This window comes from Lissotriton vulgaris, chromosome 5, assembly GCF_964263255.1.
Source record: "Lissotriton vulgaris chromosome 5, aLisVul1.2, whole genome shotgun sequence".
NCBI lineage: Eukaryota > Metazoa > Chordata > Amphibia > Caudata > Salamandridae > Lissotriton > Lissotriton vulgaris.
In genome coordinates this window covers 629,848,629-629,992,807 of record NC_141693.1, presented here as the reverse complement: position 1 = coordinate 629,992,807, position 144,179 = coordinate 629,848,629, and positions in this window count along the sequence as shown.

Sequence of the window (144,179 nt, the reverse complement as noted above, 5' to 3'; positions counted from 1 at the left end):
TACATTTGACACAGAAGGATACGTTTATGTGACACCTAGCAAGTTGCATTTCAGGGCAAATGTATCTTAGTATTTTAAGGTACATACTGCTGTCTGTTGTGGCACGTTTGATTGTTAACAGTCCAAAATAATTTTCATCATTGGCCATCATGATCAAAATCATTGAGAATTCATACTCACTGGTAGCATTTGGGTCCTCAAACAAGTCCACCCCCCTTGTGTGTATGGCTGGGGTCCACCTAGGAGACATAAACAGAGGTACAATGACCTGTGAATGATGGACTTGTATACAGTTTATGCATTGAGCACAGTACATAGACATCACACAAGCATGGAATTTGCAGACAATGTGCTCTGTTTATGAGAAACTAACGGAGCGAGGTGCCGCAAGTCATTTTGCTGCACAGTGCTGTGTCAGTTTCAAAGCACAGAGATGTGACATATTTACAACAATTTGTTGCATCTCTGTGCTTTTCCTTGTGCTGGCACACAAACTGCTGCCATGAGCTGGCACTCTTGCACCATGGTGCAAGGATGCACCATGGGGAGATTCTTTTGTGCAGGAAGGGGCACTTTCCTGCAAAAAAACAATCAAATGAGGTGATCTCCTCTTCCAATGCGTGCTATGGAGTGCAGCATGCATTGAAAGAGGAAAGAAACAAGGAGAAATGTATACATTTTTCCTTGTTGCACCTCGCTTCGCCAGCCCTGGGTTGGCGTAGCATGCTGACACATTTCCAGGTTTACGATTGCTTGTAAATCTGGAAATGCATCGGTGAACATGGGTGTTATTTGGGAGCCAGAAGGATAATTTACACAACATAGTACGATAGCAATCAAGTCCTGAACGCCTTTTAGACAGAGCGCAGAGATATAGAAACATAGCAGTTTGTAACTATCGCTATAGCTTAAACGCTGAATTGTGTTATTATTGTTTGCTTATGTAAACAGGACAGGTTGAAGCAAGTTTTGTTTTGCAATTTCGCAGGTTTTCCTGATGAAGGTGCTAAGGGCACCGAAATGCATTAGAAGCGATAAAATTGGGGATAACATAAACTATAATTTGAAAGAGAAAAGAATATATATGTGAGTATAACATGGATATATAAGAGAACAAATCATGATGAATAAATTTGATTGAACCAGTTGTGAAAGCAACCAATAACCACGTTTGAACTTTATCTGCTGAAGTATCAGCTACTCCCTTCTGCCCTGGGTGAGAGGACTATGGGGAAATAGTCTTGCAACCAGTATGTTATTTGGTAACACTCACAGCAACATCCAAGTCATGCCTCCAACACACAAAGTGTTGCATGAAAAGGGGCTATATTTACAAGCACAGGTAAAGCCAAGCAGGGTGTGTTTACGTGCGCTTGTAAATATCATGCAGCAGGCTGTGCCACCGGTGTTTCAGGTAATGTGATGCACCAGCGGCGCAAGAGGCTTGTAAATAGGCCCCTTGGGCTTTTGTTAGGCAAACCATGTTGTGATGCAGAAGTTTGGCACAATGACCTTCCAATATGCAATCTGGCAAAAACATAGGAGAGTATTTACAAGCCGCTTGCTTCGCCAGCGCGCCACTTTTAATTTTGTAGGAAGTGATGTAGTGTAGTTCCTATTTTCCCAATAGGCCCTGCGCATTGGAATAACATAAACAGTAGTATCAACGTAGAAGCGCGGATTTTCCAGGCCTCTACTGACTATGCTAAACTTAATTGGGTTTGTTACCAACTAGCTCAGAGGTCACTGGAAACTTTCTTGACTGAATAGGAAGTGATCAGCTTCCTTGGTACAGACAAGAAGGGATTCAGTTTTCCAACAACCGTGCAACATGACAACTTTGCTCCTCAGATAAGAGTCAATCTCTAGGGTTGTGTGAAACAATAGACAGTTATTTTACTCAGTCAGTTGTTGTGCAGATTACTTTCACAATATGTAGAGAATAGAGAGACGGGCGTTTTCAATAAACGGTAACATTTATTGAACAGTCTTTCTTCTCGTACAAGAGAAATGAATTGCCACAATTGCAAGACTTGTTATTATAAAAAGTACGTACAGTAAAATGAGTATTGCGAAATAATACTGTAAAAGCATTGATATGGTTTCTTAGCCATACAATGGTTTAAAATGAATAAAACATATATACATTTATATATACATTAGCTAACGTACTCAACTGGTGCTTCTAACTACGCCTACCCCAGTGTACCTGACCTAAGCCTAATACTTGGAAGGGGAGTAAGTAAGTAGCTTTAGTTAAGTTGGTTTTGCCAAGGTTTGATTCAAGAATTCTCTCTAAGGGTTTAGTCAACACCATACCTCTGGAATAGAATGCTGGAGGTCTGGTATCTCCTTCAGGGGACTCGATATCCCAGTCACTCGCAAGAGTAGGCTGGAAACGCCGGAGCTGGATTTCTCGGCAGGAGAAAAGACAGCGTCTCTCTCAGAGCGTCGAGGAAGAGGAGGGGCAGCGTCCGCGGGCAGCTTGCATCTGCTGGGCTCTTGCAAGGGGACGGCTGTTCAGCTCCTAAGTTCACCACACCATCGTTCGCTCGTTAGCAGCGATAGCAGTAGCGATAGTAGCTTCAGCGTTTGCTTAAGGCAACGTTGGTAATATTTATACCTGAAAGGTGCCTTGTTTGACGTACGTTTTTGGACATAAGACGTCAATAAAGATGTCACTAGGAAGTGATCGTCTATCAGTGCTCATTAGAGTTCTATTACTAATCAAAACATAGCAAGCGGGGCTTTCCCAGGTTGCTGAGTTTTTATCTTGTTGAAGAACTCGGAGTGTTAATCTAGGAATCTTAGATAGTGGTCTCCGCTGTGTCATTTGCACTAATGAGCTGCAAAGGAAGTTGCAGAGGAAGCGATTCTGAAATGTGGCTCTGTTCGTGTGAGGCCAAAGACGAGTTTCTGAATATTGCATTTGATCGGTTGTGCCAATATAGGGAATAAATGGATTTATAGCCGTATAGGGGCATAAGGTCACATTATCGATCAGGGTCCTAGATTAGAACGCGACAGTGATGTACAGCGGCACAAGGAACTAGAACATAAGCCGGTTATGTCTCTTGATAGGTATTGACATACCAATAGGGCTGCCAGCTTCCAATCCAATATGATCCAGCAATTCCGCCTCTCTGCTGACAACATCCTGCCAGCAGTGTTTTAAATTGTGGACCAACCGATCTATATCATATATCCTTGACATCTGTTGCTGCACCCTGTCCCACCTTTGCCAGTGCTCTAGGGGTTGGTATCCTTTGCTTACACGTCCCCCTGTGCTAATCATCCTTGGCAAGAAATGGAAAATAAGCCAAAGTAGGCCTGCAAACTCATTGTGTGACAGGCTTTTGTCCCTGCCTGACATGATTGATTGAAAAAGAATTAAGAAAACAAAAATACAAACAGAAACTTAAAACCCAACCTTAAACCTAACCTACAACTATCTACCCCAAAAAATTCACACCCAAAAGACAACAATTTTGACAAGACAATTAGTTAAAGAGGACAATTAACAGACAAAATATGCAATTATGTCACAAAACACACCCAAAGCACAGGACAATTTGATAAAACTCTCTCAGCAATACCCAACAAACTCCTCCAACAAGCACACTCCTAGGACTAGTAATTGAAATAGAAAGTAAGTATGTACTTCCTAATTTGCAGCATAGCAGAGTCATTGCATCATTTCCTGTATGGATGTGACACTTTTTTACGTTTTGCATCATATTTTCTCCTATATGTTGTTTTAGATGCAAATTTCATTTATGGATCACATTATCTGCATGCATATTATTTGTAGTTGATGCGTGGTTTTCCTAGTTGTTGCGTTTATGGTTAATGTGGAATCGGGCATTTGTACTAGGGGATACGTAAAGATATTTATGTTGCACAATTTTTCAGCAAGATGTGACACGTTTTTTATGTCAAAGTCCCTCTACCAAGAATAGCATTGAAATATGAGGTGGTGTGTGGTTTTTACTAAGAGTTAGTCGTTTTTAGTACAGATGTACACGTATGTCCAGGGATATCTCCCAAATATTTATTTCTCATAAATAATATGCAATTGTTGAGGATATTTACAGGCATTTTGCGCTGCAGGTGCATCATGTTGCCTGACACACCAGTAGCTCAACCTGGTGCCCAATTTTTACAAAGTCACCCGGCATGAATTTACATCTGCTTGTAAATTTCACTACTTCTCACGCAACACGTTGCGTATTAGGGGTGTGACGTTTGTGTTGATGTGGGTGTTGCCATGCAACACCTATATCCACTGTTGCATTTCCCTCACTGGAACAACCTAATAGAAGGATGTGATATTTGCATGTTTCATGAGACCTTGAGTTTGGTTCCCCTATTAAAATCTGGGTATGCGTGCTACTGTTCACTAGCAACCACTAGAGGGAGAGGGTCCCCGGCAGGGGGAATGATAATTTGGGTCGCGATTGCACTGGGATATCAGATCACCTTTCTCCCAAGTGCTAACCCAGATATCCTGGGGATTCATATTAAGGGCCCCATGGCGAGCATTTATATTGATCTTTTTAGTATCTACGTGAGGGGGACTAAAGGGGGAAAACCTTCACCAACACGTGTGTATCTGGAGGAAAGTCTAACTAGATATCCATCAAATTTGAGACCAATAGTAGCAAGTGACTTTAATTCCACCTTTGAGCCCCTTGACAAAGAATATATAACGGGTACGCAAGAAGACAACCTTCAGTGAGCTGTCATCTCCCTGGATTTCACTCCAGTTAAAAAATGGACGCAGCTGGCACTCCAAGTGAATGGCCTAAACTTTGAATTTGGGCTAAGGGCTGTGAACGGAAGAACTATCTCTGACAGTTTGGGTGGGAACATGTTTAACAGGATTAGTGTCCCAACCCGCATTAACTATTTCCTTCTTGACGTGAGGCTCTGGAAAGGAGAAGTTTACATGAATGTGGGAGTTACAACCGTAAATGACCATAATCTCTTCTGTCTAAGTATGAAGCCCTTGTGGGATGTTCCTTCTAATTCTAAGAAAAACTTACCCTTGAGTAATACAAAGGGGGTCTACCCATTTAATAATAGCCGAATGCTTAAATGGCGGAAGATAGCTCTTCATGAAGACAAGTTCAAGGGCATGCAACAATATTTGGCTGCAGGTACTCTTAAGCTCCAGTCTTTGGTTACAAACAGAGGTGGAGCGACTGAAGTAGTTACAGCCCACAGATTAAGTTCTTATTTCATAGCTCCGAGGATAGACCAAAGGACCTGCAACCCAAAAGGAGGAATTGTAGATCTGAGCACCTAACCTTAGCTTCAGCCATTAAAGCAAAAGACAGCTGCTGACTTAAGGCTTATAGGAAGCGTTGTAAGGCAACTTTGTACCACGCGAAAAGTTCGTGGGACGAATCTCGATGGCAGAAATTAAATGAAGCTTGTGCTGATAAAGACTTTAAATCCTTTTTGTCCTTAGTTACCTGGGGCAAAAAACTAGTTGCTCAACCACGCCCTAACTACAGCACAGCACAGGATAGGCATGGCTCAACCACTTTAGGAAGCTTTATTCAGATTTTGAGGGCACATTCCCAGGGGAGGAAGTTGTCCTCTCCAGCGAGCCTTCAAATGATGATTTTTTTACTTTGTTTGAGATAGAGGCCTCTCTCTGCAACATAGTGCAGTTCAAAGCCGCAGGGCCTAATGGCATCCCAGGGGACTTATTTCTATATGATGTCTCACGTTGGGCCCGCTACTTCTTACTCATGTCAAATGCTATAGCTAGCGGTGCCACAGTCCCAGGGTTGTGGAAGGTGGTAGAGGTGGTCCCGATTTATAACAAAGGGAACAGAGAAGAACTTTCCAATTACATGCCCGTAAGCCTGATTGACACCCTCCAATAGAGTTTCTGTAGGACTCGATTGTCGAAAATCCAGACATGGGCGGAGGAGAATGCAATTGTATCTGAATTTCAAACTGGCTTTAGGGACAAGACCCATACAATTGACCAGGTATTTAGCCTCTTGCTCCTTTATTTGAAAGTGGTGGTGATTGGTCAGGGCAGTCTTTATTTAGCTTTCATTGATTTACAGAGTGCCTTTGATCTAGTCTCAAGGAACAAACTATGGCATGTGCTTAAAGGTATGGGCTTCCTGCCACCTATTCTCAGTTTGGTAGTTCTACTTCACGAAGGCAATTATGCGAAGATTAGATGGGGGTCGCTGGGGCAACTCACTGAGCGCATTTAGTAGGAGAGCCTGCCAGGGTTGCATTTTTGCACCAACGCTATTCTCTCTGTATATAAATGGAGTGGTTAGTTTCCTGCTACAAGAACCTGCCGACGCACCTACTTTGCGGGGGGGGGGTGGCAAACCTTTTCTTCGCAGATGACACCCGGCTGGTGTCAAAGATCCCGGCGGGGCTTCAGCTTTTACTCAACAGATTCCACCTTTTCTGCAACACCGGGGACTTAATTATTAACACCACAAAAAACAAGTTGATGACCTTTGACCCCCACAAGTCTTACAAAGGTAACCCAATATTAGGAGGGATCCCCTTGGAAAGAGTCAGCACTTTAGACTATTTAGGTGTCCGTCTCTCAGATAAAATGAACTGGAAGCCCCATTTCACCAACATGCTACTGGGTCATAAGCATGTCACGGGCCCGTGGGAAAGAACATTGCTCTTCACATAGCAGACCTGTTGCTGCTGCACTACAGGTCTATGATTCGAAGGCAGCCAGTTCAGCCCTATAAGGCACAGAGTTGTAGGGATTCAATAAGACAACTAGGCTTAGTAGATCCGAGCATACATTTCTCAGGAACGTTGCAAGACTGCCCCAAAGCAGCCCACTCACCCCCTTAATGCTCGACATGGGCACACACCCAATTGGTGACATAGCGAAGCTCCCCCCGTTGTTGTACTGGGTGTGCATTCAGAGGACCCCGAAGCTATTGCCCTATGCTAAGCTCCATGAGAGGTCATCCGTTCAGACATGTACAAATAGGAGGGCTGGATCAGAAATGTCAGAAAACTGGTGTCTGTTGTAGGGCTCCACGCCATATGAGAAAAATCAGATTCACTTTTGTTCGAAAAAGTTGTGGTAAAGCAACATTATTGGGAATGGCTTGACCAACAACAGTGCACACAGTCCGACCAGAGGAAGCTTACCATCGAATTTCACCTGCATAAACAAGTCGGATAACTGGAACCCTATTTAGATATAATCCAGGTTCATCAGGATAGATTGTTATATATCCAATTTATGTTTGGAACCCTTCCTGTTGGCGAGGTAACAGCTAAGTGGCTTACTAATGACTCAAGCCCAAGTAACTGCCCACGATGGAAGACACCAGTGGAGTCCATTGCTCAGGCGTTGTTTGCATGTCCTGTCTCTGTGCAGTCGAAGGTCCAGATGGCTAAAACCAATTTGCCAGCAAAAGGTAACCGGGAAGACCTGCACATCCTAAAATCGGATACCAGACCTCTTTTTGCCTGTGCAGTGCCCTCGTTTTTAAGCCGCATGTGGGGTTTCAGGAGGAGGGCCGAAGTGAGTGAACTAGAGCAGATAGTAGGCTGGCCTTTAGATCTAGCTGCCTAAGGGTTTTTAGCATTTTTTTTCCACGAGAATTTTTATTTTTATTTTACTCAGATGAATTGCAGAAGTACTTTACTGTAAAATAACTACTCCACTAGCTGTATAAATAGAGGGCTTAAAAGGCAAGTAACCTGATTGCTGGCCATGTAGATTGTTGTAGTATACTCTAAACTTTTGAAATACCCTACCCTAAAAACAAATCCCAGAAGAATAGCCCTGACCCACTCCCCAGCCTAAAAACTACCCCGACTCATCCCCAGCCACAAAACTACCCCGACCAACTCCCATCTCAGAAAACTAACCACGACCACCAGACCCCCACCCTAAAAACAAAGCACAGAAAATTACCCCCAACTCACCCCAGCTCAGAAAACAACCCGACCTACCCCAGCCCACAAAACTACCCCTGACCCACCCCAGCACACAAAACTACCGACAAACCCCAGTAGATCCCCCAAACTACAAACAAAGATATTCACCAGCTCACTTCCGACCCTCTGCACAGCTAACTTCTGACCCGCAGACTGCAGACTAGAGCGCTAACAACCACGGATGTATGAACCATGCATGTGCGTGGTAGAGGCATATACATGGTTTAGACGTATGTAGTTATGCCTGCGGTGTTCAGCCGCACGTAGTACAGATTATGTGGTTTAGGCTGTTTACCGTATTTTATATGGGCAGTATTTATGTGCTGTTATATTGCTGAGATCTGAGAGTGAATTGTTTGAAAGCTATTTACTTTGATATGTAATCATTAGGATTTATATTTACCGATCTGGCAGGCTAATATTCTGATTTGCTGGTTAATAAATCAGATCACAACTTTCATGAATGCTCATGTTTACAGAAACTTGTTAAGTGTTAGAAACTGGATCTCTAGTTGGCTGAGGTTTGCACCCTGTCCATGTAGGGACCACAATCCTAGTCAGGAGAAGTCAGATATACATCCTAAATTAATCTGTGCTCACCCTCTGGTTGCTTTGCACAGACCAGTCAGGCTTAACTTTAGAGGCAATGTGTAAGATATTTGTGCAACACTTACATTACAGTAATATAGTGAAAACACCACAAGTTTTGAGAAATAGAGAAAATCTTTCTGAGTAAAACAAGACCAAAATTACAAAAATCCAATAGTAGAGCTTGAGACATGAAGTTTTGAAGAATAAACTGCAATATAGTGCTTTAAAGTCAATAGCACTTAGGGGTTACTTGAGGTTGCACTGGACCGGGGAAAGTCCAAAGTTCAGTCCGGCCGCAATGGTGGGCAGGGCCGCTACAGGACCCATGCAGGGCCAGGTGAAAAAATGCTTTAAATGGAGCAAGCGTCAGCGTTGAAGTTTCAATGTGTTAGTTCCGATATACGCAGTTTGGTAGATGCGTCGATGTCGAGCCTTGAAGTTGTGTCCTATGTCGTTATCGAGCCCCTTACAATGCAGGCAATGCGTCATCAAACTTAGCAGTCGGTTCCCACATCGGCATCAAAGCACTTACAATGTAGGCGGTGCATCATCATCTAGCCTCACAATTGGGTCCGGAGTTGTCACCTGGCTGTGCAGGGATGTCCACGAATCGGCACTGCGTCGGCATTGAAGGGCACTGTGTCGGTTCTGACAGTGCAAAGTCATCAATGTGTTCATTTGTGTTGAAAAACAACTGTAGAACCCACTTTCAAGGTCCAGGACTAGATTGGCACTTCTTGGCAGGGCAGAACTCACAGTGGGCAGAGTCCAGCAGCTGAAGCAGGTGGAAGGAAGTCTTTGATGGCTCTAAGACTTCAAAACAGTAATCAAGCCTGCAGAACCCTTCGCCCGTGGAGAAACTTGGGTTCAAGGATGTGGAGAGCAGGTCCAGTCCTTCTCTTTCCCAGGCAAAAATCAGAAGGCAGCAGGCCAACATAGCAAAGCAGTTAGCAAAGTGACAGTCCTTACTGCAGCACAGCAACTCTTCTTCCTGGCAGATTGTCCTGAGTTCCAGCAACATTTTTAAATCATTGTGTCAGAGGTCCAGTACTCATACCCAATTTGGCCTTTGAAATAGGGAGACTTCAAAGAGATGCTTTGAAGTGCACAACTCACTGTCCTTCCTGTCTTGGCCCCAGATTCACCACAGGGGTGTGTGCAATCCTTTGTGTTGTAACAGGCACAACCCTATTCAGGTGCAAGTGTCCCTTCCTCCCTCTCATTCTGCCTCAGGATGACACATCAACATGCCTGTGTGTGGCTGTCTAGACAGAATTCAGGAAGCCAGCTGTCACCCACCCCAGGCGTGTATTCTAAGGACAGGCAGAAGGCACCAACAGGTACATGCATCAAGGTAGACTTTTACGATTCCTTAATTGCGATTATTAAGGAATCACAATTAAGGAATCGCAAAAGCCTATGCATGTAGAAAGCGCCAAAAAAATTGCAATTTCTAAACATTTCTTAATTGCGACTCGCAAAGTGCGGGTCGCAATTAAGGAATGTCAACCCATTCATTCCTATGGGTCTAGAGGCCCATAGGAATGAGTAGGAATTGCATTCGCAATTTGCGAGTACCCAATAGGGACTCACAAATTGCGCATGCAATTTCAAGGGTGCAAGGGTGTCAAAAGGACACACTGTTGCACCCCTGAAATCTGCATATGAGTACATCTAGCACACTCAAATGTTAATGATGTGGACAAACGCACTCTGTTTCAATCGATTTTACGTGAGTAGGTAAATCAGTTTCACATAGGTCGGTGGTGCAAAGGTAGGTTACCCTGCTGAGCGTATTCAGGGTGTTTCAAACCAGATTTTGACATGTGTTTCCTGAACGTCAGGACTCCCTCCTAGCTTGCACTCCTTTATATTTTCCTTAAATGATTACTCCATTGTTTTTGTTTAGTTGTTTGCAAATTTTATTTTCATTTCCAAACGTTGTTAGTTAGCGAGTTTCTTTTTTCATATGACATTTCATTTTCTGTACAATATTTTTCACTTAATTTATATTTCAAACCCAATGCATTTCAAGCGATAACGCCCTTCTTCAGGGGATTTCCTTTATCTGAAAACATGAATATATCCTCATGAGTACACATAAAATAAATTTTACAACCTTTGTAATGCACAGTATCCATGATAATTTGACAATGGGTCATACTTCAAAAACCATAAATGAACCGTGAATGTGTGTGGGGTGACTGGTGGACATAAAAACTGTGTTACTGTGATACCTTACAGCCCAGTTTTAGCAGAGTGTCGGCCTGTCGGTACTGACCTTGAAATAATAGTAGTTTGTATTCCAAGCTGTGGAATCAAAAAGAAAGTAAAATGATAACCCGGTCGTTATAATCAGTATCTGTTCTTACTGATTAAAAATAGCAAAGGAGCCGTGTCCTTACCCGACGTTGATGCGTGTCTCCTCTCCTCGCTAACTCGGCGTGCGTCACTCTCTACGCGCTGTTTCCCTGACTCTATGGTGTATTCCCAGTCACGTGGTGTCGACAGTTGGCCGGTGTTTTAGGCGGGAGGTTGTGCGGGGGTGTGGTTTAACTGTTAAACGAAACGTGTGGGTGTGTAGATGATACATCAGACATTCTCATTGGTAACAAATAATAAAAGGGTGTACATAAATATAAACAATTGTTGACGTGTCAAAACGGTCTATAGAAGGAGACTGTTCCATGGAATGTTCAAAAAATTTTCAGAATTTTACAGAAAGCAATTTAAATCCATCCGTTCATTTAGTCCTTTCGGATGTGTGGTGCACAGGTGATTGATCCAGAATACCTCCCTCCTTAATAAGTAGTTATTATTGTCTCTTCCTGGGAGGGTTGCAACCATTTCCAAAATGCAAAATTTCAACTGGCTCACATTATGATTCGCTTCATTGAAGTGAACTGCCACCGTGGATTTCTGATTTTTTAGTCTGATATTACTTTTGTGTTCAAAAATCCTTGTTTTTATTTTTCTTTGAGTTTTTCCCACATAGGATAAGCCACATGGGCATTGTAACATATAAATAATAATAATAATAATAATAATAATAATAATATGAAACTTATAATGCGCTCAGCTTACCCTGGGGCATCCCGGCGCAGACAGACCAAAAGGAGAGACTCAACTAATCCCTACTGTGGAAACAAGTAGGTCTTAAGAAGTTTCCTAAATAGTAGGATCTTGGGCTCTGAGCGAATCTTGAGGGGCAAAGAGTTCCACAGAGTCGCCACCTGCACAGAGAAATGACGTTGCTGGAATCACATGTGCCTGAAACCTTCAAGTTTATAGACGTGCCTTTGGTGGGGTGATTGATGGTGCTACCTCTGATGATGGCGGAGCAATTGCCACAGTTGTGGCATGGTAGTGTGCCAGTATATTTTGTATGTGCTTGTTTGTTGGTTGACTTGAGTAGTTCCTTCAAATTTCTAGTTCTCTCATATGCAAAAATTGGCAATTTGTTGAAAATTCCTTTGAAGTCTTCCTCCAGGGCTAGTAATGGCCAATGATTTCTTATGATTCTTTTTATTTTCAAACTGCGTGTGGAAAATTTGGAGACGAACACGTTTCTTTGTTCATCTGGTTTGTTGGTTGGTGTTAATAGATGATGACGTTGCAGTTTATCTGCTCTCTCAGCTGCTGACTCCAGAATGGGTCCAGGATATCCTCTCTTTTTACATTTCTGTATTGTCTCCATTTTATGTTTGACGTATAGTTCATTGGTGGATGCAATTCTTTTAATTCTGAGAAGTTGTGAAAATGGTAAATGGTAAATGGTGTTTCAAGGAACCTTGGTGAAAACTGTTGTAGTGTAATAAGTTGTTCCTGTCTGTACTTTTTGTGAAAGCACTGGTGGTGATTTTTCCTTCTTTGTTTGTTAGTAGTACATCCAAAAATGATAACTCTGTTTTGTTCACAGTGAATGTAAATTGGATTCTTTCATTTTTCAAGTTTAGGTTAAGTAGAGCTTGTCTTAAGCTTTCTTCTGTACCTTTCCACAAGATGAAAATATCGTCTATATATCTCCTGTAAACAATCAAGTTGTTTGTCCAATTCTCATCCTCCAGTATGTTGTCTGTCTCAAATCTGTGCATGAATATATTTGCATAGGTGGACGTGTGTTTGTGAAAAATGCACGTTACCTAAATTGCGGTTTTTGCATTTGGGATGATGAACCTCGAATGCAAAAATACTAGTCGCAATGGGGCAGATTCTGAGAATCTGCCCATTTGCAACCAGTTTTTCTTTTGACGCATGTGCCTGCAAATGGTTTAAGTAAGAGAGTCACAATTTTCTAAAAGTGGGATTTTTAGAATGCAATTTAAAAGCCAACTGCATTATAAGTTGTCTTTTTAAATTGTGAGTTCAGAGACCCCACATGGGATTTTCCTAAATTGTCTCAATGAGAAACTATACTTATAACATCTTATAAGACAGTCCCCATTTTAACCTATGGGTGGGATAGGCCTTTTATTAGTCAAAAATGAATTTAAAAGTATTTCACTACCAAGGCATATAAAACTTAAAAGTACATGTCACACTTCTTCAAATAGATTGCACCATGCCCTTAAGGCTGCCCAGATTCTACCTTAGGGCTGACTTAAATGCAATAAAAATGAAAGGTTAACTTACCCACCAAGGCTCGGCAGTGACAGGTCTGAGATATGTTTGAAGGGCTACTGAAGTCGGTGGTACAGTCAGTGCTGCAGGCCCACAAGTAGCATTTACTTTACAGGCCTGGGGCATATGTAGTGCACTTTACTAGGGCCTTATAAATAAATGAAATATGCCAATTGTGGTTAAGCCAATGTTACTGTGTTTAGAGCACAGAGCACATGTACTTTAGCACTGTCTAGCAGTGGTAAAGTGCCCAAAATCCTAAAGCAAGCCAAAATGAAGTCCGCAAAACCGGAGATCAGAAGGCAATAAGTCAGGGGAAACCATGCCAAGAATGCCAGGTATACCAATAAGTGAAATAATCACCCTCTTGTTGTTTCCCCGTACAGAAAAGCATTGCTGGTGCCTGCCAAAAGCATCCCTGATACTTAAGGATATCAAGGTAACACACTACAGAAATGGAAATTGTCACAGGTTTGTGACTTTATAGGAAGGCAAACATGCCTGTTGATGACAATGGAGATACTAAATATATGCTCTTTGTTTTCCCCATTTTTTCTAGGCCTTTTTTGATGTTTAGACTTTTCATTTTCCATTGAAGGCTATCCCTAGAATACTACAACCCGCTGGCATGCGTATCTTTCTCAGTGAATTAGACGAAATGATCAGTGTTGAGTATGTTCATTGGGGCAAAACAAGGAGTGCATACACAGCCTTTAGGAACAGCCTCCACAAATCTGTGAATCAATGCCAAATTATTTTAGGGTCCAGGATCTTCCAATAATTTCAACGCTCCTTTGTTCCGATTTTTCATAATAGATTTCTTATGACTTCTTATGACTAAGTATTCATTTATCAAATGATTTATCAAATGATTAGGGTGAGAATCTATATATGAAACTACATAATTTTATATGTAAAATATCCAGTGCAAGGCTTCTTCATATGATTCCAACAGAGTGATACAAAAAAAGAGGAAGAGTCAGTGTTGCACTACAAGCGAAGCACGCACTATACAATTTCTTTAACAAAAGAGTAAACCAAGACATTCCAAGTTATAAAAATACCGGCTCCCATGATGGAAGTACGTCTAGGTCAGGTTATTGATGGTGAACGACCTAGATTCACAGCTCATTGACTCCTTAGAGGCTACTTTTATGTCTGTGTTTCTTTTTTTTGGACCTTTTTTTGCGGAGCATTTCTTTAAACCAAACAAGCATAAATAAAAAGTCCCTCTTGACAATGCAAGGGAATTTCTGCGGCATGATTCAGAATCTCTTGTGCCATCTTTCTCAGATGAAAAATTATTTAATCTTTAGGTAAACACAAAACAACTTTCTGCTCTGAGACATGTAGCCACTGACCCATGGAATCAGATATCGATCTGGAAAGGGCCAGTGGTCAGGCCCAGGGAAAAGATATTTCATTTTGTATCCTTTCTAAAGGGAGCGCAGTGAGAAACAAAGCCATGTCGTGTTATTATCTTTGGCCTCTTGCTTTAAATGGGCAGTGACCTCTAGTACAGAGGTAGACGTGTTTTGTTTCTTGTGTTTTAAAGGGACATACCATAATTTCCCATATGAATTGCATCCGTGTGTTTATAAGTTTGTCTCTTTAAAACCTGCTCCATTCAGATGCGGTATACAGACACTCCCTCTTCAAACAAGACTCCAAAGGCAAAGAAGGAAGCAAACATTCTTACTCCCTCTTTAATTATTCTAGGTGGAGGAATTTCCCATCCAGTCTTTAACATGACCACCATGTTCACCACATTATGATAGTGTTTTCTTTTGTAGCGAAATGTTCTAGGAAGCTTCTACCCAATAAAACAATGCATCCTGCTGTACCTCAAATGTCGACCTAGAGTGAGCGTCAAACCTCAATGTCATATCTCTTGCTTTGTAATGCGTGCCATTAAAATATTTTATGTCATAATAAGAGAGACAACATCTTGTCATTCCAGTGGCCTTTGATGAATCATCTCTGTCAGGGTAAAGTTCATATTTAAATGGTCCTTTCAGTCTTCCTCGAGGAACTTCTTCGTTCACCTCCACTCTTCAAACATAATACGTAATTTTCTCAATGCATCTGTAGGCCATCTTTGAAAGTCTTCTGTACCTCCTAGATTTATGCAAACATTTTCAAACCTGCTCTTTCTGAAGTTAATGAGGCATACCCTGTTTGTCAATTAAAGTTCAACAAACCAGCCTTCCAAGTTGTTATTTTGGTTACCGCTCACTCACTCACTCACTCACTCACTCACTCACTCACTCACTCACTCACTCACTCACTCACTCACTCACTCACATTTGCTCCTACATCACAGGCCCTTGAAGCGTTGATATTTAAAACCACTAACATGAGTTTCATTCCTGAAAGGAAGGTGTTGTAGTCAATCAAATCCTATATCGTTGTGCATTTGAGAGTATATAAAAGAGCAGCACGGCACTACGTATCTTTATTGGGTATGTTTCAAAATGAGTCTGCCTCTAATGGAAGATAGTCTGCTTGAGTGTTGTCCATTTATATGGTGAATAGGTCAGTGCCATTATTGAAGATGACAAATACAAGACAGAATGACACAGGAGCCAATGTTTTTAGATAGCATTGTAGCCGCCACAGAAAACATTCGTATGCAGTAAGGTCACTCGAACATGCTTTTTCCTCACTTAAAGATCGCCCCAAAATGTTTTCTTCATTGTGAAGTCTGGAGTGTGAGGAAAATGGCATTCATTTGCAAAACAAATGAAATAATGCTGCAACTACCTAGTAACAGGATAATGTGCAGGTAGGTGAATGCCTCAACTCCAAAACAAGCTGGCATGACCTATGTGTTTATAACGTTTTCGGAAGATAGGTACCTTGTTCTCAAACGCATGGAGACTGTGGGAAGAGCAAGAATGGAAAGGGGCGACCAATCGGTCCCCCCGAACGTATGGTCGAGTACCACGATCCCCCCGGGAAGCCATCTTGGGCGGGAGGCGAGTCTCGGCTGGTATGCCCGAAGCGGCGTAGCCGGGGCGCGCCTTTTTCCCGCCCTAGAGTGGGCTGGCCTAGACACCAACACGGCCGGCCACGCCCTTGGAGGCAGGCGGGGGCGGGTTCACGCCCACCCTGAAGACGGATAAAAGGAGCAGAAGCTAACAAAGCATCCTCTTGTTCCTGTGCTCTGAAGCTGCACCTCCCCGCTGCACGTGAGCTCGAGACGGAACGAAGAGCAATTTTGAGCGTTGTAATCCCTCTTTTTGTCTTACAGATATCCCGTCTAAGAATGCCCAAGAAGGTCGGAAAGCGGGTCGGTACCGATGAGATGCTCCGTATGCTCATGAAGGAGATAGCCGATCTGAAGAGAAAGGTTGAGGCCAAGGACGGGGAGGGAGGACCGAAACGGCCTTTACCGGGAACAATTCCCGGTGGAAAGAACAAGAGGCCTAGAAGGGGAGCACTTGGGGGGGAGACCCCGGTTCCCAAAGCGCCCCGAGAAGAGCCAACCCCGGCGCCAAAGGAGGGGAACCCAATTCCTGTAGTGGTCACCCCTGCGAACAGGGAGGATATGCCCCCCGAGTTAGCGGCGCAATTGGCAGCGTGGTTGGGAAACGATAGCGAGGGCGCCACGGCTGACGACGCCCGGACAGTGATGAGACAACTGCGGGAATCGAGGGAGGCTGCGAAAGCTCCATCTCCTGTTCCCCTGCAGGTCCCAGCGGTTGGAAGTACAGCAGGCCCAAGTTCGGCGACAAGCGTGGGGTCTACTTCAGGTAAGCGGCCATTGCCGATTGCGGGGGGGGACTCTGCACCTTCTCGAAAGGAGAAGATTGCCCAGCACGTCCCACTAGAAATCAAGGAGTTGATTTGGGCGGACAAATATGTAAACATGTTTTCATTGCTTACCGACCATTACGAGATCGAGCATGTAAAGAGTCAAAAGGAGCTCATGCATCCGAGTGTTTGGCGCGCTAAAATGGCCGCCTTTAAGGTTGATGAGACCATCGGTACTTGGGGCAGAGCGTGGGGAATTTTTACTTCCATCATGGGGGAACGCAGACCTGAATTGTTGACCGAGTTACCCATCTATCAGTCACGTATTATGGAGTATTCTGTGGCATATGGGGGCAATCAATGGTTCTGCTATGATAATCTGTTTAGAAAAGCTAAGGAACACAACCCGTTGTTGTCCTGGGACTGTTACGACTCTGTGTCTTGGCAAAAAATGGAGAGTACAGGGATGTTGAAGGTGCCATTAGTAGGGAGTAACGGGGGGGAATCCTCCCGCCAAAACTCTGGGACGCCCTTTCGGACAGGTTCAGGTAACGAGTCCCACACAAAGCCGAGTGGCAACACAGGTAAAAGGGGGATATGTTGGAATTTTAACAGGGGCAAATGTACCAGGCCCCAGGGGTCATGCAAATTCAGACATGAGTGTGGGGGATGCGGGCAGCCATCCCATCCTGAGTCCATGTGCAGAGCCAAAACGGGTGATAACGGTGGTAAGGGAGGCGCCAAACAGGTCTAATATAGTCCGAGGGGCGCCTTTACCGACCCCGATTGATACCATTGCAATGATTCCTTGGCTCAGCGAATACCCAGATTATGCTTCCGCTGGGGTGTTGCGGAACGGGTTTTCATATGGTTTCCGCATCCCAGTGGGGGATTTTCAGGGGGTACCGGACTGTAAGAATCAAATGTCGGTCTTACAGCACACGGCGGTGGTTCAGGTAAAGATTAAGAAAGAGGTGACTCGAGGTCGTGTCGCCGGTCCATTCGATGTTCCGCCAGTTGCAAATTTTGTGTGTTCTCCTCTAGGGGTGGTTCCCAAGAAGGACCCGGGGGAGTTTCGGCTGATACACAATTTGTCAGCCCCACATGGTCTTTCCGTAAATGATGCGATAGATCCGGAAGTATGTTCGGTGCGGTACGCATCTTTCGATGAGGCCGTCGCCATGTTGAATCGCCTGGGGCCCGGGACGCTGATGGCCAAATCGGACATCGAGTCAGCGTTCCGGTTGCTCCCGGTACACCCAGACGATCAGCGTCTCCTTGGTTTCCAGTTTCAGGGTCGCTATTACATGGATAAATGTATGCCAATGGGATGCTCGATTTCATGTGCCTATTTCGAGAAATTCAGTTGTTTTCTGCAGTGGGTATTCACGAGGAAGCCAGGTTTTCAACATGTTATGCACTATCTCGATGACTTTCTGTTTCTGGGGGCAGCCGGGGATTCTGAGTGTGGACAGGCCTTACATGAATTTTGTGTCCTAATGAATCAATTTGGTGTGCCATTGGCGCCAGGTAAGACTGTCGGTACGTCGACCTTGATCGAGTTTCTGGGGATCGAGCTCGACTCAGTGGAAGGTTGTTTTCGTTTACCTAAGGAAAAGGTGTTAAAATTCAGGTTATCCCTTGAGACATGTATTCGTGCAACGAAAGTGAACTTGCATCAATTGCAACAGGTGGTGGGTCAGTTGAATTTTGCCCTAAGAGTAATGCCGATGGCGCGCCCCTTTTCCCGCTCGATTGCACAGTCCATGGTCGGCTTGAAGGAAGGACATCATCGTACGAGACTCTCGGCAGAGGTTCGCCAGGACATGCGCATTTGGATAGCATTCCTGGCGGATTTCAATGGTTGAATTGTCTGGAATAAACCAGCAGTGTCTTCCGAGGAGTTGGGACTATGGACAGACTCGGCGGGGAGTGTGGGTTTTGGCGCCATATTGGGTACACAATGGTCGGCTCAAAAATGGCCGTCATGGTGGCATGAGTGCGGGTTGACGAGTAACATTGCTTTTCTCGAACTGTTCCCTATTCTGGTGGCCTTGAAAACATGGCCAGAAGGGTTTAAGGGTCACTCTGTGGTTTTCTGGTCTGATAACATGACCGTGGTTGAGTGTATCAATAGTCAGGCAGCACGTTGCAAATTGATTCTGAGACTACTCAAGGAAATTGTGTTATTGTGCATGCAACTAAATGTACTGTTTAGGGCGCGGCACGTGCCGGGGGTGATGAACCAAGCGGCTGATGCGCTCTCTCGTTTCCGTATGCAGGCCTTCTGGGGTTTTCTGCCCACAGCGGACCCGGTGGCGGCACCCTTTCCCGAAGCTCTCTGGTCTCTCGGTGCCCCGAACTACAAGACCTCGTGGGAGAGAGTTTAGCACCCAGGACGAGGAAGGCATATGAAGGGGCGTTCCGTTCCTATTGGGCCTTTTTGGGTACTGCCGGGAGGGGGCTTTGGGGGCTGGAAGAGTCTGTAGTAAGATTCCTGCTCGCTTTACGTCACGCAGGCAAGTCAGTGGCTACGGCCCAGAGGCATCGGGCCGCCATTTCCTTCATGGCAAGGGCTCATGGGATCCAGGACCCGACAGCGTCTTTCGTTGTGCAGAAAGCGCTACGTGGGTGGCAACGCCTTGAGGGTCGCAGAGTAGACGATAGGCACCCAATAGGTTTGGATAGGTTGGCCCTGTTATTATCCGTGCTACCGGTAACATGTTCATCCCAGTACGAAGCAGTGTTGTTCCGAGCCGCATTTGCATTAGCATTCCATGGGGCTATGCGGGTAAGCGAATTAGTGGCAAAGAACAAGCAGGATACGATGGGGGGACTGTGCCGGGAACACATTCAGGTCAGAGAGGGGACGATGACGGTCTCGTTTGTAAAGTCCAAATCCGACCAGGATGCAATCGGGGACTGTGTAATCATCCAGAGGATCCCCGGGTCTGCCATGTGCCCTGTTGGGTGCGTAGAAGCATATTTAGCGCAGAGGGTGGCAGCATGGGGGGGGACCTTGTTAAGACACGCTGACGCCACCCCACTGACGAGGTTTCAGTTTCAGCGGGTGCTTGCGATGTCGATTTCTGCCGCGGGCTTGAACCCTGGCGATTTTGGGACTCATTCCTTTCGGATAGGGGCTGCTACGGAAGCTACAGCCAGGGGTCTGAATGTTGATCAAATAAAACGTGTGGGGCGTTGGTCCTCGAACTGTTATAAGAGGTATGTACGGTTGCACATGTTGTGAAGCTGTAACGATGTACTCACGCTTCTTGTCTTTGTTTGGTTTTCAGTTGCGCAAGCCTACGAGGCGGGGCGGACTGTCCAGTCGACCCGACACCGGGGGGCCAGCGGTCAGACATTACCGGCTGTGAAAAAGGAGGTGTGGGTCGTGGGCCACTCATACGTGAGGCGTGCCGCGGACGTATTCAAAGCAGGTGACATGATTCACGTGGCTGGGGAATACGGGTACAGTGTGTCCTTCTACGGAAAGGGCGGGCTCTGTATTGACCAGTTTCAGGCATTTTTCGAGGGTTTGTTAGGGCGGACAAGGTCACCGCCGTCTGTAGTCATAGTACATCTTGGGGGCAATGATTTGGTGACCACTGGTAGACGACTTCTTCTTGAGGCGATGCTTTCCACGGTAAGTTGGTTGGCGAGAAGAGTTCCAGGGTGCACGATTGCATGGTCCCATATGATCCCACGGAAAGTGTGGCGGGGGGCTATTTCTGTTTCTGCGCTGAATCATTCAGTAAGGAAAATTAATAATAAAGTGAGTAGATTGTTTCGTTCAAGTACACTGCATTCTGTTTCGCATGGTTGTATTAAAGGGGACAGTATGTATTTGGGGGACGGTGTTCATTTGTCCCGGGTGGGGAACGAATTACTCATAGGAGACTTCATAGCATGGTTAAGGAGTTTACAACATGACCTTTAGGTAGGAGTGTTTTGTGGGGGGTCCGGATAGCCGGTCAACTATCCGGCCTGTGGCGGTAAGGTCATGATCGGTGAGCAGTAATTGGAAGATCCCTATGAGGGGGCGTCACCCATTACGGATGGGAGCGCGCGGGGGAGGTGGCCAATTGGCCCCTCAATGGGGAGGCGGTCCTGTCTAAGGAGAGGCCGCCGGAAGGAAAGGAAAGGTGGTCAAGGCCCCTTCCTGGATAGGAGGGGCTACGGCCCCTCCTGGGGAATTTCCCGGGGCCAGGACATCTGCGACGGCAGATGGGTAAGTTGTGTGGGGTGCGGGAGGGGGTTTACGCTACCTTTTAGACACCTCACACGAGTCCTCGAACGACCGTTAAATGGCGTCGAGTTTATTTGGGCCCCCGTCAAGTACAAAGGGAAATTGGTAAATGCACTTGAGGTACGCCTCTGTGCGGTCGCCCCTCTCACAAGTGAGGGGGGTATTTCTGGTTTAGGGATCTGACACCGGTTACGACCTTGCCGTTGGCCCTTAACGTTAGGATGTACAATTTCAAGTCAAATGTTTTGTAGGATGTTAGTTCGGCTAGGAGAACCTTTGTATTAGAGATCTGTTAAGGTTAGCCAACATCGTAATGTGGAAATGAAATTGTACATTATATTAAACTGTTATTTTAATGTTTTCTTTTGTTTCATATTTTAATAAATACGGCCGGGAAGGGTGACTCCCTTCCCGCCTTCCAAAAGTTCAAGAACTGTTTCCGGTTTCCCAATTCTTGGGGATTGTGTTGAGAGGGGGTGGCGGGTATCTCGGCCATATGGAAAGGGGCGACCAATCGGTCCCCCCGAACGTATGGTCGAGTACCACGATCCCCCCGGGAAGCCATCTTGGGCGGGAGGCGAGTCTCGGCTGGTATGCCCGAAGCGGCGTAGCCGGGGCGCGCCTTTTTCCCGCCCTAGAGTGGGCTGGCCTAGACACCAACACGGCCGGCCACGCCCTTGGAGGCAGGCGGGGGCGGGTTCACGCCCACCCTGAAGACGGATAAAAGGAGCAGAAGCTAACAAAGCATCCTCTTGTTCCTGTGCTCTGAAGCTGCACCTCCCCGCTGCACGTGAGCTCGAGACGGAACGAAGAGCAATTTTGACCCACCCACCAGCCTCTGAGGACAGCGATTCGTTGTAAATACAGTTGATAGTATCTTTGATTTTCTCTGCTTTCTTACAGGTTGTGATGATTGTCGTGATAGTTCTTAACGATGCAATAAAGATCGATGATTTTCAGTATATGTTGCTAATAAAATAATTTTGAACAAGGATTGATCAGTATTTACGCTTGATAATAAATGCTGTTTTGCTTTAGAGATCGTAGTAACTTAGGTAAAACTGTCGTATTTATTTTGGTCGGGCGGTAAGGTCATGATCGGTGAGCAGTAATTGGAAGATCCCTATGAGGGGGCGTCACCCATTACGGATGGGAGCGCGCGGGGGAGGTGGCCAATTGGCCCCTCAATGGGGAGGCGGTCCTGTCTAAGGAGAGGCCGCCGGAAGGAAAGGGAAGGTGGTCAAGGCCCCTTCCTGGATAGGAGGGGCTACGGCCCCTCCTGGGGAATTTCCCGGGGCCAGGACATCTGCGACGGCAGATGGGTAAGTTGTGTGGGGTGCGGGAGGGGGTTTACGCTACCTTTTAGACACCTCACACGAGTCCTCGAACGACCGTTAAATGGCGTCGAGTTTATTTGGGCCCCCGTCAAGTACAAAGGGAAATTGGTAAATGCACTTGAGGTACGCCTCTGTGCGGTCGCCCCTCTCACAAGTGAGGGGGGTATTTCTGGTTTAGGGATCTGACACCGGTTACGACCTTGCCGTTGGCCCTTAACGTTAGGATGTACAATTTCAAGTCAAATGTTTTGTAGGATGTTAGTTCGGCTAGGAGAACCTTTGTATTAGAGATCTGTTAAGGTTAGCCAACATCGTAATGTGGAAATGAAATTGTACATTATATGAAACTGTTATTTTAATGTTTTCTTTTGTTTCATATTTTAATAAATACGGCCGGGAAGGGTGACTCCCTTCCCGCCTTCCAAAAGTTCAAGAACTGTTTCCGGTTTCCCAATTCTTGGGGATTGTGTTGAGAGGGGGTGGCGGGTATCTCGGCCATAATAAAACAACCCATGAATTTCATCGCAAGGTGCTTTTTCCTTATGAACTAAAGGCCAGATGTTTCAAGCAATACTTATGTGATTCTAAAATAACGAATTTTACTGATTCGCTATTTTGAAATCTCAAAATGCAATGTATGTACGAATCGTAAATTATTTCATGATTCCTTAACATCAACTAATTGCGATTCGCTATTATGGAATGCATTCCTATTAGACCTGACATCATTGGCTTGAGTCTCTCCTCCATTTTGTTCTGTTTGCCTCCTCTGTTTACGATGTTTTTGCTGGTATATTGCTTTGGGCACTGTTTTCCGCTGCTGATCAGTGCCACAGTGCAAGTGCTCCCTATGTAAAATTGCTGTATTGATTGAATTCCATGTTTGGCTTATTTGGTTTACTGTCAGTCCCTAGTATAGTGCACGAGGAGTGCCAGGGCTTGTAAATACAAATGCTGCTAGTGGGCTTGCAGCACGTGTTGTGCCACCCACACGAGCGGCCTAGTAAAAGTATGTCTAAAGGTCTGCCATTGCTAGACCTACGTGCAGTCTGGTACTGTCACGCGGACTGCGCAAGTACACCTACTTGCCAGTCCCCAAACCTTCCCTTAACTTCATGTTAGTCACCCCTATGGTAGGCCCAAGGGCAGGGTGCATTGTAGGCATAAGGTAGGACAAGCCTGACGAAGTCAGCATGTCCTGAGAGTGAATTACCGCCATACTCGTTCTTCACTATTGTAAGGTCGCCTGCTCTCCATAAGTTAGAATGGGCTGCCGGGATTATTAATGGTATAATCCTAGCTGGCTCGGGGAGCATGGTGCAATGTCGAGTTTGGTATCCCTGAACTCAGGGTTTAATAACGCATCCGTTTGGGTGGATGGTTTTTGAACTCAGGGTTAGAAAATAGCACTTTTAGAAAGTGGCTAGTTTCCTGGTTTCTGCTGATTTGGTGTGTGTGTGACAGGGGCTGGGTGGCTCCGGAGTTCTGAATGAGTCAATGTGGGGTTAGTGAGGTATTTGCATTAAGAGTAGGGGAAGAGTAGCTCCTGATAGCCGGCCCTGCCCGATACAATGCTGGCTCCACCCTCTGCCGGGCGACTGATGGCTCTGCTCCTGACGGTGACAATACTGGCTCCACCTCCTGCTGGGCGTCTGAGGACCCTGCCCTGCACAGTGAATAGGCCAGGTGCCTCTGCCTGGCTACACCCACCACAAACCCGGGATGAGGGGAGTTCCCCAGCATGGACAAAGGGATCAAAGCCAAAAAGGGGTATAAGAGAAGGACCCCTGAACCAAGACTTTAGATCAATTCTGACAAGGAACCCTGAACCAAGGACAAGAAGCCTGCTGATCCAAGGACTTGCCTACCCCTTCTGCCAGAGTGCTGTTTGCTGGGGGGAATCCTGCAGTCACTTCTTTATTTTTGCCAAGGAACCAGGAGAGAGGAACTCAGTGTGTACTCTCAAACTTTGCCGAGGAAATCTCCAAGGGCTGGAAGAGTGCCAGCCTCCTGTTGAAGTCACAGGGCTAAAGGACTTCACCATTTGCTGAAGGTGCTTGTTGCTGGAACCTGAAAGTCCAGCACCTCTGAAGAAATCCAGCAATCCCGACGCCGACGGACGCCACCTAATCCAGCTCGACATAGTGAGTGCAGCTCCCGTGTCCCGCATCTTCGACGCGGCCGCTGGGCCCGATCGACGCTAGTAGCGAAGCCGCTACCGACGCCTCGACCCCGAGCCCTCTTGACGCCGTGAGCGCTGCTCACTCTTGCAACATCATCATCGACATCGATGACGCCGCCGTATCCTGCTTCACCTCATGAGCACTGCTTCTGCCTGACATCTGTCGACGCCGCTGCAGATCGCCCTGATTCCGAGGCCCGATCGACGCCGAAGACATGACGCCGGACATCTCGACGCCGCTGATCATCGTGTGCTTCACTTTTCCAAGGTACTGTGTTGTGGGGGGTCCGTGTGACTCCGGGCTCGACGTAGCGCTCCTCGCGGTCGACGTCGAACCTTTGGATTAACTTTGCCTCGACGTTGTGTGACTCCCGTGTGGGTTACATTGTTGCCAAGAACTGTGATCTAAAGAAAAAGAGTTGCTTTTGTTACTAAAGACTTTGTGATAGGAAGAAACTACGCTTGAACTATTATTTTTCCTTCCAAGAGTATTTATTAAGATTGTGGTATATTTTTGTCGTTATTTGGTCTTGTGCTAAGCCTTATATAAACATCCTTATTTTTATAATACTACTGTGTCGTGTCCATTTGTAGTGTATTCACTTTATTACTGTATGTGGTCATAAATGCTTAACGCACTGCCTCTGAGATAAGCCTATCTGCTTTGCCAAGCTACTGAGGGGGTGAGCAGGGGTTATCTAAGTGTGTGATCCCCTTGCCCTGACTAGAGGAGATGAGTCCCTATTTGTCAGAAGTGTATACCTTTGCCAACTAGAGACAGCCAAGTCTAACAATTCCCAGTCATTCCTAGGGGCCTATAGGCCATAGGAATGAATGGGAATGCATTCGCAATTTGCGATTACCAAATTGGTAATCGCAATTTGCAAATGTAAATCCAAGGGTGCTAAGGGGGCCTAAGGCCTCCCTGACGCACCCCCAAAAAAGGTAAGTGTGCACATATGGCGCACACACATGCCCTAAGAGCATGTTTGTGTGCCACATGGCACTTTGAAAAATGAACTTTTGTGCATTTTTCAAAGGATTCGCAAATTACCATCACCTTGAAGTTGAAGGTTATTTGCAATTCCTATATGTAAAGTCGCATTTAGCGAATGATACATACATTGCATTTAGGGAATCGCAATTTGTAATTCCCCAGGTACATTCGCAATTTAGGCAATCTCAAAAAAATTGCGATTACCTATATTGCAAATGCAAAAAGTTACATATATTACAAACGGCCTGCGATTTGGCCCCTTTGCAAATGCAAAAAGCATTGATACATTTGACGTTAACACCCTTATTTAGGGTTTGGCACACCAGACACTTCATCAAATCGTGGCATTGATCCTGTCCATTATATTACAAGTTCCATAGGCAGTGCTTAATTTATAAAGGGATAAGTGCCGGTAACCAAAGTTTGCTCGGAAGCTGGTGCGACTGAATGCTTGTGTGCCGAATACCCAGGCTACGTAGTCTTGGTTCCACTTCATGCCTCTTTAATTGGCCACCAACAAAATGTGTCCCTTTACCTCCCTCTTTCAGGTTCATTTTTATCCCTGTTTTCTCTCTTTGTCATAGTTTTCCCATATTTCTCTGCCTTCTTCTTTCCCCATTTTGTGCTGTTCTCTCTCTACCTCTGGGCCAAAATTCGATAAAGAAAAATAATTGCTGGTCCCCAAGAATGCACGCAGGTGGGCCCCACCTGCAACCACTGGCTCAAATTAAGCACTGGCAACAGGTTAACATGCACTTTTAATTTAGCAGACAGGTAAACCGTCTCATTTGTGATAGATTATTGTGTGCACCAAACCCTATATTAGGGCCTAAATCTGCCTACTTCCTGAAGGGGGATTCAGACTCCAGATATGAAACAGAACCTCCAAAAAGGCTCAATTTAAGGGGGAAAAGAAAGGAGTGCACTTCAGATCATTAACCGCTTTGCTGCGGCTGGAAATCCCCTGCGGTGCTGAGGAATTTGACTTGTGTGCAGTTCGAACAGCCCCCGGCCGCCTCCGCACACACGGGGGCCGTCTGACGCACGGAAGAGGTTAAGGTTATTCAAAGGTTGAATTTCAACAGCACACATACATGTCTGTTTACCTAAGCGAGGCAGATCATGCAGTGTGGACTAAGAGCCTGATTCAAAAAGGTAAGTTCACATTTCTATGCAAGTTTGCTATTTTTGTTTGCATTTACAAACTTCGAGTTTCATTTCACTAAGTTTCACAAAGTTTATTACTTTTGAGATTCTGCTCATCTTTTTATGTATGGAAATCTCCACTTGACTGCAGTCTTCACAGTAGTAAAATTACTATTGGTAAAATTGAGCTCAGAGTTTGTGAATACAAAAAAATAATAAACTTACTTTTTCCTTTGTGAATCAGCCCCTAAGCCTTTAATTTTCACTTTATTCCGGTTCCTTGTCTTAAGTAGTTACTAAGGGGTCTATTAGGATGGCGGCGGGATGGCCACCGCCGGTCCGGCGGGTTAACCGCCGGACCTGCGGCAGACATCCGCCCGCGATCGCAACCTGTAAAAACAACTGGTCCCATTAGCATGGAGGTGACGACCGCAGCGGAGATATTTCCAGCCCGTCACTTTTCCGCCGGTAAAAGTCCACACGCCTGCCTAGCAGGCGGAACTGGACCGCCAAATTGGTGCTGGTGCAGGGCCTGGCTCTGCCGGCTTGATTATGATGCTGGCGGTAGCCAGCCTTTCCACAGTGGTGGGACTGCCATGGAAAGGCATGCAGAGAATGTCTCTGGGGGGCCCATTGTGGGACCCAATGTGTTCGGGGGTGTGTGAATGCACTGGGCGCTACCCATGGTACTTCACTTCATGTCCCTGTACCGGGTGGCAGGCACAGTGTAATGCCTGCCACTCAGTGCAGGGATATGCAGGACATGCTTTTTTGGACATTGCAGCAGTGCTGCTGGCAGCAGCAACCGCCGCAATGTTGAATGCCGCAATCTGACCATCAGATTTCAACTGCCGAGCATAATAATTGGACCGGCGGTTGTACTGCGGTACTAGCGGGTAGTGTTTTCCCGCTACCATGGGGGTCGGGGTGATTTTCCGACCGCCCTCCTAATAGACCCCTAAATGAGGATGCAGAGGCCGGAGGAAGGTAATTCATATCCTTTTTTTAAAATTCAAAATTTTTTTTGGGCAGTTGACTTGAAATTACTTTACTCTTATCTGCTGATTCGTCCTCCTGAATGTCCTATTTGTCTTTCACATGGTGTGACATTGGACTGAAGCTTAGAATGGCTGTTGATTTCGTTTCAAAATAAATTCCCTTTTTTTTTTTAAGAAATAGTTTTTTTTAATGTTTCTCTTGTCTTTAATGAAGTCTATATGCACTTTCTGCTTTTTATATCTATAGTTATTTGGTTTTCCTTATTTAAACCTGTATGCAAGGCTGGGTGGTTGCTACTGTTTCTTTAACCAAGTTGCACTCTTTTGCTCACATTCTGGGGCGGATTACGATGTCGGTTGGAAAGGCTCTATGCGGCATTTGGTTAGTCCGAATCCGATTCGGAACTCATATCTCCGAACGACTCGGAAACACATCTAACCAACCAATTACGATATTTGGAAACCGGTCGGTCATTCCGACTCGTCCCTAACAGAAAACTTGTATGCAAGGCTGGATGGTTGCTTTTGTTTCTTTAACCAAGTTGCACTCTTTTGCTCACATTCTGGGGCGGATTACGATGTCAGTTGGAAATGTTCTAAGCGGCATTTGGTTAGTCCGAATCTGATTCGGAACCCGTGTTTTCGAACGACTCGGAGCTGACTCATATGGCTCTACAGGACCGTGTTTCTGACTGACACATTACGATGTGGGATTCGGACATCCTTTCCAAATTGGTCTGTCTGACACGGACTGGCTGTCGGAATAGTCCTCTGGTTGGGGCCTGTCGGGGTAGCCATGGATCCATGGGTCCCCTCTTTCCAACCATACACGGAGTGGCAGGCATCAAGGGGTGCACACCACAGGTTGCAGGGTTTTACGCAACCGCTCTTTTTTTCAATGGGAGCCTGTGTTGTCAGTCAGAACACAGGCTCCCATTAAAATCCCCGGACTCCCCAAATCTGATTCAGTCAGAAACGATTCAGAGACCGAGTCGATTGGAATGCTTTTTGACCAACATTGTAATGAGGCCCCCTGTTTTTAGCTGACAGGGTGGCTCAGTGAATTAGATACTTGCAGTGAACATGTGCAGTGAGTTGTCTCTGCAACGGAAACATCCTCATGAGGTCGGTTATTTTAGTGGATTTAACTGGCTAGCAGTAGCACTATAACTACATTCGACCCATATTTGTCACTTAGGCAACACTGGCACTTTTAGAATGCTCGGTTGGGCATTGTGTCTTTTGGAACAGTACTGTTCGTCTATTTCTTGTGCTCTCGCCTCACTTATTTATGAAGTTGGCATTCTTGGTTTGAAGACAGGAAGCAGACCATATGCCTTCAGATTATGGCTCCTGGACTGTGCCCACGCTTTCTTCCTGTTTACCTCTCTTCTCAGTTCACCTTTTGGTTGTATCAATGGTGTTCAGCTTTTGAATAGCTTTGAACCCCTTTCCAAGGTTTGCACAATGCATCTACTAAGGAGGGAAAAAGAAAGTGTTAAAATAGATAGGATAATTGGTGGCATATATAAGAGGTTACAGTGAGCACATCCTGACCCACAGGCCCATGTGGAGCTGGGTAATAGGGCCAAAAACTGTGCACAGTAAGTGTTGACCACTAACCAGGGAGCAGATGCTGCGACTAGGCCAGGATACAGCCAACACACACTATGGTTGGCCACCACGTGGGGGTGAGCAGAGGGCCTGGCCTTCACAGAACGTTCGCGGACATGGTAGTGGGTTGATCCTGGCTAGGCACCATTAGGGGGGTGCAAAATTTGCATACCACTTGTACAAGAAAATGTGAAATTTCAACCAAATTATTTGCAATTACGTAAAATGGAAATCTGTACTTTTGCGCTACATTTTAGCGTGCAATGCAACCGTGCATAAATTTGTGATGTAAGGCTGCATTTAAACAAAAGTACAGCGAACAACAATAACTTGCGTTCTGATGTTTGTGTGCAATCGCAGTAGATTTTTACAGCAATGGCATCATTCACTGTAAATTGCTACTGCAAATGACATAATTTGTGGTAAATATTTTCCTGCAAATGGCACCATTTGTGGTACATTTTTAACACAAATGGCGTACATGGAGTGGCATAATAGCATCATGTCAGGAACAAAACACAAAGTTACTGAAATGAGGCAAAAAATACCCTGGTACAGTTTACAGTTCACCCATGCCGAGTCATCGTGTGTGCGATGGCAGCCAATCATAGTAGGTTGCAATTTGCAACCTATCACATGAACATTGAATATTGATGTGGTCATAGGATGCCGACCCACTATGATCCAATATTTTGTGAACCAACCTATTAGTAAAATATTCCAGTATTTGCTTGCTGTTGTACTCTTTTTAAATAGAAAATTAGTTTTGCATTGTTGAGACGTGTATGATTTTATTGGATGTTTTTAATATGGTGTATCTTTTATGACCTTCTTCGGAAGGACAAATAAAGAAAGAATTGAATTGAATTGAATTGAATTGAAGTCGGTTCCCAAAATATGACAGGATTTGCCAAAAGCAGGTTCTCAAATTGCACTTTTCTGCAAACCTAATATTAGTACTCCTGCACCCAGGTCCAAAGTCAAATACCTTGACAGTTACAGGTAGATATGACATAGAAGTCACTATTCTACAACAAGCTCTTTTTTGCTTTACTAAAGTATTTTCATTTTTTTATGGAATTTTTGGAAGTAACTAAAAATAAAAAAAAGGGGTGCCAGAGATTGGATGCAAAAAATGCTTCTTGCAGGTGGCTTGACCACCCATTTCTTAAGAATTGTGGCTCTCTACTCACTCACAGATATTACCTTGCCATGGTTAAGGCAATGCAATTCTATTCAAGAACAGCAAGGATCCAAGTCCTTTTGTTGGGAAGAAAAATCATCTTGAGAAAGTGTATCTCAGGGTTGCACATCCTCATTGACCACAAAAGAGGTTGATGCTCTCTGCCCTTTTTATCTTCTGCATTTCACAATATTAAATTGGTGGCCATGCTATGCACTGAGATGCTTATGCAACCTTGAGGGATTTTTTGGACATGCACCTTGGCTAAATCTCTTATGGCATAGTTTACAGGTGACCAACTTGGCAAACACCTTTTTTCTCCAGCTGGTATGGGAAAAACCTCCCATGCTGGTAACATAGGAGTGGTCTTCTGTGGTCATTCCCAGTCTTGACGATGTTCAGATTGTTCCTGGTCTGTTGCAAATGCCATGTTCCAGAAAGTTCAGAACTTCTGAGATGACTCCCCCCAAACATCTGAGAATTCTCAGGAAAAATATAAGACTATGCCCAAAATGTAATTTCATCAATGATACCATTTAACAAGTCCTGAGTGATGTTACACATACACACACACACAATAATAATAATAATATAATAATAATAATAATAATAATAATAATAATAATAATAATAATAATAATAATAATATTATTATTATTAATATTATAATAATAATAATAATAATAATAATAATAATAATAATAAAGGCATTTATAAAGCGCCTGGTTACGCCTTCCGGCGTGTCCCTGCGCTGTGGAGAAGAGGCTGGTTCAAAGACAGTAGAGAGAAGCCACAGGCCCAACTTATCCTATAGGACTATTCAGAGAACAGGTGAGTTTTTAGAAGAACACACACACACACACACACTCACACACACACACACATATATACAAACCCCTCCTACAAAAAAAGTTAGTTTTGTTTTACTCCCATATATATCAATAACACATGCTAAACTAAATTTCTTGCTACATGAGAATGAAAATGACAAATAATCAATGTTTACTAAACTAACAATAATTTACTAATCCTAATATAATGCAACACATGACATATCAATCCATTGTCATCCCAGCTATTAGACTGCTGACTTTCATTTAGATCCCAATTGAAGCCAGCTCAATTTTTTTCCAATCGTTTTATAGATGGAGGGCCTCTAGCTTTGGCTATTGCTAACTCATACTCAAATGTTTGACGAATAATAGCCCACCACTCTAATTCTTTCAGGGGAAGAGTGGAAACCCATGACCTTGCTATACAGAACTGGTCCAAAGCAATTAATGTCGACATCAGTAGCCTTAGGCCAAAATTGTATTACATTTTATACCCCAGCGTAACCTCCCTAGTGGTCAGTCGGAGATCATAGCCAAGACAAGATGTTGCTAGTTGAGACACACCTGCCCGGATTTCTTGAAGGGCAGGGCAACTGACAAATATATGTGTAATATCTGCTGCATGACAACCCCACTTAAGACATTGAGTCTTATCTAAATCTTAATTCCCAACCCATTTTAATATCCATTCCGGTGTATAATAGAGCTTACAAAAGGTCTTAAAAGCCTGCAGTTTTATACTTATGGAGTGAACAGAGCCGTCAACGATCTCTAAAGGACTCTGGGGATTATTTATGGGCCCTTGTGGCCCTTTTGCGCTGCTGGTGCATCACTTTTTGTGACGCACCAGTGGCGTACAAAATGCACCTTGTTGCTTCATATTTAAAAAGTGATGTATCTATGTAGATGTGTTACTTTGTAAACCCCAGCGCCACATTATACCTGTGCCAGGTATAATGTATGCAGGGGGCATTCCTATGCAAGTAAGGGTCATAGAAGTGACGCAGTGAAATCTATAAGATTTCCCTGCGTCTCTTCTAGGACTAAAATGCGTCAACATCTAACGCCTGCATCATGGCAGGCGTAAGACTGATGCAGGCACATTTAACATAGGACTTGCCCATGTGTAATGACCCATTGCTGGAGTTGTGTCACTTTATGACACACTCCAACAGTGCGTAATTTTGCACCTATAGATACATCAGAAATATTGACGTATCTGTAATTCCTTGCGACATGATGCATCATACTGTAAATATGATGCATCATTGGTGTCGCAAGGAGGGCAAAATGAAAAGTGACGTATCACTTTTTTCTTGCAGCAATGCGTCACTTTTCATAGTTGAGGGTCTCTGAATTTCTTCCGCTGAGATCTCTGAGGTGAGCATCCTTCTCCACTTAGAAGCAAGCAGCGAGCTGTTGTCTGTGCTATGCTGGCAGAACCTCTAATATATGACACTAATCAAAATTTTTACAGGGTGCATTGTATAAGTAAGACAGGACAACTTGCTTTGTGGTCGGACTGTAGGTTTCTTTCTTTAGGCTAAAGGATCCTAATTACTACAAACGTGTCAAATTTAAAATCATTAGGGATATTGTCCATATCTAGAGAGAAATTTGCTCTAAGTACTACGTAGCAGTGATACATGGAGATACTCCGTTATAGGATAATCCAGTATTCCCTGAAATACTTCATGATTCAACAGACAAAGCCTGGGCAAGACTTGAAGTGAAGACTGTAGGGTAGTTGTATGATCTTAATGGAGTCTGCTCTTGAGCCGGGCTTCAGGCCTCATATAACGTTCCGCCTCATTTTTTTTTCCAATACTTACTGCTGCTGGACTACCTCCTACGTGGCTGTAAGGACCCAATAGATCTGGAAATGTCAGATGAACTCTTAACACCAATTCAATACTACTGGAATGATGAGGGATAGACTTGTGCGCACTGTGAGTTATTTAGTGATTCCACTTGTTTACACTTCCCACCTTCCTGCGCTCAACTGCTCATAGCCCACCATTAAAGCCACTGAGACAGCAATATAAACCACAACATAGAAGGAGCATCAAAGTAACAACAATATTAACAATTAGATATTGTAGTCCGTAAAGAATCAAAATCCAATGCAAGCTTCCTTTATACCGAATCCAGTTGTTTAATGTAGTATGCTGAGTTTTTACTTTTTCATCTTCATATCATTCAACATAAAATTCTTCAAGAAGATATTCACAAAATGAATAAATGTAGACTCCACAGCCTACGTGTTTCATCCCTCATGGGACATCATCAGGGCTTTAATCCTTAATCTGACGAATTTACTATTGAGCTCTGTATCACTTATTTCTTCTTAATTTTTACTCATCTGTTTAGTATATCACTGGTGCCTAAAATCTGACTAAAATTGATGTGCCGTCTTGACTAATCATGGAGTTCCTTATAGGAATAACCCAAAAGGAAAACAACATCATCGCTCCAGTATCCTACGTAAGTCACATCAATTAAAATTCAGTCCTCATAAATCTTATTACTTCCTCATCACCTCCATAAATTCAATTTTGACGCGCTTTCATCCAAAAATATCCCATCTCTTGTCAAAGTATGTCATTTTGTATCAATAGCCTCCCTTCTGGTTAAAGGGTAACTTTCTCCGTATATCCTTCTTCTTAGACAGCCAGGCCTGATAAATCCCGCAGCCCAGGTCCAGTCTTAAAAGTAAGGACACTATGCATCATGTTAATATAGTCCCCATACCACCAGAGAAAAGAAAACAAACTCCATTAATGGTCTATGTTTAAGACACTTTGATTGGCTGCCTGCACTGATCAGAACTGTACCAGGAAACAATAGCCAGAACACTACTGTAAAAATATCCCTTAAAAACACTCAAACTAAAAACTGATATAAAAAATTAAATAATACCTAAACAAGTTTATTAATATTAAATCATTACTCCAAACTATTTTTTATAATAATAAATAAATTTACAATAATACGCAGCACACATATATAAAAAACAACATTCAATATAATAAAATAAAATTACCCATATTTACAGAGGGGCAGAATATTAACAAAAATAATGTAATTAATGAATTCCACCCAACAAACAAATAATATTTAAAAAATCACTTGCACACAATCTTTTAGCTGACATCCTCTGTACACAATCAGGCATCCAAAATGAAACTTAATCCATCAAAATTGTGTTTGATATATTACCTTCCAAAATGCAAAACTACAAACAAAAATGAAATCCATCCATTTTGATCATATAAAATCCATTGAAGACCTACAAAACCCAAAGAACATCAAAAATTCAAAATATACACTCTGGAGAATACACAGCTAAACAAGGAAAGAAAAAGTGTTGTGAATAAAACTACAATTTTTCCTTGCACAAAAAGACACCATCATCAAAATAAGAAATTCAAATGTGACATAAACACCTTTAAAAGAAAACACACAAAAATCAACCATGGATACAAAATTAATGTCCCACATACGTATTACCACACAAATCAAAATCGCTAAAAATAGTTTAAAAAAAACAACATATAGTTATTTACAGTAAAAGCAGCGGTGTGGATGTTGGGTGGTGCAAAGAAGTTATAAGAGTCTAAGGGAATCCTAAAGGAGTTTTAACAGGGTGGTGGTTCCCTTGACACAAAATAAACAAGGTATCTATCATGGGTAATACTGTATTGTGATAGCTTCAGTGCATATTGAGTGCAGTCAACTTGTTTCATGCCTTGATGCCAAGAGGATCAGTGGAATTTCATCGGAACCAGGTGAGTATCTACCCTACTGAGGAGTGGGACCCAGTGAAACCGTGTAGGACCTCCATTTAATAGAATAATACTGCACCTGCTGTGGTGTAGGAGGGGTGATCCAACCTGTAAGAGACAAATTGGGAAGACAGCATTAACAAACCTGCTGCCAGAGCAATCATATTTCAACTGGCCTTCATGTAATGTACAGTGGCTGTGTCTCATTGCCACTGGTGCTGTAAGGACCTGGGGAGGGCAAGTTACACTCAGCATTTGTGACAAAAATAACACCCATAACCATGACAAACATAATAATAACAAATAAATATATTAAAACTGTGTTAAACTGTCCATCAATATCAAGTTGTGCATGAGTGAGCTAAAAAATTAGGCCAACTAAGTCAAGTCTGACGGTATCATGCTTCTAGTGTGACACAGAACCAACTGGTCCAGTGATGCAACTCAATTATTTGTAAACAGAAAAGTAGTAAATAGAGGGGTAAACTTACCCAAGAGTTGAGTGAATAACCTTTCTTTTACCAGCCATACGAAAAAGACAGCAGCTACCTGTCATGGCATTCTACGAGGACTCAGACCAGTCCTCAAATTTTTCGATCCTCCCACACGTCAACTGGTGGTGCAGGCCTCTATCCTGTCTCGGATAGACTATGGGAGTGCCTTACTCCTTGGAGTCAACCAGGCGGAGGCGACTAGGCTCCAGAGGGTGCAGAACGCTGCTGCACGGGCCATTGTAGGCCTCCCAAGACGATGTTCGGTCTCTCCTGTCTTGGCCTCTCTGCACTGGCTTCCGGTCAGACAGAGAATCAAATTCAAGGCTCTCTGCCTGACATTCAAGATTTTAAAACTGTCTTCTCCCCCGGCCTTGACAGGCCTTATCTCTTCTTATGTCCCTACACGATCCCTTAGATCAGAAGCCCAGTATCTGGCGAATAAGCCTAGGTTCAGGCTTAGCAGGATGGGAGGTCGTTCCTTCCGTGTGATGGCGGCGGATTTATGGAATTCTCTCCCTGTTCAAATCCGCGCCCTTAACAGCCTGACCCTCTTTAGACGGGCCATTAAAACTCATCTGTTTACCTCTGTCAGTTAAATATCCCCCTTGTTCAGCTTTGATCTGTTATGTTGCTGCATATGATCTGGCGCCAGGACGCCCCTTCGCTGGGGCAGCTGTTGCGCCTAATAAATGTTATTAACATAACATAACATAACATAACATAATGTCCCTTAGGCGAGGCAGAGGACAAAGCTTTTCTGTGGGAAGAGAGACTAGAAAATGTTTGCCAGTAGGTTAAAGCCATAGGGTATAGCCTTGGGAAAATCAAGTAAGTACAGGGGGAAATAAATAGTTATTTACTCACATCTACCCTGCTCTGCCTACTGTTAGGTAAGCAGTGAGGAGAAGGTCACGCTTAACAAAGGGCAAAGTGATAGGGTTAACATGGTGCTTGTGTTGCCTGCCTTTGAACAAAGAAGGGTTAGGCTTGAGCGCAGTAAGGCTACGCCTACAACTATATGAAACAAAACAACTGCCAGTACTGCTCGAGCTATTTAATCATAGACTCAATAAGTTGAGTGTACACTTCTCAACTCCGAAGGACCAATCATTCAGTCCACATCAAATGTTGTTACAATAAAGTTTATTTTCTACTTACATAAATATGTTGAGAAACTTTTTTTGGAAGAATTTTTTGTCACAACTAAAGAGACCAATAGATCTATACACAAAAAGAGTTTTGTCAATATATACAATTCAATTCAACAAAGAAGAGGGAAATGTGTGGGTGGTGCAAGGGGAGCCAATAAACAACATGAATGTACAATTCACTCACTCAAATTCGCCCACTTAACATTCGTACTACAATCAAACTACAAGAAAACACTATACATACAACAATTAGGGGAGTGTGATAGTGGCTATTTACAAAGGGAGGAAATTCCTATTTATTATGTACAGCTAGGGAAGCAGGAAAAGCTCAATTCTTAATGGAAAAAACACAAATATACAATCAATATGAAGAATAAACTAAATTAAATCTGTCAATTCAAATGCAATATATGCAAACAAAATAGCTGAATAACAATCACTCCTATGACACAAGGTCACCGTGGTGAAAAGTTCAAAACTTATTATTCAATCTAGAGGGGTCGACGCATTTCGAATCCACTACTCCTTGGGATTCTCCTCAGGACCGAGAAACAGACAAAATCTGAAAAACATAAAGTCAACATCAAAAACAAACTCAGTCAGATGTCAGCATACAAGAGAGACACTCAACTTAACATTCAGCACAACACACATTCATGTAGTACCTGTCGGGTTTTCTTTTCAAGTTTGTTCGTGGAAAACTGTGAAATGAAAGGGAGGAGCCGTAAATAATCTATTCTTAAACCTAGAGGGGCCTTAAAAGAAGGGATGTGGCTGAACAACTTACTGGGATGTGTTTCGTACACCTTTGTAAGCTTTCGACGTGTTTGATCCAATCTTTAGTAGATCGAAGGAAGGACTTCTGTTATGTATCCATCTGTTGAAAAAATGGAAGTCTTCAATGTTTTCGTAAAACGAGATGTCGTCTAGCCTACTCGGGACTTATACAAAGTCCGTTTTTCGAAACTTAAAGTTCTAGGTTCAGCAATGAGTTCTTACTGTCCTTAATCTTTTTCCACAGGCTTCGTTAGGCAATCATTTCCGGCGCCGTGTTGAAACGTCATCAAATTGGGCGCTTATAACGGATGGTATTAGAGCCCTTGTGGATTCTGGGAACTGTAGTTTATAAATGATAAAGTTCTGACATTTCATTCAGTCCTTTCGTGGTGGTATTGAATTTAAGTATTAACATAGCCTCCCTTTGTCTGAGCTTTGCTTCCAGATCGCCCCCTTTTTTATCAGGGTCGATTTTCGAAATGACCGTCCACTTCAAATCAGTTTCCACGTGTCCATTCTCTAGCCAATGTTGAACTAATGGCGCTGTAAGGACTTTCATCTTGATTCTCGATTGATGTTGTGAGATTCTTTGTCTTATCTCTTGATTTATTTTCCCGATGTATAACTGGCCACAGGGGCAAACTATGCCATACACAACATTACGAGTTTTACAGTTAGTAAAACTATCGTGTTTCCAGAAAATTCCCTCATGTTCAAATAATGATCCTTCTAATGTTAAGGCGCAATTGACGCATGTCCCACATTTATGATGGCCTTTTATAGGTGGCAAGCCTACATATTCTCTCAATGTGGGGCTTGGTGTTTTGGTACCATTGCTCGTACGATCTGATTGGCAATGCTCTTGTCTTTTTTGAACGCGAAGAGTGGTTTGTTTTTGAATTGGGGGTCCAGTTCTTCTATTAGGTGCCAATTTTGGTGGATGATTTTCTTTAACCAATTTGATGATGGGCAGTAGGTAGAAACACAAACAATTTTGGACAGTTTTTCACGATTTCTTCTTTTAAGTAGTTCTTCCCGTGGTGTCCACCACGCTCTTTTTTGGGCTTGTTTCAATAGTTTAGACGGATAACCTTTGTGCAGAAGTCTCTCTCTCAATGCATTGGCGTGTTCGGTGTATTCCCCTGTGAATGTACAATTCCTCCTAATACGGAGGAATTGACCTACCGGTAGGTTTTGTTTCAGGCTTCGCGGATGATTGCTTGAAAAGTCAAGTGCCTTATTTCTATCCGATTTTTTCCGGTATAAGCTAGTCACTAGTTCGCCATTTGTGCAGTAGACTTCCACATCTAGGAAGGTGAGTCTAGTCTTTGAAAATTGAATGCTGAATTGGATGTCCCTAGTACGATTATTCAGCCATCCATGGAAATCCATTAGTTCTTCTTCAGTCCCTGTCCATGTTAAAAAAATATCATCACTGAATCGTACCCATCCTCTTATCTGGTCTGTGTACGGGTTGTTGTTATACACGAAAGACTCCTCGTACTGGCTCATGAAAAGAACGGCAAGTTCCGGGGCAAAGGGACACCCCATCGCCACTCCCTTAATTTGGAAGAAAAAATCTTCTTTGAACTTAAAGTAGTTTCTAGTAAGGGCCATTTTCGCAAGTTCCAGAATGAAATTCGTGGGGATCTTCATTGGTCTATCCCTCCGGTCTAGATATATTTCTAAAACTTCCAAGGCTTGATCTTGAGGTATTTGTGTGTATAACGACACTATATCCATACTTACGAGAAGATCTTGGTTCTCTTTAAATGGCAGGGTGTTCAACTTGGTGATAAAATCAGTAGTGTCTTGTAAGTAGGACTTCACTTGTGGCATGAATGGTTTCAAAAAGAAATCGATGAATTTTGAAATGGGCTCGAACAGCGACTCGCAACCCGAAATGATCGGTCTCCCTGGTGGCTTCTTATCATCCTTATGTACTTTAGGAAGCACATAGAATAGGGGTATTCGGGGGTGTCTGTTTTGCAAATACTCGAACTCGTTTTTTCCAAGAAAACCTTCTGAAAAACCTTTATTTAAGACAGAAAATAGTTCCTTCTGCAGTTCTTTTGTAGGATCATAGTCAATTTTACGGTAACATTCCTGGTCTGACAATTGACGGGTGGCCTCTGCAATATATTCGTTCGTACCCCAGACGACGATCGATCCGCCCTTGTCGGCTTGTTTTATTATGATGTTGTTGTCATTTTTTAGGGTGGATAATGCCTCTTTCTGTGCTTTAGAGAGATTAGGTTTAGTGTAATACTGTTTCTTTCTTTCTTCAAATGATATGGCGGAAAGTACTGTTTTTTCGAATGTTATTACCTCCTTAGGAACCTTATAGGCCGGTGGGCAGAAATTTGATTTTTTCCTCAGTCCTGTTTTTTCTGAGTTTGGCGTTATTTCTTGTCCCGAAAAGAAAGTGGTTAATCGAATTTTCCTACAAAATTCTATAAGTTCTGTTTTTAGTCTAACAAAATCCATAGTTTTTGTTGGTACGAAGGTTAATCCCTTTTCCAAAACACTTTTTTCAATCTCCGTGAGAGGTCTCGGCGAAAGATTATAAATGGATGATTCTTCTAATTGTTGTAGTTTCGCCGTCTCGTTGACATTTCCCATGGTTGATGATACCTTGTTTTGCCTCTTGGTTTTGTGTGGTCCTGAGCTAAAAAAGGCTGTTGTTGTTGATGTTGTAATTTGGAAGTATTCTGTTGGTAATTTGACTGAAAATTATGTTGATAGTTTGGTTGATAGCCTCCTCGGCGTTGAAATGGCTGGCGATGATTACCACTTTCTGAGTCACTACCTCCGGAAGATGATGTGTCCGAAAAGGTTATATATTTATTCCGTGATCTGCCTTGATTATCAGATAGAAATCTTTTGGCCTCTGGTCTGGAATAGAAATCTGGTTGGAGGTATGGGTACGCCTTTTCAAAAGCAAAGTTTTTCTTATCTCTCTCAAAGTTGTTTTCTTTTAGAGTTACGGTATAATCTTTGAACTCTAGTATTTCTTTATCAATTTTCTCCAGTAAAGTTTTTGAATCCGTGATCTGTTGATTGTTTTTTATCGCTGTTTCCAATAACTCGATCTCTTTTAGTTGTTCCTTCGACAGTCTTTGGGCAGTCTCAATAGTTAGAACCATGAGATCTCGGCTACATTTGGTTTCTATGAAACTATAGCCCTTTTTATACAGCGCGTCTTCTGTGAAGATCACCGGAATATTTTTGACTATAAGCCCGTTGGAATTGTGCCTGCTCTTAGGTGTTGAAGCAAATAGTGTCCATGAAGGTCTGTCCTTATTTGTTTTTTCTTTAATCGAATTAGTTTATCAGATTCGTTGTTACTTTGTGCGGTACTACTGAGTGTGGCTGAACCAAACGAAGGAGGGTCCCTCAGAAGCTTTTTGATGTGATCTTCGCTGTATGCGAAGGTTTGTTCCTCACTCATCCTAGGCGTGTCAAGGTAACTATGAAGTTGTGCCCCGCAATTTATTGAACACACACACTACTCAAACAATCATCTTTCATACTAACATAAAAGGCAAAGAGTAAGTAGAAGAAAGGAAAGAAATTTCAAGGAAAAGCCAGATAAAGAACGAAAAAAAGAACAATGAATGTTAACAAACCAGTAAATGCAAAAAGGGGAAGAGTCTACCCAGCCGGGTAGACAAACGCAATCAAGCGCGGAAAACAATACCTCACGAACACGTGTCCGCTATCAAAACCTTTGAACAAAGAAGGGTTAGGCTTGAGCGCAGTAAGGCTACGCCTACAACTATATGAAACAAAACAACTGCCAGTACTGCTCGAGCTATTTAATTATAGACTCAATAAGTTGAGTGTACACTTCTCAACTCCGAAGGACCAATCATTCAGTCCACATCAAATGTTGTTACAATAAAGTTTATTTTCTACTTACAAAAATATGTTGAGAAACTTTTTTTGGAAGAATTTTTTGTCACAACTAAAGAGACCAATAGATCTATACACAAAAAGAGTTTTGTCAATATATACAATTCAATTCAACAAAGAAGAGGGAAAGGTGTGGGTGGTGCAAGGGGAGCCAATAAACAACATGAATGTACAATTCACTCACTCAAATTCGCCCACTTAACATTCGTACTACAATCAAACTACAAGAAAACACTATACATACAACAATTAGGGGAGTGTGATAGTGGCTATTTACAAAGGGAGGAAATTCCTATTTATTATGTACAACTAGGGAAAGCAGGAAAAGCTCAATTCTTAATGGAAAAAACACAAACATACAATCAATATGAAGAATAAACTAAATTAAATCTGTCAATTCAAATGCAATATATGCAAACAAAATAGCTGAATAACAATCACTCCGATGACACAAGGTCACCGTGGTGAAAAGTTCAAAACTTATTATTCAATCTAGAGGGGTCGACGCGTTTCGAATCCCACTACTCCTTGGGATTCTCCTCAGGACCGAGAAACAGACAAAATCTGAAAAACATTAAGTCAACATCAAAAACAAACTCAGTCAGATGTCAGCATACAAGAGAGACACTCAACTTAACATTCAGCACAACACACATTCATGTAGTACCTGTCGGGTTTTCTTTTCAAGTTCATTCGTGGAAAACTGTGAAATGAAAGGGAGGAGCCGTAAATAATCTATTCTTAAACCTAGAGGGGCCTTTAAAGAAGGGATGTGGCTGAACAACTTACTGGGATGTGTTTCGTACACCTTTGTAAGCTTTCGACGCATTTGATCCAATCTTTAGTAGATCGAAGGAAGGACTTCCGTTATGTATCCATCTGTTGAAAAAATGGAAGTCTTCAATGTTTTCGTAAAACGAGATGTCGTCTAGCCTACTCGGGACTTATACAAAGTCCGTTTTTCGAAACTTAAAGTTCTAGGTTCAGCAATGAGTTCTTACCGTCATTAATCTTTTTCCACAGGCTTCGTTAGGCAATCATTTCCGGCGCCGTGTTGAAACGTCATCAAATTGGGCGCTTATAACGGATGGTATTAGAGCCCTTGTGGATTCTGGGAACTGTAGTTTATAAATGATAAAGTTCTGACATTTCATTCAGTCCTTTCGTGGTGGTATTGAATTTAAGTATTAACATAGCCTCCCTTTGTCTGAGCTTTGCTTCCAGATCGCCCCCTCTTTTATCAGGGTCGATTTTCGAAATGACCGTCCACTTCAAATCAGTTTCCACGTGTCCATTCTCTAGCCAATGTTGAACTAATGGCGCTGTAAGGACTTTCATCTTGATTCTCGATTTATGTTGTGAGATTCTTTGTCTTATCTCTTGATTTGTTTTCCCGATGTATAACTGGCCACAGGGGCAAACTATGCCATACACAACATTACGAGTTTTACAGTTAGTAAAACTATCGTGTTTCCAGGAAATTCCCTCATGTTCAAATAATGATCCTTCTAATGTTAAGGCGCAATTGACGCATGTCCCACATTTATGATGGCCTTTTATAGGTGGCAAGCCTACATATTCTCTCAATGTGGGGCTTGGTGTTTTTGGTACCATTGCTCGTACGATCTGATTGGCAATGCTCTTGTCTTTTTTGAACGCGAAGAGTGGTTTGTTTTTGAATTGGGGGTCCAGTTCTTCTATTAGGTGCCAATTTTGGTGGATGATTTTCTTTAACCAATTTGATGATGGGCAGTAGGTAGAAACACAAACAATTTTGGACAGTTTTTCACGATTTCTTCTTTTAAGTAGTTCTTCCCGTGGTGTCCACCACGCTCTTTTTTTTGGGCTTGTTTCAATAGTTTAGACGGATAACCTTTGTGCAGAAGTCTCTCTCTCAATGCATTGGCGTGTTCGGTGTATTCCTCTTTGAATGTACAATTCCTCCTAATACGGAGGAATTGACCTACCGGTAGGTTTTGTTTCAGGCTTCGCAGATGATTGCTTGAAAAGTCAAGTGCCTTATTTCTATCCGATTTTTTCCGGTATAAGGTAGTCACTAGTTCGCCATTTGTGCAGTAGACTTCCACATCTAGGAAGGTGAGTCTAGTCTTTGAAAATTGAATGCTGAATTGGATGTCCCTAGTACGATTATTCAGCCATCCATGGAAATCCATTAGTTCTTCTTCAGTCCCTGTCCATGTTAAAAAAATATCATCAATGAATCGTACCCATCCTCTTATCTGGTCTGTGTACGGGTTGTTGTTATACACGTAAGACTCCTCGTACTGGCTCATGAAAAGAACGGCAAGTTCCGGGGCAAAGGGACACCCCATCGCCACTCCCTTAATTTGGAAGAAAAAATCTTCTTTGAACTTAAAGTAGTTTCTAGTAAGGGCCATTTTCGCAAGTTCCAGAATGAAATTCGTGGGGATCTTCATTGGTCTATCCCTCCGGTCTAGATATATTTCTAAAACTTCCATGGCTTGATCTTGAGGTATTTGTGTGTATAATGACACTATATCCATACTTACGAGAAGATCTTGGTTCTCTTTAAATGGCAGGGTGTTCAACTTGGTGATAAAATCAGTAGTGTCTTGTAAGTAGGACTTCACTTGTGGCATGAACGGTTTCAAAAAGAAATCGATGAATTTTGAAATGGGCTCGAACAGCGACTCGCAACCCGAAATGATCGGTCTCCCTGGTGGCTTCTTATCATCCTTATGTACTTTAGGAAGCACATAGAATAGGGGTATTCGGGGGTGTCTGTTTTGCAAATACTCGAACTCGTTTTTTCCAAGAAAACCTTCTGAAAAACCTTTATTTAAGACAGAAAATAGTTCCTTCTGCAGTTCTTTTGTAGGATCATAGTCAATTTTACGGTAACATTCCTGGTCTGACAATTGACGGGTGGCCTCTGCAATATATTCGTTCGTACCCCAGACGACGATCGATCCGCCCTTGTCGGCTTGTTTTATTATGATGTTGTTGTCATTTTTTAGGGTGGATAATGCCTCTTTCTGTGCTTTAGAGAGATTAGGTTTAGTGTAATACTGTTTCTTTCTTTCTTCAAATGATATGGCGGAAAGTACTGTTTTTTCGAATGTTATTACCTCCTTAGGAACCTTATAGGCCGGTGGGCAGAAATTTGATTTTTTCCTCAGTCCTGTTGTTTCTGAGTTTGGCGTTATTTCTTGTCCCGAAAAGAAAGTGGTTAATCGAATTTTCCTACAAAATTCTATAAGTTCTGTTTTTAGTCTAACAAAATCCATAGTTTTTGTTGGTACGAAGGTTAATCCCTTTTCCAAAACACTTTTTTCAATCTCCGTGAGAGGTCTCGACGAAAGATTATAAATGGATGATTCTTCTAATTGTTGTAGTTTCGCCGTCTCGTTGACATTTCCCATGGTTGATGATACCTTGTTTTGCCTCTTGGTTTTGTGTGGTCCTGAGCTAAAAAAGGCTGTTGTTGTTGATGTTGTAATTTGGAAGTATTCTGTTGGTAATTTGACTGAAAATTATGTTGATAGTTTGGTTGATAGCCTCCTCGGCGTTGAAATGGCTGGCGATGATTACCACTTTCTGAGTCACTACCTCCGGAAGATGATGTGTCCGAAAAGGTTATATATTTATTCCGTGATCTGCCTTGATTATCAGATAGAAATCTTTTGGCCTCTGGTCTGGAATAGAAATCTGGTTGGAGGTATGGGTACGCCTTTTCAAAAGCAAAGTTTTTCTTATCTCTCTCGAAGTTGTTTTCTTTTAGAGTTACGGTATAATCTTTGAACTCTAGTATTTCTTTATCAATTTTCTCCAGTAAGGTTTTTGAATCCGTGATCTGTTGATTGTTTTTTATCGCTGTTTCCAATAACTCGATCTCTTTTAGTTGTTCCTTCGACAGTCTTTGGGCAGTCTCAATAGTTAGAACCATGAGATCTCGGCTGCATTTGGTTTCTATGAAACTATAGCCCTTTTTATACAGCGCGTCTTCTGTGAAGATCACCGGAATATTTTTGACTATAAGCCCGTTGGAATTGTGCCTGCTCTTAGGTGTTGAAGCAAATAGTGTCCATGAAGGTCTGTCCTTATTTGTTTTTTCTTTAATCGAATTAGTTTATCAGATTCGTTGTTACTTTGTGCGGTACTACTGAGTGTGGCTGAACCAAACGAAGGAGGGTCCCTCAGAAGCTTTTTGATGTGATCTTCGCTGTATGCGAAGGTTTGTTCCTCACTCATCCTAGGCGTGTCAAGGTAACTATGAAGTTGTGCCCCGCAATTTATTGAACACACACACTACTCAAACAATCATCTTTCATACTAACATAAAAGGCAAAGAGTAAGTAGAAGAAAGGAAAGAAATTTCAAGGAAAAGCCAGATAAAGAACGAAAAAAAGAACAATGAATGTTAACAAACCAGTAAATGCAAAAAGGGGAAGAGTCTACCCAGCCGGGTAGACAAACGCAATCAAGCGCGGAAAACAATACTTCGCGAACACGTGTCCGCAATCAAAACCTTTGAACAAAGAAGGGTTAGGCTTGAGCGCAGTAAGGCTACGCCTACAACTATATGAAACAAAACAACTGCCAGTACTGCTCGAGCTATTTAATCATAGACTCAATAAGTTGAGTGTACACTTCTCAACTCCGAAGGACCAATCATTCAGTCCACATCAAATGTTGTTACAATAAAGTTTATTTTCTACTTACAAAAATATGTTGAGAAACTTTTTTTGGAAGAATTTTTTGTCACAACTAAAGAGACCAATAGATCTATACACAAAAAGAGTTTTGTCAATATATCCAATTCAATTCAACAAAGAAGAGGGAAATGTGTGGGTGGTGCAAGGGGAGCCAATAAACAACATGAATGTACAATTCACTCACTCAAATTCGCCCACTTAACATTCGTACTACAATCAAACTACAAGAAAACACTATACATACAACAATTAGGGAAGTGTGATAGTGGCTATTTACAAAGGGAGGAAATTCCTATTTATTATGTACAACTAGGGAAAGCAGGAAAAGCCCAATTCTTAATGGAAAAAACACAAACATACAATCAATATGAAGAATAAACTAAATTAAATCTGTCAATTCAAATGCAATATATGCAAACAAAATAGCTGAATCACAATCACTCCGATGACACAAGGTCACCGTGGTGAAAAGTTCAAAACTTATTATTCAATCTAGAGGGGTCGACGCATTTCGATTCCCACTACTCCTTGGGATTCTCCTCAGGACCGAGAAATAGACAAAATCTGAAAAACATAAAGTCAACATCAAAAACAAACTCAGTCAGATGTCAGCATACAAGAGAGACACTCAACTTAACATTCAGCACAACACACATTCATGTAGTACCTGTCGGGTTTTCTTTTCAAGTTCGTTCGTGGAAAACTGTGAAATGAAAGGGAGGAGCCGTAAATAATCTATTCTTAAACCTAGAGGGGCCTTTAAAGAAGGGATGTGGCTGAACAACTTACTGGGATGTGTTTCGTACACCTTTGTAAGCTTTCGACGTGTTTGATCCAATCTTTAGTAGATCGAAGGAAGGACTTCCGTTATGTATCCATCTGTTGAAAAAATGGAAGTATTCAATGTTTTCGTAAAACGAGATGTCGTCTAGCCTACTCGGGACTTATGCAAAGTCCGTTTTTCGAAACTTAAAGTTCTAGGTTCAGCAATGAGTTCTTACCGTCCTTAATCTTTTTCCACAGGCTTCGTTAGGCAATCATTTCCGGCGCCGTGTTGAAACGTCATCAAATTGGGCGCTTATAACGGATGGTATTAGAGCCCTTGTGGATTCTGGGAACTGTAGTTTATAAATGATAAAGTTCTGACATTTCATTCAGTCCTTTCGTGGTGGTATTGAATTTAAGTATTAACATAGCCTCTCTTTGTCTGAGCTTTGCTTCCAGATCGCCCCCTCTTTTATCAGGGTCGATTTTCGAAATGACCGTCCACTTCAAATCAGTTTCCATGTGTCCATTCTCTAGCCAATGTTGAACTAATGGCGCTGTAAGGACTTTCATCTTGATTCTCGATTTATGTTGTGAGATTCTTTGTCTTATCTCTTGATTTGTTTTCCCGATGTATAACTGGCCACAGGGGCAAACTATGCCATACACAACATTACGAGTTTTACAGTTAGTAAAACTATCGTGTTTCCAGAAAATTCCCTCATGTTCAAATAATGATCCTTCTAATGTTAAGGCGCAATTGACGCATGTCCCACATTTATGATGGCCTTTTATAGGTGGCAAGCCTACATATTCTCTCAATGTGGGGCTTGGTGTTTTTGGTACCATTGCTCGTACGATCTGATTGGCAATGCTCTTGTCTTTTTTGAACGCGAAGAGTGGTTTGTTTTTGAATTGGGGGTCCAGTTCTTCTATTAGGTGCCAATTTTGGTGGATGATTTTCTTTAACCAATTTGATGATGGGCAGTAGGTAGAAACACAAACAATTTTGGACAGTTTTTCACGATTTCTTCTTTTAAGTAGTTCTTCCCGTGGTGTCCACCACGCTCTTTTTTGGGCTTGTTTCAATAGTTTAGACGGATAACCTTTGTGCAGAAGTCTCTCTCTCAATGCATTGGCGTGTTCGGTGTATTCCTCTTTGAATGTACAATTCCTCCTAATACGGAGGAATTGACTAACCAGTAGGTTTTGTTTCAGGCTTCACAGATGATTGCTTGAAAAGTCAAGTGCCTTATTTCTATCCGATTTTTTCCGGTATAAGGTAGTCACTAGTTCGCCATTTGTGCAGTAGACTTCCACATCTAGGAAGGTGAGTCTAGTCTTTGAAAATTGAATGCTGAATTGGATGTCCCTAGTACGATTATTCAGCCATCCATGGAAATCCATTAGTTCTTCTTCAGTCCCTGTCCATGTTAAAAAAATATCATCAATGAATCGTACCCATCCTCTTATCTGGTCTGTGTACGGGTTGTTGTTATACACGAAAGACTCCTCGTACTGGCTCATGAAAAGAACGGCAAGTTCCGGGGCAAAGGGACACCCCATCGCCACTCCCTTAATTTGGAAGAAACAATCTTCTTTGAACTTAAAGTAGTTTCTAGTAAGGGCCATTTTCGCAAGTTCCAGAATGAAATTCGTGGGAATCTTCATTGGTCTATCCCTCCGGTCTAGATATATTTCTAAAACTTCCAAGGCTTGATCTTGAGGTATTTGTGTGTATATCGACACTATATCCATATTTACGAGAAGATCTTGGTTCTCAGTAAATGGCAGGGTGTTCAACTTGGTGATAAAATCAGTAGTGTCTTGTAAGTAGGACTTCACTTGTGGCATGAACGGTTTCAAAAAGAAATCGATGAATTTTGAAATGGGCTCGAACAGCGACTCGCAACCCAAAATGATCCGTCTCCCTGGTGGCTTCTTATCATCCTTATGTACTTTAGGAAGCACATAGAATAGGGGTATTCGGGGGTGTCTGTTTTGCAAATACTCGAACTCGTTTTTTCCAAGGAAACCTTCTGAAAAACCTTTATTTAAGACAGAAAATAGTTCCTTCTGCAGTTCTTTTGTAGGATCATAGTCAATTTTACGGTAACATTCCTGGTCTGACAATTGACGGGTGGCCTCTGCAATATATTCGTTCGTACCCCAGACGACGATCGATCCGCCCTTGTCGGCTTGTTTTATTATGATGTTGTTGTCATTTTTTAGGGTGGATAATGCCTCTTTCTGTGCTTTAGAGAGATTAGGTTTAGTGTAATACTGTTTCTTTCTTTCTTCAAATGATGTGGCGGAAAGTACTGTTTTTTCGAATGTTATTACCTCCTTAGGAACCTTATAGGCCGGTGGGCAGAAATTTGATTTTTTCCTCAGTCCTGTTGTTTCTGAGTTTGGCGTTATTTCTTGTCCCGAAAAGAAAGTGGTTAATCGAATTTTCCTACAAAATTCTATAAATTCTGTTTTTAGTCTAACAAAATCCATAGTTTTTGTTGGTACGAAGGTTAATCCCTTTTCCAAAACACTTTTTCCAATCTCCGTGAGAGGTCTCGGCGAAAGATTATAAATGGATGATTCTTCTAATTGTTGTAGTTTCGCCGTCTCATTGACATTTCCCATGGTTGATGATACCTTGTTTTGCCTCTTGGTTTTGTGTGGTCCTGAGCTAAAAAAGGCTGTTGTTGTTGATGTTGTAATTTGGAAGTATTCTGTTGGTAATTTGACTGAAAATTATGTTGATAGTTTGGTTGATAGCCTCCTCGGCGTTGAAATGGCTGGCGATGATTACCACTTTCTGAGTCACTACCTCCGGAAGATGATGTGTCCGAAAAGGTTATATATTTATTCCGTGATCTGCCTTGATTATCAGATAGAAATCTTTTGGCCTCTGGTCTGGAATAGAAATCTGGTTGGAGGTATGGGTACGCCTTTTCAAAAGCAAAGTTTTTCTTATCTCTCTCGAAGTTGTTTTCTTTTAGAGTTACGGTATAATCTTTGAACTCTAGTATTTCTTTATCAATTTTCTCCAGTAAGGTTTTTGAATCCGTGATCTGTTGATTGTTTTTTATCGCTGTTTCCAATAACTCGATCTCTTTTAGTTGTTCCTTCGACAGTCTTTGGGCAGTCTCAATAGTTAGAACCATGAGATCTCGGCTACATTTGGTTTCTATGAAACTATAGCCCTTTTTATACAGCGCGTCTTCTGTGAAGATCACCGGAATATTTTTGACTATAAGCCCGTTGGAATTGTGCCTGCTCTTAGGTGTTGAAGCAAATAGTGTCCATGAAGGTCTGTCCTTATTTGTTTTTTCTTTAATCGAATTAGTTTATCAGATTCGTTGTTACTTTGTGCGGTACTACTGAGTGTGGCTGAACCAAACGAAGGAGGGTCCCTCAGAAGCTTTTTGATGTGATCTTCGCTGTATGCGAAGGTTTGTTCCTCACTCATCCTAGGCGTGTCAAGGTAACTATGAAGTTGTGCCCCGCAATTTATTGAACACACACACTACTCAAACAATCATCTTTCATACTAACATAAAAGGCAAAGAGTAAGTAGAAGAAAGGAAAGAAATTTCAAGGAAAAGCCAGATGAAGAACGAAAAAAAGAACAATGAATGTTAACAAACCAGTAAATGCAAAAAGGGGAAGAGTCTACCCAGCCGGGTAGACAAACGCAATCAAGCGCGGAAAAAAATACCTCGCGAACACGTGTCCGCTATCAAAACCTTTGAAGAAAGAAGGGTTAGGCTTGAGCGCAGTAAGGCTACGCCTACAACTATATGAAACAAAACAACTGCCAGTACTGCTTGAGCTATTTAATCATAGACTCAATAAGTTGAGTGTACACTTCTCAACTCCGAAGGACCAATCATTCAGTCCACATCAAATGTTGTTACAATAAAGTTTATTTTCTACTTACAAAAATATGTTGAGAAACTTTTTTTGGAAGAATTTTTTGTCACAACTAAAGAGACCAATAGATCTATACACAAAAAGAGTTTTGTCAATATATACAATTCAATTCAACAAAGAAGAGGGAAATGTGTGGGTGGTGCAAGGGGAGCCAATAAACAACATGAATGTACAATTCACTCACTCAAATTCGCCCACTTAACATTCGTACTACAATCAAACTACAAGAAAACACTATACATACAACAATTAGGGGAGTGTGATAGTGGCTATTTACAAAGGGAGGAAATTCCTATTTATTATGTACAACTAGGGAAAGCAGGAAAAGCTCAATTCTTAATGGAAAAAACACAAACATACAATCAATATGAAGAATAAACTAAATTAAATCTGTCAATTCAAATGCAATATATGCAAACAAAATAGCTGAATCACAATCACTCCGATGACACAAGGTCACCGTGGTGAAAAGTTCAAAACTTATTATTCAATCTAGAGGGGTCGATGCGTTTCGAATCCCACTACTCCTTGGGATTCTCCTCAGGACCGAGAAACAGACAAAATCTGAAAAACATAAAGTCAACATCAAAAACAAACTCAGTCAGATGTCAGCATACAAGAGAGACACTCAACTTAACATTCAGCACAACACACATTCATGTAGTACCTGTCGGGTTTTCTTTTCAAGTTCGTTCGTGGAAAACTGTGAAATGAAAGGGAGGAGCCGTAAATAATCTAATCTTAAACCTAGAGGGGCCTTAAAAGAAGGGATGTGGCTGAACAACTTACTGGGATGTGTTTCGTACACCTTTGTAAGCTTTCGACGTGTTTGATCCAATCTTTAGTAGATCGAAGGAAGGACTTCCGTTATGTATCCATCTGTTGAAAAAATGGAAGTCTTCAATGTTTTCGTAAAACGAGATGTCGTCTAGCCTACTCGGGACTTATACAAAGTCCGTTTTTTGAAAATTAAAGTTCTAGGTTCAGCAATGAGTTCTTACCGTCCTTAATCTTTTTCCACAGGCTTCGTTAGGCAATCATTTCCGGCGCCGTGTTGAAACGTCATCAAATTGGGCGCTTATAACGGATGGTATTAGAGCCCTTGTGGATTCTGGGAACTGTAGTTTATAAATGATAAAGTTCTGACATTTCATTCAGTCCTTTCGTGGTGGTATTGAATTTAAGTATTAACATAGCCTCCCTTTGTCTGAGCTTTGCTTCCAGATCGCCCCCTCTTTTATCAGGGTCGATTTTCGAAATGACCGTCCACTTCAAATCAGTTTCCATGTGTCCAATCTCTAGCCAATGTTGAACTAATGGCGCTGTAAGGACTTTCATCTTGATTCTCGATTTATGTTGTGAGATTCTTTGTCTTATCTCTTGATTTGTTTTCCCGATGTATAACTGGCCACAGGGGCAAACTATGCCATACACAACATTACGAGTTTTACAGTTAGTAAAACTATCGTGTTTCCAGAAAATTCCCTCATGTTCAAATAATGATCCTTCTAATGTTAAGGCGCAATTGACGCATGTCCCACATTTATGATGGCCTTTTATAGGTGGCAAGCCTACATATTCTCTCAATGTGGGGCTTGGTGTTTTTGGTACCATTGCTCGTACGATCTGATTGGCAATGCTCTTTTCTTTTTTGAACGCGAAGAGTGGTTTGTTTTTGAATTGGGGGTCCAGTTCTTCTATTAGGTGCCAATTTTGGTGGATGATTTTCTTTAACCAATTTGATGATGGGCAGTAGGTAGAAACACAAACAATTTTGGACAGTTTTTCACGATTTCTTCTTTTAAGTAGTTCTTCCCGTGGTGTCCACCACGCTCTTTTTTGGGCTTGTTTCAATAGTTTAGACGGATAACCTTTGTGCAGAAGTCTCTCTCTCAATGCATTGGCGTGTTCGGTGTATTCCTCTTTGAATGTACAATTCCTCCTAATTCCTCCTTTGTTTCAGGTTTCGCAGATGATTGTTTGAAAAGTCAAGTGCCTTATTTCTATCCGATTTTTTCCGGTATAAGGTAGTCACTAGTTCGCCATTTGTGCAGTAGACTTCCACATCTAGGAAGGTGAGTCTAGTCTTTGAAAATTGAATGCTGAATTGGATGTCCCTAGTACGATTATTCAGCCATCCATGGAAATCCATTAGTTCTTCTTCAGTCCCTGTCCATGTTAAAAAAATATCAGAGAACAATTATGTAGTACATAAGGGAAATGTCTTTGCTTAAGCTGTATGGCCCTCTGTAGCCTAGGGGTATTGACACTCCTGTCATTGAGGAAAGTCAGGGTCACTTGATGGATCTGCATATTAGTGGGAGTCAAGGTAACTCCAAAACTGTAAGGCTACGTAGGTAGAGCGAATACACAGAAGATACCCATAGTTGGAAGATAAGCTTGAGGCTACCTGAAGTAATGCTCACAGGATAGAACTGTATAGTAGTGGGAGTCCAAGTAACCCCTTGATTGTAAGGCTGAGAGGGTGGCAATACCCTGGAGGTAGAACAAAGATACAGAGGGTACCCACAAAAGGAGGATTAAATTAGAACTACATGTAAGGCTTACCAGAATATGTGGGTTGTAAGCAGATGTTAATATCTGCCCATATAGAGGTACAGGTTTATTATACCAAGGGGTGGGCTTCATAGTCTAGGGTTGTCTAGCTCATTCCATGGTGTGTCATTGCTTAGTCCAATTATGTGGGCTGATCGAGAAAAAGGCCCAACGTTGTTCTTTCTGGACTTGGGTTTGTCTGTTCCATTGGGTATTTGCCTCCAAGATCATTCATCTCAAGTCCTCTGGAGTATGTTTGGCTTCCAAATAGTGAGAGCTCATCTTTGTCATACTACATTGGTAGCAGATTTTGTTACGATGTTCGGTGATCCTAGTTTTGATAGATCAAATGGTATTGACAATGTAGCTAAGTGAAATGGGGCAGTGGATGAGGTATCTGCAATTTTTTGTATTGCAATTCATATGGCTTTTCTGGGTCCAAGTATGCGTATCATCAAGTGCACTTTCTTTGGATGTTTCCATGAGATGGCAAATGCCACAGGACCCGCAGAGGAAGTGTTTGGTCAGTGGAGGAAGATTCCATAGTGTTCTCTTTTCAGAAGTAGGAGTATCCAGAGGTATAGTATCTACCTGGATAACCCCTAGATTTTTGGTGTGCTGAAGGCAAACCGGGGAGTAGAGATTTCTAGAGTTCCTGATTGAAGTATGTGCCAGTCTTACCATATGATTTTTTGTATCTGGTTGGAGTTAGATGTAAATGTTGTGACTCATGTGACGACGTCATCATATTGTTTGATCCTTTGTTGCAGAAGGGTATCTCAGTGGTTATTCCTGGCCCTCTTTTGAGCCATGTTCCCTATCCAGGCAGGCTAGTGACGAGCTTGCAGAATCTGTCCCAGTGTTGCTGCCTGGTGTAATCCCTAGTATTAATGCAAGTTTGATGTAAATATAAAAACTGCCCATATGGAAGGTTGTTCCACCGTGCTTTTTTTTAACAGAGTTTTATATAGCGTGAACTAGACCTGAATAGGGTATCAGAACGCTTTACATGAGCATCAGTTTCGTTACAGAAGGACACGTTCATTTTTGTTAGGCTCAGGGAGATTAAGTGATTTGCCCAGAATCACAGGATGTTGAGCGTCGCTGCCGAGACTAGAACCACGTTCCCCAGCTTCAATGTCGACCGCTCTGTCATCAAGCACTAAGCTGCTGCAGTCTGTCTCCTTCTTGTAGGTAGTGGTGGAGAGTAATCTGTTGTTGATTCCGATCTTGAGATTGGAAGTTCATTGTCTGATACAGTCTTAGTGAATCTGAGGCAAGGATTCCAGGAGTTGAGACATGTAAATAAGGCCTCACATGTTTAAGGATCGCCATCCAAAAAATTATGATGTAGCGATGCCACAGTTTGATATTGGTGTGTTATGGATTGGTATCTATGGAAATATGTAGGCGTTCAAAGTCAGCCATGTTGAGGGAGGTAGTATGGGAGCTTAGGTGCTTCCCATTGAGGTACCCTGTGCTTGCTGGAACAGTTGATCCTGGAATTGAAAGGCTTTCTGTTTTAATGCTATGGTGGCACATTATACAAGGAAGTTCACTGGTGTATTGGACGTCCATGGTTCTGCCAGCAGTCACACCTCGATGACTGCAATGGTCACATCCTGCAGAATCTTACTGTAAAAAGCTTCCATGTTAAAGGGTCATTAAGTTGTTAATTTAATCAAGGCTGTTTGCTTCTTCAATGATGTTAAAGACATCCCTCATATCCTTTAGAAGGGAGGAAATGTTCTTTACCAGGTGTTGCAAGAAGTAATCGCAGAATTTTCTGTGAGGTTCCAGCATAGATCCTATGCCAGAGACAATAGGTTGGTCTGGTGGAAAACTCATCCCTTTATGGATCTTAAGTAGGATGTAGAAATAGGGTATCTTGGGTGTGGGGTTAATGAGGAACTCTGCCTCATTTTTAGAGATCCTTCCCTGTGATTTAGGTGAATTCACCATGGTGTTAATTTTAGGCATGAGCCTTTCAGTGGGGTCTCTGTCTATCTTGAGATAGTATCTCTCATCAGCTAATTGTCAAAGACATTCAAGGCTTTAGTCAGTCGTGTTGTGGATCATGATGACACCACCATCATCTGCTGCCATTATTGTGATTGGTGCATCATTGGAGAGTGTCCTGACCGCTTCCTGTTCCAGAGTAGTCATGTTGGGGAAAAGTGTGTGGTCATTCAGCCCCTCCACTTCTTTGAGGACTGCTTGCTCGAACATGAGGATTTTATGGGGTGTCATCCTAATCGTAGGGATGAATCTTGACGGAGCACGTAATCCTGTGTCCTCCATGTCAGGTGGGGGATTGGTCTGAAAGAAGGCATGGAGCCTGATCAGCAAAAAGAAGCCATGTAATTCAATGGTCAGACAGAATTTGCCCTCAGGTGGTGTGGGTACGAAACTCAATCCATTTCTGCAGAATGTCATTCTCAAGGGGTATAGTAACTTGGTGGAGAGGTTGAGCACTAGCTTCATGGGTTTGTCTTCCTCTGCAGTTGCATCTGTGGTTTGGGTTGTGGTTCTTGCCACTGCACTGGTTTTTTGGCCCCTCTTCTTTTTCCTCCTACCCTCTTCCCCTCCCCCAGCCTCTGCCTAAAAAAGGGAGGTTTGAGAATTGTTAGGGGAAGAATGGGTTTGTTGTCTGTGTGGGCATGTGGAAGAGGGAATTCTGCAAGGGTTGTTGCCATGAGTATGGTCAGGTTGGATACCCATATATAGGTTGTGGTGGCATACCTCTATTGCTATGGTGACTACCCTAACTACCTCCACTGAAGGAACTGCTGAAGGAGTTCTGTTTATGGTGATGGGATGTGGACCCATCATCCAATGAAGTATGCAGGCCAGGGGCCTGATAATCTTCTCTATGTATATCTTCGCGATAAGGCATTAGTCTAAGAGGAAAAAATTACCTCATATTAATATTGGTACTGGTGTCTCGTATAAGTACCCAAAGGCCCTCTAAACTCGGAGCCTACGATCATTATCACTAGACACTATGTCCCTGTAATTTAGATAAAATAATATCGCAGGACTAGGTTAATACCCCGCGCTTGTACCCATTTTTTTTGTGTGGGAGTGTCTATGTCACACCGGAAAATATAGTGAGCTTAACGCGCACATAGTCGCGAAACCCGTTATGGCATACCTCGCGGCTCAATGGCGCACAATTTTTATCAAAAGGACACTCTGATAGAGCCGTTTTAACAAACTCGATGCAATTTAACCAGTGTACAAGTATGTTTATAATGGTTACCCCTTTTTCTCATTCATGTGCGAAGACACTAGAAAGAGGTTGATAATTGGCCAAAGACAATGTCTTTTTAGTTTAAATAATACAAAATAAGGGATTCTGTCCCCTGCGTCCACATAGGATCATGTATTATGATTAAGAAGGTAATCAATGATGTCAGGAAATATTAGGACTCTGTGTAATGTAGTTTGTAATTGTTGTATTTCTTTTTAGAGATAAAAACCTTCCTGAAGAATGTGTTCTCATCCTTACAAAGCACCGAAACGCCGCGTCGACTTTTGGTTTTTAATGTGTATTTTGTATATATATTTGTATGAAATGATTGGATCATATATTGACTCCAAGGCAAAGCCTTGGTTTGTAAAACGTCTTTTTAAAAAACAGTAAACTGATGTTTTTAACTATTTCTTATAGCATATTGTTTCTAATTGCTTCTTTTAGTATATTGTTATTTACACAGAGTTTTTTCTGACGTTACTTGTACTCCTTAGATATTCACAGTAAGGGAAGTTTAAATTAGCTTTGGGTTACTTGTAAGTTGACTACTGCCTCCTATAGTATTACTGTGGCAGACGGTATTACGACTTAGAAGATATTCTCTATTGTTTAGGGACTCTATTTCTTTTTAATCTTGTTTACCCTGTCCCTTATTGGTTCAAAGGGTACCTCCTTTTTTGTTTTGAATTAAAAACTGAAAAATACAATGCATGTAAAAGTGTTTGAACAATGAACAAAAAATGTATATACATGTACAAAATTACATTTATAACTTTGACAAACTTTAAAAACTCTAGTTAAAAAAATGTGTCAATAAAAATTGTTAATAAAAACTATATTTTGTAATTAATAAATAACTGTGAAAAATGTAAGAGATAGTTAGTTTTCAAACTAGCAAATACTTCTAATTATATTTAGCCAACTTAAACATTTAGAGCTTCATTTTGGAGAGTTATATTTACAGTTCCCACTGCAAACTTAACATCTTTTAGGAAAGTGTTGGACTGGGGGGTATTTACTAGTCAACCTCAAAACTTAGCCACATTGGGGAAAGTACTGTGCTTTGGTAGGTTATATTGAATATGGCCATTTTGACTTTAGCCCCATTGGGAAATGTTGGACTTTGGGGTGGGGATGGGTGGGGTGGTAATTGATTTACTATTCTCATGCCAAATTTAGACACATTGGGGAACGTGTGGAATTTAGGGGGAGGGCTGGACTTTCTTTTTTCACAACAAACTTTACCATATTGGGGAAAGTGTTGAAGTTTGATAGGTGTTAAGTTACTATTCCAACCTTACCTGCATTGAGGAAAGTGTTGGGGGAATTACATTTACCCTTTCCCCTCCAAACCTAGCCATCTTGGGAAAAGTGTTGGACTTAGAGGGGTACATATTTACTGATTCCATCTCCTAAAGTAGCCACATTTGGGAAATGGTTGGACTTTAGGGAGGTGTATTACTATCCCCAATACAAGCGTAACCACAATGAAGTGTTGGTCCTTAAGGGGATTATATTTTCTATTCCTTCTCAAATCTGTACCACATTGGGTAAAGTGTTGAACTTTAGGGGTGGAGGGTTAGATTTACTATTCCTATTCAAATGAATCCACACTGATCAAAGTGTTGAAAGCAGCAAGGAGCTTGTGGACAGTTTAGTATTCTCACTCAAAGGTTAGCCACACTGGGAAAAGTGCAGGATGTTTGCGGGGGTTACATTTAGTATTCCCACACTGAATTTAGGCACATTGCAGAAAATGTCAGGTTTTGAGCGGATATATTTACTACTCCCACTCCAAATTGAGACACATTGGGGAAAGTGATGGACTCTGGGGCTTAAAAGTTACTCTTCCCACTCTAAACCAGAGGCACATCGGGAAAAGTGTTGGACTTTCGGAGAAGGAGGGTTTTTCGTTCTGCAAGTTTTATTTTATTTTACCAGAAATCAGATGAGACAGGAAGCAAAACAATACAAAGAAGCAACCCTAGCGTCCTAGAAGATAGGGATTGAGACATTGATCTCCATAATATGATATCGCTAATAACAGTGTGTACATACTAATTCTTATTGCAAAGCAGATTTGGGGATAGTTACATCTAGTAAATGGTATATCAAATCAATCACTAGTGAGAAAGTTGGAATAGAGTGTACCTCTGGCTCCACAGAAAGAAAGTGGGAGAAGGAGAGAAAGGAGGGTGAGGGAGTAGGAAGAGAAGAAAGTAGGGCACAGCTGCGCTGAGCAGAAGTGAACTGGGTCCAGAATGAATTCCTGCTATAGGGAGGGAGAGAGAGTTTAGATCTACTATGTCCACAACAAGCCTAGTCACTTTCGAGAAAAGTTTGGACTTTGGGTAGCTACATTTACTAGTCCCACTCAAAACTTACTGACATTGGGGAAAGTATTGGACATTAATATTTAAGGTAAATACAAACAAATCACAAAAGCAATTTAAAAAACAAGAATATTAAATATTTTTAAAGATAATGAATTACATTGAAAACAATTATAACTAAAATATCAACCAATATAAACACTTTAATACATTTTTAAAAGTGAAATTAAAAAAATTGTAAAAAATAATATTTAAAACATATCTGCCATACGGATGTTTGACGATACAACGTGATCATTTAGATTGCGGTACATTACATTGCTGTTTTTACAATGCAAGTGGTTACAACGACTTGCTCTTCAGGGCACTGGACTTAAGAATAGTATGATTTACTATTCCAACTCCAGCCTGGTTACGGGAGACGCCATCGACCGCCATCGACCGCGAGACACCCCGGCCGACTCGGAAAGCAGTGTGCTTACGGATACGGACTGTGAAATCTTCCAGCCCGTCCCTCCCTCCCGGCCTATTCCCCGAACTCGGGAGACGCTACCTATTTTGAGACACCCTTCACAAAAAAAGCAGGACCGGTGTCTATGGACACGGACTTTTGAATCAGCCCAGCCGTTTTTGAAAACAAGGTAGCTCCCCCTCAGACCCTTAATTGGTGGCAACTACACGACTTCGAGACATCCATTACAACAAGATACGGATTGGATTTGAAAACAATGTAATCCGATCTTGGACCCTTAATTTATTGCAACTAATACAACCCTGATACCCCCAGATTGCAACCCACGGTTCGTTCTTGATCATTCTGGTCACACCCAGACCTGCAACACTCTGCAGGAGGTTTGCCCATCCCCCTACCCCCGCATGTCCTGAAGAAGACCCGCACTGTAAGGATCAACTATCCTACAATACCCTGGGTCGAAACGTAGACTGTTCATCTACCCACCCTCAACTCCTATCACCAGCGTGATTTGTACGGCTTCATAGGAGCTTGACTCTTTTGAATAATTTCCAGACTTTTTGGATATTGTAATGACCCTGTTTGGATAGGGATCATCCAGAATTTATACTTGAATCTCAATGTATGTTTTTTGTTCTTATTGAATGTAAAGTGAGTCACAACCTTTTTGCTAACTTTACTACTTCCTCTTTCCTCTTCCTTCTCTCTATGGGCACATGAACCATTCCTAAAGGTATTACAATTAGCAAATTATATAACAAATTACAAAACATATTATTAACATAAACAATAGTACCTACAATGATATTTCGAATTTTGATAAGTTACAAAAATATTACAAAAAATGAATAAAGATGATACTCGTACCTTAGATAAAACATCTCTTGATATTTTTCACATCATAATATTAGTACAACTATTTTAAAGACTGACTATATTTGTGACATAATATTAAGATAGAACACAATTGTTGCTTGTTCTATATGCAATATAAGCAACTACTCTATGGAATACTTTAGTCAACTCCCACTTTCATCTGAAAGCAATTACTGCAATATGGATGGAAACACACAACACAGCCACACAAGCTATCCATCAAATAGAACTTACCACCTTCACACATACACTAGGTAAAAAGAGAAACAGTGAAAGACTTCCTCCTTAGCTAGTCTGTCACAACTATTCCTACCCCAACACTAGACATTTCAGCATTCATTTCAGAATACATTTCTATCACAGTCACTTTCTCCTTTAAGTCTTATATCGTGGCATTTACCGTCTGCCTGGAATTACGGGATCATTCCTTGATGACCTTGTCACCATCAAAGAAAGAACAATGATGGTGCTGTTGTGTGATAGGCTAAGAGGGCTTAACTTTGATTTCAACAATCAAACACATTCAACTCTTTCAACTCAATTTCTATCGGACCACGCCAATAGTATACATTTGTATTTCTAACTCTAACTCTAAATATTTCTCTCACTCCCAACCCATATCAATCCATCTCTCATCATATTATATGCATCATATTCTAATCCTAGTCCTTCCATCATTTGAACCCACTAGAACAACCCCATCACATTGACCTAGGGTCCTTACTTCATTCCTAAACTCTGCAAAGACTCTGAGATCCTGCCTCCTTCAATCAATTCAGCAACATCTTGAAAACATTATTCAACCCACCTGATCCTCTACAAATTGTCATTCTTATTACTCTCTGTTTGTGCTCTCCCGCCACATAATGTATGAGAACAAATATGCAGGCTCCCCTCTGCAAACAGCATAACACAAAAATCACTGAAAAGGTGTTCATCTCGGCTTGGAGCATACTTGAGGTGGTGAGCCTGTGGGGTTTGACAGAATGCATAGTGAGCGGCCAGACAATGTGTACTCCATGCTCAATGCATGGCTGTGCATCTTCATGGCTTAGACTATGATGGTGTTTTCCTAGTCACCGAAAGGCATGCTCTGTGACTTTCAAAGAGCATTAGACGAGAAGAGCAGCAGTGGAACTGCAGAGTTAGCGTTAAACAAAAATATGTCAAATTTCATCTTATTTTTTATGATCTTCACTGTATCCATGAATGAAAGACAGGGGCATGGCTAGGCTTTATGAAATTCCGTTCCCAAGGCAGTGGTCTACCCAGGAATTACTGTGTGATGTTGAATCATTTTTTGTGATGTCAGCTACTGTGAAGAGTATATAAAGGAAGCATTAACAAGTGATGAATATGTCTCAACACATTTGTTCCCTTATTTTTTACCAAGTTCATTGTAAACCTGTTGCTATTTTTATCTCAGATTTTTGCGCCTCACAGCCAGAATTCCTTTTGGACCGTTGATTGGCTATCCTGACTTAATTATATTCTCTGACCTGAGGTCAGGGAGAGTTTGGTGCCTTGCATGTTTAGTTCTGCATTACTCTTTGACCTTATGGCTTTTACCTGAGATTTTCCTAAGAAGATACTTTACACCTCTTGTGTGCACCATTATACTTTTATGTGACACTTCTGAATAGCCAAAGTGCAACCCTTTATTCAGACAATCAAGAAGGAAACTAGATAGACCTTCACAGTGTCCAGTCCTTGGCGATGCATTCATTTGTGCTTTCAGTGCACCTGACATGATGGTGGCCTATTCTGGCCATGTGGCACAGAAAAGACTGCTAGGCAGACAGACAGAGGGCCTGATGTAGAGTGTAGCATTAGGTTACTCCATCACACACATGACAGATTCCATCTGCCTAATTAAAAGTGCAAAATAATGCACTTGTAATAAGATAGACAGGATATCTGTCTCGTTTGTGACGGAGTAAACCACACACCAAATGAGAAGTCAGGCCTAGAGATTTCTCACTATGCCCTCTGCTGGTGTATATTTCGAAATATAGGTGCTAAATTTCATGATTAGCATTTATGATTACTGGTAGGTCAGTCAGTCAGTCAGTCAGTCAATCAGCTTTATTCGGTTCTGCAAAAAAAATGCAAGTTACACAGATACAAATACATAAAAACAATGGTACATAATTAAAACACAGCAAAAATAAAATCAAACCCTCTACATAGTTCATAGTTAAAAACCCAATACCCAGCCGCCCAAGATGTTCAAAGACATAAAGTGCAATGGTCCCGCAGAACATACCTTCCCATTATATGTTCCTAATGGCTGTTGGACCCGGCCCTTTGGGCAGGTTCACCCCGAGACTTTTTGCTTTTTCCTAGCCTGTTTCTGGAACCTGGTGGTGGTGATTTTAGGCCTCTGCGCACTTATTCACTGTGGTACAGTGTAAAGTGCGTGAGCTCTCTGTGTATGTGTGGTGAGTGACCTGCCCTCCCATAGGAATGAATGGGGAATATGTATGCCCATGGTAGTTCCTGATGTGTGGGGAGTGCAGGGGCGAGTTTGGTATGAGAGAACTCGTGAGACTGAATGCTGCAAAATTGTATATGCAGCATGGTTGTGTCTAGTCTAGAAGTGCCACTTTTAGAAGTTTCAGAAAAGGGGGTGGTGATGAACAGAGTGTCTGAATTAAGCAGACCACTCTTACCTAGTCCAAAGATCAGGGCTTGATCCATCACCGTTATTTATCTCACTGCACCATCCCAGCTCAGAACCTGGCTATATGCAAATCAGTCTGTCCCTGGCACAGTGCATCATGGGAACAGGGCAGACTAAACTACCAAGCCAATTCTTCACCAGAAAGGAGACAAGCTACCGGGGACCGGTTTCTGGCATTTCAGCCGTCTTCGGCCCGGCTTGCTTGAATCCTGATGGTGCAGTGAGAAAGGGACTCATGTCTGAGTATACCCTGCCACACCTATAGTGACCAAAAACGATTCAGAAAAGGGGGTGGTGATGAACAGAGTGTCTGAATTAAGCAGACCACTCTTACCTAGTCCAAAGATCAGGGCTTGATCCATCACCGTTATTTATCTCACTGCACCATCCCAGCTCAGAACCTGGCTATATGCAAATCAGTCTGTCCCTGGCCCAGTGCATCATGGGAACAGGGCAGACTAAACTACCAAGCCAATTCTTCACCAGAAAGGAGACAAGCTACCGGGGACCGGTTTCTGGCATTTCAGCCGTCTTCGGCCCGGCTTGCTTGAATCCTGATGGTGCAGTGAGAAAGGGACTCATGTCTGAGTATACCCTGCCACACCTATAGTGGCCAAAAACGATTCAGAAAAGGGGGTGGTGATGAACAGAGTGTCTGAATCAAGCAGACCACTCTTACCTAGTCCAAAGATCAGGGCTTGATCCATCACCGTTATTTATCTCACTGCACCATCCCAGCTCAGAACCTGGCTATATGCAAATCAGTCTGTCCCTGGCCCAGTGCATCATGGGAACAGGGCAGACTAAACTACCAAGCCAATTCTTCACCAGAAAGGAGACAAGCTACCGGGGACCGGTTTCTGGCATTTCAGCCGTCTTCGGCCCGGCTTGCTTGTTTCCTTCCCAGTGTAAGAATTGGCTTTTGTAGTTTGGTTTGCCCTGTTCCCATCATGCACTGGGACAGGAACAGACTAATTTGCATACAGCCAGGTTCTGAAACTGGGATGGTGCAGTGAGCTAAAAAACGGTGTTGGATCTAGCCCTGATCTCTTGACTGGGTGAGAGTTTTCTGCTTAATTCAGAGACTCTGTCCCTCACCACCCCTTGTTGTAAATACTTTTAGAAGTTGGCATATATGTGTAATTTGTGTCTGGCGTGTGATTGGCTGGTGAGCCTGGTCCAGGAGTGCCTGGGCCTGCTTGTGGATTGACTGTCTGGTTTGAGGGTGACAGGGGCTGGAGAGCCCAGGAGGTTGTCTGAGTCAGCCCATGGATGAAAGGCAGCATCTGCTGCCAGGGAAGTGGGAGGAGATGGCACCTGATAGTGAAGGGCTGTGCCTGCCTGACCACAATGCTGGCTCCACCTCCCCGCAGGGCGACTGTCACCTCTGTCCCTGATACTGAAGGGACTTCCTTATAACCAGTTCTAGCTGGTTCTCACACTGCCTACACAAAGACTTCAAATACTTTTCTGTGTATAAGAAGGGGCTGTGTCCCCTTCCAAAGTGTTCTTGTTTGTGGACTTGAATCTTGCCTGGGGCTGCTGCTGCTTGGGCCCAGGGGAAACCCTGGGCCCTGCCCAGCCCCTGGACACTTGATGGACTTGCCCTGGGATCCTTTGGACCTTCTTATCCCCCCAGGACTTTGCTGCATCTCCTGAGATACTTTACTGGACTTTGGATGTCCTTATAGCGCTGGGGGCGCTGTAATTTGATTCTTAGCGCTGATAGCGCTTTATTTGTACTCCTGGGCTTGAGGGCGCATGTTCTTGCCCTTTAGTGCTTTGGAGCTCCTTATTTTGCCCAAACGCTTAGTAGCGCTTTTATTTGAATATTTAATGGAAGCCGGTGCCCACCCGGCATTGCCCCGTGTTGAAATTCACAGCCGCTGCCTGGGACGCACACCGAAGGGGCCGCGCTGGCCGGCCCGGGATGCCTTGATGACGTCTGCCCGGGCTGCGCCGTGATTGGCTGCTGGCCCGAGGAGCGAAGGAGGAAGGCTGCTGGTGCTCACAGGGCTCCCGTGAGGAGGAGGGAGCCCCAGGAAGAGAAGAAGATCCGTGGCCTGCTGCTGGGGCTCCCGTGTGGTGAGGGAGCCCCGGGGAGAGAAAGAAGCATCGGTGAGAGACGGTGGAGCCATGCGGTGGGGGCGCGGGGCACATTGCCGGTGCCAGCCCCAAGTCCAGGCCGCCAGCCGGCAGAGAGGAGAAGAATCCCGTGCTGACTAGAGGAGCCCCGCCGAGAACAGCCCGGTGAGTGAAAGGGCTGGGGGCTCCGTGATGTTGCTGGTGGTGCCGGTGGGGGCACAAGGTCAAGAGCGGTCCCGTGTGGCAGTGGGCCGCTCCAACGTGGAGATAGTGGTGCGGGACGGGCGGCCCCGGTTGGCAGCGGGTCGCCCCGACGTTGCTCAGAGCCCCGAGAGGCTCCGTAGGGGCGCAGGTTGGTGCCTGTGTAGGCACAGCGTCCGGGAGCATTTGTGTATTTTGAGTCCCCCAGAGAGGGACTCCAACCATGGGGCATGTTTTGTTTGAGCCTGCGTGGCTCTACTCTGGACATTCGTTTTAAAAGTCCCATGGAGGACTTGGGGGCATGTGTATTTCTAGAGCCAGATGGCTCCAATGCCCCACAATTGTTTAGGAGCCTGTGCGGCTCCAAGTGCGCAGTTCCGAGCCTGTGTGGCTCCAGCAGTGGCGCAGTTTGCGCCTAAGGGTCAGTGAGGGCCCTGGCGCTGTTTTGATGATTCCCAGCTGCCCAGCAATTAGTGGACAGCTGCACCGTTTAGGTTTTGGGGGGTTCTCAGGAGCCCAGCAAGTAGTGGGCACCTGCTACGTTTAGGCTTGTGCTTGGACTGGCGCTGCATGGCAGCGCGCCCTGACATTGGACACAGGGCGTCTGAGCCCCAACAAGGCCAGTTGGCCTAGGGACTGCCATAGGTGGTGGCTTATGTAAGTTTTGCGCAATTGTATGGTTATTGCACCTCTGAATGTGTTTTCTCACATCATGTGTTATTCCTACACCTCTGAATGATTTTAGGCATCATGTGATTTTTGCGCTATTGTATTGTTCTGGCACCTCTGAATGTTTTTATGCATTATGTGTCTTCCTTTTCCCTGCGCTGCACCTCTGAATGTTTTAGGCATCATGTGTCTTCTTGCGCTGAACCCCTGAATGTATTTTATTGCATCATGTGCTTTGTTCTTAACACCGCTGAATGTGTAGGTTTATGCATCATGTGTTTCCCTTTACTACTCCTCTGAATGTATATTTATGCATCATGGGTAATGTGTTCCTTCTTAGACCCCTAAACGCTGTGTGATACTTAGGTGGTTGTCCTTACTACTCCTCTGAATGTATATTTATGCATCATGGGTAATGTGTTCCTTCTTAGACCCATAAACGCTGTGTGATACTTAAGTGGTTGTCCTTACACCTCTGAATGTTTTAGGCATCATGTGTTTCTCTTTATTACTCCTCTGAATGTGTTTCATGCATCATGGGTAAGGTGTTCTTGTTTATACCCCTAAATGTATTTTATTCTTAGGTGGTTGTTCTTTTTAGTACAGGTGGTCCTAGTGAGGTCCTGGTTCCTGTTACCAGTGGATAGTGGTTGTGATCTTTTGATTACCATTTTATTCTTTAATATTCTAAGTTCTAAAAGTGCTATTTCTGATTCTGACAGTGGCCCATGTGGCCCTGTCCTGTAAATAATCCCTTGTGAATATTGCCCGTGCCAGTTGGCACAAGGTACATGTGTGATACTATCTGATGTGTTTTTTACAATACAAAAGTTATTTTATAATAACCTTGTGTGGAGTCTCTTTTGTGGTGTGCCTAGTATGTTGTTGCTGTTGTGTGCTGGCGCAAATGCTTTACACATTGCCTCCGAGTTTAGCCTTACTGCTCATGCCAAGCTACCAAGGGGGTGAGCAGGGGTTATCTTGGTGTGTACCTTCCTTGCCCTGACTAGAATGGTGGTTTCTGCCTGGCTTTGGCGTCAGCCTTAGCCTACCAGAAATAGCCAGTTCTAACAATGGCGAAAACTAGACCTACTAAACTAATAGGTCATACATAAATCATCCTATTCTATCTACACATCTATACAGGTCCTAGGTTTCACTGATGCTTTTAAAAACCCTACTATAAAACTAATACAGTCCTCTTTCAGCAATTACAAGTACATGAGAGCAGGGCGCGCCTGCCTAAAATTCATTCTTTTTAAAATAGGAACCAGGAAATGCCTTCCCAGGGTTTCATACAATTTGCATAAAAGCATAAAGTGCAGCAGGTCCTGCGGAGACTGTCTGCTGCAGCCACAGGGAGCTAGCACTTGACCTCTACTATATCCTTTAGGCCTGACTTATAAAAGGTGAAAAATGTTCATCCTGAACCTAGTTAATGAAAAACTCTCATGTGTTGATAACAACCCCATAAGATAAGGTTCCGTAGTCTGGGTTGTTTTGAGCATTAAAAAAATGCGAACACTTGGTTTCAGCATCTTCCACGCCTCCCTGTCCAGTTTCCTTGAAGTTAAGAAGGCTACCTTAATTGTTTGCATGTCCTTCTTAACAATGGATTCAGGGTTACAAAATAAGTCTGCACAGCCTATCCCTTCCAGGCTACTTTTAAAATATTTTAGCCAAGGAATTCGGGATGCATTATCTAGAGACATACACTCTTGCAGAATTAGATGGTTAAGAGTTAAATCTTTGTTTAGATAGCAACTCAACAAAACACCAGGAGACGCAGTGCAAGGACATTGCTTAAATAGGGGATCCCAAGTTCCTCATGAACTGCTAGGTTAGAGGTTCCATGAAGAACACACAGTAAGCGCTTTAAAAATAATTTTCAGCCACCTCAAAGGAATCTGCAGCGGTATGTCCCCAGATTTCAGGTAGGTAGCTATAGCCATGCTTTTGGCTTGATAGACTTTCAACATGGCTCCTGTTAGTTTCTTCCCTATTTTGGTGGCGAAATTAAAAATTGCAGCATTCACCCAGACCTGGTCCCCCTTTTTCCTCAAAATTAAGGGACCCCATTTTAGTCATCAAAGAGAACCCCTAAATAAGAGAATACATTGATGCGGGGGATTTTAGCAAAACCAATACTCAATTGGAAACTTTTTGATGGGTTGTTGCCCCACCTGCATTATGTAAGATTTTGGTCCCGGTCAATCATGAATCTAGAGAATTCTGTTAAAAGATATTGCAAACCTACTACGGTCGTAGAAATAAGGAAGGCGTCGTCCACAAATAGCAGGACAGGAATACCACGCCGCCATGCGCATGGATAATCAACCCTGGTAGCTTCTAGTGCAGTATACAAATCATTTATATAAAGGTTAAACAAAAATAGGGCCAAAATACATTCTTGCTGTACTCCCCTCTTTATTTCAAGGTCTCTAGTGACCCGAAGGTCCTGAGAAAACCTGATGTTAGCCTTGGTTGATTTATGGAGGTCCTCTAGGAAATTAACAATGCTGTTATCCACCCCCATTGCTCTCATAGACTGACACAATTTCTCCCTGTTAATGAAATCAAATGCAGAAGACAGGTCCATGAAGGCAAGGTGAATAGTACCAGGGCAGGCGACAGTGTATTTTCTCAGTAACATAGATAGATTAAGACACTGAGCAATGGTCGAACGACCCGACCGAATTCTAAACTGGACATCAGACAGGATCTCATGCTCCTCCGCCCAGGTGGATAATCTCCGCAAGAGGAAGCGTCCTACAACCTTGACCACTGAATCGATAAGGGAGATTAGCCTGTACCTATGGGTGCTGTTCCTATCACCCTTCTTGAAAATAGGGACTATGGTGGAAGAAGCCCAAGACTGGGGACAGCCATTCTGTGCTGCTGCGTTAAACACTGCCTCTAATACCGGAGCCCAGAACGGGGGGTCGTATTTAAAGAAATCCAGAGGAATACCGTCTGTGCCCTGCACTTTATTAATAGATAGCCCTGCAATGCCAGCCAAAACCTAACCTTTTTCAAAAGATATTACAGGGGCAATTGTATCGCGAACCACTTGGCAGATATGCTCCGTAGAGCTGTCAAACATGGATTTAAAATGACGCACCCATTCCCCTTCGGTGATATTTGAGTCTAAGGTCAGTCAGTCAGTCAGTAAACTGTTATTTAGCAACTGTCCTTGGGATTATCCATAAAGTCATAAAAAGAATCAAGCAAAGTTTGAAGGCCGTTTGTGGTCTGTCCAATTAAAACTGTGTTGTCAGTGTAAAGGAGGACAGGGACTGGCGACTCCCAGGTTAGAGCATGTCCTTTCCATTTTTTGTGAGCTCTAAGTCAAGGGCATTAATATGAAATAGGAACAAAATGGTAGCTAAAATACATCCCCATCTAACCCCATGGTTTGACCTAATACATTGGATGTATTCTCATTTTTACTATACTGTACTTGAGTAGTTGTACCCAGTACAAGTGCTTAAGGATATCTATCAGGGATCCCAGAGCTTCCCCCTGTCCATTCGGTCAACTAGTAAGTCTGAAGTTAGACCTTCCTGCACATTGATTGCTAAGAGATACTATGCAGGCCCTTCTAGGATGATGTTCTTCACGTGAGGAATTTTCATAGTTTGGTGTTAATGAGATCAGTTGTATTGCTGTAGAGGTATCTACAAAAACTAACTGAGCCGAAATGACAAAAGGTTCTCTATGCTTTTTTGAGTTATGAAACTGAATCTTTTCCAGGCATGCCCTCTGTCAATTAGGATATGTAGTATGTTAAACTCTTCCCGCTTACTCCTGGTGAATAAGAAACTCAGTGTGGAAGCAGTTCAAATGATGTAACCATTGGTCAACACTTATTTCTCTGAGGTCATATTTTAAGGGTGCATGTAGGACTCTTTTCTGGACGGTTTTCCATCATTCACCAACTTTACAAACTATTATACAAAGAGTGGTCACTCTCCAGCTATCAGACGTGCTTGAATGAGGATAATTCATTCTAAACGTATAATTACTGGCACCATCAGATTGATTGTAAGCTCACCACCAACCATTCTGGGCTCCATCTACACCAGCACTACTTCCTACTTCCCACTGCAATGTAATTTGTGAAAAATGTTCATAACCTGTAACTTTGCATGCTTGTTACGTATCTCCCTGTGAACTAAAGCACTTTAAACCTGTCAAGGGCCAATGCAATTCCCTATAAAAGCCAATACATTGATAAAATAATTTGACAGTATTACACTGCTTACACTTAAGAAGTGGATCTGTAAAGCAAACGTGGCTGCGTGTGTGAGATAATGCGTTAGAACTTATAGACAAGGTTTGAGCACAGCCTTTATTCTATAATGCTTATCTATGAATATTCTTTACTATTGCTTTTAAGACACTGTTATGGCAGTAGGTGTATGTATTTTCTTCTATATGCCCAGGACAGGTGCTTCATGAACAGGCCTTAAATTCCACCTACCATTTTCCGGGTGGGCTGGAGCTCTTGGAGGGCGGTTTTTAAAAGCCTCTGTCACTTTCCCCATCTCCCCGAGGTTAATTGCAGCAGTCAAATGCTGGATTTAAGAGAGAGAAAAAGGTGGGAGGGAGAAGGAAAGTAGAGTGACAGCCATCAAAGAGGAAGACAAAAACAGCAAGTAAGAGAATGGATGGATGGATGGATGGAAAGATGAATGGGTTGATGGATAGAAAGAGAGAGAATGGACGGGTGGGCGAATGGATGGATGGATAGGAAGAGAGTGATAGCACAAGCAGACAAATTGAGTAAACTGGTTTGAGCATTTTTGCTAGGGCTGCATCTGGTTCCTTAGGCCAGCCCTGATCAGGACCACCCGCCAGCTCCGCTCCACCAGTCTCGCCCTCGCCGCTGTCCCACGAACGACCTCCGGCGACAGATCCTTCTCCGACCTCGCCACCAAGACCTAGAACACCCTCCCTACCCACATACGGCAGACCCAAGACCTACTCACCTTCAGAAGACTCCTCAAGACCTGGCTCTTCGAGCAGTAGCAGCACCCCCCCTCCCCTCAGCGCCTTGGGACCCTCACGGGTAAGTAGTGAGCTTTACAAGTACTCTGATTGATTGATTGATTGATTGATTGATTGATTGATTGATTGGGTGAACTTCAGAGCCTTTTACTTTGATGCAACAGCTTTAGATGGCTGTAAGACTGGAGAAATATCAGAGGATGTGAAAGAGCAATCAATCCTATTTTATAGATCTGGGTTTTCTGCTTCCTCTTAGTAAAGAGCACAACCTCAAGGTGACGTTTGACTGCAGTTGTGGTGTGATAGTAGGTTTGATTAACAAATAATACATGACTGTTTAACCTTCAGATTCTGTACTAGTGTCCCAATTTATCTCTATTCCTCACTTGAACATTTACCCGACCACGTCATGAAGTTCTTGTTGGCAACTATCTCAAGGGTAGTATTGCAAGCATTTTATATCTTCGCTCCATGAAATTTCTAGCTAAATAACTATACAGGCATGATTTGGAGTTTAGTGGATGTGTACACTATTACAAGCATGACGGATTTCCCAGCATTGTTATAAGTGCATTCTATCCTATGGCACTTGTAATTTGACAGACTGGATATCCATAAGGTGTGTTACACATTAACCATACAACAAACTGTAAATCAGGCTCTAAACGTTGGATACAAGTTAGGGTATACATCCTGGCTTAGCAATGTCCGTATGTATTGTGTCCAGGGTTACTGCAGAATAGTTTTTCTCTTTATGATTTGATACATCATGTTTTATGATAATTTCCCAAAACAAAATAATGTATTAGTAGGTAAAGCTCTACCTATCAATACCTCATTCAGAGTCATTATTTACTCTGCACAGCAGAATATAAATCCAGAGTTTGACACTTGCTTTTGCATATTTGTGGACCTCCAATGTCTTTTAGGTGTCACTTTGAGTGAATGAGAACCAGGAAACTTTGGGGCATATTACCAACGATTAGCGATATTTATCGCTAACTAGGCTTAGCAACAATTTTTTTATCGCTAAGCAGCGCCGGAAATTGTCGCTGAGATAACGTGCTATTAGCTACGTTTATCTCCAAAGCAATCATTTTACCGGCGATAGAGTGAATATCGCTGAGAATACAGCGATATTCAGGCATTAGCTACTAAATGTTCTTAGCCATGTTATCCACCTCCCATTGGATAACATTGCTAAGAACTGGTCTGGGCAGGTGTTAGTTTTTGGCGATATTTGCTCTTAGCGCGAATATTGCCATCGCTAAGCCGGCCTTGCTGATAGGCGTTAGCGACGTTAGCGACTGCTTTCAGTCGCTAACAGGTTGGGAACGCCCACTTTGCATGTCATTAGCGATAATTATCGCTAACATGCAAAGCGGGCCCCAAACCGCTCGCTATCACCTCAAAGCTGTCGCTAACATCAGTTAGCGACAGCTTGCTAATTGGGCGATAGTATTATCGCCGGTTAATGGCCGAAAACGGCCTCTAAAGCGGCGAAAATAGCATATCGCCAGCATTGATAATATGCCTTTATTCAGTTGCGGAAGCAGCCATAAAAGTGCATAAATACGATAAAAACAGGTATACATATACAGCTTCTCCTTAGAATTTACCAACACTGACGATATAGCATAAACGTTCATAAATACAGTAAAAACAAACAGGGCAGCTTCTCCTTAACATTTTGCATTCAGTATCAATATATCAAATCAAAGTGCTACAGTGCTCAAAAACGGACAATAAATACAATATCCGGGATCTCCTTAGAGTCTGACTTAAACTAACAGCAATCAGAACTCATAAGGCTTATGTCAGCAATGAAAAGCATATAAAGGGTCAAGGGAAAAGGCAGGTCTAGTAGTCATTGTGCCCCTGGAACGCACTGCAGCGCGCAGGAAGGAACTTACACATTCAGAGTTGGTATTTACTCTGCACCCACAGAGCATAAGTCCTGAGTTTGACACTTGCTTTCGTATTATTGTGGTTCTCTTCTGTCTGTTTGATGGCACTTTTATTTAAGTTAGATAAGAATACTTTTGGGAGTGTTTCCGAGTTACAATGTTTCTTTAAGTGAAATATTTTCTTGTCTTTTCTAATGCGGAATACAGCTTTATGAATAAAAAAAACTCCTTGGCCCTTGTGTGAAAATGTTTAACTCCTGAAAATCCACGGAGTCAAAGTCAAAGTCAAAGGATTTATATAGCGCGCTACATACCCAGAGGGTCTCAAGGCGCTTGAGGAAGGGAGGGCAATTACTTATCAAATATCCAAGTTTTAAGTTGCTTTCTTAATGCTGGGTGGTTCTGAGTGAGACGAAGGTGAGTGGGGAGTAAGTTCCAGGTTTTAGCAGCCAGGTAGGAGAAGGATCTACCTCCCATGGTGGTTTTATTGATGCGCGGCACGGTAGCAAGGGCTTGGTTGGAGGAGCGTAGCTGGCGGGAGGGGGTGTAGAAGGAGAGTCGTGTGTTGAGGCAATCGGGTCCAAGTTCGTAAAGTGCTTTGTGTGCGTGGGTTAGGAGGCGGAAAGTAATCCTCTTATTGACGGGGAGCCAGTGGAGTTTTTTCAGGTGACTGGAGATGTGGTCTGTACGCGGAATGTCTAGTATGAGTCTGGCTGATGCGTTTTGGATGCGTTGGAGTTTTTTCTGGAGTTTTGCGGTGGTACCGGCGTAAAGGGTGTTTCCGTAGTCCAGGCGGCTTGTGACCAGTGCATGGGTGACCGTTTTTCTGGTTTCGGTGGGGATCCAGCGAAATGTTTTTTTGAGCATGCGAAGAATATTGAAGCAAGAAGATGAGACGGCGCTGACCTGTCTGGACATCGAGAGTGAGGAGTCTAGGATGAGGTCCAGGTTCCGTGCGTGATCCGTCGGGATGGGTGCTTTTCCAAGGGCCTCTGGCCACCAGGAGTCATCCCAGGCGGAGGGGGAGGTTCCTAAGATAAGGACTTCTGTTTTGTCTGAGTTAAGTTTCAGACGGCTATGCTTCATCCACTCGGCTACTTCTTTCATTCCTTCATGTAGGTTGGTTTTGGCGGTGTTAGGGTCTTTGGTGAGTGAGAGGATCAGTTGGGTGTCATCAGCGTAGGAGATGATGTTGAGGTTGTGTTGGCGTGCGATGGTTTCGAGGGGGCTCATGTATACATTGAAGAGGGTGGGGCTGAGTGAGGATCCTTGTGGTACGCCGCAGATGACTTCAGTGGCCTCTGACTTGAATGGTGGGAGGCGGACTCTCTGGATTCTTCCGGTGAGGAACGAGGTGATCCATTCCAGTGCTTTTCCTTGGATTCCGATGTTTCTGAGGCGCTGTAGAAGGGTGCTATGGCAGACTGTGTCGAAGGCTGCGGAAAGGTCGAGGAGGATGAGGGCGACTGTGTCTCCATTGTCCAGTAGAGTACGAATGTCGTCTGTTGCGGCGATGAGGGCGGTCTCCGTGCTGTGTTTGGCTCGGAAGCCGGACTGTGAGGGGTCGAGGGATTTGTTGGTTTCGAGGAAGGCGGCGAGTTGGTTGTTGACAGCTTTCTCGATGACTTTGGCTGGGAATGGAAGGAGCGAGATGGGTCGGTAGATTTTGAGTTCGGTGGGGTCAGCTGTGGGTTTTTTCAGAAGGGCGCTAAGTTTGGCGTGTTTCCAACTTTCTGGGAAGGTGGCGGAGTTGAGGGAGCAGTTGATGACGTCTCGGAGGTGTGGTGCTATGATGGAGTCAGCTTTGTTGAAGATGTGTTGAGGGCATGGGTCTGTGGGGGATCCTGAGTGGATGGAGTTCATCAGGCGGATGGTGTCTTCAGTGGGGATTGGGTTCCAGTCATTAAGGGTGTTCAATGGGGGTGAAGGTCCTGCAGAGGGTTGGGTGGGTTGGTCTCCGGATTGGTTGTCGAAGCTGTTGTGGATTTGTGAACTGAGGAGGGCCTAACCACCTCTTCTCTTGGGGACCTGGGATAAACGTATGACACAATTAGTCAGAGAAAGTGCTTTGTAACTGATTACTAGATTTTTAGTTGTAATTAAATCCAGCAATAAAATAGCTCTTACCCAAAAAAAGTTATGTCAGGCATTTGGTCTTTTGACAATAAAACCACATACAACACCTTTATCCCAGGTCCCCAAGAGAAGAGGTGGTTAAGCCCTCCTCAGTTCACAAAAAGAGAAAGGTTTTGTAAACATGCTCATTTAGACCCCAGCCAACTTCAGATGCCCCATGTTCCTTAGCAGCTACTCAATAGTTTACGGAAGGCAGGATTCTGCTGAAAGAATCAAGTGGTCTTTCATCCCAAGCATCTGTAAACACTCGGGATGGCTTATTGGAATTCAACATGAATTTAATCTAGAATAGCCACCGAGCATTCAAAAAAAGCAAAGTCATTGCCTAATAAATGGACCAGAGCTTCAACTCCGATTAGTTGGAGCATGTATGCTAAAATCCATGGGGCAGATTTACCAGGAACTGACGCACCTGCATAGATGCGTCAGTTTCCTTGATTCACCTCCAAATGTCCTTGCGCCACAATGGATGCGCTGTATTTACAATACAGTGCACCACGGCGAAAGGAATTACAGATGCGTCAGAAATTCTGACGCATCTGTTGGAGGAAAAGTGACGCATTGTTGGAGTTCGTCACAAAAGTGACACAACTCAGCAATGCGCCAGAAAACATGGGTAGGTCCCATGTAAAATGCCCTGCGTCAATCCTTACGCCTGGTCTAAGAAGGCGTAGGGATTTTGACGCAGTGAAGGCGTACAGTGGCGCAGTGAAATCTTGTAAATTTCACTGCGCCAGTTCTACGTGGCTTTTTTGCATGGGAACTCCCACCCTGCATATGTTATACCTGGCGCAGGTATAATGTGACGCAGGGCTTTACAATGTGACGCATCTACCTAGATGCGTCACATTGTAAATGGGCTGCAACTTTTACAGTGAAAAAATAAAACCCTGTGGTTTATTTTTGGTCATCAAATAAGTCAAATGTGTTGACTATTTGTTAGAACAGTGTGGCATATGGGGGTGGGGGGGGGACGAAATGCTAATTAGCCCCTTCGACGCTAATGACAAAGCCAGCTCGTCATGGGCGTTACCTGCGCTGCGCGGATGACGAGCTGGCTTTGTCACGTTACGCGGGTTTTTTAAAAATGCCGCGCACAGCGGGAAAAGCCGCCGCGGCGATGCGGTTAGAGTGCATTATGCAACGTACACTTAACATTAGTACCAATGGATGTCACTCTTAGCATTTCGTCCCCCCTCCCCCATATGCCACACTGTTCTAACAAATAGTCAACACATTTGACTTCTTTGATGACCAAAAATAAACCACAGGGTTTTTATTCTTTCACTGTACCTGCTCCCCTCCCTGTGAAAAGAACCAGGGGAACCTTCCAACTATATTTTCTTTGGTTCTGCAACTTTTACACCACCGCTGCGTCACAAAAGTGAAGCAACAGCGGTGCAAAAGTGACGCAAGGGGCTTGTAAATCTTCCCCCATATATTTTGGTGCAACATCTATTTTTCTCTATGCAAGTTGGAACTCATGATAAAGCTAAAACCTACAAACAAGTTCTAATGAGTAGGTGCTGGGCTTGTTTCTTGGGAGCATACAAGAAGGCCTTGGAAAGATGTTACAAGTGTCCGCAGCGAAAGCTGTCTCTACTACTTTCTGAAATCTTTGCTCCAGTGTGCAAACTTCAAAACGAGGCTACATTGACTAGAACCATGGACCTGAAACATGCTGTGTTCAACACAGAATAATAAAATAGAACTCATTCAAAATGCATATAAGTGTGCAATAATACAAAGGCTTTAGTAGTATTCAAATAGGCACACCGAAATGTCAATTAATAGAACATAGAGTGCGCATGTGCGAATTTGCATTTTCATAGTATATGAGCAAATTTTAACCATATATGTAAGCGTCTTTACATACTCACACACTTCTGCAACCTCCAGCTTCACTGCCATATTTGAGAGACAAGTCCTTTTCCACTGTTCTACATTGACAGTGTGCAGTACATTCCACTGCTGAGTCTTCAGGCTTAATGGAGCCCACCAATGCAGAGTGCAAGAAATTGAAGTGCAATGGGGCGGACCTTTCTGCTTGTCTAACTCATCACGAAAAAACCCTTATGATTTTCCATTTCCAAGCAAGGCTCATCCGAGATATTGTGATCACATCTATTGTTTTGGGGTTAGCTTGACTTTTCCTGGCTGATAGGTTTCAGCGTACTTTCATCTGCTATTACTGATAAAGGCAAATTGAGGGTCATCTTACCTTTGCAAGTCGAAGGGTCATCAGGATGTGACCAGGTTCCCATGAATCAGAAAAGCTTTCCCAAGACATTATAACCTGCTTTAAAGTAAGTGTGGGCAGCAAACTCCGCTCCGCCGGCAGAGTATGCAGAGTTGTAGGCACGCCACACTCCGGTTTGAGTGCGAAGTTTGGGGAAAACTCTGTCATTCACTGGCGGAGAGGAGTTACCGGTGCATGAACCTGTTGAGTGCAGGAAAACATCACCCTGCCACAGTCCCTGCAGGACAGGCAACAGGTTGGCAATGCAACGCTATGTCACTGCCCATCTCCCCTTCATGTTAGGATGAACTTGCAGCACTACATTAGCACTCCTGTCACCCCGGCATATGTCAAACCTTTACTACAATTAACACTGCTTGCACTCCATCAATGTGCAATCTGTGATCCTATGGGCTGCTTCGTGCATGTCACTTTTTGTGGTGCAACATATTCCACATTCATCTTCCTTCACTCAGTGATTGCATTTCACTTGCCTGTCTAGAATTACAGTGACATGTGCTTGCTAGGATAATACAGTAAGACAGCCAGGAAAAGCTTCTGCACTTCACAAAGATGAGTACTTGTCACTGACCTTGACTCTGCTCCATGCCAGTGACCAGCCGCAGTCCGTGCAGGTAACAGCGGTGGGGCGGTGGAGGCGGGTAAGGGGGGATTTCAAAGGACGATGCAGAGGAAACATTAAATAAATAATTAATTTCCCTTGAGATCGTCCCTCGAAATCCCCCTTTACCTGGCACCAATGCCCCACCACTGTTACCTGCATCGAGCACGTCTGCCTATAACATGACATCCCGGTGCAGCAACCCTGTCCCTTCCCCTTGAATAGGGCTCAGCCTCCCACCCTACCTGCTTCTCGCCAGCCAAGGGCACCGCAGCATCTGCTGGTGAGGCCTCTGACTGTTGAGTGCAGCAAAACATCACCCTGCCACAGTCCCTGCAGGGCAGGCAACAGATGGCAGTGCACCACTATGTCATTGCCCATTTCCCCTTCATGTTAGGATGAACTAACTCACGACATTAGCACTCCTGTCCCCCCAGCATATGGCATACCTTTACTGCAACTAACACTGCTTACACTACATCAATGTGCAATCTGTGATGCTATGGGCTGGTTCTTCCATGTGTATGTCACCTTTGCTGGTGCAACACATTCCACATCCATCTTCCTTCACTCATTGATTTTCAATTGACTGTCTGGAATTTCAGTGACATGTGCTTGCTAGGACAATACAGTAAGACAGCCAGGAAAAGCACTTGCACTTCACAATGATGAGTACTTATCACTGACCTTGAATCCTCTGCTTCATGCCTGTAACATGACATCCCTGTGCAGGACCCCCTCCTCCCTACAGACAGGGCTCCACCTCTCACCCTATCTGCTTCTCGCCAGCCAGGAGCACCGCAGCATCTGCTGGTGAGGCCTGTGTGGCCTCCTGTTTGGCTCTCAGGCTATGCTGCAGCTACATTGCAGAATGATGCAGAATCTGGTAGGTAGTATAGCTTCTCGTTCATGGCCCGCAGAAGTTCCAGTACAGGGCTTCTGGACACTTCCTCCTGCTGTGTCAGGTGGCCGATCCCCTCCCGTAAGCAGGTGGATCACCTCCTCTTGAGTGCCCAGACGAGGTCATGTGGGCAGCCATTGTGTCTAGGCTGGGGAGGCCTCGAGAGCAGCAGCCAGGAGCCTGGCCAAAGACGAGGGAGGCAGAGATCTTGTGTGGGAGTCATACAGCTCCCAGAAATCCCAGCTGGCACACCTGGAAGTGCATACTGCCGAGACCCCAAGAGCAATGAGGTCTTTCCTGTTCCATTCATGGTGGTCAAGGAAGGAGGGAGATACTAAGGAGTGCAGTAGACGTGCAGATTTTTTGACTTTGAGAGGCGTGCACTTGCTGTGTGCAGTCAGACTAGAGGTCACATTGGCAAACTGCTTACAGGTAAGACCCACGATCTGGATCATTCAGCTGGGTTTAGGAGGGTTCGGTACAGTTGGAGGAACATGCTTGTTTACACTGTCATTTTCCTCCCATTATATTTGTCCTCATTAAGCTGAGTTTAGGAGTGGCAGAGCAATCTAATAATATACTCACCACCACACGGAACTCTGCCGAATTCCACAGAGTTTTTCTGTAACTCCGTGGAATTCCACAGAGTGGAACTGTGCGAGCTCCGACCAGCTTTACTTTAAATTAGAAAGGGGACGTTTCATTGTTCATTACAATGTGCCTGTATAACCCAACACTTGGTTGAACAAGGCAGGCAAAGGCTTTGCTGTACCAGGGCTGATGTAAGCTGCATGGCTGGAGCTGGCATTCAGAGAGGGTGAATTAGGTTTTGTCCGGGACATGAAATTACAACTATTGATTATGAATGTTTTAGTTCATATGCCTCTTGCTAGAGGTGAGAACCTCTGGCAGGTCACTCCCCATGCTGCTGCACAGCTCTGCCTGCATTGTTTTTGCATAGTCTTGTATTTTCCCCCTATGCCTAACTTACTTTCTTGCCCAGACTTGTTTTTATTCCTCTGTGCCTGTCCTTGCTTTCTTTATTTCATCGCGCATAGCTGTAAAGCAGCATTTGTAACTCGCGCTCGACTGCATTAGCATACTAAACATAGCGCATGATTGTAAGGAGCTCTGAACATCGGGTTCGAGTCAATTAGCTTTTAAAGTGCATTCTGAACATTGCGCTCGACATTGAAGCACAGCGCCTGAGTGAAACTGACCTGGCATCATCGCGCACGATAGAAATTGTTATTTTAAACATAGCGCTTTGACTAATTAATAGCACCGTACCTCGCATCATTTTCTGCATTGTGGTTTAACTTCACGTGATTGTAGCTACTGCTGACATTGTTTAATCTGCATTCTTGTGCTGCCTCGACTGTGCATTCATTGTGGTATTAGCTTTGCACTAAACATAGTCTGTCCCAGTTTTACTTTCCAAACTCCATTTTGGAACCTGGCTTGTTGTTTACTCGATTGTCCCGCCTACCCTCCCAGCTAACGCCTCCCTGCTGACCCTCCCACGCTCCGCCCCCCTCGACTATCCATTTAAGTCGAATGCCCCAATGCGCAGCGTCCACGCGCTACGGCCGCGCCGAAGGTGCGCCAAAGGTAAGCCCGTCTACGCCCGTCCGCGCCAAGGCCGCGCCCAGCGCCAGAACCCCTGGCCCCCGTCCCACCCACCCCACCCGCATTACATCCTTTCCCAGTCCTGAGGCGGAAGCCGGGGCTGGCGGTACTTGTTGCACATTAGCAAAAGCTATTTTTAAACCTTCTGCACTGCGTGGTGTCACTTACTGTGTTTTTAAACGCAGAGGGCACCTCGCCTGCTACTCTGCTCACGGCGCTCAGCTGATCACTAGCTGGTGCGCTCTCTCCTCGTCTCAAAAGCGGCCGCCATCAGAGCAGGCGTGCGCGCTGACCACGCCCCCTAGAGGCCACGCCCCCTCCTCTGTCTACTTAACCCTCGCTGCCTACAGCTGTCAGTTACATCCTTTCCCAGTCCTGAGGCGGAAGCCGGGGCTGGCGGTACTTGTTGCACATTAGCAAAAGCTATTTTTAAACCTTCTGCACTGCGTGGTGTCACTTACTGTGTTTTTAAACGCAGAGGGCACCTCGCCTGCTACTCTGCTCACGGCGCTCAGCTGATCACTAGCTGGCGCGCTCTCTCCTCGTCTCAAAAGCGGCCGCCATCAGAGCAGGCGTGCGCGCTGACCACGCCCCCTAGAGGCCACGCCCCCTCCTCTGTCTACTTAACCCTCGCTGCCTACAGCTGTCAGTTACATCCTTTCCCATTCCTGAGGCGGAAGCCGGGGCTGGCGGTACTTGTTGCACATTAGCAAAAGCTATTTTTAAACCTTCTGCACTGCGTGGTGTCACTTACTGTGTTTTTAAACGCAGAGGGCACCTCGCCTGCTACTCTGCTCACGGCGCTCAGCTGATCACTAGCTGGCGCGCTCTCTCCTCGTCTCAAAAGCGGCCGCCATCAGAGCAGGCGTGCGCGCTGACCACGCCCCCTAGAGGCCACGCCCCCTCCTCTGTCTACTTAACCCTCGCTGCCTACAGCTGTCAGTTACATCCTTTCCCAGTCCTGAGGCGGAAGCCGGGGCTGGCGGTACTTGTTGCACTTTAGCAAAAGCTATTTTTAAACCTTCTGCACTGCGTGGTGTCACTTACTGTGTTTTTAAACGCAGAGGGCACCTCGCCTGCTACTCTGCTCACGGCGCTCAGCTGATCACTAGCTGGCGCGCTCTCTCCTCGTCTCAAAAGCGGCCGCCATCAGAGCAGGCGTGCGCGCTGACCACGCCCCCTAGAGGCCACGCCCCCTTACCACGCCCCCTAGAGGCCTGGCCACGCCCCCTTACCCCCGGGATAAATGTGCATCTGGAGGAAGCGCAGCGGACGAGCGCAGCGGTAGCGCCGTTTGCGCGCCGAAGGCGCGCCTAAGGCAAGCCCGTCTGCGCCCGTCATCGCCAAGACATCGCCTCTCGCCAGTCCCCCTGCACAAAATCCCACACCTCGAATCAGCTATGATAGAGACCGGCTCCTTGCTCTAAACGCCAAAACGAGATGCAACAAGCTCGACGGCTTACTCGGACGAACTACGCTTCAGTGTGAAGCCTGTAATTTTGTTACGCCCCTACCCAGCCTGGTAAGTGCTACAGCAGCGATACCTAAGCTGCCCTCCCTCCGGGTTCTGCAATTGAATGTGAGATCCCTTGCAAAGCACCATGCAGAAGTCAACACTCTCATTATGGAAGAAAATCCAGACATTCTATTTATATGTGAAACCTGGCTCCATAACGACCAAACCAGCATTTTAAATCTCACGCTGCCCAACGGCTTCTCTATGAAACTGGTCAATAGAGACTCTAGAGGCGGCGGAATAGCCGCTATATACCGAACCGAATACAACTGTTCCTTCACCAAAGAGGAAATCTGGGGCTGCGAATGCGCACGCTTCAAGATTGCCACTTGCCCGCAATTCACTCTCTCTGGCCTCTACATCTACCGGCCTCCTGGTCCCTCCGCCAGATTTATTGAGGAACTCTTGGAACTCGCGCATACATTGGCAGTCTCCTCCCCCAACTTCACCATCTTGGGTGATCTCAATCTTCACTTTGACTCCACCACCGACCCCACAATCAAAAACCTGCTAGCCGACATCACGGCCTTGCAGCTAACCCCTTTGGTTCACTCCCCCACTCACACTGCGGGGCACATACTGGATCCCGTGTTCTCTAATTTATCAGACATCACGGTTGACCCCCCTAAACCCATGGGCTGGACTGATCACTTTCTTGTTAAAATAAGTGTTCTGACAAAAAAACTGCCCCCAAAAGCCAAGACTAACTCCAGTCACAAACGACCATGGCACAAACTCATCTCCAGTGACCTCATCAACCACCTAGGAGAATTCCACCCCCCGATGACAATAGGGACATTAATACAGTCTATGCCGCCTTCCACGAATGGATTGTCACAGGGCTTGATGCCTTAATTCCACATAAATGGACAAAAACCCGCAGTACCCCATCTAACCCATGGTACAATGACTCACTTAAAAAGTTACGGAAAGAGTGCAAAAAAGCCGAACGCTTGTGGAGGAAAGAATACTTAGACGCTAACAAAACCCTCTATCTATCTAAACTCCGCACCTACCACAAGGCGATTCGCACTACCCGAGCCTCCTTCTACGCTAAGGAAATCGAACGCAGCTCCAACCCCACCAAAACCATCTTCAGCTTAGTCCAAAATCTCCAAAAAACTCCCAATCCAGGCACCTGCATCACCTCCCTGAAACAATGCGAGGACCTAGCCACCTTTTTTACTGAAAAGGTCAGGAAGATCTACGCGTCCTTTCCACAAGACGATGCTACGCCCATTTACACCCCCCAATCGATGGCGGAGACTTCTAAACTGCTAAGAATACCCGACGTATCCATCGACGACCTCTCCAAACTATGCAGACAGGTCAAGTCTGGCTCCCCTGAAGACCCCATGCGTCCGTCCAAATTCTTGGAATCTCTTGACTTCTTTCTCCCCTCGCTTGCCAAACTACTCAATCTCTCCTTTTCCTCAGCGGTGGTCCCCTCCTGCTGGAAATCTGCATGGGTCTCGCCCATCATCAAAAAACCCACACTGGACCCCACTAAACCAGAAAACTTCCGGCCCATTTCCCTGCTCCCCTGGACGTCAAAACTGGCTGAAGCTCATGTCAACAAAATACTATCCTACCACATGCAGCAAAACCATGTCCTGGACCCTTCCCAAAACGGCTTCAGGCCAGGTCACAGCACTGAGTCGGCTCTGCTGACCACTACGGAGCACCTTCGAGGCATCCTAGACGCCGGTCAAAGCGCCGCGCTGATCCTGCTGGATCTCAGCGCGGCCTTTGACACGGTCTCACACAACATCCTGCTGAAACGACTCAAAGCCGTTGGGATTGGCGAATCAGCCCTTGAATGGTTCCAGTCCTTCTTAGAAGACAGGTCCTTTCAAGTTTCAGCCCCCCCCTACATCTCTCAACCCCAATCCATCCGGCAAGGGGTCCCCCAAGGATCGGCGCTCAGCCCATCCCTTTTCAACTTATACGTTCAGCCTCTCGCATTGGTAGCAAAAGAATGGGATCTCACGCTGGTATCCTACGCTGATGACACTCAGCTGGTCATCACACTCTCAGAAGGTCCCTCACCTTCAGCAACCAAATTCAGAGAGGGCCTCGCGGCAGTCGCACAGTGGATGACACTCAACTGCCTTCAGCTTAACGCCGGAAAAACGGAGGTCCTCCTCCTGGGAAAAAACCCCTCCCTCTGGAACCATCACTGGTGGCCCTCTGTGCTTGGCCCCACCCCCGTGCCAAAAGAAGTCGTCAAAACCCTTGGTGTCTGGCTCGACCCCTCACTTAGCTTTCAGTCCCACACCAAGAAAGTGGCATCCACGTGTGTGGGTCTCATGAGGAGCCTTTACCCCATACTCGGATTTTTTGACGCGAAGACCCGCCAACTCATTATGCAAGCCATGATTCTTGCCCGGCTGGACTACGCTAATGTCCTGCTCTTGGGGGCAAACAAAGCTGAACTAGCAAGACTGCAGCGAATCCAGAACTCGGCCGCCAGAGCAGTGGTAGGGCTCCCACGCAGGTGCTCTGCCAGAGTCACCATTCGAAATTTGCACTGGCTGCCAATCGAATCACGGATCCAATTCAAAACACTGACTATGGCATTTAAAATCCTCAAGTCGGACTGCCCTGAACTCCTGCGCCCACTCCTGGTACCATACACGCCCCAGCGCAACCTGCGCTCTCTGGGACAACACCTCGTGATGGTCCCCCGCACTAAGCTCTGCAGACAGGGTGGACGCTCCTTTAAGGTCCTAGGAGCTAAGCTTTGGAACTCCCTACCTCCGCACATCCGCGCCCTTTCCAATCTGATTGCTTTCCGAAAAGCACTCAAAACCCATCTTTTCACTGTCATCTAATCCCTCTGCTGGTTCCCCCCCCCCCCCCCCCCCCCCCCTCAGGTACTGGTTAGGTTCAGCGCCGGGACGCTCCGTTGCTGGGGCAGCTGCTTGCGCTTAACAAATAAATAACATAACATAACATAACATAACATACGCCGCCTCCACCCTCTTAGCCCTAAACCCCGGCCGACTCCCCAACTGCGCCCAAGCCGCCCCCAGACACACCCATGGACCCTTCTCATGCAACTCCTGCAAGTTTGGCGGCACCAAGACCAACTCCTCATCCACTAACACCAAACAGAGACCTGACACCAACCACCTTTAATGCATCCTGCTCAACACCCGCTCGGTCCACAGACACGCCATCGACCTCTGGAATCTACTAGACACCATCTCTCCGGACGTCGCCTTCCTAACAGAAACATGGATGAACGCCTCCTCAGCTCCAGACATCACCATTGCCATCCCGGAAGGTTACAAGATCATCCGAAAAGGAGGAGGCATCGCTATTGTCCATAAGAACTCCATCCGCATCTCAACCATTCCAGACGTCAACCTCGCTAGCGCCGAGCACCTTCACTTCCAGTACCACACCGACCCCAAGACCACACTCAGAGGCACCCTCCTCTACAGGCCACCAGGACCCGTGCACAATTCAGTGAAGACATCCCTGACTTTTTCACCCCACACGCCCTCCCCTCCGAGGATTTCATTCTATTGGGAGACCTCAATTTTCACCTGGAAAAAAGCAACGACAGCAACACCACTACCCTGCTGGACAATCTCGCCAACCTCGGACTCAAACAACTTGTTAATATCCCCACTCACCACGCAGGTCACACTCTCGACCCTATCTTCACCTCCAGCAAACATATCTCCTTCAGTCACACCACAGCTCTCCATTGGACGGACCACAGCTGAGTTCACTTTATCTACAAAAAGACCACAACCCACAACCATCCTCAACCTACTCTGCGAAGAAACTGGAACAAAATCACCATCCACCAGATCTCCTCATCGCTTCTTCAAAACCCCCCTGCCCACTCTTCGAACCCCAACCAAGCAGCCATTAACTTCACTCAATGGCTAACCAACAGCGCCGACAGCCTAGCACCCCTGAAAAAACGTCAAATCAAACTAGGCAGCAAAAACGCCCCGTGGTTCAACGATGATCTTAAGAAATCCAAGAAACTCTGTCGCTCCCTTGAGAAGACATGGAAAAAAGACCCAAACACCAGCACCAGGGACGCGTTCAAAAACGCCATCCGCATACACCACCAACTGATCCGAACCGCCAAGAAAGCCGCTTTCAAAGACCGACTTGATAACAACGCCCACAACAGCAAGAAATTATTCAACATCGTCAAAGAGTTTACCAACCCCACTGCCAACTCCAACGACATCACTCCCTCTCAAGCCCTTTGCGACTCCCTAGCTTCGTTCTTCCACGACAAAATAGCAGACATCCACAACAGCTTTGACAACCATCCTAGAGACCAACCCACCCTACCTTCTGCCGTACCCACACCCCCCTTGAACATCCTTAATGACTGGAACCCAATCTCCACTGAAGACACCATCCGCCTGATGAACTCCATCCACTCAGGATCCCCCACAGACCCATGCCCTGACCACATCTTCGACAAAGCTGACTCCGTCATCGCACCCCACCTCCGAGATGTCATCAACTTCTCCCTTAACTCCGCCACCTTCCGGGAAAGCTGGAAACACGCCGAACTCAGCGCCCTTCTGAAAAAACCCACAGCTGACCCCTCCGAACTCAAAAACTCCCGCCCCATCTCGCTCCTTCCATTCCCGGCCAAAGTCATTGAGAAAGCTGTCAACAACCAGCTCGCCGCCTTCCTCGAAACCAACAAATCCCTAGACTCCTCACAGCCTGGCTTCCGAGCCAAACACAGCACTGAGACCGCACTCAGCGCAGCAACAGACGACATTCGAACTCTACTGGACAATGGAGACAGTCGCCCTCATCCTCCTCGACCTCTCCGCAGCCTTCGACACAGTCTGTCATAGCACCCTGTTACAACGCCTCAGAAACATAGGAATCCAAGGAAAAGCACTGGAATGGATCACCTCGTTCCTTGCCGGAAGAACCCAGAGAGTCCCCCTCCCACCATTCAAGTCAGAGACCACTGAAGTCATCTGCGGCGTGCCACAAGGATCTTCACTCAGCCCCACCCTCTTCAACGTATACATGAGCCCCCTCGCGGCCATCGCACGCCAACACAACCTCAACATCATCTCCTACGCTGATGACACTCAACTGATCCTCTCACTCACCAAAGACCCTAAAACCGCCAAAACAAACTTACATAAAGGAATGAGAGAAGTAGCCGAGTGGATGAAGCTCAGCTGTCTGAAACTGAATTCCGACAAAACAGAAGTCCTTATCCTAGGTACCTCCCCCTCCGCCTGGGACGACTCGTGGTGGCCAGAGTCCCTTGGAAAAGCACCCATCCCGACGGACCACGCACGGAACCTGGGAGTCATTCTGGACTCCTCACTCTCGATGACCAGACAGGTCAACGCCGTTTCATCATCTTGCTTCAACATCCTTTGCATGCTCAAAAAAACATTTCGCTGGATCCCCACCGAAACTAGAAAAACGGTCACCCACGCACTGGTTACAAGTCGCTTGGATTACGGAAACACCCTATACGCCGGTACCACCGCAAAACTTCAGAAAAAACTCCAACGCATCCAGAACGCATCAGCCAGACTCATACTAGACATTCCGCGTAAAGACCACATTTCTGGTCACCTGAAAAAACTCCACTGGCTCCCCGTCAATAAGAGGATAACATTCCGCCTCCTAACCCACGCACACAAAGCACTTTACGAACTTGGACCCGAATGCCTCAACACACGACTTTCCTTCTACACCCCCTCCCGCCAGCTACGCTCCTCCCATCTAGCCCTTGCTGCTGTACCTCGCATCAACAAAACCACCATGGCAGGAAGATCCTTCTCCTACCTGGCAGCCAAAACCTGGAACTCACTTCCCACTCACCTTCGCCTCACTCAGAACCACCTAGCATTCCGAAAGCAACTTAAAACCTGGATATTCGACAAGTAATTTCCCACCCTCTGGGTATGCAGCGCGCTATATAAATCATTTGAATTGAATTGAATTGAATTTCCCAGACTTGTTTTTATTCCTCTTTGCCTGTACCTGCTTTCCTGCCCAGACTTGTTTTTATTCCTCTGTGCCTGTACTTGCTTTCTTGCCCAGACTTGTTTTTATTCCTCTGTGCCTGTACTTGCTTTTTTGCCCAGACTTATTTTTTATTCCCCTGTGCATGTACTTGTTTTCTTGCCTAAACTTGTTTTTCCTTCCTTTGCCAAGTTCTCCCGCGGCCCGCCCATTTTTCCTGCCGCTGCCTTCCTGCGGCCCCACCCCCCTGCAATACCTTTCACCGCCCGATCCAACCTCCCAGCTGCTCCTCCTTCCCACATCCCCTCATATGGAGGCCGCGCAGAATGTATTTATTTATTTACTTATAAAACGTATATAGCGCACAAATACCGATTGGTGTCTCGCGCTGAAACCTACAATTGCAGAGAGGAGCCAAGTTTTCACCTGTTTCCTAAATATTAACAATGAAGGGCTGAGTTTGATGTGATCAGGTAGTGAGTTCCATAATTTGGACGCTGCAACTACAAAAAGTTTATCTCCCCACGTAGCTTTTTTTGTCCGTGGAATTTGGAGAAGCTGGGATGAGGAGGACCGTAATGTTAGGTTAGGCGTATATACACACAAGGCCTTTTTTAAGAACTCTGGTCCTATGTCGTTCATAGCTTTGTACGTGATACACAAGGCCTTGAACTTCGTGCGACTTCTCACCGGCAACCAGTGAAGTTGACGAATAACAGATGAGATGGAAGAAAACTTAGGGGTACTGGTCAGAATTCTTGCAGCTGCGTTTTGAACCAACTGTAGTTTGTTAAAAACTTGCTCTTGGGCGTTCAGCAGCAGTCCATTACAATAGTCCACTTTGGAAAATACCAAAGAGGACATAAGGGTTTTACCCGCCGTAGAAGGGAGAAACGGTAACAGTTTCTTCACCATTCTCAGCGTGTAGAAAGAGGCTGAGACTACTGCGTTAGCATGACTGATGAATGCTAACTTGTTGTCAAATAGAACCCCCAAGTTTCTAACCTTGGGAACTGGTGTTGGCGGGATGCCCAAATCGGAAGGCCACCATACTGGGGACCAAGACGGGGTCAGTTCACCAAATATCATGACCTCCGTCTTGTCCGAATTTAACTTTAAGCAGTTCTGATCCATCCACAGACTGATAGCTCTCATACCCTCCTGGAAATTCGCAGCCACTGCTCCTCCATTTTTATGTATCGCCAGGACCAACTGGGTGTCATCGGCGTATGAAGTCAACCCAATTCCATATGATTTAATGACCCTCGCCAAGTCCGACACGTAGATGTTAAAAAGTATCGGACTTAGCGAGGATCCCTGGGGGACTCCACACGGCAGAGAGAAAAAGGGCGAGTAAAAACTCCCCATCTTCACTGACTGCTCTCTGTCAGCAAGGAACGAGGCCCGAAGTGCCTTGGCTTTGCCCTGAATGCCTATGGCAGCGACACGATCGATCAGGATGGTATGATCAACCGTGTCGAAAGCTGCAGACAGGTCTAATAATATCAGGACCACCGCGCCACCTTGATCCATGATCATTCTGACCTCCTTTGCCGCCTTTATCAGAGCCGTCTCTGTCCCGTGGCCCTTCCTGAACCCAGAAGAACCCAGCGCCAGGACCTCTGGACCCTGCGAACGCCACAACGCCCAACACCGCTACAATGCCAGAACCCTCCATGTACTCAACACCGGACGATCACACAACTGCTTTCTGGCTGCCCCGAAGTGCACCCACTGAGCTTTCACCTGCCGGAACTGCAGCTTCACAAGCATCCGCTCCACCATGCTGCCGACCAGGAAAGAACCCAACCACCTTAGATGCATCCTTCTCAACACCCGCTCTGCCCGCAAACACGCCGTTGAACTCTGGGACCTACTCGGCTCAACCTCCCCAGACGTTGCCTTCCTGACGGAGACCTGGCTGAACCCTGCCTCAGCACCTGACATAGCCATAGCCGTCCCGGAAGGCTACAAGATCACCCGCAGGGACCACACCAACGGAGCAGGAGTAGGAATTGCCATCGTCCACAGGAACACTCTCAGAGTCTCGACCAACACCAACGACTCCCTCAGCACCCCTGAAAACCTGCACTTCCATATCCACACCGACCCCAACACCACTCTCAGAGGAACCCTCATCTACAGACCCCCTTGACACCAGCCACTGTTCAGCGACTCCAGCGCCAACATCGTCAGCACATACGCCCTTGCCTCCATGGACTACATCCTCCTCAGGGACCTGAACTTCCACCTCGAGAACAACAACGACACCAACTCCACCACCCTGATCAACAACCTAGCCAACCTCGGACTCAGAAAACTCATCACAACACCCACTCACTCCACCGGTCACACGCTTGACCCCATCTTCTCCGCATGCCCCCACACCTCCTTCAACCACACCACCGAACTCCACTGAACTGATCATCGCTGCATCCTCTTCACCTTCAAGAAACCTACAATGCACCACCGCACCCAACAGATGCCTCGCTGCTGCTGGAGCAAAGTCACCGAAGACCAGCTAACCACCACCCTCACCCAGAGCCCACCCGCCGACCCCACCGACTGTGCCAACACCCTCTCCCCGATCAAGAAACCATCCAACAGTCACACCAAAAAGAAAGCCAGCTGTTTCACTGAAGACCTCTGGGCTCCAAGCAAACCTGCCGAAAGCTGGAGAAGATCTGGCTCCAAGAACTAACACCGTACAGCCACATAGCCCACATGAACGCCACCCGCAGACACCACGGTGCACAACAGCAAAGAGCTCTTCAACATTGTGAAGGAACTCTCCTAATCCAGCTCCAACACCAACGACGTCCCACCCTCACAAGACCTGTGCGACTCGCTGGCCACCTTCTTCCACCACAAGTTCGCATCCACAAGAGCTTCAACGCCAAGACTGCCCCAATAACCACTGAGACATTCGCCCCCACGACCACCATCCGCACCAACCGCCTGCTCTCCTGGACCAACATCAACGACGACAACACCATCAAGATCATGAACACCCACCACTCCGGATCTCCGTCAGACCCATGCCCACACCACATCTTCACCAAAGCCAGCACAGCCATTGCACCCCAACTCCGGAAAGTCATCAACACCTCTTTCGAGGCAGCAACCTTCCGGAGAGCGGGAAGAATGCCGAGATCAACGCCTCACTCAAAAACCCCAAGGCAGACCCCAAGGGCATAAGAACTTCTGGCACATCTCCCTGCTTCAGTTCCCTGCAAAGTCATCGAGAAGACCGTCAAAGAACAACTGACCCGCTACCTTGAGGAGAACAACATCCTGGACCCTTCCCAATCTGGGTTCCGCAGCAACCACAGCACCGAGACTGCCCTCATTACCGCCCCTGATGACATCAAGTCCCTGCTGGACAAAGGAGAAACAGCAGCCCTCATCCTCCTGGACCTGTCAGCTTCCTTCAAAACGGTCTGCCACCACACACTATGAACATGCCTCCACAACGTCGGGATCCAGGAGAAGGCCCTGGGCTGGACCACCTCCTTCCTCTCCGGTGGAACACAGAGCGCCCACCTTCCCCCTTTCGCTCCGAAGCCACCGAGATCATCTGCGGTGTACCCCAGGGCTCATCCCTCAGCCCAACTCTGTTTAAAATCTACATGTCACCGCTCGCCCACGTCACCCGTCGGCACGACCTCAACATCATCTCCTATGCCGTTGACTTCCAGCTGATCCTCTCCCTCACCAAGGACCGGCAAAACCAACCTTCACGAAGGAAAGAAGGCCGTTGCTGAATGGATGAGGAAGAGCCGACTGAAGCTGAACTCGGACAAGACAGAGGTCCTCATCCACCCCTTCGGCCTGAGACGACTCCTGGTGGCCGACCGCAATGGGAACTGCCCCAACACCCACCGACCATGCAAGCAACCTAGGGGTCATCCCCGAGTCCACCCTCTCCATGACTAAACAGGTCAATGCCGTCTCCTCCTCCTTCAACACCCTCCGCATGCTCCACGGGACCTACAAGTGGATCCCCACTGAAACAAGAAGAATGGTCACCCAGGCCCTCGTCAGCAGCAGGTTGGACTACGGAAATGCCCTTACGCAGGAGCCTCGACAAACTCCTGAGACGGCACCAACGCATCCAGAATGCCTCTGCACGCCTGATCCTCGACATCCCTTGCCCGAGCCACATCACACCCCACCTGAGAGACCTGCACTGGCTCCCGGTCAACAAGAGGATAACCTTCAAGCTCCTCACCCATGCACACAAGGCACTCAACAACACCGGACCAAAGTACCTCAACAAAACAAATTTCGTTGTGTGCACTGCATCACCAAATGCGATGCAGTGAACACAACAAAATTTGTTTTATTTATTTATAAGTTTACTTACCTGTTATAGTCCGTAATCCATACATTACAACCCCCCACCCTGCCCCTCCCCCTCCCTACGTCACCGCCCTGCAGTTACACCTACTACCGGCCGTGCCTGGGCTGCTGAGCTATGGGGAGGCCGCACTTCTGGGCTGACTGACCCTAGGCCTGCTGCCACAAGATAACTGAGTGCTCCTGCCAGTCTGCTGACCTTGCTCAGTGTGAGGTGGACATGGGCTGCTAACTTCTGTGTGCCTGCTCCAGACTACCATCCTGCATCTCACTACTACCAACCCCGTCTGCAACTAAGGCTTGCCAGATACTGCCAGCGCTGAGGGAAGAAGCACTGGCTGCCTGACTCCTGGATCCCCCAACTGGAGCTGTGACACCCAAGCGCTGAGGACCCTGTGACTGCTCTAGCGCTGGAAACTACTACCTTCTGACCGCTCTGGGCCAAGTAAGTGCTGATCCCCCTACTTGTACCCTGCTTACCAAGCGCTGTGCTGGCATGCTGCTGCTGATGTGGGCCCAGGGCCCGCTTGTGCCCTAAATACTAAGCGCTGTGCCTGTAGAAGCACTGCATGTTCCCCAATCACTGCCGCCGCCCGGCGTGGCAGGACAAGAAGTTTAGCTGTGGCTGATATTGTCTCCACCGCCCAGGCGCTCGGGAGTGAAGGGAGGGCTGCCGCAGTGTCTGCATAGGCTGCGCTATGCCTCAAGCGTGCAAAGAGAGCATTGCCTGGTACCCGGGGCGCCGGCCGCATCACTGGCCGCCCCCCTGGCAGGCCACCCTCTGATTGGATCCTGTGACCCCGGCCGAGTAAGGAAGCCGGAGCCCACCCGGGCCTCACGGGAAGCCGAGCTGAAGAAGACGGCCCCCTGACTCACCAGGACTAGGCCTTCCAAATGCAGTGAGGGCGGGTAAAGGGCCCGCCTCCCCCAGATCCAGCTCCGACGGTGAGAGCGGCTGATTGGGGAAGAGGCGGCCTGTGTCTGCCTGGGCGGTGCGGCTTTGAGGCCTACGCGCCCCCCAAAAGATAGAGCGGTGAGTGAGGAGACCTGTGGGCCTACACCTAAGCAAAGGCCCGTCCCTGAGTGTATCAGGGAATTCCCAGGGGCCTGTATAAACCCACGCTAGGCCCAGACGCACATGACCACTGTCTGGGGGACTACCCGGCCATAGGAATCCGGGCTGCATTGCTTCTTCCCCTCCCTGGCATTGACACCTGCCCGGAATGTGCTTCTGCCTCAGACCTGATACCTGGAGGTTTTGCTAGACTGGGTCTTCATTCCTCTGGACCCATCCTGGTTAGCCTGGCTACCCGCAATGACTATGTGGAAAGGGGTGCTGAGTACTGGTATTAAACATATGCCGCAAGAGATAAGATGTTGATGTTATCCCGGTGCCTGAGAAATGTTGCCTATATTATCCACATGCAAGTCCCTGATTTCACACACATGCTTAAGGAATGTAACGCTTATTGAATGTGCGCTTAGGCACTGTTGCTCATGTTGTTCGCATAATTGCCTCAAAGTTGTTCCTGGTGCTGCATATTTTGAATAAGCGTATTACAAGCTCTGCATAGGAAATGTTATCTTTATTGAACATGTGTCTAAGAAGTGCTACGTGTAGTGACCTGATGTTATAGGAACTGGTTACCCTTTTCAAAGTGAGAACCTTTTGTTACCTACCTGAACCAAAAGTCGATAAAGATACTTGTTTTTGCCTATGAACCTGGTGTGGTGTCTCTTTATTGCGTGTGCTTCACTGAGTCAGTGTGAGTGCCTTCCAACCCCACGCCAAGCTACCGCGTCGGAGGCGTGGTCCCTAAGACCTTCTCGGTCTAACACAGATTTTAAAAGTAACGCAGAGGGACTTAAACTCTATACGTTTGGCCACAGGCAGCCAATAAAGCAGATGAATAACACTAGATGCAGAGAAAGGCCCAGGTAGGCCAAGCAGAGTTCTGCCTGCAGCATTCTGAACCCTTTGCAGTCTCAAGATTTCAGTCTTGTTAAACCCCAGATAGAGTGAGCTGGCATAATCCAATTTCAAAGATTGGAAGCCTGAACAATAATCTGCCTGATGGAGGGGGTCAAAAACTCTAACTATGGTTTGAGCCTCCGGAATATTCCAAAACAGGTCCCCACCACCTTCTTGGTTTGGGTTTGGAAGCTGAGGGCAGAGTCTACCCAAACACCTAGGTTTTTAACTACATGTTTGGTGGCCGGTGCATGCCCCAATGTGGTAGACCACCAGTGCTCGCTCCACAGCTCAGAATCTTACCCTACCAGCAATACCTCGGACTTGCTGGCATTGAGCTGGAGACTGTTGGCAGTCATTCACTCCGCGATAGCCTTAAGGTCACTCCGGAACTTACATGTGTCCCGAGTGGAGTCGTCCAAGAGTGCGACTACCAACTGTGTATCATCCGCATATGATACTGCCATGAGCCCTCTGTTCTTAGACACCGTAGCTAGCATTTGGACATGTAAGTGGAAGAGGGTTGGGATCAAGGCCTGGTTTGTTGCTGGGGGCTGTTTTGCATCAGTGCTGCACGATCAGCCTCTTGTAACAAAAGCGCAGCAGCGTTCCCTCCAGCGCCCACCTTCTCCCCCTGGAGTCCGGTCGGACACAATTGCCTAGGGCTAGTTTCGAATCCAAGTCCGGCACTGGTAGAAACAAACCTGAGGCCAAAATACTAGTACTACAAGGAGCAGAATCTGACTCAATACCCACAGCAGCGGCTCTCGCCCGACAGGAGTAACTTTTAAAAAATCAAAAAAAGTTAAATCAGCAGTTAAGAGCAACTCCAAAATGCCCTCTATTAAGCACAGCAGTAACAGCTTAGAGGATTACATGTAAGAAAGATCTCTGAGCAATTAGAAAGGCAAAGAACGAAAACTACTGGCCAAAATTTATCTATGGAAGTAAGGATAAAAATGGTGTTCATTTCTGGTGCATGAAAAAAGAGTACGGGTCAAGGAAATCTATAGCGTAAACGTCAGTGAGCATGCCTGGATAACATATTTAAGAAATAATGTTGTGTTCTCCGAGGATCGGCTTGGGAATAAGAGCAAAGTAAGTTCAAATAGATGTTGCCAGTATGAAAGAATGCCACTGGAATTGCACAAGAACGTACTACAGTCACTGCAAGAACCTGTTGGTGTAGGCCTGCCACACACTTGACACCCAAAAATGGGGGATATTTAACACCTCAAAAAGATGTCAGACACTATATTTTCCAGTGAAGACACAGAGAAGGTCATTGTTAAATCACGCACAGAATGTTCACCTGGCCCAAATGAGCTACCTCAGGCCATGTTTAAAAAAGAGCCATGGGCCAATAGGCTCACCGTGATGTAGACTGAAGAACATTCCGAGTTCTGGAGAGCTTCAATAATCCACCCTATTTATAAAATGGGAAACAAGAACACATACAAATGATTGTTTCATTGCTGTGATTGACATCAAAGCCAAATACTTTCCAGTGTTATTGTTAAAAAATCATGAACCTTGCGACAACAACACCAAACTCACCTCCCTAAACCAATCGGGATTCCGCCAAGATCAGGGCTGCCTTTCTAACCTGATGGCAATCTCCATATTAATGGATCATGTGTATCATACATTAACTGTACTTTATGAAAGCATTGTTGACTTTAACACATTTTAGTTGGAGTCTACAAGACGGCGGCACCCTTGCAACGATAAACCCCACTACAGATGGCCTTAAAGAGGGGTGCATCTTGGCCCCTTTGCTCTTCAACCTCTTTATCTCATACCTCATAGGAGAGCTAGACAAGTTCACTTTGCACCAACAATCCTAGGAACCATTCCATTATCTAATCTACTTTATGCAGATGATCTGATCCTGTTGAGCAGCATCCTGGTGGGTCTACAGAGGGTGCTTAACGCCCTCTCTGATTACACAAGAGTTAAATCTCGAAAAAAATTAAATTATTATCTCCGGGAGATAATTGTATTGCGTTTGGGCAGAATTGACATGGAGATGGTCCTGGAATATAAATATCTTGATGTCTAGCTAGATACAAAAGAGTGTTTCAAGAAACAGAAGGTATCAATACAAAATAAGGCTTGCACTCCTAGTTGCTTTATCAACCCTAGCTAAAAAGCTGCATGGTCCTAGCATGGACCTGATTCTGCAGGTTATGCAGGCAAAGCTTTAACCAGCTCTGTCTTATGGAAGTGAAATTATGCTGGTTAAAGAGGCTAAACAGTTAGATGCACTGACCACAAAAATTACAAAGGAGTCTTCTGCCCACAAAAACAGCATCAGCAGCCCAGGTCTGTGTAGAGTTTGGCCTCTTGTAGCAATCAGCTTTCAGAAAAAGTAAATTTTTTCAAGATATGTCATAAGATCAGGTTGGCACCACCAGATACACTTAATAGTTTAATATGAAGCAAATTAAAGCTAGAGGTAAAGCTGCCCATGCCCAATATATGGTAGCATATGTGAACAATCTTCAACTCCATGAGGTATGAACCTTGGGAGTAAGCCAGAACTAATTCTGGAAAGCAGGAAACGTGAGTGCCTGGGCTCTGGGTACGAACATTGATAAGGACACCATGTCCTAGCATTCTCAAACATGGATAATTTTATCATCATATAATCTTTGGAGGAAACAGCCCCATTTGGGAACAAATTACCAAAAATACATAAAAAATAGGTTTCTTGCAGTTGGCTGTCAAATTCTTCCAACATTTGACCACCTACCGAAATGGCAAATTCAACCCACAGACACAAAATGAAGACTCTGAAAAAACATCAGGAGACCCTGATCCATATGTTTATCCCCTGTACTACTTGAGCACCGCAGGCAGTTACTCCGCCAACTGTTTAACCTCCTGAGTTTCCAGATGTTTAGGCAAGCTGTTTCAGCATCCATAAACCCGCAAACTACAATCTTGAATATTAGGCTTGTCAAGTTTCTGTAAATATTCTTTCATTTGATAAAAGCCACATGAGAGTAAAGATGAAGAGCACTCGTTTACAAGTGGGCGATGATTGTACAATGCAACATCAGAGTTTTTCACAAAAATGAACTAAAGAATGCTGGCCAAAGGGTCAGGCACACTTAGTTGGTGCCCACCAATCTACAACCTGCTCTGGCCAGCCCAGCCCGCACCGCTTGAAACAAACCAACTGAGCCACTGAAGTATGGAAAAAGAAAATTATAATACCATTCCTCTTTTATCATTTTATTTTCCTTTTTTAACTACTCGGAGAACAGTGGGGGGACACTCCCCTGCCTTAGCGGAGGAGGTGCTGCTGCTCTGTGATTGGAAGTCTTGTAAGAAGAACTTCAGTGTCAGCCAAGGCCATAATCAAGGACAGTAGAAATAAAGAAGTGAACTTATCTTTGAAAAGGAATATTCTGAAACTCTCCTTCCAATGGGGCAAGAATGTATGGCCCTACATATCTCAGTCCCTAATTTCAGATTTCAAGTCTCCGTTGGACATATCATTCAATGTTGTAAGAATGGCAACCATGTCGGAAGGAGGAATAGTGTCAGCAGGAAGGAATCTCCTGTCAAAATACTGGCATACAGAGACCTCCCATAAGACAGAAACTCTGAGAATGCCATTCCAGGGAGTAAAAGTAAAGTTTTTCTGAGCAGAATTGAAAGAGAAAGCTAGACAAACTGTTCAAAGAGAAAAAACAGCCATCACCTTTCAGGCATCAAGAGCATCGAAAAAGGCAACGTAGTTCATCAATGCATTATGAAAAATCCTTCAGACAACCCTCTAGAAAGCAAAATCAATCCTCCCAGTTTTGTAAACCTGGGAAAAGTTTGAGTGGGAATATTTAGAAGTTGCAAAAGAAACAGAAGCATCCTCTCCAAGCAAACAGCCACGTTCCTTACTATACCAAGAGTGTTCTGGAAATGCTAGTGAGAGGTTACATTTTCCTCTTCAAGGAAAAATGTGAGGAATCTACCTCAGACAAGCAGGTGAAGTAAGTAATTCAAAAAGGCTATCTTGTAGACTTTTTGTGTTCGTTTTGAGAGATAGGAGGTCAAGTCAATCCCATGGCCAACATAACCAAAAAAGGGGTTTGCCTTCAAGAAAGTGATTGGGATCTTCAATTGAAGAAAACAGTAGTTCCAGTTTCGGAAGGAGAGAAAGAGACCAGAGTCTTTCTCATAGTTTTTCTGGTCCCCAAAGTCTCTAAAGGACACAGACTTGAAATACTTGATTTTCGGATAAGATCAGTTCTATTCAAGATGCAGACCCTCCACAAGATTATTCCCTTGGTTCTAGAGTGAACCTACCTAATAGCACTTGATCACCTGGTCCAATAGTAGATGCTCATCAGAAGTAGCTCAGATTTTGGTTCACCAACTAGCATTTTTAATTCAGGGTATTCCCATTTGGACTGAAATAAGCTACTCGTACTTTACAAAAATTATAGCAAGGTTGCATGGAATATATTTCTGTATTTCACTGACTGCCTTCTCCATGCTCCATGAGAAGTGAGAGCATTAGCGGGGTTACAAATAGTGAAATCATATCTGGGACAACATTGCCATTCGATAAATTGGGTGAAGGGTTAACCAACTGCAACAAAGAGCTTGATATTCACTGGAGTTTAATCCAACACCCAGAGGGGCATGGTTTTCATTCCAAATTAGTGGCCTTTGGGAAGCCAGGTCTTGGTGATTCTATTAGTGCATAGTTTTAACTCTCTGGTTAGGCTCTGGTTGAGACTGCAGGGTCCTGATTGTGTCCTGTAGTTTTTTTGGTGCTCCTCTTTACCTTTATCCTTTTGTGATCTATCTCAATTCTTGTTTTCTCCAGTTTTGAAATGAATCAATCAGATTGTTATAATTTCCCCTCATGCAAACCAGGAGCTACATTGGAGCATGTGTCAATGTCATGTTCTTAAATAACATTCACTAGCAGGATTTTTCTTTGAGAGCAAAGATCATTTAGCTGCAGGAAACACACCACGCTGATGCTCAAGCAATGTCTAACACACAAACCCCAAGCATGGATAGATATACCCTACCTCTGCAATGTAAATTTGATCAATGTCTTAGTTCTCAAGCAATGAATACAGTTGTCCATTCATTGAATGTGTAACAACTCCATCCTGGTACTTTCAATAACACTAGTACAACAGTGTGTTTTTTCTCATTCAGATGCAACCTTCCAAATCCAAGGACATCTTTTCCATTCTTAACCAACTGACAAACTTAGACACTGTTCGTCCCAAGATCATTCCCACCCAACCTCTTTGTGACTCACTCAATGTTTATTTTACTGACAAAATACTGGACATCAAAGCCAGTATTCCTCAACCGGTGTCCCCCCTCACGTCTGGTATGACAATCAAGCCTAACCATAACACCCTCCGTAGCTTCCCACCTATCACCCAGGACCAATTTCGGGAACTACTGTCAAGAGTAAAATCCGGTGCCCCCTCGGATAGTTGCCCGCCCCACATCTTAAAAGAGTGTTTCTCGACACACCCAGCCCCTGCCCTTACACTCCTGAATTATTCCCTGACTCTCGGCATAGTCCCCTCAGCGTTTAAAGAGGCCATAGTCATCCCGCTGCTAAAAAAAACCTGGGGCAGACCCAGCTTGTAAAGCCAACTTCCGGCCCATCTCGCTATTGCCCTATCTGGCAAAAGTCCTGGAGGCTCACGTGGCTAAATGCCTCTCTAACTTTCTTGAGGAATCTTCCTGCTTTGACCCCCACCAGGCAGGCTTTCGGCCGGCACACTCCACAGAAGCAGTAGTCACCACTGTTCTGGACACCTTGCGTGACTGCGCCGACAGACGCTCCCCACAGGCCCTGGTGCTCCTGGATTTATCTGCCGCTTTTGAGACTGTCGACCACAACATCTTAGTCGACCGTGTCGAACAGGCCGGCGTCCGGGACCTAGCAGCCTGCTGGCTGAGATCCTTTCTGACAAACCGCAACCAAACACTACGCCTTGGAGACCTAATGGGTGCTAAACAGCCCATCACTTGTGGAGTGCCACAAGGCTCCTCCCTGTCACCCCACTTATTTAACCTATACATACTTCCCCTGATTCAGACCTTAAGAGACAAACAGGTGAGAGTCTTCAATTATGCAGATGACTTACAACTGCTTTTTACCATCAACAACACTGAAGACTCCATACTGCATTTTCAGTCTACCATGAGTTTTATTAAAATATGGATGGACCAGAACCAGCTCAAGCTGAACCCGGGGAAAACCGAGTTAGTCCTGACCGGTGACAGCGCCAAGTACTGGGGCCCACACTACTGGCCTTCTGAACTGGGCCAAGCTCCAACTCCCTCCTCGTCAGCCAAAACACTTGGAGTCACTGTGGACTGTGATCTTTCACTGAAAGCGCAGGTAGGTCAGGTGGTCTCCAAGTGCTTCTTCCAACTAAAAAAAATCCAGAAGGTACGCCGTCTACTTACGCCCGAGGCAATCACCCAGGTTGTGATCTCTACTGTACTGTCCCATCTGGACTACGCGAATGCCATCTATCTAGGTCTTCCCAACTACCTAGCTAAACGACTCCAGATGGTACAGAACCATGCTTCAAGGCGAATCCTGAACCAACCAAGGCGACATGCAGCTACCCCCCTACTAAGGAAACTGCATTGGCTCCCAGTTACCCAGCGCTGTGCCTTTAAAACCGGATGCATAATATTCAAGTCCCTTTACTGTAAAAGCCCCATATTTATTAACCAACTAATCTCCAGATACACCCCATCTCGCAACCTACGCTGACTCCACCTGAGCCTCCTGCTGACGCCTTCTTTCAAACTTAAGCGCGCAGGAGGCCGTAGGTTCGCAACACTTGCCTCCTGCTTGTGGAACTCTCTCCCCCTGGAGATCCGGAATTGTCAAGACCTTCTTTCTTTCCGGAAAGCCTTGAAGACCTGGCTCTTTAGACAAGCATTTCAATAACTCATCCCTCCTCACCTATGTTCATGTTACTGCTGATCACAGCGCCAAGAAACCAATTGGTGAAAGTGCGCTTAAGAAATATTTTAATAACATAACATAATAACATAACCTTGAGAAACATTTGCCAAGGCTGGAATGAAAACATCATACCTCTTACCTAGACTTACCATGCCGCCAGTAGCTGAGCACTTCAAAATACCAATTTAATGGGTTATCAGTGAAGCCTTTACTTGTGTCTATGCTGTAGCTATGTGCTCACGTGATTTAGACTAGATGGCAATAGTTATGTTCTATAATTTCAGCTTATGCACTCACAGCTGAAGTGGAAGAACTTGATGAAAGTATTGAAGGCATTTTGTCATCACCACAAAAGCAAGTTCATTAGGATGGAGAGCCATTTTGAGAGCCTGTACAGTTCAAAGTACGATGATCTCGGCATCACATTAATTAATCGTTCAACTGCAGAGTGTTGATGGCAGAGGAGAAATTCTGAGACGGTTCCTGCAAGAACAGACTATCTGGTAATAGTTTCTTGTTTGAGTCGTCAAGGTGGGAATGAGCAAAATCCCTCAGAAAAGTTGCTTGGAGTATTGGGTTCTAGTCAGAGAGGTGTGTTCTCTTCTTGAGAATGATTTACCTGGGTGAAATATACAATGTGAATGCGGATTGTTTGAGCGGCAAAATCCCATCTCAGGAAATGACATCGATACCATAAATATTTCATCAGATATGCAGGAGACTACAATTCACATATCGAGATCTCTTTTCTTCCATGTTCAGAGATACTGTTCCAGATCTCTGGAGAACAGAGCATGGCGGTGGATTCTGTTTAAGTGAAATGGCCACAATCTCTGCTGTATACTTTCCCATGTTTCCATGAATCCCGGCAAGGCTACAAAAGATCTGAGATCAATCTCTGGCAAAATTATGTTAGTGCTATGCTGGACAAGAAGGTCATGGTTTCTCCTTCCAAAATACCTTGTCATGGTCCTCCATTAATTATTTTACAGGATTCTTTTCCATTGAAAGAAATTAATGATTTTTCAGTTTCTCTGGGAAAGGTTTATAAAGAAAGTGATTATGTCCACCTTGAGATCCCAAGGAGTTTCTATTAAAGAGTTTATGCATCCATGGAGAAATGTGGTTGTTGAAAATAATTTGATTTCCTATTTGCTAAAGAGTTTTTTCATGACCTACCTTGCTCTTAAAAATGGACTCCTCCTTGGAAATCTGCCGTTGGTATCATAGGCTCTTCAAGATCATCTTTAGTGGCAACTGGGTTCAGTTTACAGAAGGGTAATAACTATGAAAGCTACTATTTTGGTAGCTATAACTTTGCCTAATAGAATTGATAAATTCGGAACCAGTAGTGTCTTGTTCTCCTTTCTTAACCATCATGAAGGATGACATGATTTTAAGGCTCGATCCTACCTTTCTTACTAAAGTACCAACAGCTATATTAATAGCCTGACATTTTACCATCTCCTTCCTCTCCTGAAAATAACCTGCATCTATTGGATGTGACAAGGGCTTTGGTTATCTATGTGTAGGGGGCAGCTTTAGTGCCCTTCTGGGTCTCTGGTCAAGGGAAGACTTATTCATCAATAATCATTATCAGGTGAATCAAATCAACAAGTGCATTAGAATATTTTGTTGCTGGTCAATCCATGCCTGAGAGTATTCAAGGATGGTCGCAAGGAGCATGGCGGTGTCCTGGATGGAAATTAATGTTAGGCCTCTGTCAGAGATATGAAGCGGAACGACCTGGTCTGCACCTAGCATGATTCCTCAGCATTACAGACTGCAGTGTCAGGATTCTTGTGTTAAGAATGCTGTTGTTGGGATCCTAAAATTAGTATTGCTATTATGCGTTCATTCCTCCATTGAGTTGTATTAAACTACTGGGTGTAGCAGTGTTTCAATGCCTTTGAGTTTGATGAAACAAGATTTCAACAATCATAATACACAACACATTTACTGATTTAAGACACAAAAATCGAAAAGTGTACCTTGCACATGTTAGGGACAGTAATGCAGGAAACTGAGACAAGTGTATAAGAAGTGCAGTAAAAGCATGCTTTGAAATGAATGATGAGAATACTTATGAAAATGTTGTTTATTGGCATTTGCTGATGAAATAATGTGCTATCAATACAGTGCCCAAGTATTTCCATTGCTTTCCATTAGCAGGCACCATGTAGAAAAGTCAGTGCAAAAATGTAAAAATACTACTTAGGAACTTGAATTTTAAACTGATAGTACTAGAGATTCTTTAGTTTATAAAAAGTAAAAAACTATTTTTTAAATTTTTGTGATAGTAGGTTATTAACCTTACTCATTTTCATGTATTAATACTTGATGAAAGTTCAACTTTATTTACAATATGAAATGGTTTTATTGCATTATAAGAGGCCTTTTCAGATGTGCTTTTTCTCTAATGCGAACCTATTCCTTGGCCAACTACAATGCCTTATGTGTTCAGCACAAACATTCAACATTCCTAAATGTTTCTGCAACATTCACAGTGAATTGTTCCTGTGGGAAAAGGATTTCAGCTGTTACTACAAAATGATACTTTGAATTCTTTTTCAGCTTTGTTAGGCCTATATGGACTTTAAATCTCTCGTTTCTAATGACAAGCATGAGGAGCTATCTTGTAAATGACATTATGTGAATCTGATCACATGACAATCTTCCAACAGTGGTGTGATGCTACAGCAATAGGACTCTCACAGAGACTTTATAAAAGAAGAAACCCCATAGGAGGGGCATCACCATTCTTTCCCTTTTCCCATTGTGAAAAGGTCGATCTATTTTTGGTGATTTTCGAAAACCTCCTTTTCATTGATCTGCTTTTGTGCATGCTACAGTTGATAGCTGATAGACTGAAACCTTTCTTTGCTGAACCATTTCATTTTCCTTATTTCTTTTGTATCATACTAATGAACTTCCCCTTAGTGGAATTTAAATCTGAACTTTTTCCCCTTTTTATTTAGGATTGTGAGCTATTAGATAAATTAATTATCCTTCTGCCTTTGATGATAGTGGGACTCTGTAAATTGAATTATGCGATAATCATTCTTTGAAGCTTTGCCTAAATGCTTGGCATTATATTGCAAGCTGTGATACTTTTAACCTGATTACTTAAAAAAAGGCTTATTGCGATACATTTTAAATCTCTAATACAAAAACCACAATATTTTAATATCTGTTTGAGTCTACTATCGGGAATTCACCCACCTTGGGGGTCACGGCGTTGCTCCTAATCATGCCACGAGAAGCTTCCAGCAAGCGCTGCTTGCCCCCGCCGCCGCAGCTCACCAGCGGCCGCCGAGAGGGGCCGGGCAGCAGAAATAAACTACACTACCCAGCGTCCCCTGCTTCGCGGGACGCCGCCGGACCACAGACACTACTGCCCAGAGGCGCACTTAGTCCAGCACTTCCTCCGGTGGAGTGGGGAACTCACCAGCCTCGGATTCACGGCGTTGCTCCTAATCACGCCACGAGAAGCTTCCAGCCAGCGCTGCTTGCTGCCGCAGCTCACCAGCGGCCGGAGGGGCCAGGCAGCAGAAATAAACTGCACTATCCAGCGTCCCCTGCTTCGCGGGGGCACCGCCGGACCACAGACACTTCCGCTCGGAGGTGCACTTAGTCCAGCCCTTCCTCCCGCGTCGCGGGACGTGTGCGGGCATCGCCGGGCCGAGCCCGGGCAGAGGGCAGCCCATCTGTAGCCATCAGGGGCAAGAAGAGGCCGGGCAGGGCCACCCCCCTTAGCTACATCCATGGGTAAGCGCAAACATTTGGGAAATGAGGGGAAAGGGGCTAAAGACGCTAAGGTCCGTCGTAAGACGGACACAATTATTTCATACCTAACGTCAGCGGTTGGTGCTATTAATCAAAAAATTGCTAATGCGGAAAAAGAGTTGAAAATGGGAACGGCTAATGATCCATCCACCCCAGATCATCCACCTGTACCCACAGAGGCAACGACCGAATGTATCTTGACTGAGCCGCTACCCAGACATGAACTTGTGCCTCATAATTCTCCGCCACAACGCGCAGAGAGTCACAGTTAAAACGTACCTCCAACTGCGGTTAAACAGAAGCCCAAGAAATGTGGGGGGAAAGTTAATACTGTGTCTCTTAATCAGGATCATGTCCATGACATTTGCTCACTTCTGGGGGATAAACTGGAAGAATTGATTAATGCCCGACTAGAGCCAATTCTGGAGGAAATCGGCAAAGACATTGTTGACTGTTTGAACACTTGCTTGGCTGGTTTACAAAAGAGGTGCGAAAAAATAGACTCTTTCATTAATGAATTTCGTACTCTAGAGCGACACCCTCTAATTGACTGCAAGACTCTCGAGAACAATGATATAGAGTCCATGGAATGTTCAGGGGCGAAAGACTGCCCTGGGAATTCACGCCCGTCTGTCTGACTTAAACATGTGTCACCACACCCAGCCCCAAAAGTAGGCAGTCCCGGCATTAGAAACCCATTAATACAACCAAACCCTATCTCAGCAACAATGAACACACATGAGAATATTGCTGTACGCCCTAACTCCCTTCACATCACACCTAACCCTAGTACCCCTAGGTTGCACCCTCCACCAGATGCTGCCCCTTTTGTGGCAGTAATAACTGGGGTCCCACTCTTAGAACAAAATAAGAGAGAGTCTACCAGGGACCTCTTAGATAAAACCAGGGAATGGTGCAAACACTACTCAAGTGGGGAGTATGACATATCCCCTTCTATCATCATGGCTAGAAGGGTGGGGTGGGTAGGACACGGGGCAAAGAACATTACTGGAGATTGTATCCCTATATATTTTTCCGGGAGAGATGTCGCCGAAAAACTATTCTGGGATGGGTCTCCCATTGCAAAAAACGATATTAGACCACTCCCTCTAGGTTATTTCTATCCTCCGTGGGGACTAAGAAGCCACGTTCCCGCCTCCAGAGGGAAATAGAAAAAAGAGATATGCCTACACTAGGACCCTGTCACTTTGCTATGCACCCCAAGAGCGGTGTTCCTGCTCTTTCTCCCCAGCACCCCCCTCAATCTTGATACCCACACAGATTATTGAAGATACACAGACTGGGGGATTGCCATTGTCTAATCGTTTTACACCTCTGTCACATCTAGGTAATTCTGATTGACTACATAAACTCCACGACATTAATCATACGTCCCCTCCGAATCTAAGAAAAAGAAATACATGTAGAATCCTTATTTGGAACATTGCCGGCTCTAGATCCAAGAGCCTAGATGAGAATTGGCTGGGCTTTGTTTCATCATTTGATATAATCTCTTTCCAAGAAACTTGGGATACAGCTAACAGATTTGCCTTAGATGGGTATGCCCACTTTAGCATCCCTGCTAAACCAAGTGTGGCAGGGAGAGCAAAGGGAGGTCTATCCTTATTAATCTCACTTAACCTGAAAGGGACAGCCAAACAGCTAGAGTCAGGCTCCCCCCACTGCCTAGCAGTAGAACTGCTAGTAGTGAATTCACCCACTATTTTATTCATTAATTTTTATAACTCCCCCAAAATTGTCAGTACAAACCAACACCTAGAATCCCTTGGGGAATTGCGTCGCGGGACGTGTGCGGGCATCGCCGGGCCGAGCCCGGGCAGAGGGCAGCCCATCTGTAGCCATCAGGGGCAAGAAGAGGCCGGGCAGGGCCACCCCCCTTAGCTACATCCATGGGTAAGCGCAAACATTTGGGAAATGAGGGGAAAGGGGCTAAAGACGCTAAGGTCCGTCGTAAGACGGACACAATTATTTCATACCTAACGTCAGCGGTTGGTGCTATTAATCAAAAAATTGCTAATGCGGAAAAAGAGTTGAAAATGGGAACGGCTAATGATCCATCCACCCCAGATCATCCACCTGTACCCACAGAGGCAACGACCGAATGTATCTTGACTGAGCCGCTACCCAGACATGAACTTGTGCCTCATAATTCTCCGCCACAACGCGCAGAGAGTCACAGTTAAAACGTACCTCCAACTGCGGTTAAACAGAAGCCCAAGAAATGTGGGGGGAAAGTTAATACTGTGTCTCTTAATCAGGATCATGTCCATGACATTTGCTCACTTCTGGGGGATAAACTGGAAGAATTGATTAATGCCCGACTAGAGCCAATTCTGGAGGAAATCGGCAAAGACATTGTTGACTGTTTGAACACTTGCTTGGCTGGTTTACAAAAGAGGTGCGAAAAAATAGACTCTTTCATTAATGAATTTCGTACTCTAGAGCGACACCCTCTAATTGACTGCAAGACTCTCGAGAACAATGATATAGAGTCCATGGAATGTTCAGGGGCGAAAGACTGCCCTGGGAATTCACGCCCGTCTGTCTGACTTAAACATGTGTCACCACACCCAGCCCCAAAAGTAGGCAGTCCCGGCATTAGAAACCCATTAATACAACCAAACCCTATCTCAGCAACAATGAACACACATGAGAATATTGCTGTACGCCCTAACTCCCTTCACATCACACCTAACCCTAGTACCCCTAGGTTGCACCCTCCACCAGATGCTGCCCCTTTTGTGGCAGTAATAACTGGGGTCCCACTCTTAGAACAAAATAAGAGAGAGTCTACCAGGGACCTCTTAGATAAAACCAGGGAATGGTGCAAACACTACTCAAGTGGGGAGTATGACATATCCCCTTCTATCATCATGGCTAGAAGGGTGGGGTGGGTAGGACACGGGGCAAAGAACATTACTGGAGATTGTATCCCTATATATTTTTCCGGGAGAGATGTCGCCGAAAAACTATTCTGGGATGGGTCTCCCATTGCAAAAAACGATATTAGACCACTCCCTCTAGGTTATTTCTATCCTCCGTGGGGACTAAGAAGCCACGTTCCCGCCTCCAGAGGGAAATAGAAAAAAGAGATATGCCTACACTAGGACCCTGTCACTTTGCTATGCACCCCAAGAGCGGTGTTCCTGCTCTTTCTCCCCAGCACCCCCCCTCAATCTTGATACCCACACAGATTATTGAAGATACACAGACTGGGGGATTGCCATTGTCTAATCGTTTTACACCTCTGTCACATCTAGGTAATTCTGATTGACTACATAAACTCCACGACATTAATCATAAGTCCCCTCCGAATCTAAGAAAAATAAATACATGTAGAATCCTTATTTGGAACATTGCCGGCTCTAGATCCAAGAGCCTAGATGAGAATTGGCTGGGCTTTGTTTCATCATTTGATATAATCTCTTTCCAAGAAACTTGGGATACAGCTAACAGATTTGCCTTAGATGGGTATGCCCACTTTAGCATCCCTGCTAAACCAAGTGTGGCAGGGAGAGCAAAGGGAGGTCTATCCTTATTAATCTCACTTAACCTGAAAGGGACAGCCAAACAGCTAGAGTCAGGCTCCCCCCACTGCCTAGCAGTAGAACTGCTAGTAGTGAATTCACCCACTATTTTATTCATTAATTTTTATAACTCCCCCAAAATTGTCAGTACAAACCAACACCTAGAATCCCTTGGGGAATTGCTAGATAACTATAGAACCATAAACAACAGTTTTGAGGTTATCCTCATGGGCGATTTTAATATACACCCCTGCCGCTTGGATTGCATCTTGGAAGACAAAGGAGGGCCACCCTTTTCGCTCCCCACGCATCTTGAACACACTAAATATGGGGAAGCCTTGGAGAACCTTTTTGCCTCCTTTAATCTTTATGAATCAAGTTGCTGTCCAGTAGGCCCTAGACCCCCAACATTCAAAGGGAAAGACACAGGTTCAGTCATAGATTATATTTTCTTATCATCTTTTATTTTGTCCTTTATCTTAAGTTATAGGGTAGAAGACTCTATTTTTAGCAACCATAACCCCGTGATATTAGAGGTTGCTCAGGGGGGGTTACTAGATTTTAAAGACTCTCAGTCGCGCAATGCGCGACTGATTTGATAACCAAAGATCAGGGTAGAAGGTTGAAATGGTCTAAAGAGACCCCGGTCACTTTTTTAAAAGAGGTCTTAGCAAAGGTAGAAGAGGAGGTTGGTATTTGCTTAGACCCTGTTGCCCCTAACACCAGAATAGTTGCGGCTTTTAATTCAATATGTCAACAAGTAAATACTGACTTAACGCTCAAAGTAAAACCAGGCAGGCAGAGAGGAAAATGGAGGTTTGACACAAATTGCACCAAGGCACACTCCGCCCTCTTAAAGGGACTAAAGGAGACACCGAGAAATAGAACACATATAGCTCTTCTTAGGAAGAAATACAAACACGCTATCCATGCTCGGAAAAACCAGATCAAAGAACAAGCCTGGAATGACCTGCAATCAGATGAAGTTTTGCGGGATAGTTCCAAATTCTGGGAGGTGATTAATCAGCCTTATTTCTCGGGGTGGAGAATCATGGTGTAGAATGCGTCATCCCGGATGAGCAGTGGCTCGCCCACTTCGGCAATATTTACAGCCAGCCTACCTCTGGTCACACACAGGAGCATTTTCCCCACCCTCGTTTAGAGCCAATTCAAGCTTTCAAGGAGGAAGACGTAGAAAAAGCTATAAACGAAACAATCAAGAATAAGGCCCTGGGCCATGATGGGGTTCCTGCGGACTTATATAAGTCCAAACAAAAATTTTGGGCCAAGATTCTGACAAATGTTTTCAATTCCGCAAGAGAAAATAACTTTCCCCAGTCCTGAGCTAGGTCTATAATCATTCCAATTTTTAAAAAGGGCCAAAGGTGCGATCCCACCTTCTATAGGCCTATTTCCCTAATAGATTCTGCTGTAAAAATCTTGGGTAGAGTCATTCTAGGTAGGATAACAACATGGCTAGAAGGCAGAGGAACCATGTCGAATGCCCAGTACGGTTTCAGGTCCAAAAGGAGCACACTGGATCAATGTTTAAATCAGCACTTGATCATCAGTAAATATACCATAGTGAAAGAGGGGGCCTTGTATATGGCCTTTATGGACCTCTCCTCAGCCTTCGACCTGGTAAACAGATTGAGGCTATGGTGGTCCTTTTGGACATTGGTATTGAGCCAGCGTTGGTGGGCTTCTTAGCTGACCTCGACCGAGGACTACAGGCCTCTGTCAGAGTCACCCGGGAGGGAAGATGTACTAGTTTTTTTAAATCTGTGAGGGGGGTGCGGCAAGGGTGTATCCTTGCCCCCTCCTCTTCACTCAATATATAAACGCACTTGAGCCAGCGCTTATCACCTCGGCAGTTGACCTCCCGCATGCAGGGGAGACCAACATCCCGGTTCTCCTGTACGCGGATGACGCAATTCTTTTGGCCCAAACAGGTGTAGCGCTCAATAAACTACTGGCCTCTTTTGGTGATTTCATGACCTCTTTAGACTTGAAAATACATACCCAACAATCACCGGTCAAGATTGTGGGACTAAATGGCAGGAATAAGAAACCTATAACTTTCTCTTGCACAGGGAAAGAAGTACTGTGGGTCTCTTCCTTCACTTACGTGGGCGTGATTTTCGATGACAGAGGAACTTTGGGCGTCCAACACAAGTCAAAAACGAATGCAGTTGTAAGATCTGCTGCAACCCTCCTGAGTTTTGTTAAAAGAATGAGGTCATGACCAATGGAGGTTATCCTTAAAGTGTACAAAGCCAAATGTTTGGCTATAGCCACCTATGGGTCTTCAATCTGGGGATACACAAAACCTGATACTATCCAGAAGGCGGAAAACAAATTTCTTAGATCGCTGCTTTCAGTTCCCCACTCCACTCCCACCTTCACCAAACACACTTAGAGTAAGGGATTGGGTTTGTCACAGACCAAATAAAATCTGCCCCTGTTATCTGTTGGCTAAAAACCTGGCTTAACCAGGAAATCTCTTTAAACCATCTGATCCTCAAAGACTGTCTAGCCCTGGATGGAGCTCATAGAATCCCATGGCTGGCCTATGTAAAATCTATGCTATCATATGTGGGGCGCATAGAGCTTTTCTACTCTCCTGATCGTATCATAAAGAGGATGTTACAGTGATAAAATCTACATTGATAAACTTATTTAGGCAGAGCGGGAGGAGATAGAGATGAAAAAAACGCTTGTTAGAAGAAACTATGCCCTTATCACCGCTTCAGGCCTTGAACCCTACCTAGTTTTTGTAACCAAACCATTTCACCGTTTTCTTTTAACTAGATTTCATTTAAATTTGATACACTTTTTGTTGGGCTCCTATGCTACGTGGGACACTCCTGTTTACGCAAGTCCTTGTGATTGCGATCATTTTTCACCACAGGACACATTACATTTTACCATGTTTTGCGAACATTATGCACCAATCAGAAAAAAATATTTATTACCAATTCTCCGGGAGGCTGGCTTCTTACAGGTCAGGCCAGCGCTCCTGTTTTTACAACTTTTGTCCAGTGCAAGCTTAACTTTTCATGTAGCAAGCTTTTTAGTGGCAGGAGTTCATATAAACAAGAAGCGCAACAATGCACGGCACGGACATATTATAACTGAACTATCTTCGTAAGTTCCGGTGCTTCATTTTTAAGATCATGTAATAAATCGTCACCGTGAAATTTTTAACGATGAAAGAAATAATTACAAATATTGTTTTTATTGAACCTATGAAATATGTTCATTTTAAACATGACATTTTTATCCACATTCTTTGTTTATTACAATTGTATGTATTTTATCGCTGTATTTTATTGCCTATTTGATGATCTGTATCTTGTGTCTTTTTGTAATTTTTATAAATCGAATAAAAGTGATTGACTGACTGACTGACTGAGTCTACTATTGAGTTTTGTTGGTGATTCCATTGAAATGTCACTATTTTCCAGCTATCTAAATGCGTTGTAGGGGGAATCAGCAAACTATTACAGAAGATCAACTTCTGCTTCTTTTATTCTGTGTGGCCGTAGAAGAACTTTAGGTCTATATAATTCTAGCCGACTTAGGGGCATCTCAGCAACAGCCGGCGATATTTATTACTAAGTGCGCGGGTATCGCTGGCTATCCGTGGATAATATCGCTGAGATAGCCTGCTATCAGCAACACTTATCTCCAATGCGATATATAATCCACCGATTGCTGCAAAAAGTGCGATTATCGCTGGAATTCCGAGCAGCTTGCTGATAGGAGACATTTATCATGTTATTTTAGTGAGGAACTCCCACTTTGCATATCATTAGAGATGCAAAGCTGGGCGTTAAGTTAAAGGGTGCAGAGGCTTAGAAACATGCGCTAGCGTGTTCTTACTGATAGGGCGATAAAATTATTGCCACCTTTCGCCCAAAAATGGGCGCTAAGGCGGCGATAATTTTATCTCTTCCCCTTGATGATTTGCCCCTCACTTCTTTAGGAGATTGGGTGTTCCTTTTGCAAATTCTTTATTTCTACAGCATGGTCCTCATTGGACAGCTAACGTGGTGTTTCGTCACCCTGATTTCCTCCACTCCTATCGACAGAGAAAGATTGATCAGAGGGTCATTGCCTCTTTGGAAAATGGAAATGCTGTAGATTGTCTGATCATAAAGGGCCCATTAGGATTACAGTTGTAAGGAGAGTAAACGTACAGACATTTTTTACCACGCTTGTGCTGCAACAATCTTTTTTTTTATTGAGGCCTACGTTATTTTTGAAGATAGCAAAGACCATTTATTACTTTGGTATTCCTCAAAAGTGATGTCTGAACTGAGGACACAAGACGTAGAGGTAATGTCTGGGCCAGTCATTATGACTTTGCCCATCCCTCCCATTCTCCAGCCTTCTCTATGCTTGGGAAGGAGAGGAAGTTGTTTAGTAGACAAAACTAGGTGGATCTTAAATTACACAGCATTTCGGAGTTTTTTCATCCAGTTTGGAGTTGGTAGTAATCTCATGAGTGATGCCAAGAAAACCCATCACTGAAATATGACACAAAGCACTCCATTAAACCTCTAGATAATAAATAAATAAATATAAATACCTAATAAAAAGAGCCTTAATGTTAAGGATCAGGGGCAAAGTTATTATGAGAGAAAGAACGGGAGAGGGCTGTTCGTAGAGCCTGAAAGACACAGGAAAACAGAGCCAGAGAAAATGCAAATCAGACTGTAGAGTTAAGTTCACAACACCCTACAAAGAGGCTAACACCTAAGCGAGGAAGCTGGGAAAGAGAGGAAAGAGAAGAAGCGGCCATGCGCGCCTTTGAGGGAAAGCGACTAATTTAAGAGAAAGGGCAATGTTTGGAAGTAGGAGAAAAAGACTGATAGGGGAGAGTATTTGAGAAATCTTGTTTTAAACACAGGAAAAGACGAGCAAGATCACATATTTAAAGTTATGAAAAGGAGGAAAAGGAATCAAAATGAAATGTCTTTTTGTTCCTGGAAAGAGCGTGGACGAATCTGAATAGGCAGTCTAATCCCTGCGTTTCTTTCTGATCTTGCTTCCCATTTTTTTCCTGTCAGAATTTTGTTTAGCAGCATAAATTCCTGCTTAACGGCTGTGGCTCTAAAGCACCTCTCTCCTGCTAGTTTGGTCTTTATCACGGTGAAATGAAAATTCAACATGATATTGTGGCTCTCACTTGGACACCTATGTTGTTCTTGGTCTAGAATCATCAAGGCCTGTGGGTTACTTCCTGCCTTGCAAGGTTGAATAAATAGCGAAGATAAACGATATCTTAATTTCTCACCATCTTCTTTTTTGCTCTTTTTTTTATTTCCTGCGAGGAATTCGCGGTGGAAAACAGCTATTCCTTTCTGTGGTGGTCTCACGTGGCTTTTTGTACTAAGCTAATTAGCAGACTTTGCAGACAGAATGCGTTTTACCGAGTGATGTGTATGCGGATTAAGTTTATAGAACATAAGATTTAATTAAGGTTTTTAAAGAATGGGAATTGTCCAGAAAACAGATAGTTTTGAGATTACTTAAGTAGGCAATTTCCAATTTAAGCTATTGATTAATAAAATGGTGCTGTGCAACGGATTCTGCAGCCACGCCTCCACAACACAGCAATATGTGCTGCAGAGGTCCACCTGACAGATCCTTCAACAGAGGTGCTACAAAAGTACTGCTCACGTGCTTAACCCCTTCGCTGCTAGGCCTTTTCCCCTCCTGTGCTAAGCCCTTTTTTGGCGATTTGGGGTAGTGCGCGCTTAGGCCCTTGTAACTTTTTGACCACATAAGGTATCCACGCCAAATTTGCGTCCTTTTCTTCCAACATCATGTGGATTCTAAAGGCGCCCAGGGTTTGTGGATTCCCTTGGAGGGGTCCCAGAAATTAACCAAAATATAGTGATTTTTTTGTTTTTTTCAGAAAAATTGGAAAAACGGGCTGCAAATGAAAGCCTCTGGGTTTTTCCCTGAAAATGTTATCAAAAAAGGGTTTGTGGGGCTGAAATCTCCATTTTCTCAGCTTTTAGGAAATGACAGTCTTTTGTCAGAGAACCGACATTTTTCACACAGTTTTGGCATTTTTCTGGGACATAGCCTATTTTTGCTATTTTTAGAGCTTTCCACCTCCTTCCAGTTAATGGTAGAAATGAGTTTGAAAGCAATAATGGATCCTAAAAAGCTGTACATTTTCAAAAAGTAGACAAAATTCTGAATTCAGAAAGGGGTCATTTGTCTAAATCCATGAAGGTTTCTTTATAGAAACTAACAGTTAAATATTGGAATAATTGAAAATTTGTTGAAAAAAACAGCCTTTTGTCTCAACGTTTTCACCTATAACTTTTCCTAATTTTGACAGCTCTTGGAAAGCAATATACCGTTACATCCGTTAGACCTTCCTGGTTGTGGGGATATATAGGACTTGTACTTTTACCAAGAACCCGACGAACCCAGATCCAAAAACTGAGCAGCAACTTGCAATGGTATTTTTTCATTTACTGGGTATAGAGCACTTTGTCTTGGAAAATGTATACATGGAAAAATCTGTATGAAAGACACCTATGTATTTCTGAATTGGGTACAAATTATAGAGTTCAGAAACAGTATATAATTGCTAATTTTCAAAATTGGGAATACTCATACTAGCATGAGAATTATTGGTCATTTTTCAAAATTTTGTTTTTTTTTACACAATGTCTTTCATTGAAAGGGAGAAATGCGCGAAAGCTCAATTGGTAATAACAGTTGATTTACAAATCTGAATTACCCCAAGTCTCCCAATATAAACGGTACCTCACTTGTGTGGGTCGGCCTTGTGCCTGCGACAGGAAACGGCGCAAAATGCAACGTGGTGACACCTAAATTTTGCAGTTACAAATTGACCCTTTTTTAGCAAAGTGCCTACCTGTAGTTTTTGCACCCTAGCTCTGCCGGCACCTAGGAAAACCTAGCAAACCTATACATTTTTGAAAAGTAGACACCCAGGGAAATTCAGGATGGGGTGACTCGACTGCCTACCACCAGGTCTTGTTACCCAGAATCCCTTGCAAAGCTAAGAATTTGACAAAAAAACACATTTTCCTGACATTTCTGTGGTGGAAAGTTCTGGAATCTGCGTGGATCAACAAATTTCCACCCACCCAGCGTTCCCCCAGGTCTCCCAAAAAAAATGGTACCTCACTTGCGTGGGTAGGCATAGTGGCTGCGACATGAAACAGCGCAAAACGTAACATGGTCGCACCTCAATTTCCCAGTAAAATTTTGCACTTTTTGGACAAAAAGACTATCTTTTGTTTTTGCGCCCTAGCTCTGCCAGCACCTAAGGAAACCTAGCAAACCTAAACAATTTTGAAAACTAGACACACAGGGGAATTCAGGATGGGGTGACTCGTCTGCCTACCCCCAGGTTTTGTTACCCAGAATCCCTTGCAAAGCTAAGATTTTGACAAAAAAAACACATTTCCCTAGCATTTCTGTGGTGGAAAGTTCTGGAATCTGCGTGGATCAACAAATTTCCACCCACCCAGCGTTCCCCCAGGTCTCCCAAAAAAAATGGTACCTCACTTGCGTGGGTAGGCATAGTGGCTGCGACATGAAACAGCGCAAAACGCAACATGGTGGCACCTCAATTTCCCAGTAAAATTTTGCACTTTTTGGACAAAAAGACTACCTTTTGTTTTTGCGCCCTAGCTCTGCCAGCACCTAAGGAAACCTAGCAAACCTATACATTTTTAAAAAGTAGACACCCAGGGGAATTTAGGATGGGGTGACTCCTCTACCTAACCTCAGGTTTTGTTACCCAGAATCCCTTGCAAAGCCAAGATTTTGAAAAAAAAAACACATTTCCCTAACATTTCTGTGGTGGAAAGTTCTGGAATCTGCGTGGATCAACAAATTTCCACCCACCCAGCGTTCCCCCAGGTCTCCCGAAAAAAATGGTACCTCACTTGCGTGGGTAGGCATAGTGGCTGCAACAGGAAACGGATCAAATCGTATGGTGGTGAATTTACAATACCCAATTGCAAAACAACCTTGATTTTTGGGGGGGTCACCTGAGTCTTTGGCCCGGGGCGCGGTGGTATTCATTGGAAACTACCAAATCAAACAGTTCTGAAAAGTAGGCCAAAAACCCAGGTAACCCCTCTTGCAAAAGCTGGCGGTATTGACATTCAATACAACCAGCTTTTGCAAGAGGGGTTACCTGGGTTTTTGGCCCGTGCTAGACGGCCATCTAGGGAAACCTACCAAACCCATACATTTCTGAAAAGTAGACACCCGGGGGCTTCCAAGGAGGTATGGCTTGCATGGATCCTCCAACGTTCCTTTACCCAGAATTCCTTGCAAACCTCAATTTTAGCTAAAAAAAATCTGTTTTTTCACACTTTTTTGCATGGGAAAGCGTGGCATCACTGGGCTTACACAAATTTCCTCCCACCCAGCGTTCCCCCAGGTCTCCCGATAAAAATGGTACCTCACTTGCGTGGGTAGGCATAGTGGCTGCAACAGGAAACGGTTCAAATTGTACGGTGGTGAATTTACAATACCCAAATGCAAAACAACCTTGATTTTTGGGGGGGGGGCACCTGAGTCTTTGGCCGGGGGCTCGGTGGTATTCTTTGGAAACTACCAAACCCAAACAGTTCTGAAAAGTAGACACCCGGGGGAGTCCAGGGAGGTATGGCATGCGTAGGTCCCCCAATGTTTTCCTACCCAGAACTCCTTGCAAACCTTAAAATTAGGTAAAAATATCACTTTTCCAAACTTTTTTGCATGGGATCTCCGTGCCGGCAAAAATGTCCTACCACCCAGCGTTCCCCTTGTTCTCTCGAGTAAAAGGATACCTCACTTGTGTGGGTGCCCCAAAGCAGAACAGTCCGAAAATGAATTTTGAAAAGGTAGTATTTGAGTTTTACAAATTAAGCCCCCCTGCCTTAGACACAGGCCTTTGGCCCACCCACACAAGTGAGGTATCATTTTACTCGGGAGAACAAGGGGAACGCTGGGTGGCAGGACATTTGTGCCGACACGGAGATCCCACGCAAAAATGTATGGATAACTGTTTTTTTAACCTAAATTCATGGTTTGCAGGGATTTCTGGGTAGGAAAACATTGGGGGACCCACGCATGCCATACCTCCCTGGACTCCCCCGGGTGTCTAGTTTTCAGAACTGTTTGGGTTTGGTAGTTTCCAAAGATGCCCGCCGAGCCCCGGTCCAAAAACTCAATCCTACCCCCCAAAAAAGAAGGTAATGTTGCTATTGGTTATTGTAATTTCTCCACCGTACGATTTGGACCGTTTCCTGTTGCAGCCACTATGCCTACCCATGCAAGTGAGGTACCATTTTTATCGGGAGACCTGGGGGAACGCTGGGTGGGAGGAAATTTGTGTGAGCATAGTGACGCCACGCTTTTCCACGCATAAAAAGTGTGAAAAAACTGATTTTTTCAGCAAAATTGATGTTTGCAGGGGATTCTGGGTAAAGGAACGTTGGTGGATCACGCAAGCCATACCTCCTTGGAAGCCCCCGGGTGTCTACTTTTTAGAAATGTGTGGGTTTGGTAGGTTTCCCTAGATGGCCGTCTAGCACGGGCCAAAAACCCAGGTAACCCCTCTTGCAAAAGCTGGTTGTATTGAATGTCAATACCGCCAGCTTTTGCAAGAGGGGTTACCTGGGTTTTGGGCCCCGTGCTAGACGGCCATCTAGGGAAACCTACCAAACCCACACATTTCTAAAAAGTAGACACCCGGGGGCTTCCAAGGAGGTATGGCTTGCGTGGATCCTCCAACGTTCCTTTACCCAGAATCCCTTGCAAACATCAATTTTTGCAGAAGAAAACAGTTTTTTCACACTTTTTTTGTGTGGGAAAGCGTGGCGTCAGTGGGCTCACACAAATTTCCTCCCACCCAGCGATCCCCCAGGTCTCCCGATAAAAATGGTACCTCACTTGCGTGGGTAGGCATAGTGGCTGCAACAGGAAACGGTTCAAATCGTACGGTGGTGAATTTACAATACCCAATTGCAAAACAACCTTGATTTTTGGGGGGGAGCACCTGAGTTTTTGACCCGGGGCTCGGTGGTATTCTTTGGAAAGTACCAAACCCAAACAGTTCTGAAAAGTAGACACGGAGTCCAGGGAGGTATGGCATGCGTAGGTCTCCCATTGTTTTCATACCCAGAACTCCTTGCAAACCTTAAAATTAGGTAAAAATATCACTTTTCCAAACTTTTTTGCATGGGATCTCCGTGCCGGCAAAAATGTCCTACCACCCAGCGTTCTCCTTGTTCTCCCGAGTAAAAGGATACCTCACTTGTGTGGGTGCCTCAACGCAGAACAGTCCGAAAATGAATTTTGAAAAAGTAGTATTCAAGCTTTACAAATTAAGCCCCCCTGCCTTAGTCACAGGCCTTGGGCCCACCCACACAAGTGAGGTATCATTTTACTCGGGAGAACAAGGGGAACGCTGGGTGGTAGGACATTTGTGCCGACGCGGAGATCCCACGCAAAAATGTATGGAAAACTGTTTTTTTAACCTAAATTTATGGTCTGCAGGGATTTCTGGGTAGGAAAACATTGGGAGACCCACGCACGCCATACCTTCCTGGACTCCCCGGGGTGTCTAGTTTTCAGAACTGTTTGGGTTTGGTAGTTTCCAAAGATGCCCGCCGAGCCCCGGTCCAAAAACTCAATCCTACCCCCAAAAAAGAAGGTAATGTTGCTATTGGTTATTGTAATTTCTCCACCATACGATTTGGACCTTTTCCTGTTGCAGCCACTATGCCTACCCACGCAAGTGAGGTACCATTTTTATCGGGAGACCTGGGGGAACGCTGGGTGGGAGGAAATTTGTGTGAGCCCAGTGACGCCACGCGTTCCCACACAAAAAAGTGTGAAAAAACTGATTTTTTCTGCAAAAATTGATGTTTGCAGGGGATTCTGGGTAAAGGAACGTTGGAGGATCCACGCAAGCCATACCTCCTTGGAAGCCCCCGGGTGTCTACTTTTCAGAAATGTGTGGGTTTGGTAGGTTTCCCTAGATGGCCGTCTAGCACGGGGCCCAAAACCCAGGTAACCCCTCTTGCAAAAGCTGGTGGTACTGACATTCAATACCACCAGCTTTTGCAAGAGGGGTTACCTGGGTTTTTGGCCCCGTGCTAGACGGCCATCTAGGGAAACCTACCAAACCCACACATTTCTGAAAAGTAGACACCCGGGGGCTTCCAAGGAGGTATGGCATGCGTGGGTCCCCCAATGTTTTCCTACCCGGAACTCCTTGCAAACCTTAAAATTAGGTAAAAATATCACTTTTCTAAACTTTTTTGTGTGGGATCTCCGTGCCGGCAAAAATGTCCTACTACCCAGCGTTCCCCTTGTTCTCCCGAGTAAAAGGATACCTCACTTGTGTGGGTGCCCCAAAGCAGAACAGGCCAAAAATGAATTTTAAAAAAAGTAGTATGTAAGTTTTACAAGTTAAGCCCCCCTGCCTTAGTCACAGGCCTTTGGCCCACCCACCGCCAGCCGCGGACCCATCACATTACAACACTCACACCAGCAGACAGCGCCATTCAAGGGCCCATCACTTACGTATCTGCCACAGCAACTACACAAAATGATGGACTGGGTAGAGTGTCACTCAACTAGCAGTGTGTGTAGTGACCAACAGAAAGTTAGTACTCGCACACTGCCAGCCGAGCGCCAGTCCACCCACACCACCATCCAAGCACCAGACCATGCACACCGCCAGCCAAACACCACTCAGCGCACACCGCCAGCCAAGTACCACTCCACACACACCGCCAGCCAAGCACCATTCCGTGCACAGACAGCAAAGTACCACTCCACGCACACCATCCAGCCAAGCGCCACTCCACACACACCGCCAGCCAAGCACCACTCCGTGCACAGACAGCCAAGTACCACTCAACGCACACCACCAGCCAAGCGCCACTCCACACACACCGCCAGCCAAGCACCACTCAGCGCACACCGACAGCCAAGTACCACTCCACACACACCGCCAGCCAAGCACCACTCCGTGCACAGACAGCAAAGTACCACTCCACGCACACCATCCAGCCAAGCGCCACTCCACACACACCGCCAGCCAAGCACCACTCCGTGCACAGACAGCCAAGTACCACTCAACGCACACCACCAGCCAAGCGCCACTCCACACGCACCGCCGGCCAAGCACCACTCCAAGCACACTGCAAGCCAAGCGCCACTCCACGCACACCGCCAGCCAAGCACCACTCCACGCACACCGCCAGCCAAGCACCACTCCGTGCACAAACAGCCAAGTACCACTCCACGCACACCATCCAGCCATGCGCCGCTCCACACCCACTGCCAGCCAAGCACCACTCCGTGCACAGACAGCCAAGTACCACTCAACACACACCACCAGCCAAGCGCCACTCCACACACACCGCCAGCCAAGCACCACTCCACGCACACTGCAAGCCAAGCGCCACTCACCGCCAGCCAAGCACCGCTCCACGCACACCGCCAGCCAAGCACCACTCCGTGCACAGACAGCAAAGTATCACTCAAGGCACACCACCAGCCAAACGCCACTCCACACACACCGCCAGCCAAACACCACTCAGCGCACACACCGACAGCCAAGTACCACTCCACACACACCGCCAGCCAAGCACCACTCCACACACACCGCCAGCCAAGCACCACTCCGTGCATAGATAGCCAAGTACCCCTCCACGCACACCACCAGCCAAACACAACTCAGCGCACACACCGACAGCCAAGTACCACTCCACACACACCGCCAGCCAAGCACCACTCCACACACACCGCCAGCCAAGCACCACTCCGTGCACAGACAGCCAAGTACCACTCAACACACACCACCAGCCAAGCGCCACTCCACACACACCGCCAGCCAAGCACCACTCCACGCACACTGCAAGCCAAGCGCCACTCCACGCACACCGCAAGCCAAGCGCCACTCCACGCACACTGCAAGCCAAGCGCCACTCCACGCACACCGCAAGCCAAGCGCCACTCCACACACACCACAAGCCAAGTGCCACTCCACACACACCACCAGCCAAGCGCCACTCCACACACACCACCAGCCAAGCGCCACTCCACACACACCACCAGCCAAGCGCCACTCCACACACACCGCCAGCCAAGCACCACTCAGCACACACCGACAGACAAGTACCACTCCACACACACCGCCAGCCAAGCACCACTCCACACACACCGCCAGCCAAGCACCACTCCACACACACCGCAAGCCAAGCGCCACTCACCGCCAGCCAAGCACTGCTCCACGCACACCGCCAGCCAAGTACCACTCCGTGCACAGACAGCAAAGTACCACTCCACGCACACCATCCAGCCAAGCGCCACTCTACACACACCGCCAGCCAAGCACCACTCCGTGCACAGACAGCCAAGTACCACTCCGTGCACAGACAGCAAAGTACCACTCAACGCACACCATCCAGCCAAGCGCCACTCCACACACACCGCCAGCCAAGCACCACTCCGTGCACAGACAGCCAAGTACCACTCCGTGCACAGACAGCAAAGTACCACTCCACGCACACCATCCAGCCAAGTGCCACTCCACGCACACCGCAATCCAAGCGCCACTCCACACACACCACCAGCCAAGTGCCACTCCACACACACCACCAGCCAAGCGCCACTCCACACACACCACCAGCCAAGCGCCACTCCACACACACCACCAGCCAAGCGCCACTCCACACACACCGCCAGCCAAGCACCACTCAGCGCACACCGACAGCCAAGTACCACTCCACACACACCGCCAGCCAAGCACCACTCCACACACACCGCCAGCCAAGCACCACTCCACGCACACCGCAAGCCAAGCGCCACTCACCGCCAGCCAAGCACCGCTCCACGCACACCGCCAGCCAAGCACCACTCCGTGCACAGACAGCAAAGTACCACTCCGTGCACAGACAGCAAAGTACCACTCAACGCACACCATCCAGCCAAGCGCCACTCTACACACACCGCCAGCCAAGCACCACTCCGTGCACAGACAGCCAAGTACCACTCAACACACACCACCAGCCAAGTGCCACTCCACACACACCGCCAGCCAAGCACCACTCCACGCACACTGCAAGCCAAGCGCCACTCCACGCACACCGCAAGCCAAGCGCCACTCCACACACACCACCAGCCAGGCGCCACTCCACACACACCACCAGCCAATCGCCACTCCAAACACACCACCAGCCAAGCGCCACTCCACACACACCACCAGCCAAGCGCCACTCCACACACACCGCCAGCCAAGCACCACTCCGTGCACAGACAGCCAAGCACCACTCCGTGCACAGACAGCAAAGTACCACTCCACGCACACCATCCAGCCAAGCGCCACTCCACACACACCGCCAGCCAAGGACCACTCCGTGCACAGACAGCCAAGTACCACTCAACACACACCACCAGCCAAGCGCCACTCCACACACACCGCCAGCCAAGCACCACTCCACGCACACTGCAAGCCAAGCCCCACTGCACGCACACCGCAAGCCAAGCGCCACTCCACACACACCACCACCCAAGCGCCACTCCACACACACCACCAGCCAAGCGCCACTCCATACACACCACCAGCCAAGCACCACTCCACACACACCGCCAGCCAAGCACCACTCAGCGCACACCGACAGCCAGGTACCACTCCACACACACCGCCAGCCAAGCATCACTCCACACACACCGCCAGCCAAGCACCACTCCACGCACACCGCAAGCCAAGCGCCACTCACCGCCAGCCAAGCACCGCTCCACGCACACCGCCAGCCAAGCACCACTCCGTGCACAGACAGCAAAGTATCACTCAAGGCACACCACCAGCCAAACGCCACTCCACACACACCGCCAGCCAAACACCACTCCACGCACACTGCAAGCCAAGCACCACTCCACACACACCACCAGCCAAGCGCCACTCCACACACACCACCAGCCAAGCGCCACTCCACACACACCGCCAGCCAAGCACCACTCATTGCGTAGATAGCCAAGTACCCCTCCACGCACACCGCCAGCCAAACACCACTCAGCGCACACCGACAGCCAAGGGCCACTCCACACACACCGCCAGCCAAGCACCACTCCACGCACACTGCAAGCCAAGCGCCACTCCACGCACACTGCAAGCCAAGCGCCACTCCATGCACACTGCAAGCCAAGCACCACTCCACGCACACTGCAAGCCAAGCGCCACTCCACGCACACTGCAAGCCAAGCGCCACTCCACGCACACCGCCAGCCAAGCACCACTCCACGCACACCGCCAGCCAAGCACCACTCCACGCACAGACAGCCAAGTACCACTCCACGCGCACCATCCAGCCAAACGCCACTCCACACACACCGCCAGCCAAGCACCACTCCGTGCACAGACAGCCAAGTACAACTCAAAGCACACCACCAGCCAAGGGCCACTCCACACACACTGCCAGCCAAGCACCACTCCACGCACACTGCATGCCAAGCACCACTCCACGCACACTGCAAGCCAAGCGCCACTCCACGCACACTGCAAGCCAAGCGCCACTCCACGCACACTGCAAGCCAAGCGCCACTCCACGCACACTGCAAGCCAAGCGCCACTCCACGCACACCGCCAGCCAAGCACCACTCCACGCACACCGCCAGCCAAGCACCACTCCACGCACAGACAGCCAAGTACCACTCCATGCGCACCATCCAGCCAATCGCCACTCCACACACACCGCCAGCCAAGCACCACTCCGTGAACAGACAGCCAAGTACAACTCAACGCACATCACCAGCCAAGGGCCACTCCACACACACCGCCAGCCAAGCACCACTCCACGCACACTGCATGCCAAGCGCCACTCCACGCACACTGCAAGCCAAGCGCCACTCCACGCACACCGCCAGCCAAGCACCACTCCACGCACACCGCCAGCCAAGCACCACTCCGTGCACAGACAGCCAAGTACCACTCCACGCACACCATCCAGCCATGCGCACCTCCACACACACCGCCAGCCAAGCAGCACTCCGTGCACAGACAGCCAAGTACCACTCCATGCACACCATCCAGCCAAGTGCCACTCCACACACACCACCAGCCAAACACCACTCCACGCACACTGCAAGCCAAGTGCCACTCCACACACACCGCCAGCCAAGCAGTACTTCTTGCCCAAGGGGTCGCTTCCTAAAAACTAAATTTAAATTCCCTGGTGCTAGTGGGTATTTTCTGCCCCCCCCCGGGGGCAAAAAGGCAAATAAAGCGGGCGGATTTGCGCCCAGGGTGGACAGAAAAACAAAAAACACAATCATGGCAACCTGGAAGCGACCCTTACCCAAGGGTAGCTTCCCAAAACAAACACAGTGCCCCAACAAATATCCCTGGTGCTAGTGGGAAATTTCTGCCCCCCCCTGGGGGCAAAACGGCCAAAAAACAGGCCGATTTGCCCCCAGGGGGGGACAGAAAAACAAAAAGTTAAGTGTGAGGCCACCTGGAAGCAACCCTTGCCCAAGGGGTCGCTTCCTAAAAGCTAAAAACAAAATCCCTGGTGCTAGTGGGCATTTTCTGTCCCCCCTGGGGGCAAAACGACAAAAAAAAGGGCCGATTTGCCCCCAGGGGGGACAGAAAAACGTAAATAAAAAATATGGCCGCCATCTTGGCTCCAAAAAACAACCCTGGTGCTAGTGGGGAATTTCTGCCCCCCCTGGGACGAAAAAACGGGCCGATTTGCCCCCGGGGGGGGGCAGAAAAACAAAAACATTATCACAGCCCGCCTGGAAGCGACCCTTGCCCAAGGGGTCGCTTCCTATAATCTAAAATTACATCCCTGGTGCCAGTGGGGGCATTTCCGCCGCACAATTGCGACGCTGTGCGTGATCGTGAGACAGAAATGCCCTGCAAAGAGACATCAGGGGAGAGGAAAAACTCTTTCCTCTCCCCTGATGCCTCTTCGCTGCCCCAAACCCCCGCCAGACACTGTAATCCTACCTTTTCCCCAGACGCGCAGGAAGCAGATGGCTTCCCGAGCGCTGGGAATCCCTGATGATGTCAGCGCGCGCTGTGCGCGCTGACGTCATCAGGGATTCCCATGGGGGGGCGGGGGGGGCAGCGGAAGGTCTTCCGCTGCCGCCCCAGCAAAACAACGAAGATCAGAGAACCTCGGGGGGAGCGCCAGCGCTTCCCCCGAGGGTGGGGCTGATGACGAGCTGGCCTTGTCATCCTCGCACGGCAGGTAAGCGCCATGACGAGCCCAGCTCGTCATTTGCTTCGAAGGGGTTAAACCTGCCTTCTTGCCGCGACTGAAACAAAACGAGTAACTTGTCTTCTTGGCTTCGTGTGTGTGTGCAAGCCAGGAGACCCGGAGATACCGACAGCGGGAGCAGGCATAGGGACTCGGTGTCCCAGCAGTCAGTGAGCCCGAGCAGGAGCGGCAGCCCCTCCCCCCTTCTCACCGGGGGCCTTATCAGCAACTCACGCCTCCCGCTCCGCGGGAGACGCTTCTTGTGTGTGTGCAAGCCAACGCATGACAGGGCACCACGCCAGGAGACCCGGCGATACTGGCAGCGGGAGCAGGCATAGGGACTCGGTGTCCCAGCAGACAGTAAGCCGCAAGCAGGAGCGGCAGCCCCTCCCCCCTTGTCACCGGGGATATTTAGCTACATCTGGTCTCCAGCGACGCTCGCTGGCGGACGCCGGGCTAAGCCCGGGTAATGGGCGGGCCGTCTGTGGCCAGTTGGGACTGGGCTGGGCCAGCCCCCTAACAATCCGAGTTCAACCTTCAATCAGACTTAAAGTGGTGAGTGCCGTGCTTTATTATTTGGCATTCTTCTGAAATTAGGCTGTGACAATATGGGCAAATACAGCGCCGCTACCCCAGAGCGCATAATAACATCTATAGATACCATGCTGGAATAGGCAATGCACTTGGTTAGCAGTGAAATTGAGCTAACTGAGAGAAGACTGTCCTTGGGCCCCTTAAAACCTCAACGTTCAGATCATACTGATATTACAGAAATAAGTGAGGCACATACAGCAAGACATAGAGCGATTGAACACTCGCCAAAAATCTTAACAGGAGAGATTATGCTGGACAAGGAAGGTCATGGCTCTATAGGTTCAATAGATGATCTTGAAACTGGACGCAGCCCAACTGAATCTCTGATTACAGCCAATCAGGTTGCATCCCCTAATCCAGAAATATGTGGGACAAGAAAGAAGAGGAAGGTGTTGAAACCAACCTGCCCCAAACCCAAACGAAGACAGCCCTCATGTTTGAACTCTCAACATACAACGTTAAACACGTGGATCAGGGGTGCCACAAACTCTGTAGACCCAATCACAAGTAGTGTTCCAAGTAGTCCTCTCATTGATTTAGTTGATGTGGTCACCCAAAGTAATTGCACCCAGATGAAATCTACGCAAACTGTTTTCTCAAACTTTACACTTGGGGACACTGCCATAGATATCATTGTTGACACGTTGTACGATCATGTTAAAGGGCTTGTGGACAACAGTTTTGATAAGTTATGGAAGCGACTAGATCGCCTGGAATCCTTAACTATTAAGGCCACACCATTTTGTAGGGAACATAACGAGGCAAATCGACAGGTCAACATCCTGGTAAATGCCCCTCTTCCCCCTCTCCCCCGTTGTCAAGTGCCCCAAACTGTAAAGTCGTTGCCAACTTTAATTGACTCTAACAAAACAACACGACCCGGTAACACCCAAAATGTAAACCCCGATGATGCACAAGGTGGACTGATAGTTAGCACGAGTATTGTCGATATTGGTTACAAGGGGCAAGCCGAACCAACTAAGGATGTCTTAAATTTACCACCTGCATCCTTCCCATACGTGTTAATTCTCGCAGGGGTACCCCCACTAGAGAAAAATACTTCAGAGTCTTGGGAACCACTGAGGAATAAATGTGTGGATTGGATGGCCAAACATAAAGGGTATAGGAGGTCTGACATGCATGAAATTTTAATGGTACGCAGAGTGGGTTGGGTGGGACCCACGGCGAAAAACTATTAGGGGGACTGCATCGTTATAAATTTTTCGAGGCCTAAGACTGTCGGATCCATACTTGCAGTCAAAGAAACCAATAGCCACTTTTCAACAAGCATTTGTGCCTTACCCCTAGGGTTTTTTTATAAACCACCACCCACACAGCGTCCACTTTTTAGCCCTTCCTATCAGTGGGCAAATCGATTTTCGGCTATCTCTGACCTAGACACCCTCGATTGACCTTCACCTAAAATTCACTCTACCAGATCGGTCTCCATGGTAGCTGAGGAGATTTTTATCAATAGCCCCGGGGAGAAACTGTTCCATCTAACTGACTGTTCTGACTCAACATTGAAGGTTCTGAGTTGGAACGTGGCAGACTTGGCCTCAAAATTAAACATAGAAGATTGGGCTAACACGATAAACAAAGTTGACATCCTTAAGTTCCAAGAAACCTGAGCAACTAAAGAGCTATACTTCGAAGGGTATTAGTATTTTAACATCATCCCCCCTAATTCCAAATATGGTAGACCATCGGGGGGCTTATCAACATGGGTCAGTATTGCCGCAGGTGGTAGAGGTAAATCAATTCCCTCCGGGAATAATAACTTCCAAGTTTTAATTTATACACGGGGTGCCTCCATTTGTTTTATTAATTTTTATAATAATGATTTTCTAACTACGCCAAATGTTAATTTTGTTCACCTTTTTTACTTTATTCAGGACCTGGACAATTATCTGGGAAAGTATAAACTGGCAGGGATATGCCTGGGGGGCGACTTTAACGCAAAGATAGGAAAAGGAATTATTGGGAGTTCTCCCCAGTCTATTCCAAACAATCCATGCAAGAGAGGTTATGAGCTACTAGATCACCTATCAAGCTGCAGCTTTTTAAATGTACTGGACATTGCAGCCATAAATATCACTTCCCACCTATAGAGGTTTAGGATGAGCCTCAACCATAGACTATGTCTTCATATCTCATCATTACAATATCACTTACTCGGGGCGCAGGTTAGGTCATCAACCTTTGGAGACAATAATCCCATTGCGGTCTCATTAAGAGTAGCCCTGCGTCCCAACATTAGAAGGGAACTGGGAGTGGGAAACTTAGAGCTCTCAACTTACAGCTTAAGAGTCAAATGGAAGAGTATGGATTGTAGGGAGACCTTCCTGAAGACTGTAAAAACGTATCCTTCCCTCTGTGAGACATGTCTTACTCTGGCAGACCCTAATCCTGAGGCAGTTTCCACTTTTATTTTACTATGCGCAGGCATTAACCCCTTCGAGGCTGATGACGAGCTGGGCTCGTCATGGTGTAGCCTCCTCAAACACTGATGACGAGCTCGTCATGAACAATGGGTTTTTTAAAAAGTCAGCATTCCAGCAGAATCAGAGCAGCGCGCATGTGGTTAAAGGATTGATTTCAAGACCAGCAGCAGCACATAAATCTGATCCTAGGTGGTTTGACATTATCTGCTCCAGAGCTAACAGGGACCAGAGAGTAGCATTATCAGTTTCCACCAGAGATCCTACCCTTATTCAAACTTTAAGGTGTAATTACAAATGTGTTATAAAACTTAGGCGTGACACGGTCTTAAAGGAATATTGGAACAACCTGGCCTGCGCAGCTACACTTAATAATACAAACTATTTTTGGTCTGCCACTAAGTCCCTGAGAGCTTTTGGGAATCCATCCACCCCTCTAACCTGTAATATTACTAGTGAAGCGTGGGTCGCTCATTTCTCAAAAATATATGCTTCCCCGCCCGAATGTGAAGAAATTTTTGAAAATGTTATGCCCACTCAAATCCAAATGTCTTTAAGTGAGGTCGAGGAGGCAATATTCCAGAGTGCGGGAAATAAGGCCCCAGGTCCGGACGGACTGCCCATCGACCTCATAAAATTCAAGCCAGAGTCCTGGGCTCATTTGTTATTAAATGTTTTTAACAATTTAATCACAACAAATATTCCTAGTACATTGTCAACTTCTGTAATTATCCCAATTGTTAAAAAAGGAAATAGATCTGATCCAAGCTGCTATAGGCCCATCTCACTAATTGACAATACTCTTAAAATACTGGCGAAAGTTTTATTTAACAAAATCAGGACTTGGGCAGAGGATGAAAATATAATAAATAAGTGTCAGTTGGGGTTTTGTAGTCACCTAGGTACTGTGGAACAGTGTTTGAACCTTAATTTAATAATAGGGAAGTATACCATTGCCCGACACAGTCCGCTCTACCTGACATTTATGGACCTCTCGTCCGCCTTTGATTTTGTTAATAGATCGAGGCTTTGCCAATGTCTTTTGGATTATGGTCTAGACAAAGATTTGGTGTACATTCTAGCAAATCTGCATAGAGATTTAAAGGCTCGGGTAAGGATAAGTATGGAGGGAGCAGTGTCAGGAGATATAGCGGTTGGTAGAGTTGTTAGACAAGGATGCATTCTAGCCCCACTTTTATTTATTTTTTATATTAATGAACTGCACAATGTTCTGTCTAACCAAACCCCCGACGTCCCCATAATTAATGGTAATAAATTGCCGGCCTTATTATATGCAAATGATGCAGTTTTAATGGGTCGTACACCGAATGCTTTGAGACTTTTAGTTAGGGGATTTGCAGATTTTATGAAGTGTTTGGATCTCTGTACAAATTAAAAAATATATTTTTTAATGTGTTGTGGCCCTAAGAAATGTTCTATCAATAGCATCACTTTGAGCCAGGAGTCTTTGATATGCACTCGCACTTTCCCTTATTTAGGCATACAATTTTCGGACAATGGGTCTTGGACTACACATTTGGCCTATGGGCTGACTAAATTTCTAAGAGCTATAAACTCACTATTAAACCTCCCCAAACCAAAAAGAATTGAGGTGGCACTGTCCCTACTTAAAATCTATAGGACACAATGCGTACCCACTTTGACCTATGAGGCTGAAATCTGGGGCGACATAAATTTGAAAGCGTTCAGGGCCGAGAAAAATAGATTTTGTAGGTGGCTTTTGGGCTTACCAACTTCAGCTCCCACTTTTGTATGCCATAATGAGCTAAGAATGTCTTACCTGGAGGACTATATCAGGTCACGCCCTGTCCTGTTTTGGCTTAAGGTTTGGAAAAACCCAGCAGCCACTCTGACTAGGGAAATATTGACTGATTGCCTAAAATGCTATAAGGGCAGCGATTACCCCTTGGCTGGCCCAGGTACAGGCGAATTTGATTGTGGCTAATCTTGAGCATATTTTTAATAACCCAGACCAATTATATGGAATTGACGGAAAGATTATCCGCAAGATTTTATATAAACACTATGGGGATGCAAGATATGCCCAGGAATCAGTCAAAGTATCCGTGAAACAGTATATTTTAATGACAGGTGATGGCGGACTCCCTTCGTGCCTACCAATCAGTTATCTTTTACAAGACATTACACGCTGGGAGCCTATCCTTCTATTTCGTCTAAGATCAGGATCAATAAAGTACTTGCTGTGTTTCCTTACAGGATATCAACTCAATATTGAGAATTTGGCCTGCCCATGTGGCAACCTAGGGAAACAGTCCTGGTTACATTTTCTGTCTTTTCATAAAAATTACAGCATGCAGTTATTGATACCATTCTTTAGAGCGAAAGGCATAAAGAACTTCAAGGTAGCATACAAAACTATTCTCCAGCTTAAAGATGATGACCTTTTATATCAAGTGTGTACCTTTTTTAAAATGGCCACTCGTTCACGTTTTTCTATGATTTGATGATTGTCGGATTAGGCTGTATTGTATGTATTTACTGGTTTTTGTATTGCTTGCACTTACATTTTTTCACTATGCACAGTTACACTTTATATGATGTTGCTAATTGTAATCTACCTGATATTTAGTGATTTGTTCATTCCTAGCTGCTCTAGAGGGAAATATTGCACTTTGCACACTGTCACTTTAATACCATCGTTCTCATCAAAGATATGGAGGGGCAGATTTACGTTAACTGGCACATCCCCAGAGATGCACCAGTTAATGTGCGCCACAGTGCGCCACAGCTCCGCCACCCATGGTGCGCCGCATTTACAATGCGGCACACCATGGTGCAAGGCAGGGAAGATGCGTGACGCATCTTTCGGCGTGCGGGCGGCGCATTGCTGGAGTCATGTCGCAAGTGCGACATGACTCCTGCAATGCACAGGGGCCACCCCTACATTGCATTGTGCATCACCATTAGGCAGGTTTCATGTGGCGCAGGACGTTACACCGTGACGCATCTCCATAGATGCGGCACGTTATAAATGCCTCGTAGGGATGTGCCACGCTTACGCCGCCTTGCGTGACGCAACAGCGGCGTAAACGTGGCGCAAGGGCCTCATAAATCTGCCCTGGATAACTTAGTAATATCTTATTTGAATATTTTAATGCTGATTTTATCAATAATATTGATGGACTATGTACGTGATCATGTGTATGTCTGTACTTTTATGGATAATGTATATCCGAATAAAGATGTTTGATTGATTGAGTAACTTGTCTTCTTGGCTCATGCGACCAGGCCCACTGTATTTTAATGAGACGACCCCGACCCCCCCACACTGTGCCTCAGACCACAGCCCTGCTCACGCTGCCTGTGGTTTTAGTGGGTGGCAATCCATACCTGGTATGTCCAGACTTAGGGGGAGTTTTGCTAAGATTTTACGCTGTTTTTGAGTCACAAAAGGGACGCAAATCGGTGCAAAATCTTTTTATCCGATTTATTTTCCAGCATGAAACTTTTTAGCGCTGGAAATAAAGTGAAAGTAACGCAAAGCAGTGTGAGCACTGCTTTGCATTACTTAGCGCAAAGGAACGTACCACGGGTGAAGCATGGGCATTCCCATGCATCCATCCAGGGTTTCTGGTGCTAAACCTTATTTACTAAATAAAGGCGAGACGGTTTAATGTCAGAAACCTGCGCCCTTTTGAAGTAGACGCAACAAGGAGAAATGATTTAATTTCTCTTTCCTGTTCCGACTTTGTACATGTGCTGTAAAGTGCAGCAACATACATAGAGGGAAAAGGGTTAAAGTCAATGTATGGAATTTTGTACAGAAATGGTAGCCTCTGCACTATGGCACAAAGGTGTCTCTGTGGAGCACGGCAGCGGATTTCATCGCCAGCGCTAGGGAAAGGGTAGAAGAGTGCCACATTTCTGTAAATATGGTGCTCACCTTCTCTCTCTGGCAATGCAGCGCAGTATTTGCGGCTGCTGCACTGCGTGATAGAGTAGTAAATCTGGCCCTATGAGTTTTCACACCAGGCAATCCAGGGTGTGGGTGCATCAGATATTCACCTGCTTCTGAAATGCCACTCCATCAGACGTGTACTAGGGCCCAAGGACCTCATGACATTTGCCCTCTCAAATCCTCAACAGACTCCACCACTCAGAGTAACTGATACCTAGGGCACCAGTAGCTCTATGGCGGCAGAGTTGATGACTGACAGGAATATGAGTGGGATTCTTAGGCTCCACTGAGAAATGAGGATCTGAAATTGAGGAATTGTATATTTTGTATCTGGTTCTAATAGTGATTCCTTTTTTTCCCTTGATTTTTTTGAACGTAGATTTTGCCTGCTTAGAATACGTGAAATTGTGGGGAGAAAAACATCCAGTCTGTGGTAAATCCGTGGACCTCTATATTCTAAGGGAGCAAAGAAAAGCAGTTACCAGTCCCATAGGTATTAAAATGGCACTCCTAATAATAATAATAAAATCCTTAGAATGTACCTGCACTTCGGTGCAGGTTGTTATGATCTCCTGTCTAATTAGTTTATGTGATCTTGTTTGGATTCGTTCTCCTTTAAGTGCACCTGCACAGCCGGAGTCTAGAACCCTGTCTCCAGGGAAGAAGGTTCCATGAAGTCAGTTGGAGTCTGTGGCTTCCTAGCTGGCTTTATGTTGGTGGTGCTGTTAAACCAATAGAAGAAGAAGAGTAGCATAGCCTTCTAGACTCATCTTTTAACACTGGCGACGAGGGTGGGATTCCCTGTGGGTCCACTGATTCCAGTGGAGGTACTGGGGGAGGGTGGTTAATGAAAGGAAACCCAAGAGCCTTCCAAAAAGGCATACGGTGGTCCCTTTTGCTTAAAAGATTTTGTGTTAAAGTGAGAGTCATGTTCTTCTGTATTGCTACACTGTTCCTTATGGCTAATGTTGATGCATTATTCTTTTGCTCTTTCTTTCTTTCTTTCCTTGTTTTTTTTTTGTTCTTTCTTCCTTTACTTTGTAAGGGGGATGTGTTATGATCGCATATGAAATTATTTTATGTGATCTTGTTTGGATTCATTCTCCTTTAAGTTCACCTGCATGGCCGGAGTCTAGACCCTGTCTCCAGGGAAGAAGGTTCCATGAAGTCAGATGGAGAATGTGTCTTCCCAGCTGGCTGTGCGTTGGTGGTGCTGGTATACCAATACAAGAAGAAAAGCAGCATATGTTCTAGACTCATCCTTTATCACAGGTCTTTCCCTGGTACAGCAGAAATGCAAATTTCAGTTTGTTCTGCCTCAGATTTTTGCAGTTTTATTCTTTTCTAGACATAATCTTCCATGTGCAAGTGTACCTCCAGGTCTCCTCCTCAACAGTTAGTCAGCTCATTTCCTGAAGGTAAATTCAAAGCACAACTACTAGGCTCCTCTTCCCAATCCTGGTCAAATGGAGTTAAAGTCAGTGATTCCTACCCTGCCACACAAAATATTTTCTCCCATGGTATAAGACCTGCATTCTGAGGTAAATATATCTTTGTACAGTAGCTGGTAGTTTGGCCCTATTCTTATTCCAAGATTGCAGACTGATGGGCTTATTTATGAGAGGCTTGCACCACCAGAGTGTAACTTTTTCTGATGATCTGGCAGCACAAACCTCTCAACTATATCTATGAGGCCAAGCAAAGTCACTTTGCATGGCTTTGAATAAACTCATAGATACAGAGTAAGGTAAGGCAATGCAAGCTTCTCCTTTGCTTTACTCTGCACCAGGGAGGTATTTCATGGGCTTAGCTGTGGATGTTCCCACACAACACCCATGGGTTTTAATTTGCCCCAGATTTACTTAATCACATAAACCTGCTGAAGCACCAAACCCTTACGCCTCCCCGGGGTGATGTAATAATGATAAATATTTGTATTTCTCCTATTTTTTTCTTCTTTCCATGTGTGCTGTTTTCTGCACACACAAGGAAAGAGAAAAATGCCTCGCTGGATTGTATTTATGCAGTTAGGTGCATCTCACTGCGCAAACATAATCCTGCCTGCAACAGAGGTACCTTTGCACCATGGTGCAAGGGTGCCTATGATGGCACTAGGTTGCCAAAATGGCATCAGCACAGGCAGAAAGGACATGAGTGCACCGTATTGCTTAAATACGATGAACTCCTATCCTTTTACTTTGGCGTAGGGCAGAGCAGCAAGGTGCCTTGCTGAGCTGCCCTTTGCCAAAATGCCAGAATTGAGACCTCTTGACGCAGGAACTGGCAATTGCTCTCCTTGCATTTCAAAAAGAATTCTCTGTCTCCAACTCTCCACTACCTAGAGTCTGATGTACTACAAGAGACTTAGGAATGCTTTGCTGAGGTCCTGCCTTTTACATCTGCTGTTTGACAGGCTCTTTCCAATCCTCCATCTTATCTACCACATGCGTACTGGAAATAAAATGGATTCCAAAATGCTGAAAGCCAATGACTGCATACACATGTTACGCTCATCTTACTACATGCTTATCATGAATGGACACATGCAACATCCACGTACCTCACATGGTTGCAGGTGATTGGCAGATCACATTGAACTAGAGAGGCCAGTTAGCACACTCCATGCACTGACACAGGTAAAAAGGCATGCATTGCCATTATCATGTTCCTGCTGCCACAATTGTCAGTCCTCCACAGCTGAGCGAGCTGATGGTAGTTACATTTGTAATTATTGGATGTACATGGTGTGACCCTCCAGACTAGATAGACCCACTCTGGAGTTGCATTCAATGTCAGAGATGTGCACTCAGCACACATGCATTAGTATTGCGAATGGTAAGGCAAACATTAAAGTTAACAAAAACTCCCTACAGGGAACTCATGGCAGGGGTTCACACTCTCTAGAGCAATGTTTGTGATACTAAAACCTGGCAAACAATTTCAAGCACTGGATGGTGGATTTGATGGAAGAAGGCCAGTCATGTGACCTCTCTCTCTGGAAATAATCTGGGTCTTAGGCAAAGAGTTGAAAAGAGACTTTTTTGCTTCAAAAAACATCAACAAGGTTTGAATGTAGCATTAGGCTTCTGCTCTTCCAGAGGGGGGCCTGCATGAGACTTAGGGGCACATTAAGATGGCGGGCGGACTTTGTCCGCCAGTCATCCCAACGTAAAAAGGGACCGCCCGTCATAAGGGCCGGGGTCCCGTGGGGACCATTAGGATGCACCCGACACACTGGTGGGCTCACCCCACATATTTAGCCCCTTGTCTGTGGGGCTAATTCCCCCGCTATGCTTGGGGGCGGGGGCCCGCACAGTGCCCCGGTGCTCATGACGAGCTCAGCTCGTTATGAGCCACGGTGGCTGTGTGCTCATGACGAGCTGAGCTCGTCATGGGCACACCCGTTTCTGTAGAACAGCGGGGGAATTAGCCCTGCGTGCGAGCGTGGCGGCCGTTATGATGAGCTCAGCTCGTCATGAGCACACGGCCACCATGACTCATGATGAGCTGAACTCGTCATGAGCATGGGAGGGGTTAACATTACCGCCCGCCACAATACCAATAATGCACGTCATGCATTTCAATGCACAACGTGACAGGCATCGCGCGGTGCCTGCCACGTTGTACATTGGTACCCCCCATTGTGCAACCCCCACCCCCCAGAATCCCTGGAGGTCCACAACAGACCCCCGCAACAGATTTCTGCATGCCCTTCCACCATAATATGGATGGAGACACAGCCACATATTAAACTCTTTTCCGCCCGGTCGACTTGTCGACCGGGCGGAAAAGCAGCGTATGGTCTTTCCGTCTGCTGTGGTAACCCCACCATAGTAATATGGCGGGGGGGGATGGGTGGCGGGCGTGGACGGATGGCAGGCGGACGGATCGCCACCCCTTTGCGGGCGGTGGCGATCCGCCCAACATCCTATTGACCCCCTACGCTGGAAGGTTAGCCGTAGGTTTCACTGATAGCCTTGGATGACTGTCATGCTAAAGGGTGGGTGGAAGGAAAGAAGAAGTAACATTGAAAGCTATTAATGATCGTATCAGCTATTTCTTTCTTTAAATGATGCATAGGCTTACCATATTTATAAAGTAGCAATAGGGTGTTCTGAAATACTTTTGGAATACTTTAGAATCTAAACAGATTCACTTGATCTGACTTCTCTGAGACAATTCCTCCATTTGCAAGTCCCAATATTGTGCATTATTTCCATTCTAGAGCTAGGAATTTTGAAAGCACACATACCGCTTCCTCAGTCTATCAGAGTTCACACAATAACTCTATGCAGTATTTATATCAAGAACACTGGCCTTGTGACAAGCTAAGAACCTGTAATAAGATCAGCTCAACTACAATTATCCTGAACCTTTTGCAACATCTTGGTGAGGGAGATTTCAAGATGTGCTCTTAACCATGTCAACACTTAACTTAGATTGGGGAGGTCCAGATTTTTTAAACTGAATAATTAATGGTTTTTAATCTTTTTGAGCATATTTAAAGCCCTCTATGCAAAGCATATGAGGTATTGCTTAAGATTTTTTGCAGGAGTGGTTAGGTTACATATCTTTGTGAGGATGTATTTTTCAAAGTAACACTAGTTTGTCTCATGACCTCTGTCTATGCACTAATCCCTGGGCAGTAAAATTGGCAGAATGCAGTCTGGTGTTGGCTATGTCAGAGCCCAGGAAAACACCAAAGCAAAGTCTGCCTCCCAAGTGAGTGAAGAAGGGAGGCTAGTGGGTCAGTGGATGCGAGACCAGCCAGGACAAGTATCAACTGCCAAAAATGGGCGAGTTGACAGAGATGTTGTTCTTTAATTAACATAAGGAATGTAGTAAAAAAAAAGACATACCTGCAGACATAGAACACTTTGGTTGGGAGCTGAGGCTATCTCTTGTGGCATCCAGTTGTGTTAGCAATCATTGATCATATCTCCTACTGAGATCTGATAATAATGACCTGGGTCACAGTCCTCTGCTTTCTACTGCAAGCTCCCAAGATGGCAGATGTTGTCCTGCTTTGGAGTCTTGTTCCTGGCAACCCTTTAATAGTAATTAACTCACACCATATAATTGGTCACAATGTTAGGTCTGATATGTGTTTAATGACATAATCGGCACATCCTCAGTCATCATCTATTATGTAGGTTGTTAATCGAAAAGCACAGAGCACACGCATGATAAGTCTGACAAGGAGATGAGCACCGACCTGTATGTGAAGGCACACCAAATAGGTCCTTCAGCATTCAAATCCAACCTGTTTGTCAACCAGTAACCCTCCATGATTTAACCTTGATCTCAAGAATTGTGTGGCAGACTGGGCTCCTTTTTTACTAATAAAATTTGTCTTTTGAGTGACAGCATCAGAGGCTGGCTCCGTCACCAAGAATATTCAGAGGAGATGGCACTATCACACTAGGAAGTGCCCCAGAGGGGGCCATTCCCCATTTTCAAGATACTCAAACCCAACATCTGTTAATGTCAGTTAATTCAGGGTTTCATGAAGACATTTGTCCAGCTAGGGTTTTACACAAATTATCTTCCTCTGTCACTCCTGCCCTTTCATCTGTTTTAAATGCCTCCATCAGTTCTGGTTAAGTTCCCAGTTGTTGAAAGAAAAGCATAGTCAAACGCATGCTTACGAAATCTAGTCTAAACCCCTTGCTGTAAAGCATTTACAGGCCAATATCCCAGCTCTCCAGTTGTTAAGTTGGGAGAGCAATACCTAGCAAAATAGCCTTCCAACCATTTAGGAAGCCACAAACTATTAGATGCATGTCAGACTTGGATAGGCAGGACAATGTTGAAACTAAGGAGCTCATTAAGATGGCAGACAGACCTTAGTCCGTGCCATCGTTACGGGTCTTGGGACCGGCTGCCTGTAAGGCAGCAGTCCCGCAAATGAGATTATGATGCGACCAACTCTGTGGCGGTTGCCTCATGTTTCTCTAATATTGCAGTTTGGTGATGCTGGCTGCAGTGCCCGCCGCAATGTTCGAAATGCACTGTTTGCATTACCATGCACTACGTGGCAGGCATCACCTGGTGCCTGCCACCTGGTGCAGGGAAATATTGCCAAACTGAAGTCTCCTGGCACAAAGGGGGCCTGCAACGGGCCCCCAAAAGAACATCCCTGCCAGCCTGTGAATGGCGGTTGAACCACCATACACAGGCAGTTGGGGATGTAGCATCATAATATGGTGGACGGTACATGCTAGGCACCACCATCATTTTGTAGAAGCGGGGTGGGTTCGCCAGGCAATGGTAACGATTGCCTGGTTCAGACCGTTACAAAAGGGGGTGGTGACGGTGAGGTGAGTGAGTATTTGATTGATTCAGATGCTCCGTCCATCACCACCCCCCTTTGGTGCAGAACATGGCGGATGGAATTTCCAGCATAATCTGGTGGACGGAAAAGTGCTTTGCAATTGCGGTGAATCCTCCACCGGCAGGCTGCCTGTGGTTGGTTCACCGCCATCATAGTGACCCATAAATACAGACAAATCAGAGAGACTTATTTGCTGCACTATTTATAGAATACCTATTTTTAGCAAGCCAGCTGGGCACCTTCTTTTTTTATTGGCTTGGTGAATAACCTTAGATTTTGGAAAAGCGAGTAAATGCTGTACTCCTGTGAGTTTCATCCGAGAGTCCTGGGAAAGAATCTTAGACACTCGCCAAATTTCAACTCTTCCAGAACATGTCAGTGAGAATGGAGTTTGGCTTGTGCAAATCTGACCATGTAACAGAGGCCTATAGTAAACAACATTGGCTGACAGTGAAACAGAGAACTTAGTTTCAGCCTCTGTGCTTTGTTTATCAGGTACTAAATGACGCTTGTGCCTTTGCCAATATAGCCCATATGTCAAGGTACCTTCCTTCTCGCCACCTTCATCCAGCTTCCCGCTTCAAACCTGCATAGGAGGCAAGTCCATCTGGGGAAGAGTATTCTCTGTCCCAGCCGAGGAACTATGTAACTGACTACTGCTTGGTCGTTGTACCATCTCGTATCGTAGATCATTCCATTACATGCTGAAGACCCACCAGCCCACATTTTCAATTAGTTTAACCTACTTTGGTTTTCATCTGTCACCTACTCAACCTCAGCACCAGAATGCCATTGGGTGTTGAATAACTAGTCCATTCTGAGATTAAATAACCATAGAAACATTAAATTCCATCGCCAAGATGCCCCAGGGTGATTGCGCTTAGAAATTTATTGTTTATTTAATGTCAGATTAATTACTCTTAGAAATATTAAACCCAATAACTGTACAGTAATCTGAAATGTATGATTTAAATTCAATATGAAGTAGCCCAATTTTGTGAAAAACCAGTACAAATGAGTTTGCAATGAAATTTGACAGAGTTATTATGAACCAGGGCCACTGAACTACTGCATGGTCATTTGCATCAAATGTGCAATGCGAAAATAAAGATTGCATTAATGTACTAGTGGGAAAAAACATTTCATTGGTTAGATGTCATTTTTGCACCAGCATGAATTGATGCAAATAATGGTGCAGATTTTTATCAGTGCTACAGCAAAATTGTGTGACACTGGCACAGAATATGTAATACAGTCACTGAGTAACCAAAGGCCCGCCATTTTGCTGGTAAAAGTTCCATTGTGCTATTGTATAACCAGAATCTCACTTCAATTAATAGAACCCTTTGGAGACTTTCTAGTCCAAATATGACCATGGCCACTGCGTGTGATAACCAGCCCTGCTCATCCTGCATCTCTAAACTTCCTCTTTTTTCGGGGCTGTTAGACCTGGCATATTTTGGCTTGTTTCCCATGTCTTTTTGCTTTTGACCCCCTGGTTTTGGAGGTACTCTGGATATTGTTTTTGCTGGTTTAGTGTTTCTGCGCACTTTAGTACTGCTGACCAGTAATAAACTGCAAGTGCTCCTACTGCAAATTGTGTTTATGGACTGGGTTTTCCATGATTTGCTTATTTGATTTACTCCTAAGTCCCTAGTACAGTGCACTGTGTGTGCCCAGGGCCGGTAAACCAAATGCTGCTAGTAGGCCTGCAGCACTGATTGTGCCACCCATTCAAGCAGCCATTCAAAGGGTTCTCAGACCTGCCACTGCAGTGTTTGTGTGCAGTTTCTACTGCCATGTCGACCTGGCAGGTGCACCCACTTGCCAGATACAACCCTTTCCTCCTCTCACATATGAGACACCCCTAAGATAGGCCCAGTGTATCCATGTGGGCAGGGTGCAGTGTGAGAGAAAGGTTGGATATGTGGTGGTGTTTGTTATATGTCCTGATAGTGAAACAATGTGCATTTCGTTTTCACTGTTCAGAGGCTATCTCTCCCATACGTTAACATGGGAGCTGCTTTGTAACACTTTTACAAACATAGCTGGCCAGAGGCAGCTGATAGAAAGGCGGAGTTTAGTATGCCTGAACTCAGGATTCAAAAATACATCTTTTAGTAAAGATAATTTTTATATTGTGCGTTTGGAAATCTCACTTTTACAAAGTGGATATTTCCCTGTCTAACCATCCATGTGCCTCTGCCTGTTTGCAAAGTAGCTGTCTGGGTTTTAGAATGATAGGGACTAGTTTGTGCATTCACCCTAGACAGGGACACAAAGGGGACCGAGGTGCGCCCTGCCTTTCCTCTGTTACTCGTAGCCTGACTGATGGGTCTGTACTGCTTCTAGAGTGGTGGAAGGAGTTGCCCATGCACATAAATGGACTGTGTCTGCTTTTTACAATGGTGTCTTTACCCCCTGTAGTGAACATGGCCTGAGCAGGACTAAAATAGATTATGTGTGCCAGGAGAACTTTGTTTGTGCCAACACCACAGAACCTCAAAGGGAAATGTGGTATAAATATTGGGGCTCAACCACAGGACTTTAGAACTCTTTTGGATCAAGAAATCTGCCAAGAAGAAGAGCTGGAGAAGCTGCGAGGAGAGACTACCATTTTGCTGTGTATTTTGCTGTGTTGGCCTACAGTGGCTGCTTCTGTCTTAGGCAGTGAAAGGACTAGACTGGACTTTCTGCATCTTAATTTCCAGAATTTCTCCAAGGGCTTGAGGCAGAGCGTACCCCATGTTCAAGAAGTCTCAGGAATGACAAAGACTTCAAATTCATCTGTTACCAGTCCCAGGAACTGTGTGGTTTGGGCTGCATCAGAAGAAAAAGCAACCCAACGTTGTCAATAACGCCACTGCTGGCTCCGTGATCTGAAGGCACCGCAGAGGGCAACGCCGTATCTCTCACTGCAACCTTGGTCTGTCCAATGCCACCACCAAGCCACTGCTTGCACCCTGACCTGTGGGCATCTCACTGTGCACTGCCTCGATTCACTCCGCCGCCATGGTATCTCCGCCGACGCTGCTCCACGACGACATCAGTATCGCTGCCTGCACTGTGGTTTGGGGCCACCTCTCGTAAGTCACAATACGCACCGCGCCATCCCACACCTGCAACCTTGGCCCACCGTTTCATGTCCCACACATTTGTAATGGCCATTTAGTTATCATAAATGTACTGCTGCACACTCCATGCATGCTTGTCCTTCTTTATCAATGGGCTTTTACTTGCAGATTGAGGGCTGGGCTGCCCGGTTTACTGCTGTGCAGCCCGTTCCCACCTCTTCTTGACTATAAAAGTAACACACATGCATGCCCTATCTTAGGAGCTTCCGTGTGAATGGCAGCTTGTGGTTTCCTAATGTAAGAAGTAACTCACACAGCTATCCACAAGTTTCAAGTGGGGAATTTCCCCCAAAGTGCTTTAAAGTGTGCATCTAAAAAAAGTATTTCATTTCTATCCCTGTGGGAGCATCAACACATAGGGATTAAAAAAATCAGACAAAGGACAATCAGCCTAATTCATGAAGCCTAAATCGGCTCGCAAAGGGCCAGATTCTGAGAATCTGGCCCTTTGCGAGTGCGATTTTTGCATTTGGCATTCAACATCCCAAATGCAAAAATCGCTATTTGCTAATTCGCATATTTGCGAGGAATTACATTTTAAGGAATCTCAATTTGAGATTCCTTAAATGTAATTCATCATCCATTTTCCAATTGCGAAATCGCAATTTCGGCCCGCAATTTACCGCGAGGTCAAACCTCGTGGTAAATTGCGAAAACTCCGAAAAATGCATTTAAGTGCATTTTTCTGAGTCGCATGTTACACACACACATGTCCTTTGGACATGTGTGTGTGCAACACCTGTGTTAATTTCCATTGCAGGGGTGCTACAGGGTGTCCTTTGGACACCCCTGGCACCCTTGTACTCGCAATCTCATTTGCGATTAGCTAATTGCTAATCGCAAATGAGGAATGACTCCCCATGCATTCCTATGGGCCCTTTGGCCCATAGGAATGCATGGGGAGTTATTCCTTATTTGCGATTAGCAATTAGCTAATCACAAATAAGGAATCAGTGGGAATCGCAATTAATATTGCGATTCCTACATGAATACCGTTTTGCGAGTCTCAAATAGCGATTCCTTATGATTCGCTATTTGAGCCTCGCAAAACGGCCTGTTCATGAATCAGGCTGCAAATTGTTGGCAGCCTTCCGTGTGCCTTCCCTGTGCAGAAACGGTGCTCAGGCAGAGTGCAGAGGTAGATGTATTTCTTTTTGAATGACATATTATTATTATTATTATTATTATTATTAATGAGTTTTATATCGCGCCTGGTTACCCTTGGGCATCCCCGCGCTCATCCAGAGAGATACACCATAGCAAGAGACAAAAGTGTTAGGCAGGGAACAAATGGGTCTTTAAAAGTTTGCGAAAACGTAAGGTGCTCATTTCAGAGCGCAGGTGCAGCGGAAGGGAATTCCACAATGTTGCCACATTTAGGGAGAATCTTCTGCCGCCACTCCTGGCCTTCCTTACTCTCGCAACTTGCAGCAGATGTTGGTGATCTGAGCAAAGGGCACGGGAGGCCTTGTAAGATTGAACCATATCCCGTAGGATAGGTGGCCCTTTCCCCTGCAAAATTTTGTGGGCCATACATAGTGCTTTGAATTTCACCCTCTCTCTAACAGGGAGCCAATGCAGCGCCTTCAGCGCAGGGCGAGCTGATTGACGCCTGGGAAGGTCCGTCAAGAGCCTGGCAGCAGCATTTTGCACTTGCTGCAGTTTGTTTAAGGTAGATTCTGGAGCCCCCAGAAACAACGCATTGCTGAAATCCAGCCGTGAGATGATGAGCCCCTGGATAAGTAACCTCCTAGAAGC